The sequence below is a fragment of the Carassius carassius genome, chromosome 24 (assembly GCF_963082965.1).
Source record: "Carassius carassius chromosome 24, fCarCar2.1, whole genome shotgun sequence".
Lineage (NCBI taxonomy): Eukaryota > Metazoa > Chordata > Actinopteri > Cypriniformes > Cyprinidae > Carassius > Carassius carassius.
This window is the reverse complement of record NC_081778.1, coordinates 12,235,322-12,358,219: the sequence shown is the minus strand read 5'-3', so window position 1 is coordinate 12,358,219 and position 122,898 is coordinate 12,235,322. Positions and strand designations below refer to the sequence as shown.

The 122,898-nt window shown below is 37.7% G+C and overlaps 9 protein-coding genes across 13 annotated transcripts in view; 8 read left to right on the top strand and 1 right to left on the bottom strand.

Moving 5' to 3' along the window:
* Positions 1 to 2,302: 2,302 nt before the first annotated feature.
* Positions 2,303 to 20,727, top strand: LOC132102836 (juxtaposed with another zinc finger protein 1). Its single transcript, XM_059507515.1, has 5 exons — positions 2,303 to 2,509; positions 14,840 to 14,912; positions 16,702 to 16,898; positions 17,395 to 17,564; positions 19,405 to 20,727. The coding sequence occupies exons 1-5, from the start codon at positions 2,395 to 2,397 to the stop codon at positions 19,579 to 19,581; spliced, it is 732 nt and encodes a 243-aa protein (XP_059363498.1). The 5' UTR covers positions 2,303 to 2,394; the 3' UTR covers positions 19,582 to 20,727.
* A 936-nt stretch (positions 20,728 to 21,663) lies between these two features.
* LOC132102834 (tax1-binding protein 1 homolog B) lies at positions 21,664 to 52,861 on the bottom strand. Of its 4 annotated transcripts, none has more exons than XM_059507510.1 (18): positions 52,714 to 52,861; positions 43,147 to 43,343; positions 33,836 to 33,938; positions 33,168 to 33,358; positions 32,898 to 33,056; positions 32,092 to 32,240; positions 31,729 to 31,819; positions 30,587 to 30,772; positions 29,417 to 29,668; positions 29,047 to 29,205; positions 28,861 to 28,930; positions 28,655 to 28,770; positions 27,733 to 27,858; positions 24,984 to 25,070; positions 24,160 to 24,343; positions 23,779 to 23,930; positions 22,749 to 22,825; positions 21,664 to 22,503 (listed from the first exon to the last, which is right to left on the bottom strand). In XM_059507510.1, the coding sequence occupies exons 2-18, from the start codon at positions 43,321 to 43,323 to the stop codon at positions 22,308 to 22,310; spliced, it is 2,475 nt and encodes an 824-aa protein (XP_059363493.1). In that variant the 5' UTR covers positions 43,324 to 43,343; positions 52,714 to 52,861; the 3' UTR covers positions 21,664 to 22,307. The 4 variants fall into 4 exon arrangements, with proteins under 4 accessions (XP_059363493.1, XP_059363494.1, XP_059363495.1 ...); XM_059507511.1 differs by having other exon boundaries at positions 29,047 to 29,202; XM_059507512.1 differs by having other exon boundaries at positions 29,047 to 29,163.
* A 611-nt stretch (positions 52,862 to 53,472) lies between these two features.
* On the top strand, positions 53,473 to 60,327 carry LOC132102835 (3-hydroxyisobutyrate dehydrogenase, mitochondrial-like). The gene is made up of 8 exons (XM_059507514.1): positions 53,473 to 53,631; positions 54,206 to 54,366; positions 54,706 to 54,815; positions 55,038 to 55,159; positions 58,101 to 58,234; positions 58,326 to 58,402; positions 58,898 to 59,054; positions 59,757 to 60,327. The coding sequence occupies exons 1-8, from the start codon at positions 53,562 to 53,564 to the stop codon at positions 59,913 to 59,915; spliced, it is 990 nt and encodes a 329-aa protein (XP_059363497.1). The 5' UTR covers positions 53,473 to 53,561; the 3' UTR covers positions 59,916 to 60,327.
* A 5,216-nt stretch (positions 60,328 to 65,543) lies between these two features.
* On the top strand, positions 65,544 to 67,237 carry LOC132103589 (homeobox protein Hox-A13b-like). Its single transcript, XM_059508691.1, has 2 exons — positions 65,544 to 66,201; positions 66,552 to 67,237. The coding sequence occupies exons 1-2, from the start codon at positions 65,589 to 65,591 to the stop codon at positions 66,791 to 66,793; spliced, it is 855 nt and encodes a 284-aa protein (XP_059364674.1). The 5' UTR covers positions 65,544 to 65,588; the 3' UTR covers positions 66,794 to 67,237.
* Positions 67,238 to 72,941: 5,704 nt separating this feature from the next.
* Positions 72,942 to 76,702, top strand: LOC132102833 (homeobox protein Hox-A11b-like). Its single transcript, XM_059507509.1, has 2 exons — positions 72,942 to 74,587; positions 75,298 to 76,702. The coding sequence occupies exons 1-2, from the start codon at positions 73,978 to 73,980 to the stop codon at positions 75,528 to 75,530; spliced, it is 843 nt and encodes a 280-aa protein (XP_059363492.1). The 5' UTR covers positions 72,942 to 73,977; the 3' UTR covers positions 75,531 to 76,702.
* Positions 76,703 to 78,471: 1,769 nt separating this feature from the next.
* Positions 78,472 to 81,552, top strand: LOC132102832 (homeobox protein Hox-A10b). Of its 2 annotated transcripts, none has more exons than XM_059507508.1 (2): positions 78,472 to 79,774; positions 80,633 to 81,552. In XM_059507508.1, the coding sequence occupies exons 1-2, from the start codon at positions 79,009 to 79,011 to the stop codon at positions 80,905 to 80,907; spliced, it is 1,041 nt and encodes a 346-aa protein (XP_059363491.1). In that variant the 5' UTR covers positions 78,472 to 79,008; the 3' UTR covers positions 80,908 to 81,552. The 2 variants fall into 2 exon arrangements, with proteins under 2 accessions (XP_059363491.1, XP_059363489.1); XM_059507506.1 differs by having other exon boundaries at positions 78,477 to 79,774; positions 80,630 to 81,552.
* A 2,103-nt stretch (positions 81,553 to 83,655) lies between these two features.
* LOC132102831 (homeobox protein Hox-A9b-like) lies at positions 83,656 to 85,971 on the top strand. Its single transcript, XM_059507505.1, has 2 exons — positions 83,656 to 84,304; positions 85,104 to 85,971. The coding sequence occupies exons 1-2, from the start codon at positions 83,773 to 83,775 to the stop codon at positions 85,340 to 85,342; spliced, it is 771 nt and encodes a 256-aa protein (XP_059363488.1). The 5' UTR covers positions 83,656 to 83,772; the 3' UTR covers positions 85,343 to 85,971.
* Positions 85,972 to 97,875: 11,904 nt separating this feature from the next.
* LOC132102830 (homeobox protein Hox-A2b-like) lies at positions 97,876 to 100,528 on the top strand. The gene is made up of 2 exons (XM_059507504.1): positions 97,876 to 98,966; positions 99,537 to 100,528. The coding sequence occupies exons 1-2, from the start codon at positions 98,603 to 98,605 to the stop codon at positions 100,265 to 100,267; spliced, it is 1,095 nt and encodes a 364-aa protein (XP_059363487.1). The 5' UTR covers positions 97,876 to 98,602; the 3' UTR covers positions 100,268 to 100,528.
* Positions 100,529 to 107,358: 6,830 nt separating this feature from the next.
* LOC132102828 (src kinase-associated phosphoprotein 2) overlaps positions 107,359 to 122,898 on the top strand; it is a 16,585-nt gene continuing 1,045 nt past the window's right edge. The window contains exons 1-11 of the mRNA XM_059507503.1: positions 107,359 to 107,585; positions 108,060 to 108,165; positions 108,267 to 108,292; positions 109,335 to 109,433; positions 111,731 to 111,811; positions 111,889 to 111,972; positions 112,084 to 112,208; positions 112,296 to 112,359; positions 112,440 to 112,550; positions 112,981 to 113,070; positions 116,150 to 116,265. Of these exons, the coding sequence (XP_059363486.1) occupies positions 107,546 to 107,585; positions 108,060 to 108,165; positions 108,267 to 108,292; positions 109,335 to 109,433; positions 111,731 to 111,811; positions 111,889 to 111,972; positions 112,084 to 112,208; positions 112,296 to 112,359; positions 112,440 to 112,550; positions 112,981 to 113,070; positions 116,150 to 116,265 (942 nt within the window). The 5' untranslated portion in view covers positions 107,359 to 107,545. The remainder of the gene's footprint in view (positions 107,586 to 108,059; positions 108,166 to 108,266; positions 108,293 to 109,334; positions 109,434 to 111,730; positions 111,812 to 111,888; positions 111,973 to 112,083; positions 112,209 to 112,295; positions 112,360 to 112,439; positions 112,551 to 112,980; positions 113,071 to 116,149; positions 116,266 to 122,898) is intronic.

The window sequence follows — 122,898 nt, the reverse complement described above, 5'->3', positions numbered from 1 at the left end:
GATAATCAAGCAAACCTAAGTTGCTTCCGTGTTTTCATCTTGAAATCTTACTAACAATATAAAATGTATTTTTATGTTTACTTTATACAAATCATTGTAAATTTCACAGCAAAACAAAAAAACCCTTGAAGGGGGATGAATTTGGAATTATACTAAACATCATTATACTTGCTAAAAAGTATAAACTATCAATCAGATGACAGTAGATTGTGTATAATAAATTTGGGGCGAAGTATTCCTCATGTTAATCATTAAGCATCCTTAGAAGTATCAAATATACTGTAGGCTTTATACCAGTATACCTGTTTATCTCTTTATAACAGTAGGCAATTTTAGGCTGTCTACTTCCTGTTGATGTCATAGGCGCAAAGGATAAATAACATGAAAATATACTGAGATACTGAAAAGTCAAATTTCCCCAAAATAGATGACCTTAAATAAAAGGATCTGAATCTCACCAACGATCACAAAGTCTCAGGGCGACAAATTTGACTATTGGTAAAAATCTGAAGGGTAACAGAATTGAAAGCAAAATGCTCTGGAGAACCTCAAAACAGAGCGAGTCAATGATGTAATGCTTTCACAGACATGTCCCACAGCGTGCTCCAGCGCTTCTGGAAAAAGCAGGCCGATGAGGGTGCACAGCTGCCCATGCTGCGCTCGGCTGTGGTGAGTAAATGGGGCCCAACCCAACAAGGTCCCCATTACACAGTACCGGGCACAACACCAGCACCAACAACCTCTGCCAACAAACGTGAACAGGAAATCATGGAAAAACAGAGGCGGCGAGAGAGTGGGAGAGAGGGATGAAGCACATGGATGTGAACGCGAGTAAGAGGAAAGAAAACAGCCATAATGTAGTCCACACCACTGGGGCTTTCTATTACTGACAGAGATCAAGTCATCTGTGTAACCACACGGCCATTTATAGCCTTTCTACCTCAAGAAGTGAATTTATTTGCAGCTAAATGTATAGAATATTGAACGTACTGTATGCAGACCATGCAAAATGTCAAATGGGGGGGATGCTTGAGCAGATTGAGAAGCTTGATCATACAAACCAGCAGTGATGTTGGTTTTCGGGGGTTTATGAGCAAACTAGGAGCTTGATGATCGTAGAGAAGCTCAAAATCATTCAAGTTTTAATTTATAAAATTATTTTTTGAATGCAGATCATCATGTTGACCACCTTCTATTCTATATAGGAAAAGTTTATTTAGGCCTATTTTATTTGTTATTATTATTTTTTCAAAGCAGTACTATGGTACCACCATGATTTGGTATTAGGTATTAAAGCGTTTATTAAGAGGTTGGATTGCTTTGTAGCTAATAACGGTTAATACGAATCTGAAATGTAATTTCCGTTTGTAATTCCACACTGCCATCATGTGGATTTCTACTGCACTGCATTTACTTCCTATGAACAGTTATTTAAAGTTTTATTTTTTATTTTACACAAACTTTTATTATTAGTAGTATTATTACGTTTGGTAATGAGAAACACATGCAAAAAATATTTCAGACAACCTCACCCAACCACAGAATTTTTTCTCTGTAGTTGCAAAACACATAATAGAAGTCAGTTTCCTACTATACAAACACACACACTTTTTAAGTTTGGGTTCAATTAGGGAACTTTTTAGAGATAGAAAATTCCTATAATAAACCAAAACTTAGGCTACTATATATATATATATATATATATATATATATATATATATATATATATATATATATATATATATATATATATATAAAACACATTCTAGTTTTGCTATATAATTTATATACAGTATATGCTTAGTAAATTAATATAAAAACTTATTAATTTATAAATATTAATTACATCATTATATTTATGCTCATATTATTTATAATTCAATATTTTATAAAATTATATACACTTTTAATTTTTTATTTTTTTACAGTTGTTAAGAGTTATACAATTAAATCAGAATTTCAGTGTGAAACTTCTATCCAGACTTTTTGATAGCTTTGTGATAAATGTATAACAATGTACAAATAAAATATAAAATATAATACAGGCAGATAGATAGAGAGAGATAGAGAGAGAGATAGATAGATAGATAGATAGATAGATAGATAGATAGATAGATAGATAGATAGATAGATAGATAGATAGATAGATAGATAGATAGATAGATAGATAGATAGATAGATAGATAGATAGATTTGCTTATGGAGCAGAATAAGTGTGCAGTATTTCATATCAACAGGTATGACGTGTGCGCCAGTGGGCCCTCCTCTCTGTTGTCGCGCGATGCTCCAGCTGCTGCTGCCGCCGCTGTCTGTCTGTCTGACGGTGCGCGCGTGCGTGCGCGCGATCTCCTTTCCGCTCGCCCCGTGCTGCTGCTCCTCAATGTAGCCAAAACCATGACAGGCATCGCCGCTGCCTCCTTCTTCTCCAACAGTTGCCAGTTCGGGGGCTGTGGACTGCACTTCGAGTCGCTGGCCGAGCTCATCGTGCACATCGAGGATAATCACATCGGTAAGTGCGCTCGCGGAAACACAATCTGTGCAGCAATGGCCGGCTCGCGCGCACCACCATCACACTCACTTCCTGCGTCGCAGCGGCGCTGTTGCTAGGTGTGGTGAAGCGATGGGACTTAAGGTACGTTTTACTTAATTTAGTGGCGCTTTCAGGTGTCGATAGCACAAAATACGAACACATTCGGGCGTCGTTAAGCCCATTCAAAGTAGTACATGATCTCAACGAGTAAACACAAGCGGCAGTGCTGCGGTTAGAATGTTATTTTCTGCCCAAGGCCCACAAACACGGAGCTTCACGGAGATGAGTCCATCTCACCCGCACAGAGCAGCTCATAAACACGAAATGCATGTATAAAGCGGATTAAATTCCCGATATAACTGATTAAATAATTGTTAGTTAATGCCAGCACTAGAGCTTCCGTATTATGGCAGAAGGTAACGGGGAACGAGTGCCCTGATCATATGCGTCATAATAATGTGCAGCGATCGTGGTAGACATACTAATACATTTTTAGGCTAAACGACTACATGCACAACATACAGTGGCATCAGATTACTATGTAAGAAGGTATTCACTTATTAAATCATGCGCATAATTTGTTTGTATTGATCCAAAATTACAATGTCCTGTAAATTATGACACTGTGGTGGCTTGCATTTCAGAGCTGTTAGATATCAAATGTGTTGTCACAAAGATTTCAAAATGTTTTCTAAAAAAGTAAAATAAAAACAAACAAATAAATAAATATTGGGGTTGTGGTTTAAAAAAGTCACTGAAGATAAAAAAAAATTAATATTTACGAGAAATAATGATTTATGCAACATCACAACTCTGAAATATATAGCTGAAATAAAGTTACTGAAATTAATCACGTTGTGAGATAAAAATGTATAATTATAATATAAGATATAAAGTCACACAACAAGAAATAGACGAATTTATAAGAAATAAAGTTGTTGTTTCTGATTCTTTGATAAGCAGAAAGTGCAAAATAACAGCGTTTTTAAATAAATTTTTTATAACTTTTATAAAAGTCTGTCACTTTTAATCAATTTAATGAATCCTTAGTAAATAAAATTATTAATTGCTTTAAAAAAATATGACCTACCCTTAACCTCTGAATGATACTTTATGTAGAAATCAAATAAAGAAATAAGATTGCAGTTACACAAATTAAGCACATTTTGATATATATAAATCAACAATTTTCTTTTAATTGTTTTTTTTTTTCTCTCTCAGAAATTATCCTGTGTAATGTTGTCCTGCGTTGTATAATGTATATCCACAACAACAATTACAACAAAATAATAAACTATTACTGTTGATTTCTGGTCTCATACACTGACTTGCTTTTTGTCCAGGGTATTTTTTTATTTGAAGGAAGCACAAGTGATTAAATGAAGGCATGTTTTACCCCACTTTGTCGTGGTTTATATTATTTACAAGTGCAGATATAGGTCATAAGGTCATACTGGAGTTTATAAGAGTCTGATCTGTTGTCAATCTGGAGCAGGGGTCGCATTGGGGTCAGGAATCTTGTTGAGTCCAAGTCTGCAGAACTTTATCCAGTAGAACAGATGCTAAGGGTCAAAGCACTTTATTGCCTGTAGTGCCTCTCTGAATCACTATTAGTTTTAAAGGTCCCGTTTTTCACGCTTTTTTAAAGCTTTGATTGTGTTTACAGTGTGCAATATAACATGTGTTCATGTTTCACGTGTAAAAAAAACAGTATTTTTCACACTATTCACCTATCTGTATACATCTGTTTTCACTATCATAAAAAAAGTCCCTCCTTCAGAAATACGTTACAAGTTCTGATTGGGCCAGCGGTTCCTGTGTTGTGATTCGACAGCAGCTGAGCGTGCGCTGCCGTCCTGGAAACGTGATTGGACTAGTTTTGGACTCGTTTTGAGAAGCAAGTGGGCAGGAGCATGTGCTGGAGATGTACTTATAATCACAGGAGCGTTTTTACTGACAAGATGCGCATGAAAATCGCATGCGTTTTTTTGCGAAGCCCTAACATCTAGTTAACAAAGCTAAACAGCGTTGCCCTTTGTGTAATAAGTTACAGAAACTGTTAAACGCACCAACTTAAATAATAAAATACACTTACCAGTTGTGGTCCATAAACAACGCCTTCTCCAGACAAAGAGGGAACTGCTCCATCTTTCAGGAATAATCTTTGTGCGAATCCGGCATTAAACTGATTGAGATTGAGGAAGCTGCAAAATGTGCTGCACATAGTTTTACATGTGGATTATAATTTCCGGGAACCTGGTTAAACATAAATTTTAACCATTAATCTCCAAGTACAGCGTCCCTGGGAAGCCCAAACAAAGATGATTGGACTCCGAGATGAAAATAACAGCGTTTCACACAAATGCAGCTCTTCCTTCTTCTCCGTCGGAGCGCAACAAGACCACGCCCCCTTTTTGTGAATTCTTGTGGGCGGAGGTTAGTCAAAAAACTGTTTTAGTGACGTCATTACTGCAGGAACTAGAGGGATGTAGTCCAAACGGGTCGTTTTTTGTAGGCGAATTCTGTTAAATAAAATATCTCGCTTGGCATTGAACTTTCAGCTTTAGAATTTTAAAGATGTTATTTATACTCTAACAACAACATTACACACTAACTAAAGTTACTTAAAACATGGGATCATGAAGAAGGGGACCTTTAAGGCTATATTACTGTGGAAATAAATGTATGCATGTGTGCTTGTAAATGAAATGGGTTGTTAAGGCTTTGCACAAAATCAACAGTGTGTTCTGGTTTTTCTGGCTGTTGGACACAGAAATGGAGCGAAAGTAAACATGAAATGACTGAAGGTGAAGTCCAAAGATTCCTGGTTTGCTTTGAGCACAGCTGAAAAAGGATATTAATCAAAATGCTCTCGTGATATTTCTTCGTCAGTGATTCAGTCTCTGTAGTGCTGATGGATATCTCAGTCAGTGGGGGCTGGATCTGGACTCTGCTGCTGTAATTTAACACCGTTTGCACTACCTGTCCAGTAGACACTAGCAAGAGCCCGTATGGAGTGAGTTTGTAAGGAGAAACCTGATCTCCAGAGACAAAGTGCCTCCTCCCCTGTCCTGCTGACTGACATTCCCTGTTAGCTCAGCTGGCCTTTGAGAGGGAGATCTGTCTGGAGAACTGGTAGAAATCATCCATCCAGTCAAGCGATTTAGCCTGAGGTACTTTCTGCCATCCATGCGCACTCCAAACACACATTGCAGCTCAGATACTCTGCAGCGGACTGAAATTGTCCATGCAAGCAACACTTTTTGAATGTATAATGTCCTTGTTTGAATAGTTTTTTTAATGAATGCATTTTCAGAATTATGTGATCTAATGGTGCGCTATATCAGTTATAGCTACAATAATTTTTTTGGTATAAGTGCATTTTTTTTATCCCATATAGTTACATTTTTTTTATTATTTATTCATTTAATTAGTATTTAATTATTTGAATATTACTGTTTTATTATTCATTAATCCATTTTATTTTATTTTATTTAGATATGTTAGTGTAGAATTAAAATAGTATAGATTTGAGTATTTTTAATATAGTAAATGTCATTTTTGTTCTGATTTGTTTTAGTGGTTCCTGTAGTTTTAAGTGTCAGATGCAGCCGCTGAAGGCTTGTTTTCAAATGAGACACTTTACAAATAGGTCATAAAGATTGTACAGACCGTACAAACTAGAGATCAGGGCCGTTTCTAGGCATGGACAACCTAGGTGGTTGCAACCAGCTGATAAGTGTCCCAAGTTATCCCTGTTAATGTTAAAGGTGCAGTATGTAAAATTGACAGTTAACGGTGGAAATGCGTACTGCTGTCCTCATTCAAAATATTGGAGAGAGTTGTTTCCCTCCTTCCCCTCAAACTTTATGCTCTCTTGGGTTGCCAGCTTGAGGACACGAAACAGGAACATGCGCAGTTGGCAATGGAAGGCAACAAGCCTTACACTGTTAGTTGATGAGTTGATGTATCTGTGTTTTAATATGTCTCGGATTATAGAGATTTTTAGATGGATGCTGAAACGTTTTAGGTCAAATATGCAGGTTAGGTTTTTAGGTAGAATATGCCATTTCTGACCCAATTTGTTTGCTGGCTTCGATGGCTGCAATACACTGTTTTCTGCCAACTGGCAACCCAGCCTGCTGAAATACTATTGGGTAAACTGGCAGTGGGTGGAATCACACAGACCAAAACAAAAACAGACATTCTGACACAGAACGCACATTTCGTAGTAAAAGAAAACTGGCTGGAGCATCGTTTTTCAGAGAAACGATGTGCATTTTAGTGAATGCATCTGCAAAATAACACAAATGTTGGGTGATGATTGCCGTATCTTCACTGTATGATTAAAGGGTTAGTTCACCCAAATAATGAAAATCCGTCCATCTTCTACTCACCCTCGAAGCATCCTAGGTGTATGTGACTTTCATCTTTCAGAATAATACAATCGTAGTTATAATAAAAATTGTCCTTAATTAAAGTTTGGCTGAGCCGGCTAGAATTATTTGCATCATATAATAATTCTATCACATAGAGACATACACACACACGAAATATATAAACAATTCACAAGATCTATTTTCCCACTGGTTTCATAACAGCACCGTCTTGTGCTCGTTGCTACAAGATACAGACTCACAGTGAATTGACGACCAATTAAAATTGCTCGTTTTCCGTGCAGAAGAAGCCATGCATTTTTTTCTCGCACTGAGGTGAAATGGCGGAAAGAAACAAGCAAGGTAATTTTGATCTCACTTCTCACTTATTTTCCTAATTCCTACGTACTTTTTTTTTTTTTTACTTAGGCCTAGCCAGACTTTTGTTAAATCTTCAGGGCACGGTTGCACAAACACCTGAATCAAAGATTGATGTTATGAACCAAATATTCTGGAACGGAGAGATTTAAAGCACTGAACGTGATATTACTGCAGTAACAAACCACCGTTTCCACATTGCTAATTCACGACGCATGCTAGTGTACATTGAAGTGAAATGTGCAAAACTTTGTCCAAAATAGTACCGATAACAGTGTGTGTTTATATTAAGGCGAGACACGGCAGGCAAAAACATTTTTTTTTTTCCTGGTCAATTTTGAGATTTTTGGATATTTGTCTTCAATAACATATCTTCTTTCAGACTTGTGGTGAAAAACAGTCCGAAATACACATTTAGGTCTTTATTTTACTACACTTCGTCTGTTTGCGTCTGTAGATTTCTCATAAATTCAACAAAAGTTTGCGTTCTTAATCAACATACTTCTCCGCGATCTCTGCTGTCACCCTCTCATCACATGCACTGTTTAGCTCTCTCTCTTCTGTACAGTCCTGTTGGGTCCAAATATGGTCATTTCCTTTTTATCAGCAACCAATCGTGAAAGTAAAAAGACTGAATGTGCGATCTCATTGTCTGATGATAAATCTTTGAAGCCCTTTGAAGTATTTTCTCAAAATGACCTTTCTCTCATACTCCAAGTCCGAAATCTCCACTTCAGTAGTACCTAGTTATATTATGAAGACATTTACAGAGGGATTTGTAAATATATTATTCCTAGACTGATATATAACATTTTATTCCAAAAAACATGGCGAAAATCATTTTTTTTAAGGCTATTGACACAGTATATTCTGATTTACAGGATAACAAAAGTAGATATCCATAAATCCCTTTGTAATTTTTTACCATCAATTGTAGGCTATTTGAAAATGTTTAGTAGCATACAGACTACAAAATAAATATTTGCATACGTTGTGAAAGTAAAATCTGGTGTTTTCTTTATTATATTGTATTGCATTTTGTAGAAATATAGTGTAAGCCATGCATTGCTTGGAAAGATTGAGATCTAGTTAATCAGTATAACATAGACATCTGTAGACACGAAGTGGCAGCTTCAGCCATTTGCAGCTATGAAAAATTTGGCGGCTGCAGCAGCCATTTAGGTTTTGGCTGAGCCGGCTAGCCAGCCAATAACTTCATCAGCCAGCCATTATTCTCAAAACAAATGGCTTCGGGCTGTACCCAGAGGCATACGTGATGCATACGTCTTCCAACATCCTCCTGCACGTCTTCCGGTTCCCAATAGTCAGAAGAAGTGAGAAAAAAAAAAGTATTGATGTTTGAAATCTGGATATTTATCTTACAAAAACGCATGGATTCGCTACAGGGGGCCATTATTCACCCCCCGGAGCCTGGTGAGGAATGTTTTATTAGAGATGTGCGTACTTTATTTCACGTCTTCTGAACAGTTGACAACAAACACCCGCTTACTCCATTGAAAGGCTTGGAAGAGCAAGGACAATTTTTATTATAACTCCGATCGGATTATTCTGAAAGAGGAAAGTCACATACACATCGGATGCTTCGAGGGTGAGTAGAAGATGGACGTATTCTCATTCTCGGGTGAACTAACCCTTTAAGTGTTCTGTTTGGAGAATAAAAGATGAAGGCTCTTCTAATGGGATTATATCATTAACATTTCACATGAAACCAGTGAAACTTTCACTCCCAAAAAAACTCCACACATAAGTGTCGTTACTATGACAACTAATGAGGATGTGCATAGAGAAAGATTAATGAGCCTGTCTGAATTTCAAAATGTATCAGCATGTTAAATGCGCACTCAGCGGCTGCGTCCAAACGCTGGAAAACGCTGTCTTTGCAAGCAGTTTACTGAGGTATAAAGGCAACAAAGCAAGTTCAAATCCAATGATTATGACAAATCTTGTCTACTGACATTGTTTTATCTGATAATTATTCTTTAAAGAAATATATAGAAGGTATAGATGTATCCTTATGTAATCTTGGACTTTATACTGACACCTATTGGACAGGATGAATTAAGTTTGCTAACTGTTAAAGGGATAGTTCAGCCAAAAATGAAAATTATGTCATTAATAACTCACCCTCATGTCGTTCCAAACCAGTGAGACCTCTGTTCATCTTCGGGACACAGTTTAAGATATTTTAGATTTAGTCAGAGAGCTCTCAGTCCCTCCATTGAAGCTGTGTGTACGGTATACTGTCCATGTCCAGAAAGTCAAGAAAAACATCATCAAACTAGTCCATGTGACATTAGTTTACAGCAAGGTTGTTGTTGTTTTTTGTTCCTTGGATTCAATCATTCATTTAACAATGCGTGTTGTTGGATTTTGTTTTTTCAGAAAGTAAAACTAAAAATATGCTTAATTCATATAGCTCTATTAGTACTCTGTCAGTTCAGTTGTTATTACACTGGGGGTGTCTCATGTAGAAAAAAAAATGATTTTAAAGAAAACAATATATCCTAAATGTGAGGGGACAACATTTTATGGATATTTCTCAAGACGTGTTCATTCCTTGCTTAAAGTGTATAACTTTTTAATTAGCAATAAATGACTGCATGGCCCTTCAAATTCCACTGAGGGTGATTTAAATTCTTTTGGTTGTTGTTGCGTGTTTGCTGTAGTATTGCCGTGACTGAATGTTTGAGGAGAGGATTGTTTTACCAAGCCAAATGGAGGCTGAGTTGCCACAATGGGAACACACAAGAGCCCGCTCGAACAAAATAAAATGACCTAGAAAAACACTGCCGTTCCACTCAGTACTCTTAAACCTGACATTCTGAAAACTGATAGCCTTTAGCTTGCCTGCCTTTGTTCAGCTTATTTTCACTGTAGGATTTATGCACCAGGTTAAATTGCCCTCTGGGTCTTCATGTTTACATCTAAACTAAATTTGTCAACACACCGTGGTACACCATTCACTGATCGGATGAGATGGAGGTTGATCAATTCCAGGCATCTGACCTGAGCGGAGCTTGTTTTAATACCTCTTCTGCTCTCTGATCGCACGTCTCGCATGTGTCCGGGGTGTTAGCTGAAGGAGAGTGTGGCTAAAGTGACTTATTCTGCAGTAATGAGGCAATTAGTGTCCCATGGAAGCCCTCCCTCACCCACAGCCCTGCTCCTGGCGAGGTGTGAAATCTGGCATGGCCCCACATAGGCCTGGAGGAAGCCTAATTACAAAGTGGGATGGTGGATTTTGGCCTCTCTTCCTCTTCATCTGGGGGCCTGCTGCTAAAGACATTCTCTGCTTTAATTAACACCCGGCCAAACAAAGCTCTCATTCTAAAGGGTGAGATGGGTACATTGATGTGTGTTCTTGTGACCAGTAGGGGGCGATGGCATGCTACCAGAAGAACTGAGCAGAGATTTGCGAGGTCGGGTGGAGAAATGTTGCCGATAGGCCTCATTGCTCACAGCAAATGAGCTTGTAAAGTTTAAGGTTGTAATATTTTATCAACTTAGAATTTTCCTCCGTCTTCAAACAAATCCTAGTTTGTGGTTAAAATGCTCTCTAGGGTTTGATTGTTATATAAGTGAAGTGAAGTGAAGTGAAGTGAAGTGAAGTGACATTCAGCCAAGTATGGTGACCCATACTCAGAATTTGTGCTCTGCATTTAACCCATCCGAAGTGCACACACACAGAGCAGTGAACACACACACACTGTGAGCACACACCCGGAGCAGTCGATGGCATATATGTCGATGGCAACAGTGTAAATACAAGGGAACCTATTACTGTTCGTACTTGTGCCATGTGGGTTCTGTAAGCAATGCGTAAGCAATCCTCCTTATAAAGATCCCTCCGAGACTCTTGCTGGATGTGACAATTTATGCGATTCTTTTTCGACTTCCAGCTCTTAAAATTGTGAATTTAAAACTGCCAGGCTGTGGCCTCCAAGGGTTTCACATTAAAAGTGTTAATATGATGTTGAGATGATTTAGGGAGTTGAACGGGTAACATTATTGGGTAATTATTTTAGTTTGAGACTACAGTGTTATCCTGCCGGTGTTTGGAGACTATCATAAAAAATAGAGGTCACAATTTTTTTATTTTATTTTTTTTTTTACATACACTTACATCAAATTAATGTAATGAAAAGCCTCATCTTTCGAAAACATCTGGCTTTTAAAATTTTAGGCTTTTTTTGTGTCTACTTCAGTTGGTTATTTTAGAACTTTATTAAACATAAGAATAAAGTAAATTTTTTATATTTTATTTCCATTTACATTTTTTTTTTTTTTTTACGGTTTTAGTTAACTATAATGACCCCGCAGAGATCTTCTGCTGTCAAGATGTCAGCTCTACAGGGGTGATCTGCAGGCCTCTGAACAATGAACCTCTGAGCTTCACCACACTGAGGGCTCCTGGAATGGCCAGGAAAAAAAATCTCAACGGAAATAATAAATTTGAGCAGTGACTAGTGCCCCCAGAGCTGCACCTGGTGGACCTAATTACCTCAAACCAACACCCCTGTTCCCTTCCAGTCTTCCATCCAAACCCAGCGCAGGCCAGCTAATGACAGGAAGAGCTGATCTAACTGTGGCAGGGGGCCGCCGCTGATTTAGAAAGTGTATGTGTGTTTGATTTGGATGTGTGTGTGTTATGTTCACTTGTGCAAGACCACCCATGCTCAAAGGAGCAGCTAAATGTTGAATCTTCTGAATGACAAGAGGCTACACAGCAGCAGCTACTAGTACGGTTTAGATCTGGGAGTGTTTTTGCTGATGTAATTAACCGTGACTTATTCTCTCCTAGTCAAATAGTATGCAACCACTCTGCCTGGTGTAAATATATCACAATTTTTCACAAGAGTTTCTGCAAAAGTTTGATACACTAAATAACACTGTGGATGCATGATATATTGGTACCTTATCAGTTATCCACTGATGCTTTAACATTTATTGGTCAGTATTGGAAATTTATTGTTGCATGCTTATTATTCTTACATTTAAATGACATTTCCTGGCATTTAACATTCACTTAAAGTTCATCTTTAAAATCACCAATTTAAAGAAAGTAAATCTCAAAAAGAAAACCCATTTTACTACTGAAAAGTAAGTGTAATTATTATTTTTTATTATTATTATTTAAATAAAATAGTAGATAATTTTAATTTTAGTAGTCTATTTATGTTATCAGCCATAACATGAAAATGATCATTAGCTCATTGTTATCAGGCAGAATTTATCTGTGGATCAAAAAATCGCACTACTTGTCATATTCAAAATACATATTTTCTGATATTTTACTGATATATATAATGCGTAATGCAACATTGTCGAATTTGTTTGACTTTCCTTCTTCAGTGAAACAAAAAAGAAGGTATTTTGACTAATACAATGGAACTCAATGGTAACCAAAATATCTTATTTTATGTGCGACAAAAGAAAGTAGCCGCTCAGTAAATTTGGAAAAATATGATGATGATTAAATTATTGAATTTCCATTTTTGGATGACCTATCCCTTTAATTAAAACGTGAATTAAGATGTCAGCTGATTTTGAAATGAATTGATAGATAATTAACATAATTGATCTAACCAGTCACCTATGTCTGTTAATCTGTTATTAAGATATTCTCTTACTCTGATTTTTTCTAACTCTTCCTGGGTCTTGAGCAGCGGTGAAATAATGTGCCTATGTCTGTAAGAAACAGACCACCGTGGTAGACCACCTGTTTGTGTACTTGTGGACCACCTCTTCCTGTAGTGTGGTCCTGGTTGGCAGCAGCTCTGGGGCCCCTTAGTGACTTCAGGCCCTAAGGAGCCTGGGCAATCCTATGTGTGATTTACGGAGTGTGTGTGCGGATTGATCGATGTGTGTGTGACTGTATGCAGCTCTTCTTGTTTCTCCTCTTCAGGGGCTTTTCCCCTGCACGGGTCATATGCACACATACAAAACACCTTTTTCTTGGCACAGGTACAGCACAGTGCCTAATGCATCTTTGTGTGTGTATGTGTTTGGCAGGAAAGGTGTGGGGTCTTTCTCGCAGTAGTTAAATCAGTGCTAATGAAACACTTTAGTTGAGGCGCAGGCAGAGCTGAAAGCTTTAAACCGTGAAACAGTTTTTTTTAACAGTTGCACAGATTTGGAGGCACTCACAGACTGTTTTTCTAATCAACAGTGAATATCAGAGTAAGAGTAAATACAAAGATTTAATGTAAATGCAGTTTGACTCTGTTTCTTCTCCTTGACAAGTAGGTTTCAGACATAGAAAGTTATGCATATTAAAAAGGGTAGATCAGCATCCTGATGCGCAAATTTCATATGCCACCTACTGTCCGAGACTGAAACTGCATGTTCATTCAGCCCCGTTCATTCTGAACAGACAAACCGCATAACGAAAATTGGACGTGCAAACTGAGACAAATATTTCTCGGGTTAAACGGGGCAGAAAGAAATGTTTACTCACAGCAGAGGCGTAAAAAGAGGCTTTGAGATGCATCACAGGGGGGTGCGCGGGAGGCTCATTAAACGAAACTGTGTTTTGGCAGTGCTTGTGTTAATGGTGTTGGAGAATGCCCGGAGAGACAGGCATCTGAAAGCCATTACCCTGTCCCTGGCAGAGCCGCTGGTATGTGGGCACCGCCGGCCACAGGAGGCACGTCACAGTTGCTGCGACGTCAAGCGGATTTTTGCGCTCGAAGGCAATCAAATGCAGTTTAGAGACATTTTAGCCGGTTTGTGTTCGAATGGATCTTAAAATAACAGTAAGTGAGCGAGCTAACTTAAACTGGGATGTTTGATGTCTATAGTTTAGTGAAAGAATGTTGAAATATATACAGATTCGCCACAAGGTGGCAGCGTATCCACAGTGCTGCAGCTTCGTGACAGTGACAGTTTTGACAAAACAGCCCCAAAACCCCAGATATCTTTATTTCTAAAGCCGACTCTTTAATATGCACAACTAAAATCCAGATATAAAACCATCTTTGGCATGGCGTGCGGGCGGGTGATCTGGGTGGCCCTGAGAGGAGTGCAGAAAAGAGCACATCTGGGAGGAATGGCAGAGAGCTCAGAGAGTGTGGTGCTGGGTGACACTAACCAAATGGCGGTCTTAAGTTTTACCAAACGGCCATTGGATACACTCTCTGTAGATCAATCCAGTCTGTCTCCCATGCAGAAGTGCTGATTTATTCTGCCTCTAAGTAGAGTTTAATGGAGAAAAAAAAATGATTAATGGAGTTAGTTGCCATCTGCAAGTGATAGTGGACATGTTGTGTGGCAGAATCTAGTATTGAGTTTGAAAATCAGTTACTTTAACAATAAAGTGAGTAATAGCTTCACTCTGGCAATGAGTCGTAAGCTTCAAGCTCACTGTTTCTTATGTCCCAGGATGACTCTCTGGGGCGACTGCTGCTCTGCTGACACCCAAAGACTTTTACATATGCTTTTTGTAAATGTTGCTTAGGCACCGCAGTGCTCTCGGTTGTTCTTTTGTGGCGTCTTTGTCAGTCTAGTGAATTATTCATGTCTCTGTTTTGTTTAGATACAGATCCTCGCGTGTTGGAGAAACAGGAACAGCAGCAGCCCACTTATGTCGCCCTCAGCTACATTAACAGGTACATGAGCCTTTAGATCTTATGGCATAAAAAATTAAGATTTTGAATTTTATGCTATTATGTACAAATGTTCTTTTTATTGATTGCATGTGTAGAGAGAGAGATCTTGGTGATCAATGTACACAATACCATAAAATGTAATTAATATATATTTATGTGTGTGTTTCTGTGTGTGTGTGTGTGTGTGTGTGTGTGTGTGTGTGTGTGTGTGTGTGTGTGTGTGTGTGTGTGTGTGTGTGTGTGTGTGTGTGTGTGTTTATTTATGTAATAAAAATATTTTCACTTTCCACAAAAAATATTTGATGGTAGGAAATTTACACTCCCGTTGGCTTTTAACCGACTAAGCAGATGTCCTCTTTGGCAGAAGTTTTGTTTTGTTTACATTATTCACAATATAATTTGCTTTTGGCTCACCACCACCATGTATAAAATGCAGACATTAAGATAAAACACAACATTATGACTGGGAAAACATTAAAGAGATAGATCACCAAAAATGAATACTGTCATCATTTACTCATCAAGTTGTTTCTTCTGCTGAACACAAAAGATGATATTTTAAATAATGCGTTTCTAGTCCCTGTTGACATCCATAGTATTTCTTTATTTTTTTTTCAATACTAGTCAATGGGGACCAGCAGCTTACCCATACTCTTTAAAATATAATTTATTGCGTTCAGAAGAAGAAAGAAACTCATACAGGTTTAGATCATACAGTCTCGGTAACAATTTGAGGGTGAGTTTGAGACTTTAACTTTTTTGGAAACATTCCTTTAAAATATAATAACATGGCCTATGAAAATAGAAATTGCCTAAGACCTTTGCACACCACTGTATCTTTAAAATTTATATGTAATATATTACAAAATTACAGTAAAAATAAAAAAATCTATAACCCTGCTGGCTATGAATATAGCAAAATAGTAATTAATCAGGTGATTATTAGACAGGTTTTTCACCCTTAAAACTGAACAAAAGTGACCAATTGACAAAACCGAATCTGAGAGCATCCAGCATTTTCCTTAATAAGATTCTGTTGTTTTTGAATAATGGTCGTGTGTGGTCATCTTCTGAGGGATCTGGTCAGTTTATGAAGCTGAAATGAACTTCAAACCAGTACCCACGTCTTCATATACTCTGTTTCACTCTGTTGAATGTGGTTTGTGCAGGAATACTCTGAGCTTTGAGACAGAAGCAGTTCCAGTGTTAAACAGCTTTAATAGGCTGAAAGGTGGTGGAAATAGTTGCATAACAAGGAGGAGCCACTTGTGTCCGTCTATTGTTGCTTTATGTGGCTTTGCTGGTAATCTGTTAATTTCACACCAGCTTTAATAATGTCTGTGTGAACATTTATACCTTATTACATACATTTACTGACAGTTTTATAATGCAACAAAAGAAGTTCGAGTGAATGGATTGTTGTAAGGTGGATTAGACTCCTGAAGCAGCTGAATTGTACCAGATAGATAGACTCTTGGTTCTTCATGGACTTCATTTGTTTATTTACTTCTACTTTCCCCCCAGAAACATCACGTAGGTTTTTGCAGTGAGTAAATTCAATTGGCTGGAAAGCTGTTTTCGATCATTATCCAGTAATCACAAACAGCTAGAAAAGCCGTGGAAATTAATTGCGCAGAAAGTGTGATGGCAAATGTACTGTTTGTCTGGCCGGATTAAAGTATTTTAATTTACAACTGTGACTTTTCATGTTTGAAATGCCCATTAAGCAATAGGTCTTTGTTTTGTGTTCGCTATAACTTCATCTAATAAAGTTTGCTTCCCTGTCTAGGTTTATGACGGATGCAGCGCGGCGGGAGCACGAGACTCTGAAGAAGAAAGTTCAGCCAAAGCTGTCCCTCTCACTGATGGGCAGCCTTTCACGCAACAGCGTGGCCACGCCCCCTCGCCACAACAGCGGCAACCTGACCCCGCCCGTGACCCCGCCCATCACACCCTCATCTTCATTCAGGAGCAGCACCCCCACAGGTATTCCCACCAAACACACACATGCACCTCTATTATGTTTCCTAGAAAGAAGAGGTTTAGTCTAATAGCTCCATTAAACCTGCATTGCTGCTTTGATAGTCTGATGTAATGGATAATCAAATAAGATAGCTGCAGCTTCCCATGGGCTTCTCCAGAGCAAAATACACTCTCTCTCCCACGATTAAATGTTTTAAGCATTTTATTGTTGTGGGTTTGGAACCCAAACTAAATAGTCTCCAAATTGCTTGTATCATACTATTACTGTGCTTTAACCCTTAGACCTTCCAGATTCTTTCTCATAAAAGGCAAACGCACACTGGGCACTGTGGGTACTGTGAGAAAGACAGCTGTTCCAGTTTTCCTTAAAGCTTTTGTGTGTTGCGGTGGCTGATGGGAAACGCTGTTTTGTTGTTCTGGCGGAGTAGTGCTTCAATATCTGGTTTCATGCGTCATAACACGATTTTTTAGTAAACGATGATTTGCTGTGTACTCTCAGGCAGCGAGTATGATGAGGAGGAAGCAGAATACGAAGAGTCTGACAGCGACGAGTCGTGGACCACCGAAAGTGCCATTAGCTCTGAATCCATCCTCAGCTCCATGTGCATGAACGGAGGGGATGAGAAACCGTTCGCATGTCCCGTGCCTGGCTGCAAAAAGAGATACAAGGTAAAATGGCTGAAAATATCTACTTTTGTAGGTTTGAGGAAAAAATTCATGACTGGAGACATCCTGATCTAAGGATCTAATTTTGACGGATTCTAATGAACACATTTTATTTCAGATATGCCTTAAATTATTTCAGTTATAAATATTGTTAAAAAGTTTGGGGTTGATAAGCATTTTCTTTTTTTATTTAATCATAAATACAGTAATATTGTGAAATATTATTAGACATTAAACATAACAGTTTTTTCTATTTTAATAGGTTTTAAAATGGCATTTATTCCTGTGATTTTTATTTCATTTTAATTTTTTCAGTAGTCATTACTAGTCTGCAGTGTCACATGATCCTTCAGAAATCATTCGAATATGCAGATTACTAAGAAACTTTTCTTACTACTATCAATGCTGAAACAGCTTAATATTTTTTTTTATGGAAACAATGTATTTTTTTCAGGATTGTATGATAAATGGACAGTTCACACTTAATGTCCCAAACGTTTGAACAGTAATGTGCATGTACTGTATATCATCAAATAAATAAAATAATTTCTCGCGGACCTCAAATCTATTAGCACCATTATTTAAAGCTGGGTTTTCATTTCCTGTGATTCCATAAACAATAGCAATCACCAGTGGCACAGATATGATCAAACAGTGAATGCTGGGTTCTTTACTAACACTAAGAGCTGTAATGAGGACGGTACTGGAGGCTTTACATATATTTTAAAAGCATACAAGCAGGCCACTGTGCGTTTTATGAGATTTTCCACAGCTGTCTAGTTCTTGCAGCTGAGATAAATGATGTGCAGCCTGCGAGCGCTGCATTCAATAAGAGGAACAGGAAATGGATGATGACAGCCATGAGAGTGTCTTTGCATGTCCTGTTAGATGTGGCTCTGATTTGGGTTTATTTGGGTTCAGTCGGTGCCTGGTCTCCACTGCAGACAAGCAGTTGATGGTTTTCACACAGCTCTGGATGTTTTATGCGTCTGGAATGATTACAGTGCATTTTTACTCTCAGATCATTTTGTTTGCCTTCAGATTATTGATAAATGATATGTTACGATGTCAATACAGAATTGAACACTTGTGGAACATGTGTTTGCACGGTGTAAGCTGCAGTTGCCCCGTCTGCGCTGACTTGAGTCTGTCTAGACGACAGAATGATTCCATTGGCTGAAAGACCTTTAAATGTGCAGTCTTTCCACTTCTGATTAGACAGTCACCTCATGATGTTTGCCAACTTTAAAAGTAGTCTCTTATTATATTGTTTAACAAAAAAATACAGAAATCCTTTAACATTGTGAAATATTATCCCAATTTAAAAGAAGGGTTTTCTATTTGAATATATTTTCAAATGTAATTTATTTGTGATGCAAAGCTGCATTTTCAGCATCATTACTCCAGTCTTCAGTGTCACATGATTCTTCAGAAATCATTCTGATCATTTGTTGCTCGAGAAACATATGTATTTCCTATCAATGTTGCACAGTAACTCCAATAATAACAAACGCTGTGCTAGTTAAGCTTTTTGTGGAAACCATGATACATATCTTTTATAATTTTTTGATAAATAGGAGTAATAGTTACTTGAAATAGAAATAGTTTTTAGCATCATTAATGTCTTGCCTGTTATGTTTGATAAATTTAAAGTATTACAAAATTGTATCTAGTTTGAATCTAAACTTTAAAATTATATATATATATATATATATATATATATATATATATATATATATAAATATAAATATATATATAAATCACAATGCATTGAATTTTTTTCTCTCTAGTCAGTTATTGTCTAACCTGAATGATGAAATTCTCTGTTTTTTCTCATTTGCAGAATGTGAATGGTATTAAGTACCACGCCAAGAACGGCCACCGCACTCAGATCCGCGTTCGGAAGCCCTTCAAGTGCCGGTGTGGTAAAAGCTACAAAAGCTCTCAGGGGCTTCGACACCACACCATCAACTTCCACCCGCCCGTCTCTGCCGACATCATCCGCAAGATGCAGCAGTAGAGAGTGCCAACATCCTCCTCGACATTCCCACACACACACACACACACACACACACACTCCAACACATGTATATACAGAACAAACAGAACACCTCGGCATCCATCCGCACCAGCAGCTGTGGCTGTCCATTAACTTTGACACAATTTGTCCTCCATTTTTTGGACAGTGTATCTGAAGGACAATTTGTCTTTCTCTCTCTATTTTTTGCTCTTTCAAGAGTATGACTCTTTCACCTCCCTTTTCCCTCCACTCCTCATGAGGAGGAAACTTTAATCTTTTTATATTCCTCTTCCTCAAGGAAGACTCCCTGAATCCCTGTGTCATTCCGTACCTCCATGAGGAGGATCTGATTCTACCGTTCTATCAAAACACTACATTTTGAATCGCATGTTTTCATTCTGTCATTTTTGTTCTCTTTATCATCTCTTTGGCTTATTTGTATCTTAACGGTTTTGTATTTTTGCACATTTGCTTCTTCTTTAAAAAATTTTTTGTTTGATGCTAGGTGCTTATTGTAAAAGACTGACGGTATGTTTGGAAAGGAGAGAATCGTGACTAGATAACCAGCCTGACGCCGAAAAGAAGTAAAGCTTAAGGATTTGGCGTGAACACGAGTCTCTGTGTGAGAAAAACTGAAAATAGGAAAGGCTTGAAACGTCTGAATGTTTGTAATATATATCTACCCCATATAAGCAACATTCATAGCTAAAGATTGTGTATATAACTATATTCTATAAGTTTCATAGTCAGATTTTAAATTCTATACTTTATTCCTTTGTATATTTTCAACTGATCTTCAGAGATGACGATATGGATTGATTATGGATGTGCAGTTTTTTGGTAGTGCTTTCACCTTCTCCATTACTCTCAGAAAAGTTATGAGTTACAGCACCAAATGACTCTCAGGTGACAAATCGCCAGCATTTGAGAACTATAATCCTGTCTGATAGTATTTTAGAGTAGGCTGTTACACTCTTCCCAGGTCCACTGTGGCCGGACTGTTCTAGAGCGATCTAGAACTCCGCAGAGATCTGGTGAAGAACCTAAAGCACTTTGTAGAGACCATTTGCCAACATGTTTAGGGAATTTTGTATTGCCAACAAATTGCAGAATGTTTTCTGCAAATCAGCTGCGAAATTCAAAAGGACTAATATGGTGCTTTGGAGGTCTCCATTTCTGAGGTTATTTTTCTTTCTTTTTTCTAGCTAAGGGAATTCGTTCTTTCGCTTTACCTCCAGTGTGCTTGTTAAGATGTGAGATTATTGAAACTGGTTGCCTTGAATTGTGGTACACCACAGCATTCCAGTATAGTATATGTGTAGCCAAGTGATTCAGATTGTGAATTCATCCCAATTCTGGCTTGTCTCTGGTGTGGCCATGTGACTTTTATACCCCTAACCTGTCACTGGGGTGATGTAAAGTTACAACCGACCCAAAGATCTTCATGTATGGACTCGTACCTTGAATCAGAAAGGTACTTGATTTGTTTCGCTTTTGGACTTGTGGGTGGTATGAATGAACCGTGGCTAGACCCTCCAGAGATCCCAGCCAGAGCAGGACCTGCCAATCACTCATTATGACATCACTGCATGGACGTTAATGTTGTTGGAATTGCAGTATCGGTTTAGATGCAACATTGTAACAGTATTACACTGCCAGTACAGAGGGAAGTATTTCATATATTGTGTACTTAATGTATTGTCTTGATGTGAGTGCTTTAAATGATATTTTCTTAAGTTTCTGGACAACAATGTTCCATTGTGTAACGAAGTCAGACACCAGGGGTTGTTTTGGAACTGGTGACATTTTCTGCAACAAAACTGAAAAAAAAGAAGAAAAAAAAAGCTGCTTCATAAATGTAAACCTGGTTTCATTTTAAATATTAAAATGGGCTCTGATATGTTTTAATTTTTTGCCCTTTTTTGGTCGGTTTTGGTTTAAGAATAGAGAGAAATTATATATTTACACCCATTAAGTATTCGCTATATAGCCAAACATCTGGTGGTACAACTTCTAAAAACTTTAATAAAAAAAACACTTTCAATTCGATCAACTCCACATGACCAGTATGACCAGCATAAATATTGCTTCAGTATAATCTTTATTGGTTTAAATCAAGTATATAAGACACACTCACACAGTAAGAGACAGTATTTAACTAAAGAAATGAAAAAAAAAGGTTTGTGATTTTTAGTGCACAGGAAACGTGAGCATGCAACTCAATTAAAATAAGTGATTTAAATAGATAAAGGAAAAACACTAACTCAAATAACTTGATTATCAAGGTTTATCTTCAAAAGCTTATTCTCAAATCATTTTAGAATATAGAATCACCCTCTTAGCTGGTCACATACATGGCCTGACAGAAACAGACTATAGTAGACGATACCTGACTCAAACTATGGAACCCGGGGATGGTTTGCTCAGTGTTCTTAAGTATTAAGTCCAAGCACTAACTTTGATATAAGAAGCGTTAAAGTGAACTAGAATAAACAGTCCTATTGACCGAAGTGATCCCCAATTAAAATGGACTTAACTAAAGAGCCTAAAATGTCATCCAAATCCATCATTCAGTCATTTGGAATTTATTAACAGTATCCAGACTTGCCTTGATTGTGTTAAATAAAGAATCAGTGCTCTACAGATGAACGCTCTAAGCTAAACATGCTAAGTGGCTGTTAACTGTAACACAAATGTGAAGTGGAGGCAAGTCCTCTTTTTCTGGACTACAAGTTGAGCATGTTACTGTCGAAGTGGGTGAGAACGTGCTTCTCAAAGAGCTGCTGGTCGCAGTCGAGAGGGAACTGCTCGCTGCACATGGGGCAGATCTTCCAGTGGCTCTCCACGTGCTCCTCAAACTTTGACTGGTCGTAATGAGGAGGGAAGATCACTTCACACAGCGGACATCGCTTCTGCTCTCCACTGTGAGACAGAGAGATTTAACTGTATTAGAAATAGAAAAAATAAAGTCCGAACGTGTCTATCGAGTGTGATAAGGTGTGAATGAGCCAGTGCTGGAACAACAGGAGAGTAAAGGCAAGTAAAACAGCATCTGTATGAAGGCGATGTGGGTGGGCCGTTGAGCTAATGCACATACTCACACCACAACGAAGCTCAACCACATGATAGATAACAGCTGCGAGGTTCTTGTTTGTGTGTGTTCTTACCTGGCTTCAAAGCAGAATGGCATCTGTCCATCGAGGAACTCTGCAGGGTCAGCAGCTGGAGGCTCATCATTGGTTTGCTGGGGAGAGAAGAAAAAAAATATTTCCTGTCAACGAAAACCACCTAAAACCTGTTCACTGGTAATGATTAATACCGCAAGAAATCCTGTTGATGCAGCAAAAAATGATAAACCTATGCAATTATGTAAGAGGAAGTCATAGCATATTGGCCAATGATCTGGGGTGCGTTTTTAAAAAGAATCGTATTTATATAAATATATGAACCGTATTATAAATACAATGAAAGTCAAGTAGTTTGCACATTAACCCTGCATACAAAACATTTTAAACTCAAGTACTCCAATCAGACATGAGGTTGAGTAAATGATAGAATTTTTTTTTTTTTGGTGAACTATTCATTTAAGAATGAGATTCATTTTTGTGGTTGATCTTACTTAAGGTTCATTCGACTCATCTTGAACTGGAAGTACAAGTTGAGAGCACTGCATTATGGGTTTCAACACGCTCTGTTGTATATTTCATGTTTTAGCAAATTTATCTATATGTATATAGTCAATATTTTGGCAGAAAAAAAAAGTTTAAATTCATTCAGGTATAACTTTTTAGAGAACGACTTAAATTTGCAATCATACTACTGGTACATAAATTTTTTTGTGTATACTTCAATCACATCAAACATGATGCGAACAGGCCACTTAAGATGAAAAGTAACTGTTTTACACAAACTGACAAGCTCTTCCATGTTTAGTTTGGTAAATCCACTGTTATCCAGACAAGGCTAATGAGCTCTATTGGATGTGAGCGTGAGCACTTCCTTAACGACTCTGCTCTGGGTTAGCAGGGCTTTAATAATGCCAGCTTAGCTAAGCCCTGCCGGAGGCCAGCACAGCAGAGAGAGAGGGTCAGATAAAAGAAAGACAGTCCATCTGCAGTTCTGACTTGACTAAAACCTTACTCCCACCTCTATATCACTTCTAACAGCTGATCGTGGAGGTAGCCGTTTTGAACTCACAGTGCTCTGCGGCTCTTCTGGTTCCTCCAGTCCATCGGGGCGGCTGAGGTTTCGGGCGGGCTGTATGCACACTACATTGCTGTCCCAGGATGGAGGCCCAACTGGGGGCAGTCGGGGCATCTGGTCATCAGAGAACTCTCCATCGGCTCCATCTATCAGGAAAGGAAACCCTTTAATGACTTAATACCTAGATTTATACCTCAAGAAAACCTTGTAGCTCAGGAGCAATCAAGGAATACATGCACAGTAACCTAAAAAGTGTTTGGAGCCTTAAGTCACAAAAGATGAAAATGTTTTTCTGTGATAATATTAGACACAAAATATTCATTCCACATTTAGAAGGAACAATTGAAACGAATGATGAATTGGCAGCATAGATACCCCTTGAATCAGTAGAAGAGTACGGGTTCCCAAACATGAGATCAGTGGGGCGCTGGGGCACCAGCAGAGGAGATGGGTCATCTTCAGGGTACGGCATCGCGTACTGCAAGAAAACTGCCTGCACATCCACACTGCCATCTTTGTTTTCATGTTCTTCTTCCCTGCTGACACTCCTTTGCAACTCCTGATAAGGGCATAGGAAATACAATGACTATTAAGTATTGGGTTGCTTCAAGAATGGTTGCTGAAATCAATAGCTAATTACCCGATCCACACATTTCAATCGAAACCTAAATGTAAAAATGCCAATTACAAGCTAAACGGGGTGAAATTGGCCCAAAGGAGACAAAATGGAAAGCAAATTTTAATTTAAGGCCACCCATGATGTATTGACAATACAGTCAGGTTCGGTTTTTTCATCCTTGTCTTCATCCTTCCCTCTATCTTTGCGTCCAGACAATACATCACTCGCCACAGCAGAGTAGAGTAACTTGCCACCCTCGCACAAACGGTTTAATTATTCCCTTCATTAAAACTCCTCAGCCTGTTCAAAGGGAGGCAGGGCTCTGCCTTTTATTGAAGTCTTCGGCAGGCGCCAATTTCATTTAGCCTGAACCTCAAATTGGGCCATTTTGCTTCTTGAGCGTCGAATTTTGCGTTGTACCTCGACTAAGCGTCCCTCTCTGTGGTCCAGGGTAATTGAATGGAAAATAAGGACTGCTTGCCCGATTAGAGAGCTATGTTAAACCCAAACCAGATCCTGAGAATAAAACAACAAGCAAGAAAAACAGCTGCATTTTTAAAATGAACACGAAAGCACGCACCCTCTCTAGCTTCTCTTTTTCTTTGGTCAACGCAAAAAGACTGTCCTTCAGCTCCTTGAGTTCTCGGCCCTTCTCTGCCACCTGGCTCTGGAATCAGAAAACAAAGATCTGCTTAAAACATTATTTAACGTGAAAAGTGAAACAACTTGACTCTAGAATGAGAATAACTGGTTAATATTTACAAAATAATATACAGTCAGATATACTCATATAAAAAATATATTATTGAGCTGATTAATATTAATTGGGATTGAGTGTGACGTGCATGAGTGAATTTGAAAAAAATATATATATTTTGCCAACGGTTCAAATGGATAACTTTACAATAAATTCTAAAATATACTATTTACTTAAATCAATTGCCGTAAATCAATCTAAATGCTTTAGTTATTAAATATTTTTTTTTTTTTTAAATATTTAAATAATAATTAAATTTAATTTTAAAAAATCAATAACATTTAAATAGTAATCCAATAAAGACTGGCTGACTGTTCAGTAACCTGATAGTTGCAAAAGAGAAAAAAAAAAAAAAACGAGTTGCACAAGAAAAATAATAAATGCATAAAATGGTAGCCTGACTCAATAGTCAATTATACCCTTTCTTATATAAAAATATGTATGACTGACCAATCAGAGTTAAGTATTACAGAGTCATGTTATAATAAAATAATGAAATAAAATAATTGCAACTGATATGCTTGGGATTTGAATTAAGTACTTATTTGCTAGTAAACCAAAAAAAATGATATCTCCATGTTAAACAAGATGGATTTTGCATGGCTCCACATGAGTCACGCAGAGAAACCATAAACTTAGCCTGAAGACTACCACTGATCTGCACATGACCTTACTACTTAAACAGAACCGAGTCCCTCGCTCTGTCTCCTGCTGTGTAGGGAGGCAGCCAGCAGATGCATTATCCTGTCTTGATCCCAGGACTCCCAACTGTCCTTCCTCCACTGTCTCCATGTCTCATGTAAACAGCAGTAAAAGTCAGTCTCCTCGGTGACACGCTCATAAACCAGCACTGTCAGTGTATTTGTGCTAATGCAATGATATCGGGCTTGACTCAGTGCAGCAATAAACAGTGTGGAGGAGAAAACGGTACTAAGGTCGTCCTGGATCTCTTATCAGAACATCTGAAGGTCTGCTTATCTGTGATCACATTTCCCTCTGATCTGAGTCATATTGTTCGAAACATACCAGAGAGAAAAAAACAGCACAGCTGAATGTCACTTTAGCTATGTGCTATAATAGAAAATGTACTGAGGGGACATTTACTCTGTTTATAAACTGCTTTTATTGGAAAGTAAGGAATTTCAAAACCTCACAGCTGGCTTTAATAAAAAATAATAATACTGTCAGCTACGCAATATCGCGTTCATAATCGAATGCGACTCATCTAATGAACATGATATTGAAATGAAACAATGTATTATAGAACAATGGCTGATTTCTCAATTCATGATCCAATCAAAAATCAATTTCCCGGTGGTGATGTCAAAATGTAAGCATCCATCTATTGCATGAGTGTTCCATTTGTTATTCGAGTTGTGATGTTAAAGCGTTAAAAACCCTAGAGTACTCCAAGAGTGCAGCAGGAAACTCATTCAGTCACATACCACTTGTCCTGTATGGCCCGCACGAGATGAGAAGATATTTTTTCTTGGGTCAAGAAAGAGTCAGCTTATATATTTCCTCCTATATATATATATATATATATATATATATATATATATATATATATATATATATATATATATATATATAGACACACACACACTCACTGTGGCTGGATGCATTTAAATCCCCAATAATCTGCCGTACGGACACTTTCCTGTCACACATGTGCATTAGCCAATGGAACAAAGGATAAGGTGTTTACATGTCGGGCAAAATTGGGGTAATGGGCAAATATCTAGCTGCGTGGATAGGTTTTTGCTTAAACTATTTTCATTTATCACTGTAAGGTCATAAACAGTTTAACATATGTTTATTTACATCTCACATCTTAAGAACTGTTCAGTGGAGAAGAATATTAACTAATTATTTGCTAAAAAAAAATTCCTCTTCTGACATATATGTTAGCTTTCTTTTTTGTTTAAGATACATATAATTACAAACAGAACTTTCAGAATCTGAAATCTGTTTGGATTCAATCCGACTGATGAAAATGAGTGCATAAAATATTTGAGTTCATGTTGATTTTAAAGTTAGCTATAATGATGATAGCTATAAGAAACTAAACAGTCTTGAGGTGCAGTTGAAACCAGCTTTTGTGTACCAAAAAATCTACCAGCTTAGGCTCTTTTCCAGAAAGGGGAAGGACTGCTGTGAGCCTAAAAATGTAGACCCATTAGCAAAATTTCATTAGGCAAAATGGTTCATGGTCTAGGGTCAATAGTGAAGCGATGTATGATTTCAGTGAATCCACGTTAACAACTTCGTTGTGAAGTCTGCATGGTGAAACCTTTCACCCTCAAATTAAATTATTGATTGCATGGATCCCTATTGAAATGAACAGACTTCACCCATGAGAATTCGCCCAACAACAGTAAATGACCTGATGGAATATGAACAGTGGTCACCAGATTGTCATCGGTCTTTAATTGTGTCACTCATTCATGCAGCACGTCTTAATGTTATCTGTGTTTTTGTATAACATAGTAGCTTGTTAATCCCAAATGTCCTCTAGTACAGTACAGAATTAAGTTTTAGTTTAAACTCTGGACCAGAAGGTGATGCTGACCTTGTAGCGATCCTCCTCAGAAGCCAGCTGCATTCGCAGGCCCTCATTGGTTTTCTTCTGCTCTCTTAGCTTCACCTCCATCTTTGTGAGCTCATCGGTTATCAAGCTGCAGCGTTCTCGTTCCTCCTGCGGAGGAATATGACAAGTACTCTTACAGGGGTGTAAATCAGATGGTTCGTCACGATAGGATTCTCATACCCAGTGTTATGATATTTACCAATACCTCAAAAAATTCTATGATAAGATTTTGATACGTTTGATTCTGGAGTACAGTATGTCGATCAATTTATCGATCTTATGATATTGAGTATAACCATCTACATTTTTATTAACCAAAATACATACAACATGAACATTTATCTGAAATTTCCACGTGCTTGTACCTCAGACATTCACAACAACAAAAAAGGCCTACATTTATTTATTTATTTTAATTGTTAAATAAACACATTTCTTTTTTTCTTTTTTATTAAAGAATGAAAAATAAGTAATTGGAGAAATTAAATAAAATTAAATACAAAAAATTAAGATCAGTAATCTTATGACATGACAATAGTCATGAAAGTCTTTCAGGCTTCTGTGCTTAAATGTGCAATGTGTAAAATAGTGTAAAACCTCATTAGGAAACCTCAAAAATGAGGTACTCCTATTATAGAATAATACATTAATGTAGAAAAATAAATGTTAAAATTATGTAATCATTTTGTCTATATTTGTTCATCCAAGCACAAAAAAGCAGAAGAGAACTTAATTCAGTTTTCGCTGCAATCTGTGTGCATGCCCTTTTACATGTGCCATTGATAGATCTTAAGATTATAGATTGTTAGACATCTGATCGATGTATTGATCATTACACCCCTACACTAGTATATCAAGCAGATCCAGTATGTCAGTGACAGGAGAGCAAAAGGCAAGTACTCACATTAAGCATCTGTTTGCATTTCCTGTATTTGTCATTTTTTTCAGGATCCTTGCTTGCGCTTTTCAGCTTGCCCTGAATGATGGCATCTAGCACAGCATCTGAAGTACCTGGGCTTCCTGTTAGCAATCCAGAGAACACAACAGCGTGTCCATACGATGTCCTAAACACTCTGAAGTTGTAGTTTGTATTGCTTAGTACGAACTTACCTGGTGCAGATGCCTCTGGACTGGCAGATAAAGGACCAGCTGCCAGTTCAGACCCTGGACTTCTCTTCACCTGAGACAAAACGCAAGAGTTGGCTAACTCTAAAAACTAACAAACAGCTAAAAACTCAAAACACAAGACTCTGCAGGTGGTATGGCTATATAACTGCAAACTGAGGGTTTACTCACTTCTTGCGGTTCAGTGAGCCTGACCACTTGTTTCTGGAGCTTCTGGCATTCCTTATACTTGTCTTTATAGTGTTCAGCAGCCATCTGCAGCCTGAGCCGTAAATCTTCAACTTCTCTCTGCAGTTCAACAACAGCAAACCCATCAGACTCTTTACACTGCTGAGGGAAAGAGAGATTAGTTAGTTAATAATGGTTCGCAGTTAAACGAAGATAGAACAGTTCATAAGATTCTTTAGTTTCATCGTCATAAGTGGTACACAGTGTGGGCTTTTGTGACTAAGGCATACTGGAGTAATATAATTGCAATCATGGCCTGGTCAGTTTTTCCTTTTAGAAACATGCTAAGTCATACAGGTGTGCATCTCTTTACCGCCTCCTGCTGGGTTGAGTTTTTCATCTCTTCCAGCTGCTTTTCCAGGCGGCTACACTCAGCCTGGGCCTCCATCTGTCCCATTTTGAAAGACTCGGCCTCCAGGCGGATACGGTATAATTCAGCCATGCTTTTGTCACGAGCGTTGGAGGAGTCACGGAGCTCAGCTTTTAGCATATTTGCCTGCTGCTGGGTTGCCTGTAACTGCTCCTCTTTCTGTCTGAGCTGCTCCCTGAGAGCCTTACTTTCCCCCTGACAAAGACAAAAATAACACACATAAGAATACAAACATACACGAATGTGCACACATTTCCGTATATCTTCTGCAAATGAAGCCAACGGCAAAAAATACAATCTTCAACTGTTTACCATACTGATATGGGTTCTGAATGTTGGCCTTTTTGCCAATTTTATTGATAGATGAATGCATGAAGGAAATTATCAAGAGGGGAAAACATGATGAATGATCATAGCTCAATATGTTAACCTCTAGCCAGCTCCGACCATAACGTTGACACTGCCACTGACAAAAAGCCACTGAGGATATTTCCATTGGCTTCTGAATTATTGCAGAATACAAGCTCTATGACCAATAAAAGTTTAAGATATCTCCATGTTTTGTTCATGAAGATAATATTCACAATTGAACACGACTTTTCTGAATGTTTAAGCCTAGATACTTACTTAGCTGTCAGAAGTAAAACTAAAGTTAAGTTATAGACAAATTCAACGCCACAAGTTTCGTAATAGTTTGAATAGGGTGTGAATATAATCACAGCAATGGCTTAAAAAGTATATTAGTGAGTATATGAGTTTCCCTGTTTGATGTGTTGGCATTTAATGTCCACAACAACCTCTGTAGTCTCATTTAGCCAATTAGCCATTACCCATTTACAATATACAAGTAAAAGCTTTAAAACATAAGAGTCGGGTATTACTGATGTATTTTGTCATAGAATAAAACGTGAAAATATCTCGAGATTGTGTTAACCACAGACCTCATTTCAAACATGTAATTAAAAAAATAAACAATACCAAAAACAAAAGACTGACTCTGGGATGAAGAAATGGGACGTGGAAAAATGGTAACTCATTTCTGTGTTTTAAGATTCATTCCCGCAGCACTGAATGTATGAAATGTAGTTTAAGTAAAAGCGCTGGTGAGTGTACCGAAGGTGAACTATTAGCCAGTAGCTGGCGGTGCTGTTTTTCTTTCTCTGCCAGGCAGGATTTGACTCTAGTGAGCTCCTCCTTCAACTGAGCAATGGTGTTCTCCTTATTCACATCCACAGATTTCAGCATCTGCAGCTCAGCACTCAGCTTAGTGTTCTCAAGCTCACGGTTCTTCAGGTGAATCTGTGCCAAACACACACAGAGATACTTGATTCAAATAGACTGTTTGAGTTTCTCTTTGCACATCCGTTGTGCAATAATCTAGGCACATGGCACATAAAACTGGCAGTGTAACAAAGCCAGTCCAGATCCTGGACGAGCTCCCAATTATCCACACAATCGCTACAATGAGGTGCATTTCCGCGCGGTGAGGAAGTGTGCAAGCTAAACCTAATTATAACACAGCAGTAAGAGAGCAGCAACTCTACTCTACTCCCACCCTTCTCTGTTTTTGCCTCAGGCATCTGCTGTGAAGTGAGGGCTGCCTGTGTTTCATTGGCTACAGCGCACCGTTAATGCCCAGTTCCTGTGACCGTCATAAGAAAGTAGGGATAGAGGGTGAGACAAAGTGAGTATTGGAGAGTGAGAATTACAAAGTGCAAGCCAGAGCAATTAGGAAAAGAAGAATGAGGTCTGTATTCCACTTCTGTATGGATAAATACATTTTTTTTTTCAAAACAACATTTCAGAAATGTCTGTTTGTTGGTTTAAGGTAAATTAAATATATTTTATATGAATATAAGCGTTGTATAAAAATATCAAGCAATTATATTTAGGAATGGGCATGTGTCAGTTTTATTCATCAAATATTTCGTCCAAATATTAAACCAAAACATACAGAGTAAGGATAAAGAAGTTTCCACACACGAATATTCAAAACAATTTAATATATTATTATAATTAATTATATTCATTATTTTTTTTTTACTTCAAAAAACTAAAATGATAAATGCACTTAAAATAAGTAAATATATCAAATATAAAATACAAAAATAAATGTAAAAGAATCCGTTTTTTCAACACTTGAATGTAGCTGTGTATCTCAGACCCATTATACACTTGAGTCAGTGGTTATATCTCAATAAATAAAATGCACTGCTTTAAATCAAAGTTGTGAGGTAGTGAGTGAGTGGCGTTACCTTATAGAGCTCCTTCTCATCTTTCTCATTCTTCAGCTGACACTCAAGAGCCTCTTTCTCCAGGGTTAACTTCTTCACTCGATCCTTCAGGCTGTCAAATCAGAGCCATTATCAATCATTCAGCCACACACGGAACGTATTTAGAATATGCTAAAGAAACTTGAATATGTATATATTTTTTAAATAGAAATTTTGGACCAACAGTACACTGTTTTCAGCTGTGGTTACGGAATTGAGAATCACAAAGTTTAACTGGAATTGACTATGGAAATGTCGGTCTCATGACAACACTAGTTTGTTAATATAATCAAGCCTTCTCTGATTGGCTGTTTGTGGCTGCTCCAATATGGCAGAAAATCGCACCAGTCTAGTTCAGTCTCCTTCTGCAGGCCTTTCTGTGTGACTCCGATCAGATCCTCCTCTAACTGCAACAGTCGTGCCGTACTCTCCTCCATTCTCCTCTTCACCTCCTCTCTCTCCTCCTGTAGGCTCTGGACAGACAGCTGCAACTCCTGTGTACAGACACAAATTCCCTCAGTCATAAGCATGCTGTCTTCCCAGCTGCTGCAGAAAGGACTGGAGCTACTGCAGAATAGACTGTCGACTCTGTGGTCTCTGAGAATCTGCAAACATGACTGATGGGAAAGCAGGTCTCCAAATCCCACCCCAGTCTCTTCTGCAGTATTACTTCATATGCAGAATATTTGTAGAATTATTTTAGCAGCACATAAAACAACATATAAAAGTGTGGTCATAAAATGAACAGCCAGAAATGGATGTTTGTTTTCATCTTTAAACCAGCTCTGCCTCAGAGCTGATACATTTATACTTTGAAAATTGCCACTTAAAAGCAACAAATAGCAATGATGTTGATGATTGTCATGTCTATTGTAAATTATTTGAATTATATTTTATGGAAAGAGTGTAAAGAGAGACTCTCACTAGAGGGTACCGACAGCCTGTGAACGTAGATGTAAATTGTTTAAGACATCTAAAATATTTTTTTTTAACATCATATTTGAGAGGACAAATATATATAAACATCCTTTCTTTAACCCATTCGATACAATTTGAAAAAAAAAAACATTTCAATTTCCAATATATTTCTAAAAAAAAAAAAAAATCCTCTTTTAAACTCGTGACATGTTTTTCTCGGTGTCCCATCTCACCTGCACATCTTTCCTGAGCTGAGCGCTGCTCTCTCGCTCCTGCTCATATTCTTTTTGTAGTCTGTCCTTCTCTTCAATCAGTTCATCCCTCTCTTTCTGAAGTAGGTCCAGGTTTTCCAAGAGCTCCTTCTTTTCCTGTTGAATTTGTTCCATCTTTTGCTGGAAAAAGAACCGAAAGTGACAATCCTGGCATGTGAAAACTGACTAGTTTAACGAAAGTTCAAGAAATCTTGAGTTCAGTAGGTAACGGGAAGAAAACAATCTCCTCACCTCCAGGTAACTGGCCTTGGTGGTGACCACCAGGATATCAGATCCTCCTTCATCCTCCATTGTCAGCAGTTCTTCCTCTGTGGGGCTGCTGGCACGGAACTGGAATGGAGTGCTGGCCCCACGGATCTCCCCCTTATGTGTGACATAGCAAAACTGGTAGAACTCACCATCATCATTTGGGACGTAGTAACCTGCAAAATACCCCAAAATCAAGCAGAGAGAACAATCCTACCATTAGAGCAGCTTATGTATTACACTAAACTCATTTGTGTTTCCCATAGGACTCTAATGAACGACAGCTTAGACTAATGAACAAAGCCTGAAGTCCATCATTTACATCATAACTTTACTAGTCTGTTCCACAGCAGCTTTATGACATGACTCATGTCCATTTTATTTAATGGTATATTTTCTTAAGTCGCCATGAGGAATCCGGACTCATGCCACAGAAACCTTATAATCCCTCAAAAAGATTCCAGTATGTGACCTGAACCACTCCAGTAAAACTTGCCCATCAACACTTCAACCTTTCTAATAGGAGGCCTCAGTGTTTCCTATTTTATTGCATCCGTCACTACATATTAAAAGCTTTGAGGGGCCTTCTCTCTGGCATGACATTCATTGAAGAAATGCTTGCGTGAAACCCCATTTTCACAATGTTATTTTACCTTGGAAAACCACAGATCTGTTGATTGCGGTTCCCTCAGTGTAGTCGTCTGGAAGAGGTGACCACAAGAACGTGTAGTAGTCACGAGCAGTGCTCCAGCCAACCTGTCAAAAAGAGACCTTTTAAAAGGTTAGCATATCTGACTGAAAGCTAAAATATTTTTTAAATGTTAAAATACACTTTCCATGCTTAACACTGGCTCAACCAATGACGGGGAGACGTGAAACGCCTTTGGTGATGCCGGAAATAATTTTGATTCAATTAAATAGGAGGTCCACGATGACCCGTCTTAAGGTTTTCGTAACCAAAACACTTCTGTGTACAACTTTGTTGCTTGTTTCAGTGATTAAGTTGAGAGGAAATGCTGCAAATAAGGTTCTGTGTGTGCATGAGAGTATGCGTGTGTATGCATCTGAATGTGAGAGAGAGAGAGAAAGACAGAGACAGCAATAAAAGTCATTTCAGAAATAAAGTAGTTTGACATTTTTATCCTATTGTTTGTCATATGCTTGTTTAGTCGTTTAGTGTTTTTGTGGCTCTTTTGCTGTGGTAGAATTTAAGCCACCTTTTAAATAACTGAAATAATTTGGCATGAAAATGTAACACGTTCAAGACTCGCGACACTTCATAGCTGTGTGGTAATTTAAAAGTATAGCCATATGCTTTGAACATGTCTGTCATCAATTAGAATCAAGCATTTAACAGAACTGTGGTTTAAGATAAATCTATACTGTTTTAAACAAAATCGAGAATCTCCGGAAAGTCTCTAGTCCAAAATTTTAGTTATCTTACAGTTGGATAAAAACATTATCAGATATACACTACCGCAGATACATTTTATTATTTAGTGCTTTTATAATAAATATAACCACTATCCATCCATATAAACATTTAACATAACACATATATGTAATTTTACTATATAAACTTCTAGTAAAAGTATTTTATACTCACCAAGGCTGTATTTATTTGATAAAAAAAAAATTGAACAAAAAAGTAATATTGTAAAATATAATTACAATTTGAAATAAATGTGTTTCCTTTTTTAATACATTTTAAAATAAAATTAAATAAATGCAGTCTTGGTGAGCATAAAATACTTCTTTTAAAAGCACAAAAAAATGACTAGTAGTGTAAGAAAAAAATATAATTAAATTGTACTAAAAATATATATATTATAACAATATATACAAAATAAAATTCACATGCTTTTGGCAAATCTGAAGCTATAAAGTGTGAATTCTCCCACATACACTAATATGAAGACTGTAATTGCTTTGTCAAGCTGTTGTGGTCTTAACCTTTGCCTGATTCCAATCATGTTGCAAAATTCTTTTTCTCATCTCCATGAGGCCTAGTAGTTAGCCTTTGAGATGAGAGTGTAAAAACATGGACTCAGCTATGTTTTACAGGGGCCTGCCTGCCACGTGTTTCTCACCAAAGCCTTGTGAATATGTTCGGTTGAGGGAGCGCGGCTACAACTCAGCCTTAACAGGAAGAAGAAAATAGGTGAAAATTTTATACATACTTCAGAATGGAAACCAAGATGTAATTATATGAATTTTATGTGTTGTTAACTGATGGTTGATGAGGGGGAGTACAGAAAATACATCCATAATTTCAGCCCTCTGTCATAAAACTGTCAAACAAAATCAGACTCACATTGGGCTGACTGTGTTTGTGAACGCATGCCTAGTACCTGCTATCAGCATCTAAGTGGGAACTCTATAGTATCCTGGAAGTAACACACAGAAACACACACAGTAAAATAATGCAAACTCAGTACAGCTCAGTCATGCTAGAACGTTGTGTGGCTTGTTTGCTCAAACCATACAGCTGTCCTCTGTCCACAATAACATTAGTGTTGCAGAAAGCCCATAACTGTACAAAAAAGTTGCCCGAGGTGCTGGAACTGTAAAGAGCAGGAAGCCATTAAAGGCATGGCCCATACGGAGCGTCATTACTGCCTGGACCAAACTCCACTCATTAGAGATGTTTGGGGTGAAGGAGGGCAAAAATCAAGCTCCTGTGTGTCTCTCATTTAGGTCTGCGGAGGAAACGGTAACCAAAAGGAGATGGATGAGAATAAAAATGGCATGAGAAACTACACTAGATCCAGGATGAGAGCAGCTCCAGCTCTTTTAATCAAACAAATATAGACTAAAAAATTAAATTCAAATACTTTGACCGAGATGAATAAGAATGATTAGCCTTTTTAAATTTACTGGATAACTACCGTACTTTGGCAGGGGGAAAACAGAATAGAAAAACATCAAAAAAAGTCATTTTTATTAATAATATAATTGCAAAAACAAATTATATAAATATTATATTATATTATATTATATTATATTATATTATATTATATTATATTATATTATATTATATTATATTATATTATATTATATTATATTATATTATATTATATTATATTATATTATATTATATTATATTATATTATATTATAAACCACAAGGACAAAGATCAATCTAATGAATAAAGCAAAAAATTAAATTGTATATACTGTCCCCAAAAAGTCTTTGGATACTCCACACACACAAAATGTACAAAAATGTAATGTCATTGAATTATATGTAAAACTATGTGCCAATTATATATAATATGAACAATAAGGCATGTGACGTAGCAAATTTTCATATCACAATAATTGCTGAAACTTTTATCAAGTGTTTGAAAAATACACTTCAGAGTTGTACTAACAGTATGTTTTAAGTATCATTTTATATTTTAAGTAACCAATTATTTACTTTTTAAAAATACTTAGAAAACGATTATATAAACAACAAGTGTGTGTGTGTGTGTGTGTGTATGATCCACGAATGCTACTAATACTTTCTCTTTGATGTGATGTACATGTTGAGATTTCTTCATTATCATTTGCTGTATATACACACACTAATTTCTCCAACAGTATCATTGTTACTACACTGCGACATATCTGATGACGTTATGTCTACATTGATGCCACAGATGCTAAAGTTTTCTGCACTCAAACACACACATTTATTATTGTTCTTTATATAATTTTTTAAAAATTTATTATAAAGTGTTTTAAAAAGTAAACATTATTTGTTTATGGACACCATGCGGTTTAATATTTACAACCGAATGCAAATTCCAATCTTAAATGTGGTTTAAGTGTGCAAACACCTTCTGGAACTACTGCATGTAATAAAGGAATAAACAAATAAAACTCTAGAGAGAACAACAGAGCATCCCAGTGTTTGGGAGAAATACCTACTTCCCTGAATCGCAGTGATACACTGACTTGGCCCATGACTCTGTCTCTTTGCTAACTACATGCAGCACTGGGTACAGCGAGTCTATATATCAGGATGCAGTACAGAGAACAACTACTGCGCTGACAGGATAATTATAAAGCAGTGTTCACCTTCTGTGCAGTGTGTCTGTTGGCATGTTCTGACAATCCGACATGACAAAGTTTTTCAACTAGACCCCCTTTGTAACCATTCCAACTTCATAAGAGAGCCACAGGCAGCATGCCTGCTCAAACAAGAAGCAATAGGCAAAAGGCAAATTCAGTGATGCTTCGTGCATTTCTCCTTTAGAGGTTTTAAAACATCCCTACACATCTAATGACATCTTATGTCATGACAGACTGTGCTATGGCTCAGATAATGGTGACTAAGAGGGGGAAGGATTTGGAGTTTTCCCCATTGTTTAAATCACATTTACACTAGATTAAGATTTCCTGGTTTCAAGAAAAGTACCCAGACTTTCCTTTCATAAAGTTGGTGTTCAGGTATGATCAGTTAATCTCCTGAACACTAGGTGGCGATAATAGCCTTGCGACTACCTGATGCTCCAGGCGAGTGACTCATGGAACAGGTCTTGCAATTTTCTGGTGTTTGATGCGGCTGCCTTTTGTCTGTCAACACAGACACAGCCATGTTGAGATTTATGATCATGTCCTTCATTGCCAGAGGTTATTCTGTGTCTCTGGGTGCAGAAAAATGCAGTCAATCAGTCAACTCTTTTTGGAGGAACATGCCTTCCCTTCAGGGCAGGACACTATGTGATCCAACTGTATGACAGACTACATAACAATGCGAGTTCCATCATAATTCAGATCATAAACAAAGATTGTGATTGGCCAGTAAGAACAATTATGTAGAACCATTGTACTACTCATGGACTAACTGCCATTCCTCTATGATGGAGTTTCACTTTGTGAATTGCATCTATTTCTTCAGCAGATATAGATATAATGTGACCTTCAAATGAAGTTTGAAATACCAGATTAATGAGTTGAGCACATAAATGTCAAAAAAATAAAGATTCTCTTAATTTCCTGTGCCATACTTCAATAAAACTAATATTAATATATGTATGGATGAGCTTATAAACAACAAATTAAGATGTAAATTAATCACTAACCTTTCAAAGTTTCTTTATGCAAAATAAATGTTTTTTTAATAAGATACCATGTATAAATAAGCAATGAAATAATCATGAAAGAATATTTTTTCCCTATATAACTTATCATAAGAATAATGATTACCCAACTCCAACTACTTGCCCAAGTAGGAGCTTCCCAGGTAAATTCCTCTTAAAAGTGTTGGTTCACCCCAAAAAATGTTATGTCATCATTTAACAACCCTCAAGTTGTTCCAAACCTGAATGAATTTATTTTGTCTGTTGAACACAAAAGAAGATTTTTTTTTTTTTAAAGAATGTTGGTAACCAAACAGTTGAAGGTAGCCACTGACTTCCATAGTATGGAAAAAATATATGTGACCCTGGACCACAAAACCAGTCTAAAGTCGCTGGGGTATATTTTTAGCAATAGCCAAAAAAAACATTGTATGGGTCAAAATTAAACATTTTTCTTTTATGCCAAAAATCAAAGATCATGTTCCATGAAGATAGTTTGTAAATTTCCTACTGTAAATATACCAAAACTTAATTTTTGATTCATAATAGGGGGAAGTCGTGGCCTAATGGTTAGAGAGTTTGACTGCCAAGTGCCCACTGCTCTGGGTGTGTGTTCACGGTGTGTGTTTGTGTGTGTGTGTGTGTGTGTGTGTGTGTGTGTGTGTGTGTGTGTGTGTTCACTGCTGTGTGTGTGCACTTTGGATGGGTTAAATGGAGAGCACTAAGTCTGAGTATGGGTCACGTTACTCACACTTAGTAATATGCATTGCTAAGAATTCATTTGGACAACCTCAAAGGAGATTTTCTCAGTATTTAGATTTTCTTTGCACCCTCAGATTCCAGATTTTTCAAATAGTTGTATCTCGGCCAAATATTGTCCTATCATACTAAACCATACATCAATGGAGAGCTTATTTATTCAGCTAATGTATAAATTTCAATTTCGAAAAACTGACACTTAAAGTCACCATGAAATCAAAATGTAAAATTCTTATTTTAAAATGGAATACTGCAGTGTTTATTATAAATCATTTATGATAATTTAAATGCACTTAATTTTAAAGTCATGTGCCCTCGTAGTCTTTAATCAAAAACGTTAACTTCCCCTCCCCCTCAAAACGACTCATCTTCTCTTCCAATCACGGGCTATGGTGCAGGGGCGGAGCTAGCGACGTGAGGTCTAAACGCTGGAGGAAAAACTCAAGCTGATGCTTCACTTTATAGAAATCAATGCATTGACCAGTGCTGACGCAAGACATGGGGGAGTACACTACCCTTAAAAGTTGAAAGGATATTACCACAACATTACTCTTAGGACATTGCAATCTTTTTTAATGAATATGACTTGATGGAGGACGCACCATTTTGTTTTATATCTTGTTTTTTTTTTACTTGAACAAAAGTTTCATTATCTTTGAAAGATTTAAATGGCATGAACCTTACAAACTCCAAGTCAATCAAAACAGGACTGGCGATTTCAGTCAACTCTTCCCATTTGATATGCATCAGATGGTCTGAGGACTGTGGAGATTTTAACCCACCTTGCATGAATTTAAAAGTTGTATCTGTTTCTCACAGGGGGTTTGTCTTTTTTAATCAAGAACACTGGCCACAATGTGACAGAGCTGCTGAGAAGCAGAAGCTTCCTGACCTGACAGCCGGCCGTAAAACAGCTTCATCAGACTCTCTATATCCCATGCAAAGTAAAATGTTCTAAAACACCACTTTGATCTGGTCGGATCCAACCCCAGACACCAAACCCTTACAGTGACCACACTCGACTCCCCTTCCACTAACTTTTACTTCCTCTTGCCAAACAGTCCACATCCATGATGCTGTAAATGCAGTTTGTTTTATGTTCTCCCATCCAGCAGTAGCTGGGGAACTCCAGAAAGCAGATGGAGACAAAACACCCCGCTTATCCTGCCAACCCACATATTTCATTCCCGTGCTCACCGTCATGACCACACTCGTGTTCAACTACACTCCAGCATGACGCACAGCTTTATGCCAACACAGTGGAATTTTCAATCTACCAGCAAGTTGTAATATTTTATATCTTCTTCTTCTCTGCCAAGCGAATTGCCAAGCACTTTCACAAAATACTCAAACCACGTTCTGTTATACAAGCCAGTAGTAAACGTTCATGTTCACTTGATGAAAACCTTGTTAGAAGGGGAACCAGTTGTGACTGAGATTTTCCTGGATATGATTCACAGTTTTTCAAGAATAACATGAATAAGACATACATACCCAATCAGTTGTCACAACACATTTTCTTCAGGTTTAAAAAGATTATTTTCTAGTGAGCTCTCCATTGAAACCTCTTCCTAAAAAACACAGCAGGTGAATGGCTTCAGGGACAAGAGAAGTGGCCCGTCTATATAGCCTACTTTGGAACTGGCATCTAGTATGCATCAAGTGGACATTTGGGTTACACTATATATAACAGTAGCAAATACCTACAAAAAAAGTAATCTCTCTCCGAGTCAGACTAGAGTGAAATCAGGTTCTGAAAATCTTTTACAGCAGGAAATATTTTAGTGGCCAGCAGTAAATGCAACATTATTCTAAGCAGCAGTAATGGCGGCTCCCCAAACGTAACACTGCCAAATATGACAGCAGGGCCTTATAATTTCCACACTGTGGAAACTGAAGATGGGAAATGGAATCAAGACATTAAAGTTGCAGTAACATTACACATGATTCCTATAAAATGGTAGGAAACCAACTTGGCTGACATGAGCATTGTCCTGAAATAAGTGAAAAAAGTACAGGTCTGACGTAAAACAAGGAAGGCCGGAAAGTCCAATAGGTTAACATTGTGTTGACATATGATATCTGAGTCATAATTGACTGAAAATTTTGTTTAAATGCTTTTGATTTTAGCCTAAGTGGCCACCGCAACTTTTGGCTCGGTGCTGTGCATGGAAGGTATGTGAATAGTCAGGGTGTAACATTTATCTGGGTAGCGCCTTATTTAATTTTCAACAGGAATGAAAATGAGGCTGTGCCACTGTTTAACGACATACCAACAGTTTAGCTGACGAAATGTATTTCTGTTGACAAGCACCTCAGAAACTTAAAATTACACAATCTAGTACTTTTATACAGTGTGTGCCACTGTAAAGACTGTATCCCTAACAGTCTCTTTTCCAACTGTGTTAAATTCAATATGGCGTCTAACCTGATTAAGGTCTATTTTTTTCTGCAACAGGACACCAAAATATTAATACAATGCACCTTCATTCTAAAGGTATTCTGGAAGTCATTACTTGGAAGTTCTGTTTTAGTATACTAATGTTACATTTACTATAGTTATTTACATAACTACATGTGCTTGTTCTTTTGACAAATAATCAGTCATTCACTTGTCCAAGTAAAAAAAAGTTACTTGTTCGAGAAATGTAATTTATTCTGTAGCAATAGTCTCATTAGTGCTCTATCAGGTTATTACTTTAATCAGCATATTCACTTTATGAAGGACAATAATTTAAGTCAAATTTTTACATTTTATCAATAGCCTATATTAAGTTAGAATAATAAGACACTATATGGTTGTTACTATTCAAATTAAATAAGTATCAACAAACTCCATCTTTCCACTGCAGATGAAACACAGAAGCTGCATCGAAAGTGCCATTTAGATTTACTTAGACTGTTTAATGAAGAGGTTCCATATTTACTCAAAATTGCAAATGCATAAATAATGTTATTAGATTACTGTTTTACTTTTTTTGACACAAATATGAAATGTTGTAAAAATGCAATGCTACTTTAAATAAGAAATTAAGTGGCAAGTCACTTTCTTAATGAGTGAATCATTGATTCAACCGATTCATTCGAACAGCTGATTCATTCAATTAATTATTTTTGAATTGAATATTACTGTAGCTGTGTCGTCATCAGCACTCCTGCAGCCGCTCTGGATAAACTGCGGCGGCTGAGTCAGACGGCTGCTCTCGAAACGCTCTCGCGGTACTTTGATGCCACACGTGACAGTCATGTGGCGTCGGCGCCGTCTCAAGTCGGACAAAATTTCTAACCAGCATGCACTGCTTCAAGTCAGATAGCAATCAGTTTGCGCAATGCTGCGTGAAGTCGAACTCACCTAATGTCTTCGTGAATGGCTCACTGAATCATTGACTCCTTATGCTGAATCATTCAGTTGCTCGGAGATGCGTGACTATTCTGCTGTGGCTGCTTAGAACTATTTTCGTTAGCAAAATGGAGCAAAAATAATCAATAATGTGACTAAAATGAAAGTCAGTTCATATTACTTGTTTATTGAACTAAAGTTGTATAAAATCAATATCACAATTGCAATCAAGCTGAAAGTCTGGAAAATATAACTCTTGGTTGTGTGATGTTTACATATATTATACAGAATTTTTATCTCTTTTTTTTCCACCGCAGTATGTTTGTTCATGTTTGTTTCTTTATGTATGCTGTTGTGATTATAGTTTTGGTTTCTCCGCGAGTCAGACAGACTGCATGAGCCTCAACTGAAGCAACCTTGATATTATCGCGTTATCTGTTATTAGTCACTGTTCACACTGAAAGTAATAAAATCAGAATAAGCTAATTGTTTGTTATTAACATTTTAATCAGGTTACTTGTCCGGTCAGGCAAGTAAAATTCTCTTTCACTTGCCCCTTCACAAAATCCACTTGTACCGGAAAAGTGGACAATACAAAGCCCTGATTTATATAAACTCTTAAATGTAAGTGCCATGTTTGAAGGTGGAATGGTGATGAGATGAGAAACAGAAAAATCTAAGCCAAGTGAAGTTACAAGCTATGCTTCTCTTGGTAGACACTTCATATCCAAGGATTGAACAAAACATGGCAGAAAAGAGAAGGTATAAAACAAAGACCAAATGAAAGTGAGTGTCACCTTGAATATGCCGACCCAGTCCTTGGGATGTGGTTTAATGAACTGCGTGAGGGTGTAATGGCACTCTAATGCTGCGTGAGGGAGGTAACTTTTCCCCACATTCTGGAAGATGACATGGGCAAAATTTGAGGTTTCCATGGTGCTGCTTGCTGCTGTCCCCTCCAGGTATAAAGCCATCTGTCTATCAGCAGCTGTGTCTGTGGGAATACAGGACCCAGAAGAGAAGTGAAAGAGACACTTTGTGCCAGATTCTACAGTAATCTAGGGTGAACATCTTTATGTAACATTATGAAACAATCATTGCCTGTTACAGAACACACAACTTAGTTTGTCTATTTTCATAGTTATTACATGTTCAATTAACAGTTTCACACAAGATATAATGTCAGTTTTTATTGCAAAACGATTTATACAAACACAACTGGGCCTGTACTGACTGTACATTAATTTTTTACCTTGAATCATTCCACCCTTAATTTAAAGCATATCAAGATAATAATTGATTAAAGTTAACTACATTATTAATTATAACTGAGATAACTGGGTCAAATTGTCACCACAACTATCAGACTTTGGGAAATGTACCAGTTTTGTGCCATTTATTTGTACTTTTTTTCAGGTTTGAAACATTCAAAAATAATTTACGGCTCACACTCATAAGGTAATGATGACTCAGTAAGCAATGAACAAAACGGAGTCTTTTTCTGTGTGGTTGTGAACAGTCGATATTAGCTACACTTATAAAATAAGGTCATTTGTTTTGTAATTATGGTGATACCTAAATAACATTTCACCAGCGGAGACCATAAAGATCTGTGTAGTGGTTTACCTGACTCATTTCTTCAGTTCCCTTTTGAATGGTCTCTCTTGTTGCATTAAAACTCTATGGGGAAACTCCAGTTTACTCTAAAACTGAAGCCTGATTTGATCAGGTTTGTGTAGCTGCACTAACCACTGGCGCTTCAACCCGTCAAAAGGGTGGAGCCGACTCCTATATAAGTCAGCTCTGAGTGCCATTTTGTCGGAATTTTCTCCTTCAGCAATAAAGATCATCTCTTCGCTAGGGGTGGGTCTGCATTACCTCCATACTTCTTGTGATGACACTTCTCTGTCAGAGGCATAATGCGTGGCAGAAGTGTGCAGTGTGTATGCATCCAAAAGAGACGATGTGAATGTCATGTGCAGGGCTCTGTTATAGAGGCTATATAGCTATATAGCTATATATATATATTAGGGCTGCTCCGATCACGATCGGCCGATCGTTATGCGCATCTCGTCAGTAAAGCCGGTTCTCTAATCAGCGGTAAATTCCCTCAGGTGCGTGATTTCACATAGAGCAGCTGTTACTACACGGAGCCATTGTTAACTGAGAAGATGCGCAAATCCACTTCATTTTCAGCGTTTATTTGCGCATCTTCTCAGTCCTAATATATATATATATATATATATATATATATATATATATATATATATATATATATATATATATATCGCTTATATAGAGTTGATAAGCAGTTTAATGTGTTGGTTTACACACAAAGAAATGTGTCATCTTTTAGTAAGTCCAATAATATAATGATTAATTTATTATTGCAGTGTCTACGGAGAGGCTGAGCTCACAGAGGAGGAATGTTCTCACTGCAATAACATCAGTCTCGCCTTTCTCCACTCCCAGATCATCTTCTTCCACGAAGGAGGTCCTCCTCAGCCGGCTCTCCTGATTCCCCCTTCCCTAGGAGGAAGAAACAGCATAGCAGGGGGACTTGAACAAGGGGCTCGAGTGAAATCACACCTGCTCAGGTCCCGCATGCTTCATTCTTCCCTTATTGCCTCGATTAAACGGTGTTCTTCATACGTGAATATCAGCACCCCTCATCAGCTGCAAGTGGCTTGATTTCCTTTGGCAGATCTAAGAAGGAAGCTGTCGTGGAGTGGGCATGTTCTGGTGAAGACCCTGACACCCTTCCTCAGACCCTTGATCTGTGTTCTAACCAAGGCTGTGGAGGATCTCAACCTGGCTTGGTCGGCCCCAGAAGAACTTGCCCAAGGCCTCCTTGTTGAGTGGTTGCTGAAAAGGTGGTGCAACAATCCTCCCGCCAGCGGCCATCCCTGTTCCTACAGCCATTTCAAAAGGAACTCACCAGGACGTGGCATGCCCCCATTGTAGACGGTGCAGAAGAACGAGGTTACAGCAAGCTCCCCCCTCTAGAAGAGAGGCGGTTGCTGTGCATCTGTGCCTTCCATCGTCCCTAGGGTTAAAAGCCCATGCAGCACATACATTTAAGCCCTGCTGGACTACCTTATTCATCGGCTGGCCCAGCTGGTTCAGTGCTTCACATGATGGCAGTGCTCCAAGTGTTCCAGTCTAAGCCTCTCTGCACCATGGAGGAGTCTGGCCAGAGTTCTGACGCCTTCAGAGAGCTGTGACCATCAATTGACCTGGCTCTGCGTGCTACTTATGCCACTGCACAGGCGATCAGCAAGGCCATGGCCAACTTAGCGGAGCTAAAGCGCCATCTTTGGTTGAACCTAACTGAGATGATCGTGCAATGTGAAACCAGCAGCAACTGAATGCTACTCCAGATACACACAGTGTGAAAACAACGTCGATCCAATGAGTTTGAAAATTGTGCAGTGTGAACTCGCCATAACCTTCTTTGTAAGTGAGAAAGGTTGTGTTATGTAGTCCTCAGCCTAACAGCTTGGGTCTCATTATTTGCTCATGCTTACAGTAGCCCTCAGTATGAGCGCTCTTGGGCTGGGCTAACAGGGCGGCTTCGTTCTGAACTTGATTATAACACGGCACAATTGAATGTGTTTCCCATGTTGTGTTAACTAGGGATGTCGACAAATAATCTATGTTAGCTTAACTGTCAATAAGAGATGCAATCGATTAAAGCTATCAATGGTCGATTATTTAATTTTGGGCTGCGTGCGGCTCATGTGTAAAACAGTGTGAACGGCTGTGAGTGACGATGACAATAAATGGATCATCATTTAAATGTGATTTAAACTTTAAAAGTACATTAAAATAGAAACAACAAAAAATTATCCATCATGGAAAGTAAAAGATATATAGTAACAAAGTCATTAAACCCAGACAATTGTTTCATATCAGGCTCAGCAATTTCCAGGGCTGCAGGGCTGCAGGGCTGCAGGACACAAAGGCTATTCATTCCTACTTGTTAACTTGTTAATTCGTTCTTAAGACTTATTCATTTGTGGCCCATATTTCATTAATTTTGTTCCCTAATGCATAATTTAACTAAAATGAGGTAACATTAATAAATCAAATGAATTCTAAATTCATGGCCATGAAATCTTTCATTTGCCTTCCTGCATTTTCACAGTAAGAGAAAAAAATGTGACCAGTAACATCCAAATGCGCTCGCTCTGTCCTCGTATGCACGAATACACTTTCACGATTTAATGCTCCGTAAATGCCAGATTTTTTAAGACAAACATGCCTACAGGAACACAAAAGTCTGACATTTTCCGGAACATGATCCAGCAGGATCAAATTACTGGTCATAATACTCAGATAAAAGTGTTTCTTGTGAGCAACAGTGTGTTTTCCTGCAGCGATAGAAAGCGGTTCACTGACTGCTCTGCACAGCCACACGCCACAATTATGTTTGGGATCATTTTATTGTAAACGGCATAATGTTAGTTGAAAACATTGCAATGTTTTAAACAGGGATGGGGGTTTTCCGCAAATATCACATTCGAATATTTGAGCTCACAAAAAACGAATATTCGAATTTTCGTTTATTTAAATTAAGTTTAATGAGACAGACGTTATTTTTCAGCACCTTATTGTTTCCGTCATTTTGAACAAGCTTAAACCCAATAAGCTTGAACATTACACATCGTGTTTTGTAGCTGAAAACCTTTAACAATGTGTGCAAACAAACAAAAGTACAGATTAAAAGCAAAAAAAAAAAAAAAAAGTGAACAAAGAAAAAACGTAAAGCAGCCTGCAGCAATTAGGCTATTGTAGACTTAACTTTGAAACTTTTAAACTGTCAGCAAATCTTTTTTGGGTTTTTTTCTATTGTTTTACATGTTCTTGTTAAGAAACACAGGCATGTAAACATGATCGGGGGAAAGTCGGGTCCTTAAGCCTGGTTCACACGGGACGATTTTAAAATTGTCGGCCGATTTTCCAAACCTGACAGACCCCACACACGGCGATAAAAAATCACGGGTCTAACAGTTTTGGTCGTACAGTGTGTGGTGTGCAGCCACACGGCAAAAATCAACACATCACACACAAACTGATTTGACTCCCGAGCATTCCCAGGTCAGACGGGAAATCTCGCAAAATCCCTCGAGATCAAACGTGACTTCAGAGTAAACAATCATGGCGGACGAAGAGGATGCAGTGGCCATAGTTTGTGCTTTGGTTTTAACCGAAAAAAACATAAGAAAAACAAATAACGGCGATGGTCAAAGAAGTGGAGACTTCGCGATCATGGACTATACTTGCTACATCATGATATGGAGGTGAGTTGTTGTTTTATCTCATAGAAATGTCGTTACGTACTATATTCTTTACACGAAACGTTGTACAAACATTCACGGTGTTGCCACAGGTCGACGAGTTGGTCCTCCATCTCCGACGTCCACCGGACTTTCTGGTGCGCCATGCCGCCGGCTGTTTTGATTTTGTTTCCCGGTATTTCCTCGCTGCCTCGTCACCTCGCTTTCTGATTGGCTACACGCCACAGTCCACAAGCTGCGTGATCATTTGTCCTCGGGGGACACCACACACAAGAAGAAATTGGGCCAAATATATCCAACATGTTGGATATCCCCGATTTGAGATCGGAGCGGTCCCGACGTCCTTCCGAGCAGAGGAGAGCAGTCTTTACACACCACACACGGCAGGAATATCTGATCAGATTATTTTACGATAATCGGAGCATCCCTAAGATTGTCGGAAGGGGTGAATCGGGGCTAAAATCGGCCTAATTATCCTGCCGTGTGAACCAGGCTTTAGTCTGTTAACAATAAAGCCAGCCGCAGAGAAAACGTGCTCTGATGGCACAGACGTTGGCACGACTCACAAATAACGGTGTGCTAAGCGAATAAGTTTTGTGAAGCACTTGGTGTTTTCGTTTGACCACTGAATGGGATCCTCATCTGGTGGAATACATGGCTACAGCAAGAACTGTTCCCACATGTCTCGACTGGACTCTCTGTAATCATCACTGGAGAACTGGCTCAGCCTTTTCCGATGAGTGGGCATTGCATCCTCTTCATCGTTGGTCGCGGCGGCTGCATCTCGCATCAAGGAAAATGTTCTGATAATGTTCAAAAAAGTTTTCTAGAAACCTGAGATGTTTGTGCCGAGGGTCTAGGGCAGACGCGAGAAGAGGAGTTTTCACTGCATTCTCCAAGTTAGCTGTGTTTATTCGTTGCTTGAGAGATGCCGCAACAATGTTCTTGAATTCGATCACTTTCTGTGATTCTCCACGGCATATTTGAAGCACTGTAGAAGAACGCAATTCTTAGTTCAAGTTCGTTATTTCCAATGTAGGCGAGCGGTATGCGCGCTAATAATGGAAGTGACGCGGTCCCGTTTTTTCCAGGCGCGTCCGCACCGCATCGAGTTAAAAACATCTCAACTTTTCAGAATGCGCAAGCGCACCGCAGGTCATGTGACAAGAACTAAACATTCAGCTTTATCCTTTCCCGTAAACAACGTTGAAAGCTCAGACAAGATGAAGGAACAGCTGATCATAGCTGTATATGGATTGCCATTTTGAAATAAATTTAAGAGCAGAGCTACTGAGAGTGATTTTTTTGTGCTGCAAATCCATTTATCCTTTGCTGAAATTTCCGCGTCTTCATGGAGAGAGCGCGTCATTGTTGCTTAGCAATGGCAGACGCCTCAGGAGCGCTTCCGCCCGAGCGCTTTGGAAAGAAGGAGAAAGCGGCGCGCCTAGCGTTTTCCACGTGTTTTTAGGCGCTATATGTGAATGGCCCCTTATTCAGTCATTAATTATTTTTTGCTTGCATACATCTTCAAATATGCCGTGGAGAATCACAGAAAGTGACCAAATTAGGTTTTATTGTGAAATTCGACTATCATTTATCGAATAATTAGAGCAGAACGAATATTTGAATGTTCGACTATCCGTGCACAACCCCTAGTTTTAAAATACAACAACGAGCACCACAAAACCATTTAAAGAAGTGCGTTCAGCAGCCTCCATCACGGGAAACCGTCAACAAAGTAAAATGGTCTCAAACGTACGGCGCGCTCTCTTCATTTTATCAAATGATCATAATCACATCTATTCATTTCACAAACCTGCAACTACCATTTTATTCAAACTAAAACCCCTTTACTTTGGGTGGGAAAGCAGCTGAGAGTGGCTTTTGCACTGTGCACATATAGACACATTAAGTAGCATTAAGGTTAATGATTAATAGATTAATTGATCATTCATTTAAACGACAGATCATGCAAATGATCGAAAATTGAGATCCCTAGCGTTAATGCAACTGGAGAGACTGTTTGAAAGGCAATGCTCCAGACAACTGTCACTTCAGTCGAAAGATTATGACAAAATGGCACTCAGTGCTGACATACATAGCAGTTGGTTCTACCCCTTTTGGCTGGTTGAAGCACCATTGGTTACTGAATCTACACTAACATGATTAAATCAGGATTTAGTATATGAGTAAACAGTATATCTGAACATGGTGTGGTCATGCCCAAAAACTTTTCCATGTCTATTGGCTCGGAGAAGAATATTATTCGATTGGATTGGAGGTGAATCAAGTAAACCACCTTTAAATTCACTCTGGCTTAGTGATGTGATGCTGTTTTTGAAAGTGAAGAAAATGTCAACCAAATGTTTTCATTTATCTTATTCTTTGAAAAGGGCATAACTCTTCCCCCAAACTAATATGAATAGAGTAACTAAAAGGAGAAGATAACGTAATCAGACATGATGGTTAAACAAATTATGTTAATTATTTCCTCACTGTTAGTAATATTAGAATTCTGATATTGTAATTTTACATTTTATATATATATTTTTGTGTGTTCTGGGGGCTGGGATGTGATAAAGGGGAAGAAAAAAAGGAAAATGAAAAGGAGCATTGTTCCAATTGTTACATTTTGTTCTTCCTTTATTATATATATATATATATATATATATATATATATATATATATATACAGTACAGACCAAAAGTTTGGAAACATTACTATTTTTAATGTTTTCGAAAGAAGTTTCTTCTTATAGTTTTCTATTTGAATATACTTAAAAAAAAAAAATTATTCCTGTGATGCAAAGCTGAATTTTCAGCATCATTACTCCAGCCTTCAGTGTCACTTGTAACATCCAGTCTATCACATGATCATTTAGATATCATTCTAATATTCTGATTTGTTATGAATGTTGGAAACAGTTCTGCTGTCTAATATATTTGATTAATAAAAGGTTAAAAAGAACTACATTTATAAAAAAAAAAAAAAAAAATTCTAATAATATATATTCTAATAATATATTTTCTTTACTATCACTTTTTATCAATTTAACACATCCTTGCTGAATAAAAGTATTGATTTTATTTAAAAAGATAGCAGAAAAAATTTACCGACCCCAAATTACTGACCAGTAGTGTATATTGTTATTACAAAATATTTATATTTTAAAAATAAAAAAAATATTTTTTTTTACTTTTTATTCATCAAAGTATCCTAAAAAAGTATCACATGTTCTGAAAAATATTAAGCAGCAGAACTGTTTCCAACTTTGATGAATCATCATATTAGAATGATTTCTAAAGGATCGTGTGATAATGATCCTAAAATTCAGCTTTGCATCACAGAAATAAATGATAATTTAAAGTATAATAAATTTAAAAACAATTATTTTAAATTGTAATAATATATCACAATATTACATTTTTTTCTGTATTTTTGATCAAATAAATGCAGGCTTGATGAGCAGAAGAAACTTCTTTCAAAAACATTAAAAATAGTAATGTTTCCAAACTTTTGGTATGTACTGTATATATATATATAGAGAGAGAGTAAACAGGAGCTTCCCCATATCTTGTTAATGCAACGCTCATTCCCTTATCTAAGGGAACTGAGGTTATGCAAGTAACCAGAGTGTTTGTTGTTTTTAAGTTTATTTGTATAGTGCTTTTCACAATTCTACAATATATTTAGTAGTCGCTTATCAGTGGTGACTGTCAGTTAATGTACATATGGCAGAAATGTATGGAAGAATCAATTAAAGACGTAATCAAACAAACGATGAACATTATTAACAGCAATAGTTATATGTTGCAATCAAACTTACAGCAAAATTTTATGTACATGCTGTATATAACCTTTTTTTCTTATACTTGTCTAAAATGTCACATAAATTAATTCTGCTCTTTTTTTTTCTTTTTAACCTAAAGAAACATAACTAATCTTGTGTATGATAAGAGCGCTGTGAGTACATCCCTGCTTCCCAATGTGCATGCTATCAGACTATCTGCCCTAAATAGTATTGAAAATTACTGGATAGTATGCACATGGGGACGCAGGCCAGGAAATTTCTGGCACTACACTCCGAAACGCTTTCAGAAACAGATGACTTGTCCAGAAAATAAATAAATAAATAAATAAAAGGTTTTCCACACGGCACATTGCAGCATGCGAATGAGTGAAAACGTGCTTTAACCACTCATAAAACAGAATAACTCTTCTTCTATCTCAAATCAAAAATATGATTACCTTTATTTAAGTCCGAGTGACGTCACATATGATGTGTCTTACAGACTAGAACTGTATAATGCTTGGTTTTTTATGTTTACACAATCATTTAACAACAAAACTACTGCGGCTATTTAGTTATAACTTCCGTGACACAATTTACCTGACAATCCAAAGGTCGTCACTCTAAAAATAGCACAATACAAACAGAAATGTGACTAATTTCACAGCAAAATAACTAGTTACCGTTATATGTATAGCGTTAAATGACTGTCAAAAAATATTTTCCTTGTTTTCTAGACATTAATATTTTGCTAATAGGCCGAGGTTACTAGCACTTACACTTATTACAACTTCGAGTGTTTATCACGTTTTAAAGAGGACAAGTTAAAACAATTGTGTTTAATACCGCAGAGTATATATATTTTTTTATATATGATTATACCGAATATAGTCCATATCAAATTTCCTATATTAGCTAAGCTAGTTGTGTCGATGTAGCTTGCTAGCAGGCTTTAGCTCGTCTTAGCCGTCTGGCTAAACAATAACAAACCATAAAGTCAAGACAATTACAGCTTTTTAGCTTTTGCCGTTCAATACGTGTTTAATCATCCCAAACCCACATCTTATCCAGTCTTTATCTCTCTATAAAAATGTATCAGTTAATATCCGAAGTCGAGTCAAAGTGTGAGGCCGATAGTTACGTTCTCGACCGACCAACTGTCTTTCACCACAACAGAGCTCAGAATTATATTAACAGTCATTAACATCAAATACGAAAGACTTATACGCATATAACGTACACACGATAAAATAAATAAAAAGACGGCACAATACCTGAATTTCATGCTAAAGTATCAGAAAAAACCCCAGCGCTGTTCTTGACGCACTTTCCAGTCTCGGCACTAGCACATCCCCGTCTGTCCATGTCAGCAGTTTCCGGAACAACACCATAACAACAACAACAACAACACACGCAGCACGTCATTTCCGCGACAACTCATTCGTTCATTTTCACGCAGTTCATTCTCACCAGGTTAAGATTAACGTGTGATATTATTTTACACAAAAATATACTTGTTTCAAGATTAGAATTTTGTCACTTGGATTCGAGTTTTATTCAAACTATTTTTGTTTGTATAAGTGAAGATAACACAATTAGTCTCGTCTTCTTCCCTGAGATTAATACAATTATGACCAATGTAATAGAAATGTGACATTATATAATGCAAAAGATTGGTTTTCATGATTATCAACGCATGATGCACTCAAATTCTACGTATTAATATTGCTAAATATATATATTGTTTAATTAACCATAAGAAACCATTTCGCGTAGTTTTATACTTAAATTAAGTTCCCTAAGAGTTAAATGTCCTAAGGTTGAGTAGTGAAATAAGACAAATGTTTGCATATACATTTATAAGGCATTAATACGATGGAATCATTTTATTGAATTCAATTAATAGTTTGTTGAGATTAATTAAATAACAGACTAAATAGCAGTTACTAGTTATTCTTGGTTTCCCGTTGAACTATTATAAGTTTTAAGGATGTCCCGCCTTCCCTCGAATGTCATTGAAAGGAGGAGTTCCGAGATTAATGAAACGTATGGAGGGCGCATGTGTCAATCATCGATTTTTCCAATGGCGTCACTGTAAGTCGAAGGTCAAGGGTGAAGCAGCATGGCCGCTCTGTTACGGAGCTCGCGCTGTCTAGCTGGAAAGTGTCATAATCATGTCAACGCCGCGCAGGGTAATGTCTTCGCATTGTTCTGTTTTGTTTTGTCTAGTACTGTTCATTCCCACGCATATTTTTTATACAGCAAGCATCTGAAATAATGTAATGCACTGGCAGCTTTCGGTAATAGCTGTTAGGCTAAAGTCACTGAAACACAAGAAGACAAGTTATTGTGATCAGACTCAGCCGCCACTGAAAAGAATTATGGGCATTTGTTAAATTATTGCAACTGCAAAGTCTTTTCCGATAGCGTTATCTATGAGAGAGATGTAATGTGTTATGATAAATCAGCCTCATCAAACCAGACTGCAAGTGTAAAAGGACAAAGCATTATTCAGCCTTAAATAGTAAACGGTAATTTGATCAACATTTAATGGTTTATTTTTATGGATTCATATAATAATTTATATTAATATAATATCTAGTGTATTTGCACATATCTGCCTCTAGGTCAACATGCACAGACTTAACATGATCTATTCTCAGACTCTGCACGTCATGCTTTAATTATTTTAATTAGCGCCAGTCATATGTTACATGCTGAAATATCCAATGTGAAATTCTAGATCATTCATGTCTCTTTTTTTAGTTTGCATCAGGTCCATGGCCTCTAAAACCCAAGTGGGCTTCATTGGCCTGGGGAACATGGGAAACCCAATGGCAAAGAACCTCATGAAACATGGATATCCAGTGATAGCCTCAGATGTATTTCCAGAGTCCTGCAAAGAGCTACAGGAGCTAGGAGCTCAGGTCAGGACGATGGACATCTGACTTGCATTAAACAACATTATGTACATGCTTTGTATGATTGATTTCATTTTAGTTTTAATTTGATAATATAGACAATTTGTTTGAATTTGCTTGCCTTTCATTGGACTGTTCTTGCTCTGATCTCAGATGTACAGAGAAGGGCAATTATGCAATAATAAAACAATAAGCAGTAAAAAAAAAAAAACCTTTGCATGATTCTGTTGTCTTTATTATATTATTTTAGTCTTACAGTATATAGAAACTTTTTATTTGAGTGAGATATCTTTTTTTTCACATTGCTTGAATTAGAAGTGCTTTCTGTTTTTGCCCTGTTCTCAGATCCTGGAAAGCCCTGCGGATGTGGCAGACAAAGCAGATCGCATCATCACAATGCTTCCCTCCAGCCCCAACGTTATTGATGTGTACACAGGCCCAAACGGCATCCTGAAGTAAGGACGGCCTTCCTGTACAGGCCAAATAGTCTTAGAGATTTTCACAATACACAGCCTTTGAACAGAAGTTTAATATCAAACTTAATTTGAGAGGTTTGAATAAAAGAGTAATTGGCGTTTTGGCTGATATAATTGTGGTGGGAAATGTTTCAAACTTGTATTTAAAGACACATGTACCCTGTACTTGACAGATCTTGAATACTGATATCTTTACAACAGGAAAGTGAAGAAGGGGTCCCTCCTCATTGATTCCAGCACTATTGATCCAGCTGTCTCCAAGGAAATGGCAGCTGCGGCAGAGAAACTGGGAGCTGTTTTCATGGATGCCCCAGTGTCTGGAGGTGAGATGATGACGAACCCTCACTTCCTACCCATCTCAATATCAAGGGTAGACAAAGACTTGCATAGTATGTCATAACCGTGATATGAACCCTGACTGTACACAAACCGCAAATGTAAGTGCAAACAATGTTTGTTTGTGCAAGTGCATGTTTTAAACGTTTCCTAAATCACACACACCCATAGTCTCAGTTACGAAACTAGTCACCGTCTGGGAAGACGTACAAATTTCTTAAAGAATCTTTGGCTCCAATTCAAGCGCTGTGGTTTCTGCAATCACAGGTTAGTGTTAATAATGGAATTCAGTTTCACAGGCCTGATCGTAAGCATCCTCTGGCTTTTATTCTTCGTTTCCAAACAACAACACTGTTATGTAGCAATAGTGTAGTTTGGTAAAGAATTATACAAAAACAAATGATTTGCAAAATCCAATTTCAGGACACACCAAGGGTTTTATTCTTTCTGTCCTCTGTTTCAGTCTGCGATGGGTGATTTGCAGGTTTGTTGATTGGAAAGAGTTTTATCACCTGGCTTATTTGGTCCATTTTCTTAATCCTGCCATTGGTGTGGACTCTTTGAGTTATAGACCAAAAGCTAGCATCTGGGTTCTGATCCTGTGACCTCGACTTGTGGTGGAAATGGAGACAAGCGCTGAAAATCAGTGACAATGCCGTAATTTCTCATTTATCGCTTATTTTAGAAACCTATAATACTGTATAGGATAAGGCTGTGGCAGGTCTAGATTTTGAACTTCTTGAATTTTGAAGGTCTACTTTTTGAACTAATATTAAGACAAAATGTCACCACCTGTTTTTTTCAGCCTTTTCTGACCATGTTGTTTGTTTGGATTTGTTTATGCTTGTATTTCTGACCTGGCATGGGAGGATAGACTCTAGTTGTACCACAAATTTTAATATGTATTCTATTCAATTGTATATGGATTTTATAAGGTTAGTTTGTCAACCAGCATATCTATGACTGAAGTGTCCAACAGCCCACACCACATTTTTTCTGAAAGTGCATCACCTAGTATTTGAAGTGCAGAATTAGACTACCTTACGTGTTTTTTAGACTATGGGAACCCTGGTTCTTCAAAGAAAAATGGGTGTATTAAAACAAGAGTTATCATATATAACAATGATTGCTTTGTCTTTGCTGAGACCCCCTGGTTCAGAGCCAGTGATTAAATGGGGTTATATCCAAATTTATCAAATAATCCTTAATCTTTTAGGATAGACTCTGTGTGTAATGTCATCTCTCCAATGAATCCCAGTGGTAGGAAAGAGTGGCTAGAGTTTCTTCCCTGTTTCCCTGATGATTCAGTGTTGAAGGATGGGGGCGTTAAGAACAATTTGACATGACTACAAACCCGAAAACGTTTGAGCAGATCCTGAGAAAGCTACTGTTGCTTGTCTCTTAAAGATGCAGCAGCAAAACCAAACTGTTCAAGGCTCCGAGAAAGTGAGCAAAACACTCATGGAAAACTAAAATATTACTCTCTTTGGCATGCAAATGTGTGTTTATATATATATATATATATATATATATATATATATATATATATATATATATAATACAAGTGGATCATAGAAATAATATTAAAGCAAAAGACCCCTTTAAATAGCAATCCATTTGTGTCAGATTTGACTGTTTAAGTCTAGTGTAATGGAAGGAACACATACTTTAGTGTTCAAATCAGTGTGCTGCTTATAAACTTGCCTGAGGTGTGAAAACGACCCGTGTTTGTCACCTAACAAGAAATGTTTAACTCCGTCAACAGCTAGTTTGTGCTTTACAGCCGTCCTTCTTTTTAATCAGGAAGTTGTTTCCTCTGGTCTTTGGGCACATAAAAACAATGTGCTTCTAGTTTGCTTTCCGTAAATTGTTGCCTCTCCCAATTCAAATGCGTCAGTGGGGTTTGGCTAACATACCGCTGGACCCGCTCTTGGTTTGTGAAACGGTCATAAGAAATCCACAGCCCTGTTTATTCTCTTTACTTGGACCCTGCAGACATTGTTCTCAGCTCTATGTTAGCGCCTGTGAAGGAGGGTTAATGAAACATGAGCCACAACAAACTGTCCCTGACATCATGCACGTCTGTGTTCACAGAAGATGGTGAAGTGCTTGTGTATTTATAGAACTTTCCTCTCTGAGAGTAATTATGGCACTTCGATGGCGTTACATTTTGAATACACGTCCTCTCAATACTTTTAAGCTTAAAATGGGTTACTGGTATGATGATGTGGAAACAATCACATTTGAGCTTTAGTCACCATTTCATTCCGTCAATAATTCATGCATGAGGTTGCTCATTCTCTGATTGGCCACGTTTGGTCGAAATAACAATGGAAGTGGAGTTGTTTGAGAGGTCTTCTGTGGAGCTTGAACTTTTGAGTTTAGTCTGGTTCACCCCAAAAAACTCTTTTCAAATTCATATGGACTTTTTTCTTCTGCATAACCCAAGGAGATATTCTGATGAACTTTTCAGCTGTTTTTGTCCTTACAATAAAAATTTGTAGCGTCCAAGAATTTCAAGCTCCATGTCCAGTCCAAATGACTTGACTGGTTTATCCAAAGTCTTCTGAAGTAACGTAGACTCAGTTCAATAACGTCACTTCAAATGTCAGCTAACATTAAACCGCATTGGTTCTTGAATGTCACATGACCAAACATCATATTTCACGTAGTCAGTTTTCAGTTTTATTTCAGTGAATAAAGGTTTACATTTCTGTTCGTGATATAAATCTGTAAATCATGGACGAACAGCAGAAACATTCTTTAAAATATCTTATTTTGTGTTCTGCAGAAGTCAGTCATGCATGTTGGAAACAACATGAGTGTGAATAAATTAATGACAGTTCATTTGTGGGTGAACTATACCTTAAATATGTGTATTTTAGATATGTGCAGTATGATCTGCATCATTTTCTATATTTCTCTCAGGTGTTGGTGCTGCCGCTTCAGGTAAGCTCACCTTTATGGTTGGTGGGCCAGAGGAGGAGTTCAATGCAGCCAAGGAGCTCCTGACCTGTATGGGCGCTAATGTGGTGTACTGTGGCCACGTTGGCACCGGACAGGTATAAACAGGATGTCTTTAATAATATAGTGCCATCCTTAGAAAGGTGCTGATTTATTTCTGTACATAATCTCTCTATTCCTTGTTTGTAGGCAGCTAAAATCTGCAACAATATGCTGTTGGCCATTGGGATGATTGGAACAGCGGAGACCATGAATTTGGGAATCAGGTGCAGTGCACGGTTGAATTACTGAAAGAAACCGTTCACCCAACAATTAAAATTTGCTAAAAGAGTTACTCACCCTCAGGCCATCTAAAATGTAGATGAGTTTTTCTCATCAGAACAAATTTGGAAAAAATGTAGCATTACTTGCTCACTAATGGATCCTCTGCAGTGAATGGGTGCCGTCAGAGTGAGAGTCCAAACAATTAATAAGAACATCACAAGTAATCCACATGACCCCAGTTCATTAAGGGTTCATAAAGCTGCATGTTTGTAAGAAACAAGTTCATTATTAAGGCGTTTTAACTTTAAACTGTCACTATTAGCCAAAATATGTATACATTTAATCAAATCTGTTCTGATGAAGAAACTCATCTATATTTTGGATGGCCTGGATTAAGTAAATTTTCAGCACAGACTGTGATACAGATGATTAAATGATACAGCTGTCTTGGTACATTTACTTTTTGTACAGATTCTATTATTTTCTACTTTTTACAGATTAGGGCTTGACCCGAAACTTCTGGCGAAGATCTTGAACATGAGCTCTGGCCGCTGCTGGTCGAGTGACACATACAACCCTGTCCCGGGAGTGATGGAGGGAGTGCCCTCCGCAAACAGCTACCAGGGTGGCTTCGGAACTACACTCATGGCCAAGGTTTGCTTTCTCTTCTTTACATGTGTTCCTACCATGGTCTTTTACAAGTCGTCCTCTAGGCCATTAATATAATTATTACAGAAGCATGTTATGTAGATTAGGATTTAATTAAATTTAAAATAAATGTTTATGCATTGAGCAGACACTTTTATCCAAAGTGACTTACAGTGCATTCAGTGTAACATTTTTAACCTTACGTGTGCTCCTTGGGAATCGAACCCACAACCTTGCGCTGCTAACACAATGCTCTACCACTTGAGCCACAGGAACACTAACTAAGAATTACTTACACAATAGTAAACCAATAACCTAAACAGTTGATTAGTGAAGTCTATAGTCTATTTTTGCACTTTTTATACTGGTGGTCAAACATTTGGAATAAAGAGTTATGTTTTTGAGAAATCTCTTATGTTTTGTTTTATCTAATAAATGTAAAATTTAAATTCTAATATGCTGATTTGCTGCTCAATAAACACTTATTATATACTGCTACCGCTGATACATTCCTACACAATCATGCTATAGTCATGCTATTTTCCACCGTTGTTAAACATTGTGGGGGGTTTTTAAGACTGCATTTTACGTTCATAATGGTCTACTTTAAAATTTCCTTGAGGCCCTGTTTGAACTTAAATGCAAAAACACTTTCAAATTTGTAGTTATGTATGTCTCTCACAGATATTTACTGGCATTTATCCTCAGGATCTGGGACTTGCTCAGAATACAGCAACTAACACAAAGACACCAGTGCCGTTGGGCTCTCTGGCCCATCAGATTTACCGTATGATGTGCGCACGCGGCTACGCCAGCAAAGACTTCTCATCTGTCTTCCAGTTCCTTCGTGAAGAGGAGGGCCAGTAGACGGCAACTCTCTCTGCCCCTTCGGCAGCCTTACCCAGCACTGCCTGCCTTTCACATGACCTGACATGCAAAACTGTGACCCAACTACGTGATTTCATTGGCATGCATGTGCTGGGAGCCATAAATGAGTGAGCGAGGGAGTGAATGAATACATATGTGGATTGGATGATAGTGGGAAAGATCTGTTTATTTTGTTAGTGTGTGTGTAGCATGTGAGTTTCTGTTGGAATCATCTTACTCGTACAATTAGTAATCCACCAATCAGTTGATGAGATGCTGTGAATTTAATGTTTGTTCTGAATTTTTTCTTGCCTTCGATGCGGTCCTGCAGGCTAATGAAAGATTAATAATGTATCATTTCATTCTCACCAACCACTAACCCGCAAGACTCTGATTAGCCGTTACACTCCATTTCTTTAAGTTTTTGTGTCCTTTGTGTATCTGTCTTGGTATTTGTTAATGGTGTTGGATATACATGTTGTTTTCATGTGTATTTAAACACCTGGCAATTAAAGTAGGAAATGTCTGTATCTTCGATGTTAGGAGTGTGGCGTGTTGATACATGGTAATATAACACTTATTATTCTATTGTACATGGACGTGGTGTTGTCGGGGTATTAAGATGAGTTTATAATCGTGTAGGTAATCCTGATAAATGCGGCTAACCAGTTAACAATGACGCAACACCGTGCATATTTTTACCTGGTCTCCTCCCTCTTTCCAAGGTCACACAGTGGAATGTATTTTGATGCTTCTTTATGAAGCTTCACCTTGAATTCAGTGCACAATAAAAATTTGTCATCTACAAATCTTTTACACATCAAGAAAATTGTTCTATTTTAGTTTCATGTACTCATTGTTAGACAGGAGGGGATAATTCACTTACAAATAATAATTCTGTCATTATTTACTCACTCTTACGTTGTCCAAACTTGTTTTTTTTTTGTGGAACACAAAAGATGATCTTTTGAAAAAAAGTTTCGAAGTGTTTTTTTTTTTTTTATCAGTACAATGGAAGTTGATGTGGATCAAAACAACATTAGATCCCAATGACTTTAACTGAATACACAAAATATCTTTTGTATTTATAAAGAAGAAATGCATACACCGAGATGATCCAGTCAAGATACATGTTGTGAGGAATGTGATCAGGTTTGTCCTCATGACCTTTATTTCTCACTATTTTCCTTTTGCACGATTTCTCCTCTCAGAACTTTGCATTGCTCCATCTTCTCTCATTGTCTTTCGTCTCTTTGTAACACTCACTTTTGCTCTCCTGGTATCCAAAACGAGGGGAAAAGCAGTCAGTGGTATGTCTCTGATCTTCCAAAGAACCACAGAGAGGCCATAATGCTAGAGGTCACATGATCACAGGACAAACCCATAAAAAGTCCATTAAGCATGCCTAAGTGCTGTGTTGTTATCTGGCTGGCAGGTCTTGCAAACAGAGGACCATGCGGTAGTTAAGACTTCAGACGGGCCAAAACCCGGAATCCCATTCCGGTTTCACCCATTTAAACATTTGGCTAGCCTAAAACTTTTTTTTCCAGGTTATTATGTCTGAAATTAATAATTGCTATAATAGACAAGACACCCTATTCTAAGTAAATCTCTTGCTCCGTGATCTACGAGTTAAGGCTCTCAAATTCTATTTAATGAATTGTTTGATTTAATTTAATTTTTCATTTGGCAGAAATAAAAACAGTAAGTTTAATGTTTTATTTTAATTGTTTGGACCTTGACACTCGCATCAGGTGTGGTCGAAATAGGATATGTGTTTTACTACTTAGGCTACTTTGTATGACGTAATGTGGCTGTTAGGTTTAATTATTTGAAATACAGCATGCCATCTGAGAGCTCACTGTCTGGATTCCCAGAACAGACAGGTTTGATCACTCAGAAAAAAGAAACACAATATATTTAGCTGAGAAGTAAGTCTAAACAAACATGGAACCATTGATCCCACTCGTTGCATTTATTTTCACACATTGTTTAATTAAAAAATAGTTTATAGAAATCATTTTACTTGACAATTGAATACTGAGACTAGAGACTGACACTAAAAAACTGGGACCAAAAAAAAAGGGTTAAAAATGTATTTGAGAAAGTTCTTGAATAGATCATTTTTCTAACACTTCGTTCTACAAAAATGTTTTACTTAAGATAATTAGCCTAATATTTACGTCAGTGGAATTTAATTGTTTCTTATAATAGTGTGGAAATTAAAAACAGTCATATCGAAAATATTAAGTCTTAGGTCTTATTCATATATAACACACATAACAGAAAAATATTTCAGTCAACCACTGTTTTCAGAGAAAGAGAATTATGACGAATGTTTGGACTTTGAATCATGATGTGCCAATAAAACTATTTCTTCCACGTTTCATTAAAACATTAACTAGGTAAAGTAGCCTAACTAATATCTTTGCTTAGGTAAAACAGAAAAAATAGATTATAAATATATATATTAGGTGGTATTGTGGATATTTTATCAGCACAGAGAAAACAGAGATGTGATTCCACAATAACTCTAAATACTGGACATCGCGTTTCTGCTTTAAAGCATTGAAGTTTATGCATGTTAATACAGTTTTTTTTTCCAATGCAACATTAACTTCCAGAAAGTACTCCAAATTAATTTTCAACTCTATCTGCGAATAATGCCAGAAATAACCTATTTAAATATGATTTAATATTAATTGTTTTTAGCATGGGTGTTGGCGATATTTACATGTTCTCAAAGGCCTATTAGATTACTGAATTAATTCGTGCATTTCAAAGGTTTTTAATAATCATTGACATTAATAGTCTATTATATGTGCTCTGGTTATAAGCATTCCATAAAACCAAATGCCGTTCAGTATATATATATATATATATATATATATATATATATATATATATATATATATATATATATATATATATATATATATATACTTGAACGCTTATGGATGTATATTTCTGAACATGTTAAAAGATGTTTACCCATTATCTGATCATGTAAAACGGTGTCAAACTGTGTCAAACGAATAAATCAGGTAAAAAAGTAATTATGGCCACAGTTTCAAACTACAATTTTATTTACATTTGCAAACAAAAGCAGGCTGTCCTTAATATCAATGCTATGTGTATGTGTCTGAAATGAAGTGCAGGTGACATTACCACGTGAGATCTAAAGCCTATACTGTGCAATTTTCAAACGTAGCCTACAAAATATTATCAAGGCTTCGTGCCTCTCAAATTTACTTCTAATACCCTACATAGAGCAGCCCCAACAACTTTCTCTTCATTGGTGTATGTGGAAAACAAATTGAGAAAAACTGCCTTGTTCAGAATCTGAACCTGAAATTATAATGATGTAAATTTGCACTCTGCATTTCATTCAGTGGCAGACCTCTGCTGTTTTTGAGAGGATATTAGATCCGAACCTCGCCTGTATCTTTGCTGGCGGTTGAAACTGTTAAGTCTTATTTCAGTCTATTCAATGCAGACACATTTTCAGATTTTATTTTTTGTTATCCACATTTTTTTTTTATTATTAGCTATCCTTAACATCATCATCAATAGCCTATGCTCTGTGAATTTGTAAATGTAAAATTGCATAGCTATATTAAATGGTCCACATTGGCCTGCTCACAAGAGGGCTTAAGGGCTAAAGTAGTAGTCTAAAAACAGCACGACGATTTAGTCAAATCTTAAGGAAACAGTTGATTTTTTTGAATGTTGAGGAATGAACGGGCTTTGACATAAATGTAAAAATGCACTGAATTTTCTGGATAGTGCACCAACAATTCTGAGATGCGTCTGTTCACATGCTGTAGCGTTTTTGTGTTACAATTACAGAGCTCGGCTATTGTGAGAGGTTCGAACAACACTGAACGTGAACAGCTCAAGAAACCTTCAAAAGATCATATATGTCACCCTCAGGCCATCTAAAATGTAGACATGTGCGTGTTTGCGCGCCAGCAGCGAGCTGATTTCCTGTGTACTCTGCTGGATAGTGAGTCTATCCAAACACTGCCCCTCGCTAACATGCAAATGACATGATTCTTGAACACAACTGTAGTTTATTAGTTTATCATTCCTCGGTGTGTGCACATAATAATAAAAAAACATTGATTTTGAATGAACCTATTGTTTAAAATATTAAATGATCTCTTCTGTCTTAACTGGGTGATAATTATTCAACATTAAAGTGATAGTTGGTTGGTTAATGTAGATAAGGCACGCGGTTTTTCTCAAAAGGGCTATTGGTCAAAATATAATTGTCTCTTTTAAAGAATCATTCCAAAACGAAGGATAATTATTAATTTAACTGCAATATGAAACTTACACATTTTGTGTTTGAATTTATTAGGCTCTATTTCATTAGAAATTAGAATCTTTTGACCATGTATGTCATGGTGTATAGCCTAAGCGATATCCTATGCTACTCACAGCCGCTCATCCCGTCTGCTAACTTCAGAAGAATAAAACTAACTTGAAATAAGATTGAAATAAATTGAATTATTTGTTAACGCATCCTATTATATTCTTGTACAATAACGCTGATAATACACTCCTACTAGATACAATTTTTTAGGTTATCTTTAAATAGCGTATTTAACGTTTATTATTAGGCAACAAATAATACATTCTAAATATTACGTCTCTTTACTCTAGCTTCTAGTTATAATTCCAGCAGTGCCAGACCTCTGTGCCAACGCATTATATAGCTAACTAAAGCTGTAATGAAAAAATACTGATCAAAAGACGTTCATGCTGAATCTGTGGCAATACCTTTGTGCTCCTGTTTACAATGAACCCGGAGATGTGTGCTCGTTTCCTGCCAGACGGTCCAGTCTTCAGTGACAAGAAAGGGCCCTGGCTAGATTGCAACTTTCAACTTGAACTTGGCCTCCAGCCCTGTGGAACTCATATTTTAACGAATGGGCTGGATTTCTAGCCGTGTAGAGTAATAAACTGGTGGTCATTTTCATAAAGTGTGTTTTGCTATTTGACAATTTCATGGGCTCGAAACGGTCGAGTGTATTACAGTGGTGGTTCACTAGTGGCGCACAATTTTGTAGAGCAAAAATATATAAAGAAACAATATAGCCACTTTAAGACTTTTTGGTTTCTTATTTAATTTTCACACCATCAAATGACTTGGAAGACTTTAAAAAAATGCTTTTCCCAAAAAATCAGCATGCTATATGATAGGAATAGAAGGTGAGTTTGAAACCAGTTAAAAAAAATGTCAAGCAGCCCGCGTAAGCTTTTTTATCACTGTTAATTGTTTTAGATGTATATTAGATTATGATATTTAAGAATGCTGAGTAATCGTACAGATGAATTGTAGGCTATAGGCTATAGGAAGGTGCGTAATACTATTGCGCAAATGGAATGGCACTTGGTTTCCCCTTAAGCATAAAGCTTATCGCCAAAATCTTTATAGCTATTTTTGCCCAAATCCCTCCACTTTGTTTCAGTTCATTGCAGTATGTTTGTCGACGTTATCTCCAGTTTAGACGTTTATCTGCCTCTTTGCATATCACGTGCCTCCGCTCGTCCAATAATAGTTGGATCCTGACGCACACGGGACGCTTGGATATCTGTTACTCCACTGCTTCTCTTTCAGTCTTGGGGAATTTTAAAAGAGCTGCTAGGCTCCATGTAGGGCGTGCTATGACAGCGTCTTTACTCCTCCATTCCCGCTGGATTGACCCGGTGATGTTTCTCTATGACAACGGCTTGGAGGATATGAGCAAAAACATGGAAGGATTTGTGGGAGGCAATTTCGCTGCTAACCAGTGCAGGAACCTTATTGCGCACCCGTCTTCTCTGGCCCCGAGCACAACCTACACGTCGAGTGAGGTGCCAGGATCAGGCTTGGGGGAGCCTGGCAGACAATGCAGTCCGTGTTCAGCCGTGCATACTTCTCCCAGTGCTTCTTTGCCCTATGGATATTTTGGCGGCAGTTACTACCAGTGCAGGATGCCCAAGACCTGCACGCAGCCCAGCTCCTATGGGGAAAAATACATGGACACGTCTGTTTCTGGAGAGGACTTCCCTTCTCGTGCTAAGGAGTTTGCCTTCTACCAGAGTTACTCGTCTGGCCCTTACCAGCCTGTACCGAGTTACCTCGATGTGCCGGTCGTCCCTGCGGAACCCAGACACGAGTCTCTTCTTCCCGTTGAAACGTACCAGCCCTGGGCGATCACGAACGGATGGAGCAGTCCGGTGTACTGCCCGAAAGATCAAACGCAGTCAAACAGCTTATGGAAGTCGTCTATTCAAGGTAAATACATAAATAAAAATTCTGCTTAAGTAGCTATCTGGGGGGGAAAATAGCCCATGCACTAAAGATTTAAGAAAAAAATCGAAGTGAGCATACAATTGACATTTAGGCCTAATAGCAAGATTATATAATCGTTTAAACTGATATTAGGTCGTGCATTTGATATTCTCACTACTTCAAGATTGCAAATTGTTTTTATGTTAATATTTTCCTTGACGTTTATGACCTACTCATTTAAATACATTTTTATTTTCTGGTTTATTATTTGAGATTTCTGACATGAACATCTGTTTTTTACTCAACTCGTTAAGCTTTTGCAACCAACCTTATTTTGGTTTTCTGACCCCTAGATAATGTGTCGGGTGGCGATGGAGCCTCGGTCCGTCGAGGGAGGAAGAAGCGGGTTCCTTATACCAAGGTTCAACTGAAGGATTTAGAACGAGAATATGCCACGAATAAATTCATTACTAAGGACAAACGAAGAAGGATATCTGCTCACACAAACCTGACCGAGCGACAGGTGACCATCTGGTTTCAAAACAGACGGGTGAAGGAGAAGAAAGTGGTCAACAAGTACAAGGGCATCAGTTAAGGTCTGAAAGAATGAAAAACTGAGATACCAAAGGGGTGTAAATGGAAGGACGTTCAACATTATTTATTCTGAAATCCATTCCATCATCTGTTCCACGTTCAAGAAACTATGCGGAGGTGCGCAGGAGGGAAATAAATGTTTTACTTCCCTGTGTCTATAACCAAGACACTGACACTGATAAAATGCAAATATACTGCTCACATATTCACCACTTCATTTTTTTAATTCTTTTTAATCTATAACATATTTGACTAAGACGTGGGAGGAATGTAAATTGATTTTTTTCCAACAAAGAAAATCGGTGAAGTAGTCTAAACAGACAAAACCATGGCAATTCGTGATTTGTTTTATTTTTTTACACATCAAAAAACAACTGTATCTTTTTAGACTGTGGATTTGCATGCTATTCTGATTGTACTACACTAAATTTACCCCAAGCCGTGACAGATTTCTGTTTTGGGCTTTTCTTTTCTTTTCATCCCATACGCACATTTTTAAATACAAAGTCACTTCCAGGCACCTGCGAAATATACAAATTCATTCATGTGTTACTGCAGACAGAATGCAAATAAAACTTCCCATATTAAGTGATGTATTCCCATTTTTTTACATCTTTGTTAATATAACGAATGCCAACATTATCCTAAAATATTTAACACGAATGCATAACCTAGGCTAAACAATAGGCTACACATAAAATAGAACGATATGAGCTGTTAATAAGAATGGGGGAATAATGGCTGTGATGTTGTGTTTGGCCAAATCACTGAAGAGAAGTGTCCAAGAACCCTTTTCCTTGCGCGTGACGGGGCTGACATCTAGTGGCACATATATGTATTTGCCTTGACTTCCCGCAATAGGGTCATTGTTCCTCATAGAAGTATTTGAGAAAACATCTGAAATCTACGAATACGAGATTTATGTGTTTGCTTTAATAAATAGCAAAGCACTTAAATGTTTGTATAATAATCAGTTTTCTTTAGCTTTGTAAATGAACCCAGACTACTTGAATTTAAATCATATAGATCAAAAATAAAAATAAAAATCGAACGAGAAAGAAGTGAGCGACAGGCAGAGGAAGCTGCAGTCCGCTATCAGTGGTAGTATTTATTTTCTTCTTTTTCTTTCTCAGCTAAAACAGACTCAACCTTTTATTTCTATAATTTCACATTTCAACCAACAAGTATTCATAGTACATTATAATAATAATAAAAATAAACAAAACAAAAAAGTCGTAAGTAAACAGTTAAATATCATCAAAACGTCTAGTTGAATTCAATTTAGCTACACAAATTAGAGACGATCAAAAAACAAAACGGAAATATCAGTACCAATAACAGAAAGAAAGAAAGAAAGAAAGAAAGAAAAACTTTACCTTTACAAAAACAGAAAACGAATAAACAGACAATGCATTCCAATACAATGTATGAAGGAAAATAAATTAGTCACAGTTTCAAATTAATATAGCCTATATTAATTTATACGATATGTTTCGAAACTTTGGAATATTATTATAGTTTACTTTCCCAACAAATGCATTTTCGAGTGCATACTTTCGGTGTACAATTGCTCAGGCTAAATCCAAACCCAATGCCACCAAGACATCGGTTTGTAGTTTTAAGAATACAATAAACAATCGCACCACAAATGATATGCAATCCTATTAAATCATCCAGATTATTACTTGTCTTTTTATTTGTGCATTTTCGAAATCAATTAAGCCACGTTTCACCGTCATTTTTAATGTAAAAACAAAAACAGTGTGTATATATACATACATTATATATATATATACTTTTATATAAAATTTATATAATATACTTTTATATATATAATATAATTTATACATACATATACATACACACACACACACACACACACACACACACACACACACACACACTCTTCATCAACTTGTGCTTGTTACAGAATTGATACCATTTCATTTCAAATAACATGATACATTTTAATCATTACTGTTTCATTAACAATTGCCGGTTGATTCGGTTCTGTTCTCTACACATGAATACCAATAATAAAAACCTTTACATTTAGAGAATTTGCATTAGTAATTCGCAAGTCACCGCTGAACATTCTCAAATAAATGCTCACAGAATCTCTGTGTGGGATCTGAAGGCAGCCTATGAGCTATGGTCTCGAAAAACGTCTCGAGCGGACGGAAAGTGTGGAGAGCAGTATATGGACGGGATTCACAGTGTGCGCTTCAGTAGACCAGTGAGCGTTTCAATTTGGACTGTGCTGCCACCCAAAGGCACTAAAATAAATAACATTTTATTAAACCAGCGGTTCTTTGTTTTAGGGACAGTTATTGTAAATTAAAATGAGATAGGCCTACTTTGTGTAGACCATTTCTGAGTGTATTGCTACATATTACAAACTTCAATTTATCAGTAAAATGAAACATGTGATGTGTATATGCTTTCGGATATGAAGGATACATTAGACTATTTTTTTATACAGAAATATAGGATGACCCCTGAACACAAGAGATATGAAAAACACTAATATGCTATAATTGCCTCCCACTTAAACGCAATAACAAGAAACAACGACAACAAATCCATTGCTATTTTCTTCCATTTCTCATAAAAGGAAGCAACATTTCAACAAGATGCTCATCTCTTATTACTTTTGCAGGCCTACTGAAGAAATAACTGTTTATGAATTCAGTATCCATTTTGAAGAACATCTCGTAGCCTATGAGTTTATATTTTATATCACATGACTTTATATGTGGTGCACACAAAATTGGTATAAATTGTAATTAAAGGTTTGATTGTACCCTTTTGTTTACACACGCAAAGAATGCCTTAGTGTTTTTACAAAAAAAATTGTATTTGTATTGTATATATATATATATATATATATATATATATATATATATATATATATATATATATATATATATAAACGAAAAGGTAGGCTACTTATAGGCTACTATTGATACAAAATTCATTTATTAAACCCGCCTTTACCCTAATAAATTGGCCTATTTATATTATAATTTCAAGTCAAAAATGAACGGAATCAGACGAATGCGTGCTAGAAAGTGTTTTAACAGTAGTTACTTTTGTTACTGTCTATTTTATCGCGTTTATTACCAAGTGAAGGACTTACAACACCGTTCGTATCAAAGGTTTTATTTTACTTGTTTTCAATGCAGATCCACACTTCTAATACATTTTGTCTCATGTAAAAAATAATACAGTTCAGCGTGGCATCAATGTCAATAGCTACTCACCAAATTTTATCGAGCAAGTGCAAGGCAAAGGTTGGGTTTAGACTCGCTCGTCACTCCCATCAATGTGTCGGAGATAAAAGAAAAAAATATATATATACAGTTATTTGGGGAATATTTTTTATATATATTTTTATATCTATATTACATACAAACTCGCCTACTAATAACAGTCAAAACGCACAAACACACATGCCATCTCAAAATCTACATTTTCAAAGAGCCTTTATTATCAGCATCGTGTCATTTCTGTAGAACTAAAAGTGCGCTCAAATGCACTGCGTCAAAATGCAGCAAAAAGACAATCTATAGGGCTATTAAATGCACCAAAGCGTATAAGGCCACTCGACAGTATAGGCCAGGGGTTGGCAACCTACGGCACGCGTGCCAACAGTGGCACGCAGAGGGATAATCGCTGGCACGCAAGCAATAAGGAAAACTGTATAATGACGTACAGTTTGATGTAATAACTTCTCATAGTCACACAGCCTGTTAGGAGCTACAAATACTATTAAAGTGTGAGAATTAACTTGCATGGATGCACGTGCAAACACTGCACATACTAGGTGATTCAGATCAAAGCCTCGGTCTAACAGCACTCGTCAATGTCAAAATCACTGAGATGGCCAATCAGATCAAAGTAGGCGGGGTTTACTGTTCACAGAAGCAGAGCGCGAAGCGTCAGTTTAACGTTAAAGAGAGTGAGGTAAGATGAAGCTGCAAATCAATTAACATTAGTCAACTTTTAATAATACGTTTTACCATAGAAATGTTAAATGACCTAAAGCTATATCCAGTGATGAAAAATTTTCTGAAATATGGCCATTTTGAGAGAAAGAAAGTGGGGGGGGGGGGGGTAAATTGTCTCTCTCTGCAGACAATGAAGCGATTTTGCCCCTTTGTTGTTGAGAAATATAATGTAGCGATTCAGTATCGATTAATAAAAGTAGCGTGACAACACTCAGCTAACTTCTGAATGCTACTTTTTGCACAGCACGATCTCAGATCTCTGTGTGCGAGTGGTGTGTGTTGTGTGTGTGTGTGTGTGTCTGTGTGTGCAGGTTCGTCAATTAAAGCAGTGCATTAACGTTGATTAAACGTTAAAAAAACTTTTTTTTTATCGTATAATAAAAAATTGTGTATGTACCGTTTAAATACAGAATTATATCGGGGTGTGGGGGGGGGGGGCTGTGCACACTTGGCACAGTGGTTAACCATAAAAATAAAAAATGGCACGTCATGCCGAAAAGGTTGCTGATCCCTGGTATAGGCTATCACATTTTCACACCAAAATCACATTAGCGTTTCTTTTCTTAATCACAAACAAATTACTTCTATAAAAGCAAATTAAAAGCGGACTATATTCGATGGATGCATTCTTTTTTAAATATAGACTCTACGATCAAGATTTAAAATCATTTTCTATTTACAATAATAATACTTTTATAGACGTCATTGAACGTGTAAACGTTTTTTTCCACAAATGAAAGATCTTTGCTATTTAAATAAGTCTAAATTTGATTAAACGAATGGAATTGAAATTATTGTGGACAATTGTACGCCAAATAGAATTATACGTGAGCATTACCCTTTTACTAAAACTGAAAGCTTTTCAGTTTTATATGACAGCCTATTTGAGTTCAGTTTTGGGGAGGAAAAAAAATCAAAAGACAGAGCTTTTCAAAGTGGATTGAAAAAAGCCTCTAACACAGAACAAATTTCATTTGTTCTTAGTAATCTGTATGAAGTGATGACAAATTGGCTTGGACCGTACCAATTACTGCTTCTCAAGAAAGAACTGCTAACTTTATCCAGTGCGAAAAGTGATCCGTCATTTGCCCAATTCATTCCCTAATGAGTCGACAAAAATGCGAAAGACAAGGCCAAAATTTCGTGCAATATTTCAGGGACTCGTGGAAATTCTTGAAGCTCATCCCGGACGCTTTCTGGGCTATTTGTAAACTTACAAAGTGGTGACCCTCACCCTTCCCCGGACTTGAGATCTTGTTCTCAAACTCTTAAACATGCCAAAACTAAATGTAAAGTTTAATTTGTTTCTTTTTTGTAGAGTATGTTAGCCAGCCGTGTCAGTGTCGATACAATGAGCGACATCTTCTATTATTCCACTGTAATAATATAAATAATACTGTAGTTACTGACCGAAACATGCATGATAAACTTCTATTATGCTAATAGTTCTATTAAACTATTCTATTATATATATATATATATATATATATATATATTTAGATTTAGATATATATTTAGATGTGCTAAAAGCATCGCTCTCACCCGATACAACGCATGGGGCCGTTGTCTCCCTTTAATATACTGTTACCCGTGACTTCAGGTCTCATTGAAGTTCACGAATTCCAAGTAGGTGGCGTCTCATGATCACTCTCCGACGGCCATGGCTTGTCTGAGCTGACAATGGCTAGAGGAAGATACCAAGAACACCATAAAACCACGTCTGACCTAGACTGGTTTTAGTTTTCATTGCCTCCCAGCGCATTAAAAGACCCAATATTGACAATGTTGATAAAATAAATTTAAACCAATCTCCCAAACACGTTTTGGTTGTTGAACACGCATGCAGACGTTAATTGGGACGATTTTACTGAATATTCCCTTTTGTGCGATCTTCTATTTTCTTTCTTCATAAATGTTAGCATTTGGGACTGTTCTGCCATTGTTCATGGTTTAATCCAAAGGAATTCTGCGGGGGGGGGGGGGGGGGGGGGCACAGTCCAAGTTAAAACTTTATGGGCCTCAACTGTTTTCAACACACTCTAGTGCCCAACCCGGGCAAATTCTGCCTTTGTCTTGCCTAACTACACACATTAAAAGATTGTTGGCAGGCGAAAAAAAAGTTTCAGCAATTTCGCACATGAGAATGTAAATTTAACCTAATGGGAACTATATTTTTTATGAACACTGTATGTGAGAAGAAGAAAAAACAACCATGTTTGACGCAAATGGTGCCCCAAAACAAGAGAGACTTGTTGAAAGTCATGAAAAAGTGTACTATATTTACATTCGTATTTAATTACATTAGTTTGTAGTCATATTAACATTAGAACAATACTAAAACTACCCTATATTTACGCAGTTATAATATAGCTCATTTCTAAGAGCCTTTTGTAAGATTCATAATTTTGCGCTTTAACATTTATTTGACTACACTTCAAACTGTAGATTTCTGTTTTATTTTAACAGACAGGCAAACAAGGTTTTGAAACAAAACTGAGTAAAAGTGTACTATATCCCGATGCCAACCTGTCGAAGGGTATTCCACGTTTAACTGATATATGAAGCCAAAAATGAATTCTAATTCAATAGCATTACTACGTTCGAGAGTTTATTAGCCTACATGCAAATATCAATTAACAAAGAGCATCACTTACGAAATCAAATATACATCACTGCGAAAGACCTCTTATGTTTCTTCGTGGCAGCTTAATTTTTTAAGACTGTAGACAAACGCGAGAAAAAGGATAGAAAGTTACAGCGACATGAGATGTCTGAGACTTAATAGAACAAATCCATAAACATCAGAAGCCCTGTTAATGTTACTAAAAGGCGCGTTGGCTGTTAAGCGCGCGGATGGGGTTCTCCAGCAATCCAAATAGTTAACATAACCAACTGTGGTCCACTACAAGCACACATTCATCAATGAAAAGTATCGCTCACTCCTCGACTTGAACATTTGCACATGTTGGCATACAATATTCTAAAGAGGTATATGTCAATTTCAGCCCTCGGTCACATGACTGGCGCGCTCTGGAATGGATGGAGATGGATCTCCACGTCAGCTCACGTCTCAAAATTTCTGCTCTGCTCAGTGCTTCAAAGCCACTGAAGCTGAAGCACTTCTGTACTACGATGCGAGGCAGTACTATGGTTGTGGCGTGCCCAACCAAGTGTCATGATGGATTTTGATGAGCGGGTACCCGTTGGGTCTAACATGTATTTGCCCGGCTGTACTTATTACGTGTCTGGAACGGAATTTTCCAGCATTCCTCCTTTTCTGCCCCAGACCCCGTCTTCGTGCCCCATGACATACTCATACTCCACGTCCAGTTTGCCACAAGTTCAGAGCGTTAGAGAGGTATCTTTCAGGGACTATGCCATTGACGCGTCCAGCAAGTGGCACTCCAGGGGCAATCTGCCACACTGCTACTCGACCGAGGACATGGTGCACAGGGACTGCCTATCCAATCCCGGAACTCTGGGGGACATGCTATCGAAAAACAACTCGGTTCTTTACCACCCCAACACGAGCCACACGTCCAATATGTATGGCAGGAACGGAGTGCTTCCCCAAGCTTTTGATCAGTTTTTCGAGACCGCCTACGGGAACGCAGAAAACCAGCCGAGCGAGCCCCCGGTGGACCGAGCGACTAGCAAAGCGCCTCCGCCCGCGGGAAGAGGAAGCGACAGCTGTCGGGGAGCAGATGAGACGGAGCGCTGTGAAGAGACGAGCAGCCCGGAGCCATCTTTCGGTAACAATGAAGAGAAATTCAGCGGCAGCAGTAGTACGTATTAAAGCGGTTGTGTGAGAACGTTTCTGATGTAACGTGCTGTTGTTAAAGGTTTTATAAGCTGTTTTATATGCATATAAGGTTTATAGAGGGCCCTGTATATTTACCCTAGCAAAACTTTGTTATAAACGCAAGATCACGTGCTCGAAATTGAAATTGGCCGTGAATGATAGGCCATTTCCCTTTGAGTCTCCAAAAGAATGCATCTATTACAGTTTGGGCTTTTCTGTGAATGCAGAGTTATTTGAGACCCTTAGCTTATTTATCGCCTCTGAATGCATGTTGTAGCCTACAACAGGGAATTTAAAGAGCAGTAATAAATATCAACTCATACATCTTTTCAGTTTTTCTTATGAGCTACTTTTTTTTATTTTGTGGTGAATGAAAAGTTATGCATGATCCATTATAAGTTATTCATTATCAAACGACTCTGGACGATTGTGTGGTTGCAGAACTTGATATTTCATTCAAGGGTTAACTGTATAATATGTTATTAATGATTTAGCGTTTAATTAATTAACATTTTACAATAAATTAACATTTAGATAACAGAAACAGTTTATGCATAATTTTTGGAAACCCGTAAGCGGGTGTATTAAGTTGTCTCTGGTGTATTAATTTAATGAGATTCTTTATTATTTATATGCAATTATATACAGTTGAAAGGTCAAACATATTAAAAGTCTTTCATCTTTAAATTTCAGATGGACAGAAGACACGGAAAAAGAGGTGTCCTTACACAAAATATCAGATCAGAGAGCTGGAGAGAGAATTTTTCTTCAGTGTTTACATCAATAAGGAAAAAAGGCTACAGCTCTCCAGAATGCTCAACCTCACCGACCGTCAGGTCAAAATATGGTTTCAAAACAGAAGAATGAAAGAAAAGAAAATCAACAGGGACCGTTTGCAGTATTACACCACGAACCCTTTGCTTTAGACCGACTATTGCTGAGAAATCATTTAGGCGATATGGTTCATTTCAAGTCGGATGACCTTCATCCCTCTCAGAGACTTCTTCATCGTGTAAACATACATGTATATTCTCAGTAATCTCTACCGTTTGGAATTAAAACTATTGTTTTTATTATTATTATTATTATTACTTGTATTGTCATTTGTTATTATTATTTTTTCATTCTACTCAGTTAAGTGACTATTCAGTTTACAGGGATTTTATTGTTGTTATTACTATTATCTGACCAAGATCTGTACTTTTCGCATATGTCATATAGCAGTAAGTATAGGCTGTTCTTCAAATCTATTTTGATGGAAGAAAAATGTTGGGGAGGGCGAGATATAAATACTAGGGGAAAAGAAGATGGTTATTAGTCTGTTAAATACCGTTCCTTAATTGTGGTTTATGTTATTAGACTCTGTTTCATTGAATAACGCACATTTCTTGAATATAGCCTTATTGAGAACTTAATGCATCTTGCGCGCTATATTCTCTTGTACTTGAATTGTGTGGACTTAAATTGTACTATATTTGATATTAAGTGTATTTACTGCGCATTCACCAGGAAAATCGGGTCACTTAACAAATGAAGAAAACAAAATGAGAAATTCTTATTTATTTTTAACGGAGCATTTAACATTAAGGCAAAAGCAATAACAGCATGGACACTGCTTGAGTCATCTGAAACCCCGAACTTGGATTGTACTATTTTCTTTCCGATTTCTGTCTTTCTCCACCTTTACACGCGTGAAACTGTTGCAGGAGCTCATTCATGTTCATGATAATCTCTCATGTTTACAACATCTCCTCGGTGTTATATAAATCAGCCTTTTGAAATATATTGTGTTTTCTCTCCTTTTCCTGGAGCAGGATCAAATGTTTGATGGATCTTGCGTTATATTGCCTCCACGCTTTTCTTTGATTCGAGGATCAAGTGTTTGCTGTTATTAATGCCTGGTATCCGTTACGGAACTGCCCAAAACATGGCTGTGTGTGTCTCCATGAATCAACCGGCCTTTCAACAAATGGTTTTAATGTCGACCTTTAAGATAAGTCTTTATATTATATTGCTATTTTGAAATGGCATGTAACATCTATACAAAATTACTTAAGAAAAAAAATCTATTTTTTTCATGAACATGTAAAAAGAAAAAGACAATGAAATGTCTCTTGTTACTTCATATAATTTTACAGTTTCCCTGTATCAATATATCGATGATCCAGAGGATCAGAAATTGATATGGCTTATGCCACTCAGAAATCTTATAAAAAAAAGCTCGACCATAAGATAATGACGGCTGTTTTACGTGTTGACCCTGACGGTTTGCGCATCCTTTGAGGCTCGATGGAATTTCGCCCTAATTACTGCACTTCCCCCCGTTGCTGCAGCAACTTGGTCATAAAACCCGTCTTAGTCTGGAGCATTTGTAGAATTGGACTGAGGTGCCATAAACCGTCTGAGAACCAAGGTTATTAACTGTGACTAAGAGCTAGAAAACAACTGCTGGAACCATTGAAAGCTTGTGTCCACGGACCTTTCCGCCATCATTTGTCTCAGCGTCCCATCATGGCACCACGAATGGATTGCTCACTACTTCGCTCTTTCGACGATACATTTCTTTTCCACTGGGTGACGCACTTTAGATCAATGTCATTGCCGGATAGGCTATCTAAAATCCATGCAGCAACATGTTTACTTTGTGTACGAGCAAAAGACAACGTCTTCGTGAACTACACAAGGCACTGTTCCAGGTAAATAGCCAAGTTACCATTCAGAAATTTTAGTCAGCGTTGCATTTATTTATTGTATTTTTACATGATAGCTACAAATTAACGCTCAAAACGTAGCCTGCAAGAAACTTTGTTTGATAAAAACCTCTTTATGTAAAAAGTAGTACCATTTGTAACAGCCTCAGAGCATTAGTTTGTTCCTAACAAATTGACCATATATATCGCTAAATTGTAGGAAAATGGACGACAACGTGTTTGATTCCTTATGGCTCAGCCAATAAGTTACAGTTTTACAGTTATACATTTTTGTATTATTCTAAGTCTTCTGCTAATTGTTGTGATGTGTTAAATGAAAAATCAAATGATAAAATGAATGGTCTTTATTGGCTAATTAAAATGCATTTACTTTTAAAACAATAGCTAGGCCTGACCGTCTTATGCCCTTTTGATTTCTTAATGCAGAAAGTACAAATCAAATGTAAAACAATTATACAAATTTATCTGTCAAGATAAATTTGAGATTACCCGTCTTATCATTAGTAAAAGCTTCCACTAGACAGTGTGAATCAAAACATTAAGAAAATTAGGTTACGGCTACTTTGGTAGCCTTTTCTTTAGACCCGAGTCATCTGTGCTATTTGGTCGATATTTAAATTTGCATGCTAATGCACATATGCATTTGTTATTTTTATTATAAAAATTTTATTTCCAGCTATAGGACGATTAATCCTATACGGACAAAGAAACATTTGTGGATATATTCTGTGAAGAATTTTTAACAGCATAAAAACTGTTGGAAGGAAAGTTCAGAGATAGCGCAAATAAATGACCATTTACCACACCACACAGAGTGAAAAAAAATAATAATTGAAAAACCCCAAACCTGAGAGAGAAATTTGGAATTATATTTCATGTAATTTAATGCAAATCAAATGACAAATATAAACAACGGCGGTCTCGACATCACACTGATTTTGAGATAAACTAGGCCTATTATATCTCCTGAAGGCCAAAGGTAGGCATACATTTAAATCATTAAATCATTTAAATGTTATGGGATCATGGTTGGATTTATCTCTATATTTAAATAATAGTTTTTTTCCCCCTTTTTTATTATTAACCCGTAACTGAACACTAATTATAAAGCGTATACAGGCCTATATGCAACTTTAAGTTTATCACGTTTATTCTACAAAACGGAAATCAATTTCCACTCCATAATGTGTTTCTGAAAAGCAGACTCCTCGTTTTGAACTTGAGTAAATAAGTTATTTAGACCCACCGCGTGCATGAAAACCAGAAGATCAGTCTGTAACTCTCTGTTTATGTGCTTAAAGGGCTGTTGGGGCAATACCAGTGTATCATAAAGGTTTACTATTTTAGCGCTTGATCTCCTTTTCGATACCTTGTTGCTTTTTGGGTTTTATAGGCTACGTGGCTCACAAGGCTTCGCGGTATTATGTCAGTATTAACAAAGTCAGTGGTCGTTAACATAATGCTGTTCCCGTTCAATTCTGGTTTTATTCGTTTATATTTTCAGAAATGACTGATCGGGTTTATGTAGATTTGACTTTAAAAAAATGTAGCAGCTTGAAAAAGATATGGGACACAAGGGTTACGTGCACACAGGGGGAGGAGTCACCGGTGCTCGTTGCAATTTAATTGGCTCTTAGCTCATATTGAGTTGTATAGTTATCAGTAATCATATTCAGCATGTTTTGCACAAGAAATGTCATCCAGAAAGGGCAATCTTCTTCCACCGTCAAAGTATACCACAAAGATGTCATGCTCCGATAGTCCATCTGGAAATTCGTTTCTGGTAGACCCCCTGATCCACGGAAGGGCCGAGGGAAGTGGACACTACTACCAAAACAGCGCAGTCTACTTGCAGCCGACCTCCGAGTATTCTTATGGACTGTCTAACTGTGGCTATTTCTCTGGACTCAAACGGAACGAGAGCAATTCGCAAAATGTAGCCCCTACGTGTGGGCCATATCAAGGCATGGAAACATGGCTGGAGACGTCGAGGTCCTGTCGCATCGAACAGCCTAACAACCAAATTACCCCACGGTCGTTCTCGCCCACCATAAAAGAGGAAAACTCTTACTGCTTATACGAGTCTGAGAAGTGTCCGAAAGACACTATTACAGAGGACATATCTTACTCCCGGCTGACACCAAATTCATGTCCATCTAGCAACAATAACGGCTGTGTTCCGGTACCTGGCTACTTCCGTCTATCTCAGACATGCACCACATCTAAAGGTTTTCCAGAAAACCAGTCTGTATCGACTCACGCTGCTGCTCAACGCTCTACCCGACTTGACAGCTCTCTTTCAGCCACAGGAGCAGAAGCGAGCAGGGAAGAGAGCGGCGAGCCTCCCACATGCGCACCATGTGCCCCGGCAAGAAACAAGGAGCTAAGGGGGTCCACTGGCACCGCTTCATCCCCTGAACCACCGGACAGTCCGGAGAAGGCGGCCACTGCTACTAAAGGTTAGTTTTGTTGTTGCCCAGTCCAAAGGATCCGGATGTCCTTTTGGGCGCGTAAAAACATTAACGCCCTTGCGCGCGCGATAAATATATGGAACTGTTTTTCAGATTTTTATTTAACTGCAAGTGGCATTTATATAATATTTCGGATTAATTTAATAAATTCCTAATAAGGCTTTAGCTCGGCCAGATTTGGCAACACAAATGTGTGCGAGAATCTTCTATTTTTATTTTGTTAAATACATTTTTGAAGAGGTCTATCACGTCCCGTTGTCTGTAGTCGTCTCTGCAATCCTTTACACACATCCCAGCATTCCTTAATGCCAAATGCAATGTGCACTGGCCATTTTTTCGTTTTTAAAGCTCACATTTTAATAATAGCAAAAACACTTTTTAAAACTATTTTTCATTATTCTGTTTATGAACACTTGAGATTGCAAACACATGGTTTCGTTTATAAAATCATCATTGTCTTGCATAGAGAGTGTTAAGTTGCAATTACTATAAACTAAAAAATGTATTGTACTCTTCTTACAAAAAAACGACAGATAAAGCATCATTTTAACAAATGAAATAATCAGATAATAGATAAAAAATGAATGAATTATTAGCAACTCAATTCATAACTATTAATAATGTATACACGCTATAGTATCAAAAGAGTCATATTTTAAATTAAGCGCTTATGTGAGAATGTATTACTAATGTTGAACAGCAAGGGGGATTATTGTATGGATATTACACGTTTTTGATATTACATTCAGTAGGCGTATATGGTCATTTCATCCTATTGTAAAGTGTTGGGAAACGGGGGCTTGCAGTTGGATATTTTGGACTAATATTGTCTCAAATTTCCAGCAGGAGATTCCAAAAGTGACAATACAGCTAACTGGCTGACGGCGAAGAGTGGTCGTAAGAAGCGTTGTCCCTACACTAAACACCAGACTCTAGAGCTGGAGAAAGAGTTCCTCTTCAACATGTACTTGACACGAGAGCGTCGCCTCGAGATCAGCCGCAGCGTTCACCTCACGGACAGACAGGTCAAAATCTGGTTTCAGAACCGACGGATGAAGCTGAAGAAGATGAGTCGAGAAAACCGAATCCGAGAGTTGTCGGCCAACTTCAGTTTTTCATGAAGCCTCCTCACTTTATAGATCTCTGGCGCCCTCCTCCATCAGCTGCAGTGGAAGCCCATTTACAACAACCCGTCTCCGTAGGTGTGTGTCTGTGTGCACTGCGCATAGATGACTTGTGCAAGATACTATTGATAACTTATTGTGTGTCGTATACTGTTGACGTTTTTATCTGCTTATGTATAATTTTATTTGACAGACCAGTCGTCATAACATGTCATGGTTATTTATAAACTGTCAAGAGTACTGCACTCTTCAACTGCAAAATATAAGAATGCTAAAGGTGTTCATTGTACATAGCATTCAGACTATATTGTACATTTACTGTATATAATGCGGTATTTGCATGTTGTAATAACAACTATTATGAAACCGTTTTTAAATAAGAACAATGCGTTTCTTCCTACGACTTTGTTATGTATTTGCTGTTCTAGGCATAAGTGGAAAAGTCCGGTTCTTAAAATGCAGAAACTTATAAACTTGACGGGACTTCCTGCATTATTTTAACAGCAATCAAAGGTAACATGTTTTTGGACACAGAGGCCAAAGAGATGGACTCGGATGTAAATTCATTATTACATGGAAGAAAATAAATAAAGGCATGTACGTAAAAGTTATATTACTTTTAAATACAATTAGTACAAAACACTCCTGTTTTTCTGAGCTTTCTTTATAAAGGGGATTTTGGAGAAACGATGACGGTATCTTTGCTGATGACATGATTAACATAATTCTCAAAACAGCCAGTACTGTCTATTATTTAATTAATTATTAATACACCCATTCCTATTACAAATCTATTCCTGTCAGCGTTCGGGTTCTGTTTCTAATTTATTTCTAATTTTCTAAATTACTTGTTTGCTTCAGCAGAAAAATATATATATAAAAATACGACGTTGCCTTCTTACCTTCACAAGCAAGAAACCAAGACAAATGCTAAGTGATTTAGGTAGTTTCATGTTGTTGGGCTCTATTCTACATCCCCACAACACGAAACTGTCTTAATTGCATTCAGCACAAATCAGCACAACAGCAAGACAAACATGTTGCGGCGAATTCTGAGAAGCGTTTACAAAAGTAGCTACATTTTATCTCGGAAAAAAAGACCTGCAATTCTCAGCAACATACACAGGCTATTTTAACGACAGAATTTTAAATGCACGAACTGCACTAGTGATGTGAATTATTTAGAGTTGAATATAAAGTAAATGCAGGAGTGCAGGTGTAGATAGCAAGGCCTCGGTTACGATCAATGCACTTTGGCCAAAGCCGCGCGCGCAACTGAGACTGAGAGCACGCCCACGTTGCCGGATGCGTCTGCTGGGCCGGAGGAAGAAACACAAAGGCTTTATTGGCCATATTCAGGCCAGACAGCCAAGTTACAACCCGAGGAAAAACAGAGTAATAGCCCCTGTTATAAACAAAGTCTGTTGAAGAGCCCAGAGATCCCCTCTTCCGAGGACAAGATCAGAGCAATGCTCACTGACCAGAGGGAGAGAAAGCTGTGTTTTCATGGCGAAGACTAAATAATATCAGATTTAAATTTATAATTTATCTTCTATTGAACTGCATATACTTATACTTAATGTTACAAATAGGATGCTGATTTCCATGCTATTGCAACATGCTATTGATGTTCTGCAAATATACAAAATTATTTTCAAATACATATTATTAATTATGAATCATACAGTCACTATTTTATTGAAAGTGTATAGGACATTGCCAAAACAAGCCTTTTGTTTTGTCTTGTATTAGCTTATTCAAGAATACTAGAACAATAAAATATCATAACATTGATTGGGACATATTCCAATAGAAATCATGTTTTTAATATATATATATATACATATATATATTTTTTTTTGTAGTGTTCAATTAGAACAATCTACAATTGTATTCATTCTTTTTCAGTGTTTGAAGTTTACGGTTTAATTTGAACTGTTTTAAGATTTTGTTTCGATGCGTAGATTAATTTTAATCATAAAACAAACTGTCTATTTTGTACAAGTATCAGATAGAGTCCAGTAAAGATTTTGGATTTTTTTTTTCAGTTCGTTTTGTTCACAGTTTAGTTCACGTTCAGATGTATTTGGACTTGTCTGCTTTTGGTGAGGAGCAGACTGAAGGTTTGAGCGCGTTGTTACTGAATGACTGGTCACTTAGCAGGTCATATCTCAACCATCCAGTGGCACTTATTGCCATATAAAGTATACATATGGCTCACGTAAAGATCCTTTTTATGTCTGAACTATTTTATGTCCTCTTGTGATCAACTAGTCCGCGCGGAATAGGCTACGTGTATTCTTCATAAATGTGTTATTAGGGGGTACAAAATTTATGAAAAATAAACTTTCTGTCCAAAGAGGGACAGTTGAATTGAACTGCAGGTATTTAGAGGCCTATACAATGACACGAAAACGTATTTACACGTTTGGGGTTTTATTTTCTCATTGCAAACGATAGACCCACTCTATTAAAAACTGGATATGGGAATTCTACAATAACGCTTCTCACATAACCATTTTTGTTACGCTTGGTTATTAGAAGCTGCAGCTTAACAACATGAATAAAATTAAATCCACCTTCATAAAAGCATACGGCTATACCATTAAAAATATGACTTGTAAAATGGAGGCCATTTAACCGTGTGCACTGGTTAGGCTTCCCCTTTATCTCCCACGTCCTCTCCCACAGTCACGTGTCTCGCACATCCAATCCGATCTCTGCAGTGATTCAATTTATCAGAGGTCTGTAGTTCACAGCGGAGTCAAGTAGTTAGTTACTTGATTTCAGCGGATTCTGCTTTTGTGTCAGTTTCATTGTGGGTGTATCCGTTCAGCAGGGCTCTCTTTGCTTGTTTTTGTTATGTCGACATTGGGGACACTGAGTTACTACGCTGAATCACACATTCCCCGCGAGAATGACGATCATTTGGCGCCGAGGTTCTCATCTGGCCCCGTGGTCCAGGAGCAGGCTCGGGAACTGACGCTACTTGAATATGGCGAACAGGAGCAGTACACTTTCCAAGCCAAATCATCAATTTTTGGTGCGTCATGGAGTCCCATGCCCATGCAGCCCCAAGGCACATCTATCGCATACCACCCATACATCCATCACCCATGCTCAACAGGAGAAACCGATGGAGCATCCGTGCGTTCCTCCTGGGCGTTAGAACCGCTGCCTGCCCTGTCCTTCACGGGATTATCCACAGATACACACCATGATATAAAACTTGAACCACTGCTTGGGAATGGTGAGTGCACCACGCATACATTACTTGTGGCCGAGACTGACAACAGTACGACTCAAGCAGAGAGGAAGCTACTGGACGATGCGCTTTCTAACGGACCTCAGAATGAGAAAGCTCCAACAGAAAGGAAGGCGGATCTAGACCCAAGTAAGTGCAACTATTTTTCTATCAGAATGTATGAGAATATGTAGGACAGACTGATTTGACCTTTAACAGATGAATTCAATAGGCGTCGTTTGTATACAAACTATATATAGCTACATATAATATAATCTTTTTTGAGAGACGTCAACACTGCATGTTTATTGTAGTTAAACATTCCTATATTGTACAGTATTTTCAGTAGGTTATAAGGAAGCTATAAAGGTCTTCTATAGGCCTTTCTTTCTTCTTTCGTTCTGGGGGTGGCAATAATCTAGTGTATTTGCATTTGACAGCATACATGCAAGTTTCATTGGAATGTGTCCAGTAATTAAAAATGCCACATAGCCCATTTGCAGCATAATTACTTATTATAGACTATAGACTGCATGTCATGTAACAAATAACAAGGCTTCTCTAAAGCCTGAAGACTACACATTAAATTTGATTAAAAGTTATGGTAAAGACCGGATATTAAAATATAAATTGTTGCCATTAAACATATAATCTGGATTTTTTTAGCATATCTTCAAGCCCTTGTTTAGGCTATCCCTCATTCAAGGATGCAAAAATGGAGAGTATAGAATGTAAATTATAGCTTGCACATAACATTTTCGATCATATAAAATCTACCCGCAGCCCAGATGCATGCAATCCGTGATTATGCTTTCCAATTTCAGGATATCAAGATTGTCTCATAGCCTATATTAGACTCTTCTTTCTTCTCGCGCGCTGATCATAAAATGGCCGCAGTATTTTTCAAGAGGCAACATGACTAGCTTTCTCTCTCCGACCCTTCTTGCAGATAACCCTGTGTCCAACTGGCTGCATGCGAAGTCCACTAGGAAAAAGCGCTGTCCATACACTAAGCATCAGACTCTTGAGCTGGAGAAAGAATTTCTGTTTAATATGTACCTCTCACGCGACCGTAGATATGAAGTGGCAAGACTTCTAAATCTCACCGAGAGACAAGTCAAAATTTGGTTCCAAAACCGTAGGATGAAGATGAAGAAATGCAATAAAGATCGTCCAAAAGGCATTTAAAAAGTGGAAAACTATAAACGCACTGTGCAGTGGATGAAGTCATTTGGCTCGTGCGAAAGTGTTTGTGAATTAGCCTTTTTCTTCTTGCACAACCACGGTAGATCGATATTGATAGAATTAATTTTGTAATGTACATTGCACAAACAAGGGTATGCTTGAATATATCATTCTGTCCGTGTATACAGCTTGTATGGTGATAGTTCTCTTATTTGGTTTCCTTGTAGGTCTAGCATTTCGATTTCTGTGCATTTTAAATGTTAACATTTTGTTAGTCTGTTTGTTTAAGTTTTTAAAGCACCAGTTCATGATTTCAGGGAAATGCTTTCTGCTATGTGAAATGCTGATGATATGAATGAATTTCAGATTTTTTTTTTAATTCAAAAATGACTTTTAGAGTAATGTATCAATGTTTAATGTGACTACCTGTATTTGAACTACCTATGTATTAAGATTAATTTATGCTGTGTTGTTTGTCATTGAAATATTTCAGTGAATTTTGTAACATTTTACGGGCTTGTAATGTTATATGTGAACACATAAATTGCATATGCCAATACCTCAAATGTTAGCGAGTCGTTTTCAAATTAAATTCCACTTATGTACAAGAAATAAATTTCTGATAAATAGTACATTTCGTTAAGACTCTCTATACCAATAGTCTTGGCAAAGATTTTTCTTTTTTCCAAGGTATCATGGGTTACACTCTAATGAAGTGCAAAACTGCGAAATTGCGAAGTTGTCACTAATAATTGCAGTCCTGTATTTCTGTGCTATACAGCACATAAAGTTGCAGAATCACGAAAGGCTCAACATAAATAAATGGCTCCTGAACGAGACTGACAATAACGACTACAATCCCATGGTTTCTCTACTATACAACGAGAAATATTTAATCGCCCTCCAAACAGTTTTACACTTCTCATGTTCTCGCGCTCATTCTGCCGTTATTTTGCGTCCCACTGTTTAGTGTCCTGTTAACGGCCCGGATGCCGGTCTTCCGAATAAATAAAGCTTAGTTTGATGCTCGTAGACAGGCCTGCACATTCTATTTGTGCCTTGCCCCTGCAAGCGAGATTAGCAGCCGTGTGGCAATAAACCACAATCACAGTCTTAACTGTTTATGGGGTGCAAAGCGATTGAGGGCGGCACTGGAAAGACTTTTTGGACGCCCAACGCCTATATTACAATTACAGTAACACATTATATATTATATATAAAAAAACTACATATAGATAAAATTTTAATTCGTTTTCATTGTATTATTACATTATTATTATTTTGTACGTTTGCACACAAAATGTAGAAAAATTCCTGCAGACCACATCTTCAAAGGCTTTACATCGTAAACTGGGACTCAGCTCCACTGTCTGTTTTTTCTCTACTAATTACTTTATTACTCCTCAGCAACAATTAAAACGTTGCAGGCCTGATCACCCATCATGCATAAAGCGACAACGGAAACACAACCTATTGACGCATTGTAGCCTACTTTTTCTTGCGTCCAATATCATTGCTGCTTTGCATTTTTGGTCTTCTAAACTTCAACATAACATAAACTGAAGTGTTGTTTTAAAGTGAATATTTAGCCTGCATTACGTGAATGTCTAATGTAGCGAATTTTAACCCTTAAAAGATGAATTACAAAAGTGCACTGATTTTAGCTAAATGGCAAGCTTCCGTTTTAAGAGTGCTTCCCCCAACGCTTCACATTTTGGATGTCTGTCTTATTTAACACAGCTGATTCATCAGTGAATCAGCTCATTAATAATGTGCTTCGTGATCTACATTTGGTGTGTCGGATGAGTGAGACATCCAGTGTTGTGGGGCCTCTTTGAGTAGAACTGAGAATGTATTTGAACAATCAGACGGGTCAAATGAGCCACTACCATCACTATCCAGCAGGTGGAGACAGCGGGGTTTTTAAACGATCAAGTGACAACGGGTGGTGCCCTACAGTAACCTCACTTAATGAGTGCCAGCCACAAACAAAACCTATTTACTTATGCAACTATTTTAGCTAATGTACCAAGAATGATGAATACGCACAACTGTTGATTGGAATATGGTCGCTAGTTAGGCCTTTGTGGAAACTGAACTGTTATTTAGGTTTTAGTTTGAGCCTAAATGCAAGACTTTAATGTTGAATCGATGATACTAATGCAAATAGCTCATTAGGAGCACTGCCATGTAATATATGTTAGCTTTTGAATTTTCAAACCATTGAAACATGCATAAATGCCTGACATATGGAAAATTATGAATTATCACTATTACTTCTATCTACAGGAGGAGCATAACATTTATTTTGAATGCTGTGTTGAGCCGAGATACCAAAATCTTTCTCTGACCACTACAACCTTACCTAAAATTACAAACAGATGACCTGACACAATGTAGTTTCCTCCAATTCCAGCAATAAATCTGGATCAAACAAAATGTCTAGGGCTTTATAATATGCTTCTTAAGGGCCACCTTGCTGCAGAGTTCAGCTCAAATGTGCTCCAACACACTTGCCTGGAAGTTTCTAACCATCCTAAAGACCTTGGTTAGTTTTCAAACTTCTCAGGAGGTGCAAATTCAACCAGATGTAGGATTGGATTCCGCTGGTTTACATAAACTATATATATATATATATATATATATATATATATATATATATATATATATATATATATATATATATATATATATATATATATATATAAGAAGCCTGCACACACTAATGCTCGAGTCAATATGAGACAAGCACATCGTGCCTGCAATTTAAACAACAAATGTAGAGGAATCAGGTCCCAGAAGGGATGTACTGAATGTTGAATCTATCCAAATTCATTGTAGCCTAATGGATAATGAGAACGCTAGAATGAAGTGGACTGTACTACAAGAAAGAAGAAACTTATAGTTGTGTCTCAAACTTAAAGTTGTGTCACAATCATCATGGACAAATTAAGGTGGATCAGACTGCTTTGAGTATCAGGTTGGTGTTAAAGCAGTTAAAAAGATAGATCACCCAAGCATGTAATTATGTCACCATATACTTACCTTCATCTCATTCCAAACCTGAATGGCTTTCTTTCAGAAAAAGATATTTTGAAGAACACTGGCGTTCAAACAACACTGGACCCCATTAACTTTCAGTGTATGACTTAAACAATTCAGGATGAGTAATGATGACAAAATTTTTACTTTAGGGTGAAAAGTGCACCAGTAGACAGAGACACTAATTATGCACAAGCTCTCAAAAAGTGGTATCACAGTTTATTCTTAATGATATACAAGAATAAATGAATATTTTCTGGCTATACAAGATTTATGCAAATAGACTGTAACCGAATTTCAGTGCTCTTGCTAATTTCAGTATATGGTTAAAAAAGGAATTGTTAATATAATTTTAACATTTCACAATGCCTTCATACTGTTTATACTGTGTCATAGATCAAGGTGGAGGGCCATTTAAGTAGCACCGTACGGTCTTAGTGGTCTGGGGCCCTTGTTAATCCATGTGGTAGATTACATATATAACAACACTTTTGGGAAAGAGATCACAGTGATAAAGTACCACTTATATACTACTTGGGTCCCACTTAGCCTAGTGTTTCGGGACACCAGACAGTTGTTAGTCATTTTACTCTTTCACTAAAAAGGGTAAAATCCATTTATGTATCACGTTCCTGTCTATATGTTTTAACTTGTCACACAGGTATGCACGCATCGGAAGTAGTATGTAAGGATAAAGATACACTGCTCTAAACTGGACTGAACCTTTAACACACCCATCTCGGATCATCTTAACTATACTCATATGTTAATTTACGATCGAGTAACACCGGAACCAGAACTTGGATCGTTAGCAAATTAAAACTACTGTAGCCTAGGTCCTGAACTAAAGCTAAAATTTTGCCAAAACATTCCTCAACATGAAAGTAGTGAAAAACAGGAAAATTGCTTGTTATTTTCTTCAATTAATAATTAAAACCGATTCTGATTTAAATTTAGAAAAGTGTTTAAAATCAGCTTCACAAACGCTTACTAGACCTTAGTCAGGTTAGACGCCATACTGAATTTGACGCAAATGAAAACGAGGCTGAGGGATGCAGACGTGTCTTTACAATGGCACACAGTGTATAAAAGTCCTAGATCATGCAGTTTTCACTTCTCAATACTTTCATGGAATATTTGTCTTTGTCTATGGACTACTTTTGTCTATGAGCAAATCGGTATTTTATTAAACAACAGTACAATCCATTGAACACCCTAGTTTCTATTCTTTACAGAAGCTACAGCCTCGTTTTCATTGCAAAAATTAAATGGCCAATGGCTACTCTACTAATGTCTAACACACATTGTGTATTATTGTAGGTTACTATTTAGCCAAGAGATGTGCTCCTTTTGGATGGAAACTCATAAGATGCACACATTGTGTTGTACATCAGCTATAGAGAACTAGGATACTGGTTTATGATACAGATATGGGCTCATGCAACATGCATCTTCCATGCAACAGACTAGGCTAGCAAAACAGATTTAAACCTGTAATGAAGGAAGAAGAGAAATGAGAAGAGAGCACCTTTTTAAAAAGTCCTTTGTTAACAGTATTTATTTGTTCTTTTTTCTTTTTGCACAAATGCATAGATATTTCGTGTGAAATGACTAATAATGTGCATTTCTATACTGCAATTATATTGTAACATGGCAATAAAATGAATGATGCATGATGGTAAAAAGTGCATAGTGCTTCATTATTCTCTAAACTGAGATTAGAAAGATTGGCAGCATTTTCACTCTTCTCGTGTTGGGAAGAAATATTCATAAAGAGCCAACGTGTTTTTTAGGAAATCCGTGAGGTTACAGGGAAACCCACCTTTACGCGATTAGAGAAACAGAGCGGATAGCAGAAAGGGGGCGATGTTGAGCCTCCACTTGCAGTATAAATGCTGTTTTTTTAGGAAACCATATCTCATATAATAGCGGTTTATGTCTAAACGAGGCATTATTAACAGATCTATGTCATGCCTCCCTACGTGTATTAAGACATAACAAATTAGAATAAAAACTTCTTACTTCATTATAATCCAGTTAGCGCTGTATAAAGACGAGGCTGCATTTTTGGTACATGGTCCAAGAGACTCATGACGCCCCCAAGGATCAGACACGGTTACTGTACGTTTAGTGATATGGTCAACATTACTGGAGCTGAGCTCTATTGGATCACATTACCTTGATGATTTACAGTCAACTGACCCACAACTTTCTAGGCAGGTAAAAGAGGTGCCATGCGTAAACCCAGTGGCGGTTCTAGACAAATTTTACTAGGGGGGCCAAGGAGGGGCCAGTGTTTAACCAGAGGGGCACATTAAAAATGGCAACATATTTTATTTAAATGTAATGCAAATACAAAAAGTATTTTACATATAAAGTACATATAAATACAAAAAGTAATTCTTGAAAAAATCTAAACAGTAATTTTACACAATCTAAACATGTTAATAAAAACAAATTACTATTAGAACTCTTATAAAATTCAATCAGGCAATCATACATTTAAAAATTTAATATTTATATATGAACGTCAAGAATTCAGAAGTGTATATATTTATAATACTTACACTACACTACACAGAAATAATATACAATTAAATTATGCTTATTTTAAATGTATTGTGCAGGCTAAAAATATAATAAGCTTTTAATAATCTTTCAGTGCGCAAAACCATGATAATATGAAACGCTTCAAAACTGAGCTCACAAATTGATTTTAAAAGTTTACGGCTTTTAAAACAAGTGTGTGATCTAACAGGCACAAGCGAGTCTTTTAAAAACAGCAACAAACATAAAATACAAATACACAAAATAAAGTCATTTTATGCAAATCCACAGCCTTTTTATCTACAGATCAAGCATTATAATGTGTGTATATAATATTGGAGAGAGTTTTACCATGCATCCTGCTTTAAATGGACGAGTTGCGCGCTATTTGAATACTGAATGGAGAATGATTGACAGCTGCAGAGGAGGGAAAACAAATTTTCCGTAAACTTTAATTTAATGATGTAAATAGTCTTCTGTCCATAACATTAAGCTATGGAATTGCTTCAGATGACTTTGAGAATTATAATCAGACCCAAGTCACCCAAACTGATGTTAAAAAAACGGGAGGCACCGAAAAGCAGTTTGTATCCCTGAATATTCCTAAGTGTTTGGGTGCGCTGCACTAATTTACCTGTGTAGAACGTTGCGTCACATTAGTTCCGCTTTTGGCGCTCGCGTGTAAAATCATATTACTTTTTTTTTCAGCATGGGGGTGGCCAGGGACATGTCTACAGAGGCACGGGCCTCCCTAGGCCTCCGTGTAGAACCGCCACTGCGTAAACCAATAGATTCATTTGGTTTCCAAATATTTTTGTTCATCTTTTTACGTAAAAATTACTAATGAATTCACGGTTGTAAATGTCTTCTCCAAGGCTGCCAACTCTCACGCATTCAGCGTGAGACTCACGCAATTGACCCAATTCTCACGCTCTCACGCAACACCCCCATATTCTCACGCAGACTCAATTGCAGAAACAATTGCGCCGCATGATCTCGCAAAGCAACTCGCTGAGAGACCAGACAGACAGTTTAGTTAGGTTTTTTTTGTGACAATTGTGAGGGAGATACACAATTTATTCCCATAAACTGTGTAGTCAGCCGTTCTCCCTCCCATCTGAACCGCGTGAATTGTGAACGCAGGCAGGTCAGTGAGTTACAGGGCGCTTCTTGTCTCCGTCCAGTTTAGGCTAGTAACTAAAAAGTGAGTGAGTGAGTGAAGTGACATTCAGCCAAGTATAGTGACCCATACTCAGAATTTGTGCTCTGCATTTAACCCATCCGAAATGCACACACACACAGAGCAGTGAACACACACACACACTGTGAGCATACACCCGGAGCAGTGGGCAGCCATTTATGCTGCGGCGCCCGGGGAGCAGTTGGGGGTTCGATGCCTTGCTCAAAGTCGTGGTATTGAAGGTAGCCAATAAGGTAGCTAATAAGTCTATGCGGTTATATACTGTAGTTTATATAGAATTAAGTTAGCATTAGTAGAGTTGTTTGTTGCAGCAGCACTGAGCAGTTATTTTAAATAACTTTATCATAAAAAACAGTATCTGGAAATGCCTAGTAACGTTAGGGCTGTCAAAAAAATTTTTTTTGAAGATTCGTCGAATTTTAAATAAAAAAGGAGGCTGCTTTAAGGCCCTGCCCGGGTATACTTCACATTCCAAACTTTCCAAAGGCGGATGAGCTCGACACGCAGTACCACTTCTGTCTCATCCAGTGGCGGAGCCAGAGGGCTAGTTGGGGCGGCAATTGCCATAGATCTGGCCTTGGGTGCCAAATCATTCCCTGTGCTTGCGATAATAAATCCTGTCTGAGGGGAATCTCCCATGGAGAGCCGCTAACAGACTGACCAGGTCCGCAAACCACAGCTGTGTGGGCCACCACGGAGCCATCAGCATCAGCTGCTCCACTCTGTCCAGGCGTATCCTGGATAACACTGCTGGAATTAGACAAATCGGGGGAATCCAAGCCCAGGGGCGATGGAGGGCATAGGGAGAACCACAGCGTGCAATGCGTAGTCATGCTCGATGCGAATAAGTCCACTCTTGCTTCTCCAAAAATCTGCCATAAGAGGCTCACCGTTTGGGGGTGCAACCTCCATTCCCCCTGCTCCAGAGTCTGTCTGGATAGCAAATCCGCTCCGAAGTTCAAACGTCCGGGGACATGAACCACTCGGATTGACAGAAATCTGTTCTGAGACCAACAAAGAATATTTCTCGCCAGCCTGCACAGGGGGCGAGAGCGTAATCCTCCTTGATGATTCAGATACGACACAACCGCTATTTTGTCTGACCTGAACAGTACATGACGGCCGATCAGCAGATTCGAGAAGTACTGGAGAGCTAGAAAAACTGCCAGTAATTCCAACCTGTTTATATGACAACTGCGTTGTGTCGCCGTCCACACTCCGTGAGCTGGGCGCCCTTGACAAACAGCTCCCCAACTGGTCAAAGACGCGTCCGTCGTGACAGTCTCTCAGGAAGCACAAATGCCCAGCAGAACTCCGGCTAGAAGGAATTCGGTTGACATCCACCGTCTTATTGACATAACACACCTCCGTGTCACCGAAATCGTCCAATGCGGAAGACAACGGGTTGAAATGTTCCGACTTTTCGTCCACCACTGAAAAGGGCGCATATGAAGTAAGCCCAGACGGATAACAGGGGATGCCGCTGCCATTAGACCTAAAAGTCTGAGGCACAAGCTTACCGTCACTGTGCGGCCCACTTTGAAGCGACGCACGCATGGCACGAGAGACTGAGCGCGTGGGAGAGATAGTCTTGCTGTCATCGCGCGAGAGTCCAAGTCTATTCCCAGAAAGGTTATCAATTGAGAGGGAATTAAAACACTCTTCTGGAAATTCGTGCATAAGCCCAGGCTGTTTAGATGATTCAGCACAAGATCCCGGTGAAAGTGTGCTTGAGTCTGCGATTGTGCTAACACCAGCCAATCGTCTAAGTAGTTCAACACGCGAACGCCCTGGAGCCGCAACGGGGCCAGAGCTGCGTCCATGCATTTTGAAAAAGTTCGGGGAGCCAGAGCTAAGCCAAAGGGAAGAACACGGTATTGATACACTTTGACCTCTAAAGCAAATCTGAAGAACTTCCTGTGTCTCTTGATGGCCTGAATATGAAAATATGCATCCTTCAGATCGATCGTGACAAACCAGTTGTTTGGTTGAATCTGAGACAAAATAGACTTTACCGTTAACATCTTGAATTTGCTCGTCCTGAGTGCAAGATTCAAACGGCGTAAATCCAAAATGGGTCGCAACCCTCCGTCTTTTTTTGGCACAACAAAATAGCGGCTGTAAAAACCTGACTCCATCTGAGAGGGGTGTACTTCCTTTATAGCCCCTTTGTTCAGCAGAGCTGACATCTCCTGTCTCAGCACCACTATTTCCTTTGGCTTCACAACCGTGGGAAGAATTCCGCGGAAAGGAGGCGGGCCTTGTCGGAACTGAATGGTGTATCCGTGACGAATTGTGCGTAACACCCATTGTGAAATGTCGGGCAAACGTTCCCATGCGGCCCGAAACAACATTAGCGGTTTCAAGATTTCCGCCTTCTGCGACGTTTTCATATGCGTTAAAATGTCCGGGCACGAAAAGCTCATGGCGTTCGTAAGCAGGGGAAGCGCATGCGTCAAAGTCTTTGTGTCTCGTGGTGTATAATCCTGAAGCGTGTCCACGGCAGGAATTAATCCAACAAGATGAACATCGGGCTCTGCCGCTAGCGAAAAAGCGGCGGCTGTGTGAGCCGTCATAAACGGGCCATCTTTGCCAGACCCTTGAACCGTCCCTCGGATTCTTAAAGCTGAATTGCGCAGAGTGTCTGAGGGAACGCTCGGAATGATAACTCGATCCAATGCTGCTCGAAGTGCCCTTTGCGGCGAGACAGTCAATGTTTGAGTGTGGGGACTGCAGCGAGAGGGTTGGATGCGCAAAGGCGGTCCAACAGCGCTCTCTAGTGGAGGGCACAGTCCTTGGCAAGCAGCGAGAGTATCAGGAATTTTCCGAAAATTCATCGCGTCCGCGAAGAGGAGTTAACACTGCTTGGAGAAAACCACTGAGAACGCGAGATGATTCCTAGGGCACAGATGATTCGCTTTCCTGAAGGAAATGAAATCTGAGCGAAATAGCACGCAGCACCCAGGTATACGATGCCTACGCATGCGTGGGGCGTTGCCAAACGCTATTTGGCCAATAGGATTGGCGGGATGGTATAGGGCTTCAGACATTCGTCACACCGAGAGGTGTTCCCATACGGTGACGTCACCGCAGCATCGAAGTGACCTATGAAAGGGAACTGCATGATTATCTTCTAGGGCAGGGGTATAATGCATATGCCCGGAAATGACATAGGCCTACACCTCTAGCACAACAAAAGGAGCTCGTTTACGACCGAGTGCAGTGTGTGGGTAGAGGGTCATCCATCAAACGCCTCTGAAGCTAGAGCTACTGCAGACATCATAAACACCCCATACACGCCTCACTCGCACTAATTTACAAAGCTGTGCTGAGAGTGATATGAACAGATTTTATATATTTAAAATAAACGAATGGGTTTGGAAACGTGGTTGACCGATGCAGCAGTATTTACAGTATTTTGAGATATTCCATTCAGATGATCATGACTCATTCACATATTGTTATAGGCTAGTTAAATTCTGAAATCTATGAACAGTGTGCTTACTCTTCATTATTCAGATATGTCATTAAACAGGCCACTGAATTTACGTAATCATACGAACTCTAAAATTGAAGAACAAACTAATTCGCTTACATTTAAGACAATACAGACAATAAAATCCAAAAAGAAAACAAAGAATATATATATATATATATATATATATATATATATATATATATATATATATACACACCATATATACATATGTAGCCTAGGCTAATTCATTCAAAAAAGAAAACAGAGAATTACGATCTATAACAAACGTTTACCAGTTAGGCTATGTTTATAAAATTAAATTAAAACGCATTTAATACTATTTTGTAAAAAAAAAAAAAAAAAAAAAAAAAAACAGTTTAACACATTATTATTATTATTATTAGGCTATTATTATTATTATTGTTATTATAGCGGTTATGTATTTAAGTATATAAATTATAATATATATATATATAAAGCCTATATGTGCTCAATCTATATAATGCATTAGTTGCATAATGCATTAGTTCTAGCACATTCATTAAAACAGCACACATTCATTAATACAGTACATTGATCTCTTCAGTTGTTTGATGATCCAACGAGCCAAGTTTTCACTCGTAACTTGTGTTTTATGACCGTCAGCATTCATTATTTAGTCTAACAGACGGTAAGCGGGGCTGTCAGTCGAGCCAGACGTATCCAAAAAGACAAGGTGCTGGAACATACTCAGCACGTGGACAAAAATTACAATAATTAAATTATAACTAAATGATTATTAAATATAGATTATTAAAGATTTGTCCTTCGAGAAACTTCGGCTTTAAAATGTTACAAACAGTTTATTATTATGTTAATGCAGGTCATAAATGTAGACTAAAATTTCAAAGTGTTCTTTTTCAATTCAGCAGTGATGCATTTATTCGACATAGCCTACATTAAATTAAGGTAACTCACAGAGTCAACAACATAATCTCAACCTTGAGAATTTTACCTAACCCAATAGATAAAGATTGTGTTGTAAAGCCATTGATTATTATATATATTTTTTAATTAATTTTGAATTTTACTAACATTAAAACACAATTCCGATACTATTTTACAAGTACACGAAGTAAATAAATTTAGTACCCTACTCATGTACATGCATTATTAGATTTACAAAGACATGAAATGTATAGTTCGATTGCCAATTAAAAAAAAAAAGAAGAAGAAGAAAAAAACAGGCTTCATTCAAAGCACGGCAATATATTTTGATACTCACATATCCATTCTGTCAGGTCTATCTAATGAGAATAAATACAATGCATTGTAAATATGAATGAATATTTCAACAGTCAGATTAGCATATTTAATATGACAATTAACAGTATACGTAAAGATAGTACATCCACGATAAATTTCGATGTTCAGCTCGTGGGAAACGATAAAGATTTTTCGTTCGTGGTGGAAATGTGTAGGAAGGAGTGGGTATTTTTGAAGAATGCCGACACCCACGTTCATCTACACACAATAGCTCCTGTGTAGCTGCAAAAAACACATGGGTTCTCTCTTACACTCAATATGTAATCCTATTCATTCCCAAACCTTCGATAAAGGCTGACTTTCCAAAAACGAAAATATAAAACGAATGATTTTTTTGGGTCCGAGATAAAGCTGGTCCATTCGAAGAACATCCGGAATAAAATTATGATCAAGGTCAGTCCTTTAATCGGAAAATATCAATTTCGTAAACTTAATTTATAAAATGGGGAAACTCTCAATCGTGAGTACTACGTTGTTCTCTTCTTCCTGGCCACATATGATCTAAGGGAGTGTTAGATGGTTTAAATGTGTTCTTAGGGCACTAAGCTGTCAGACCTTTTGGCGTGTAAGATTGATAGCGTGCAGGCTTCCAGGGCTCTTTGTTTGGAATATAAGCAATAAAGTGCTCGAGGCCTACACCTACTTAGCTAAAGACTTCTGAGGACGACATAGAAGACACATTCTTGAACGTAAAAACTAATGAATGTACACTTTTATTTTATATTAATAACGTTATTGTATGAGTTTGTGAGACGATTTAGCGCCGGTCAAACATATTGTCAATTCAGGTAAAATGTGTTGTGTGTTAGCCTATTATTTACATAATGCAAAATATATATATATATATTTTTTACTTAATATAGCCTACATTCTATTTTCATAAATGCTGCATTGAACAGCAATTATGTTAGTTGCACTAAAAGTAGAAAGGGGTACTCCAATTTTTTTTTGAATTAATGTAGTTTCATAAGTGTAGTAATAATAATAATAAAAAAAAATAAACTAAAACAGCACTACTACACATGCAAGCGTAATGCGTAAGTGCGAGTGCATGTGAACACTGGGACGCGCCGGGGCTTTCAAAGAATTTGTGTGCGCGCAATGTGCGCACGCATACTGTCTCGCGCGCTTTTGCTCGTGCATTGACAAACGAGAGCGCGCATTCTCTAAGAAAGTAGTCAAAACCCAGACTCAGGATTAATGGGTTTCCTCGATCGTGGCTATTGTTGTGTTTATGTGTCCAGTTGATGTGTTTGGGGATCTTCAGCCGAGGGCCGGTCAAACAATAAAGGAGGAACAGCAGAGGGATTCACTGTCACTTTGTTTCAGGTACTGGCTATACTTGCAATCTACCTAGCAGTGGGCATACTGACCATAAATGCGTAAATAAACTAGCCCGTCCCAGAAAGTGAGGCGTTCCTCTCGGACTTTTTTCGATCAATCACACAGACAGTGGCTTCTTTAGATTAAACCCCAAGTTGTCATTGGATAGAGGTAATCATGTGACAAGCAATACGGTCCAATTTCAACCTTGTCTCCATGAAACCAATAGAGTAATGGCACCGCGGTCCCCATACGGCTGTAATCAGCAAAATAGTTTTTTTTTTTTTTTTTAACCCGGCACTATATTTCACTTTATCTTCCTTGGGTCACAAATTTGTGAGCGGTGAATTTGGAAGACCTGGAGGAGATGAATTACGAATTCGAGCGAGAGACGGGTTTTATCAATAGTCAGCCGTCGCTCGCTGAGTGCCTGACATCTTTCCCCCCTGTCGGTGATGCATTTCAAAGTTCATCAATCAAGAACTCGACGCTTTCACACTCGACACTGATTCCTCCTCCTTTTGAGCAGACCATTCCAAGCCTGAACCCCGGCAGCCACCCTCGCCACAGTCGGCCCAAGCAGAACCCTAATGGCTCATGCCCGCTGCCTGCCGCATCATTACCCCCAGAGTACCCTTGGATGAAGGAGAAAAAAGCATCCAAGAAAAACCAGACAACTTCGACTGCAACTACCATCACCGACCCTGGTCCACTATACTTCTCCCCTCAAGGTATTTCAATTTAATGCAATTTAATTGTTTAACAGTTTTTTGTAAACGAAATGCAAGTTATTATTAATTATTATTATTATTTCCAGTAGTTGTGTTGCGCACGGTTATGCGGCTGAAAGTGCAAGATACTTTGTTATCCTCAGGGGTCATGTGAACAAGTTCATATCTAAAAGTTTTTTTTTTAGTTTTAGGATGCGGAGGATCTGTTCTGGACAACTTGTAAACGGTGTGTTAGCTTCTTGTAGTGTAGGGCATTAATTGTAATATTTGACAGTAATGAAGAATGATAGATTGCCATTACTCAACTCGGCAGCTGGCGTGTTCATTAATCTTCACTCGGACCTCTCCGCACTCACACCAGACACATCAGTATATTCTGGCATAGTGGATGAGGACACAAATTATTCAAGTGCCGTGGCTCCATTCCCACAAACAATTTATGCTCTCCGAGAAACGCAATGTATTTGCAAGTTTGTGGGGGCAGCTTTAAGCCCCACAGCGGCACTGTAAAAAACAAAAGTTATAATTAGAGGCGTAGCAATAATGTATAATGCTGTGATCCCTTCATAGGCTCGCCCGAGATTTCTGATGGTGGTAACGGGGCAACTCGCCGGCTCAGAACGGCGTACACCAACACTCAGCTGCTGGAGCTGGAGAAGGAGTTCCACTTCAACAAGTATCTCTGCCGGCCGAGGCGCGTGGAAATCGCCGCTCTGCTGGACCTCACCGAGCGGCAAGTCAAAGTTTGGTTTCAGAACCGGAGAATGAAACATAAACGGCAAACGAATTGTAAAGAGAACCATCACGGCGATGGAAAACCACCGAGCCTGGAGGAGGCAGGCGGACGGGGTGATGGGAAATCTTTTTTCGAACAAGTGGCAAACAATGTATCAGGGGCGCTTTTGGAAAGAGAGGGTAATCCATTCCAGCAGAATACCTTAACTTCTCAACAGTCACAGAATGGACACAATAGTGATTCCCAAAGTGCAACTGTCTCGCTTTTAGGTAGCAATGACAAACATCTGAAACATTTTCCCAACCCGTCACCCACTGTTCCTATCTGCGCCCCAACAATGGCCCCGGATTGTGCATCTGCTCGGGACAATGGCAGTCCCTCGGCCCTGGACGTCTCTTTACAGGACTTCAACGTTTTCTCCAACGATTCCTGCTTACACCTCTCAGATGCCGTGTCCCCAAGTTTGTCAGAATCTGTAGACAGCCCCATTGGTTTATCTACGGAGGCCTTTGATTTCTTCTCGGAGACGCTTACAACAATCGACCTGCAACACTTGAGCTACTAACTCTAACTGAAGTTTCATTATAGGGACGTCAATATCTTTCTCACATTGATGGTCGGTGTGTTTAATTTTGACTTTAAAAATAGGCCTAGACCATTGATCAATGAGGTAAGTTTTTCAATAATCGAGTGATCATTTTTGTTTACAGAGTAAATATGGCAAGAAAAAAAGTGATTTTTTTTTCACGATTTATTTTTGTATCGTTCGCCGGCAAAGCGCCATATTTTCACAGAATAAATTTGTACTTGTTATTGAAAATTACAGCGGTGTTATTTATTTATTCAACATTCGGATTAAGAAAAAACAGGTTAGCCTATTATTAAACGGAGTAAGATTCAAAGTATATAAGCCTTCTATATAATGTTTATGATTTGTGTGTATTTACCTGTTATATGAGAATGATTTTTATTAGCCTATAATTTTTCGAGGGACAAAATTAGATTTTTATAAGGCTGCCAAATCTAGCCCATGTTTATAATCGCTTATTAAAACTAATATCAGATATCCCGAAAAATATTTGTGCGCAAAATTAATACGTGTAATAGCGTTACATTCTTTTTATTAATCTTTGTTAATTTCCCTGTTGGTTTTAAAAGTTATATTTTTTTATAACTGTATGTAATGAACCCACGGGAAGTATTAGTTGCCATCAAATTAGTAGACTAAAACAGAATGCCTCAAGAAGGAGATCGATGTCTTTATGCTGCGTACACAAATAAGTCCCTCACTGTAGCCTATCTGACGACACAGGGAGTCTCCTGGCCAAGAGTTACAACGTTTTGGAGTTCAGCAATTACATTTTTATTGCCTATTAAACCTTCGACAGGGGGTTGTGTTGAGGCAGCACTCCACGTAATTCAATCCGCCGCTGAGAATGAGAAGGGAATTCAACAGTCAAATCACATTTTAACATTATTTAATTTATAATAATTAGGCTATTCGTTTATTTGCATTTTATACATTTCATTTAGATTTGATGAATGTTACTTTCCCGAATCTGGTCACTGCATCTAATAGTTATAAAATAATAAAGTGTCGTTTAATCAACAGGCAACGCTGCAAGGAATGATCTGACAATATAAACTAAACTTTAATGCTGCTCGTTTATTATCAATATTAATATGTATACTTTTTAATTCCAAACAGTCTGCTATCTGCATAAATAGATAATAAATAGTCCCATTTGGTTGCCTCGGCCCTGCTTTTCAAGATTTAAACTGGCCTGAACTAACTCTATTTGTTGTTGTAACAACCTTAAAACAACTTAATTTTAATATTTAAGTCAGGATCTTTGCAAAAGCTTTTCACCTTGTGCGCAATAAAAATGCTGTCAACACCGGCTTTATACATGTAGCCCAAGTTTAACAGACATATTTATAGGCCTATTGAAGTATATTTTAAATTAAATTACTTTGCCACTGATATTTTGTCACTAAAAATAATTACAAAAAATAAATCATTTCACCATCATTAGCTATTAACATTCGCAATAATTAACATTTAATAATTATTGTGACTCGAGCCGTTTCTGTTAATGCAATGAAGTGCAAGCTGTTTTAGGAATCTCAATTGTGAGGATACCAATAGGCTACAAAACTACATTTATAAAAGACGACTCAAGTGGTACCTCGAGAGGAGTTTTCAGTGAGATCTAGCCTCGGTGAAACCTCGCTAGGATCATTTCCAAACATCTGACGCCACGTTGCAATCCTTGCTTATGTGCTGAAATGGAAATGAGGCCTAGCGGCCAAGAAAGAGCTCACACCGCACTGAGGCATTTGTTAGAGCAGTGGTTCCCAAACTTTTCCATTCCACGACCCACCTAGACAAGTGTAATCTATTTCATGACCCACCACAATATTTGAGGAAAAAAAAGGTTGATATTACTTTAAGCCTAATCTTACTTAAAAGTTTGATGACAGAAATGAAGTATTTAAGAAAAAAAAACTTTTTATTTTAGAGTAGGCCTACACCTGAAAAAAATCACTATTAATATTTAAGTTTTAATTTTTGTTTACAGACTTTAGAATATGTAGTGTCCATAAAAACGTTAAACAGGCTCACTCCAGTGAACTGTAATCTGCGCTGCTGTGTTTTGTTGCAGAAAATGCATTCACGATCCTTCCGTGTGTGTCGGTGAGAACGGAGCACAATCCAACACTTTTTTTAGAAAAAGCATAAGAAGCAAAGCAGAACTATCTAAAACTGTTTGGAGATTAAAATAATTGTGAAATAGGTAAAAAATAATAATAAACATGTGTCTCGTTTTAAATAAACAAAAAAAAAAAAAAACTGGATGACATTAAGTTCAGGCAGAAATTTATTTTAGCAATGGTTAAATTAATGTTCAGCAATATCTTCAAAAGATTTCTGAACTTTGGCAAATTTTTCTCTAAAAAGAGATGATACGTCAAGGAGTATTGCATTATTTTTTGTGCATTTTGTTATGTGGAAATGTTTAAATCTTGTAGTGTTACAATTAACCCTGCGTTTGTGCACTGCTCACCCTGTACATGTGAAATGCTTTTTACAAACCGTTTCCCGAACGAAAAAAGTGCACAGAGCTCAAACGGACGATAGAAATGAATGAACATGGCCTACCTGAAACCGTTTTCGTAACATTTGTTTTCTGGTGTATGCAATCTCATGCGGAATATAGTGTATTGAAGTGAGCAAGTTTTTCTCTTTTAATAATGCGGACCGATTGAACCTTTTAATGACATTGCTCTGAGACCTTCACTGTTATTACAACTCGTGCGCGCCCGCGCTTCAAAACACGCAAAGCACGCGGACTTAATTGCAATTCGAAAATCACACTAAGGATATTGCAGTCCTTATTAATGTTGGTGGGCTATATCATTGTGACGAGTGGGTTCCCGGTTCCCGCCTCCTCCTTCCCGTGATTGAGAAGTTTTTAATGTGTTAGACTGGTGCCGAAGCCTGGGAGGAAGGAGGGACGCGCTGCCGAAGATCCCTCGGCACTGAGGTGAATCCGCAGTGCCATCGAGTAGGGCGAAGGAGGATGCTCGAGGCGGTGGGCTGGAGTGAGTTGCCGGGGAGACGGACGCTCCTCTTTTGTATCCTTCCGATCTCCTCCGTGGTTCTCGAGACTGGTGAGTCGAGCAGGTGTCGCTCAATTCCAATCACTCCACCGGCCTCGCACCGTTCCCACTCGTCACTTTCGTGCAGCCCTAGACTGAACTGTGTGTGTGTGTGTCATTGAAACGCAAATTTAGCTGCAGCCAAGTGACTTTGTGCGACCCACCTTGTTCCATTCTGTGACCCACAAGTGGGTCGCGACCCACAGTTTGAAAACCCCTGTGTTAGAGAGACAGAATGATCCGAGTCCTTCTATTAGGACAGGCTAACTTTATACCACAAAATGTAGAATTGATACTGTAACCCACTAATGTCATTATATTATAACCTTAATCGTGGTTTGAGGGCTTTTCGGTTATTATCAAAGTAGTTTCATAAATGCTGTTATTTTCCATTTAATTTATTAAATGAAGTTTGCACAATATATTATTTAGAATTTTCAATTACACACACAAAGAGTGTACAGGAAAAGCCCATGTATAGCATTTTACAAAACAAAGCTCAAAATTGTTCAGTCTCTAAAGGCCTTGCTCCAAATGGAGCCTGAACAAATAGAATTGACTGACGTCCTTTGACGAAACCCAACACGTGATCGGCATTCTTTAACCAGCATAAAGACCGAGTTGAGATTTGACCCAGAGAAGTGATCCACCTCCAACTAGTTACCCCAAAATAGATTTTTGCATGATAGGCAGCCGGCAGGGAAAGGGTTAGAATTTATAATTATATATGTAAAAAATATTTTTACTTTTTATAATTAATCTTCTTTGTTATTACAATTTTGAAAAGCACTGAATAAAAGCAATATAAAAGTGTAACTGTAACTATTTCATAGAGGCAACGTTTTGCATACTACACATACTTTTGTGGCAGCACCCACCCCTGGATAAACCAAATTTGCCTTTCCATTGTGATTATGCATCACAATAACTCATATGTGCCACAACTAGGACCTAGTAGCATTGCAGATACATTTGTTAAAATATGGTTATTGCACAGACACTTAAGTATAATTATCTGCTTACTTATTAAAGACTGCCATATAGTTTGACAGTCTTGATCCTACTCAAATGGAACCATCAACTGTGCCTTAATGCAAACTGATGTGAAACCATTTGGTATGCATAAAATGTACATGTAATTTGGGGCAATGTTATTTTCTCAAGTGTTTTGCAACCGAAGTTTATGGCTTTGGTTAGGGAGCCTGACATATTCTTGGTCATCCTAGCATCTACAAAGAATCTGTGTGAAGCAAAATTCCTGTCCCGACAGCTGCATAATGCTTAAAGAAGGAAGGCATTGCAGTGCTTGTCCAGTGATTTAGGCTGGGATGTCTATGCAGGCATTTAAAGTCAGTGCAGTCAGACTTCAGCTTGTTTCCATGGAAACCTTGCATTTAATCTTGGTGGGCCCTTTTGTCACGCAGGTGGGCTTCATGCAGATAGGTAGAACAAAATTAGAGAAGAAACACTAAAAATATAAATAGCATGATGCATGAAAACGGCAAGTGTTCAGTTATGTAATGCTTATACCAACTAAAGGGATTGTTCACTCAAAAATGACAATCTGTCATCATTTATCCACCCTCATGACTGACTTTCTTTTTTTGAAACACAAAAGAAGATATTTAGAAAAATGTCCAGTGTATTTTTGGCCTCCACTGGTTTTCATTGTATGGAGAAAAACCTTTGTGTATGTGTGTTCTGCTGAAGAAAAAAGTAATTATGGTTTGGAATAACACAAGAGTGTGTAAACGATGACAGAATTTTCAGGTTTAAACCTTTTAAGGATCTGAATCAAGTGGAATGGATTGAGTAAAAGGCCAACCACAGCAACACCATAGAATACAAATGAACAAATTAGCTCTATGGAGCATGATATTATCTCATAGATCATGTTTATGGAATTCCTGAGGTATGCAATTCTTCTTCTTCTAGTTGCACTTACGTGGTCTGCTTCTCAAACACCTTTTTTTCATCTAACATAAAGTGTTTTTCCTCCTGGGGCTGCAACCGACGCCTCTGTATGTAATGTTGAATCAAATGACTAGCACAGGTTCACTCAGAAACCCTGCAAAAGCCTCATGAATAAATATACGGTCATTAATAAATCACAAAACCAAAGTCCTGCCAAAGAGACACACAGGTATGAAGTTACAAATGTACATTTCAGGTGTAACTTATGATTGACGCATTCATTCTTTTGTTAAACGGGAACTCAAGGTTCAATCTCAGACTTTTTTGTCTTCTCTCCAGAAACAGGTGGTGAAAGTGGTGTCAAAAGTTTAAATGTAAGCTAATTCTAAGTCTTTTAAAAACAACACCTGAGCAGCCTAATCCTTCAGAGGCCAAGGGGCAAAAACACCATCCCATCCATTACAATGTTGAACTTAACAGATACCCCTGCACCCGTAGGCAGTGTGAATTACAGTTGCAAGAGCATGCCCTCAGATGTTCCTCCTTCATGTTCGGGGTCTGTTCAGGTGGTCTGATTCAGATATGACTTACCTGTCACATGTTTTAGTATTTTCTGGTGACCTCACCCATCTCAGATATGTTTTCAATTCTAGTATATCTTCATGCGGCTGCCATAAACCTTACATTTCAGCATTGTTTTGGCCCAAACAAAGCAATTCCTCTCCACCAGCTCTCTGAAACAAACCCAAAGCAACGGAAAATGTTACAGGCTAGTCAAGTCACAAGGCTTACTAGAAAAGAATGAAAAAAAAAAGAATGAATCAGATTGTGGCAGTCTGTGGTTTCCATATGCACAAGTAGGCTATAACTCTGTTGTACACTAGAGAAAACAACAAAGTATAATGCTAAAACTCTAGGATGAAAAGAAGTACAATGTGTCTAATTTACTAAAGATGATGATCACTGGTTATGATGATACTCTGTAAAACTGCATTAAAACACTCACACACATTCCTCCCTTTGTGGGATGGGGCCAGAAGCTGAGAGTTGTGAACTGAGGTGAGTCCAGATCAAACAGGCTCGGCTGAGGAGCATGAGATATGGAGCTGCTCCCTGCTCCTTCGAAAGGTCAAAGGGCACTTCACCTCTCTTTCCCCCTCCACACCAGATGGATCTGTGGCAAGGTCAAATGAGGTTCAAGCAGTGCTCAAGCCGAGCGAACAAGCAGGATGTGAGTGTTGTATATAAGCCAATACCTTCATAAAGTAAAATTAGCCTTTAATTCTTTCATTATGTGCATAAATATATCACACCACGTCTTATTAGCAAAATTTGGGTCTAATTATAATGTGCAAAATAACTTGCCATATTCCTTTTAAAAAATATATTTTGGACCCACATTCCACTCCTTATCATTCTCTTGGAGAGGTACTTTGAGAAGGTGACACAGTGCAGGTCTCCTGGCAGGGATCTGTTCTCTGCAGTAATCTCTGTGAAACAGTAGAGGAGCACAGACAGAGAGCACAAGGCCAGATGGAGATGGATAGCTATGTGTTTTTCTATGAAAGCGGTGCATCACCCCCATTCTTCACCTGTCTCCCTCCTCAGGATAAGTAGGCCTCACTCCAAACAGCAAAAGGGCCGAAAGATCCTTAGATCCTCTCACTAAAATCCTCTAATGCACCAACAGTGAATATATATATATATATATATAAAGTTACAGAGGACAAATAATAGGCTACTAAATTAAAAAAAAAAAAAAAAAATACCAAACCATTCAGCAGTTTCTTACCAGATTCTGGAAATGAGGACCGCTGCTATGGATAAAGAAATTAAGTAGTGAAGCTTCTTGTTATAGATTCAGATTAGATTTGATCATATATGGGCATGCTGTATCTTTTCCATCAGCTTTTCCGCTCTCGTGCTAATAAAAACACCAAAGGTAAACAATATCATCGTCACAGAATTCGCTGAATGTGAATTCGACGAATAATGCAATAAAATAACTTATGCAAACTCATGTATCATTCCTGTCAAATCGTGCACGTGAGTGTGGATGAGGAAACGTGTGGTTCCCCGGTGCACTGTTTAGGGTGAGCGGCGATTCAAAGGTTTCTGCTGGAGCAGGCGCGATGAATAATAGGCTACTGTCTAATTTGAATAGTGGTTTCTGCAGGGAAGGCTATTTGCCTCTTCCGTATTTCACAGTCCACTTGTAACTTCCGTGTTTCGAAGGCTATCTTACTGGGTCAAGCGGTTTATCACAATGAGGTCCATCCCGGAAGATTTAACGACACTCATTTCAGGTACGATACTATCGCAATCTTTGGATAACAGACGAGAAAGCGATCTTTTAGGGCTCGAGCGCAATCACAATATAATACATTTTTTTTGTCTCAAGTTGTTAACACTACATTTATTTCTGTTCATACTTGGCTGAAAAGAGGAAGTTTAGTCTACCGACAGACGCAGAGAGTATTTCCCTGTAGTTAGAGCATAAAGGGGTCTTTGTTTACTTTTTTAAGACGAGGAGGCTGTGCGCGAAATTTTTTTTGTGTTTTATTTTAATTATAAAGTCAGCAACATGCGTTAAAATGTATATTTCCATCAGAGATCTAGCCTGTACCTGCTATTAAACTGATCAAATTGTCATCAGTTTGGAACAGCCGAAAGTTATGCTCCTCAAAATTAACTGCATCTGACTGTTTGCATAAACCTAGACTACAAATTAAGTTCAGGAATTCAAGAAAGGCTACCCTTATAAAACTGTCTGTTTTCAGATCTGGAAACCTTTTTAACGGATGTCCTTAAAGGGGAGAATTTGAGCAAAAAAGCAAAAGAAAGAAAGGATGCCTTCATCAAACGCATTAAAGATGTAAAAACGAGGTACAGCAGAATGTGTTCACAACTTTTACCTGATAATGTTTATGACTCTGTGCAGATAATATATTGTCATATTAAACAAATCCAAATGATTTGTGTTCCAGCTACTCTCAAGAGTTCAAGGACAAGCGTAAGTTTTCATGTGCTTGTTTTTTTTTTTTTTTTTTTTTTGTTACATACGTGTGTCTGGAGGAGGGGCTAAAGTTCAAGCATGGTGAAGTAAACTAGTACTTCCCCACTATGCTGTAGTCTGTGTGCTTCACTCGGTCCTGCTTGGCTTTCTTTCTCAACATTAGAACTTTTAACTCTTCATGATGTGTAAACATCTTTGCAGGGCTTGTGTGTGTGTGTGTGTGTACCTACTTAACCATATTTTGGAGACAAATTTTTACCCAAAAGTGAGCAAAACATGACAAAACCACCAAAAACCTAAATGTGTGGACTTCCTCATTTGTAAAACTGGTATAAAAATAAAGAAAAAAAAAGTTTTTTTGGAATTGTACAAATGCAGAAAGTTTTTTTTATGAGGATTAGGGTTGGGTTTAGGTTAAAAAGTGTATAACTATGTGTATGTAAAAACAATAAAAGTCCATGTAATGTCCCCATTTAGAAAGATAAGTAAATGTGCGTGTGTGTGTGTCTAATGGGACATACACACACCTTTTCTCTTCTAATGGGAACACGTAAACAGAGTGCTGTAAAAATAACACTTAAGTCACCACATAACTGTTCTCAGATCAGTTTTGTGCTTCCTATAACTTAAAGGTTGAGATGTGGGTAGAGGGCAGACTTTGGTATAGCGCTTTACAGCAGCACTAATACCACATCACAGTGTGAACAGGAAGTTCTTTGCTCAAATTGAACATTATGGCACAAACATATGCATAAATTTTGCTTTTTAATATTCATTATATTGTCAGAGAATGTGATTCTAACAGGCAATAGTGAAAGTGACGCGTTATGTCCCATACTTGGAATTTGTGCTCTGCATTTAACCCATCCAAGTACACACACACACACACACACACACCATGAACACACACCTGGAGCAGTGGGCAAGAAACATCCACATCTGAATTAGAGAATCTTAATGTGTCTTTCTGGTGGAGGATTGAAAATGTGCCTCCTAACTTCCACTTTTTGAGAATGCTGATGAAGACTCTGTTGTGTAGGAGATGAAGAGTTTCCAGAGCCTGATGAAGCGGATACCAACGACGGAGGATCACTGCAGTCAGAGCAGACTGACCGGGATGAGGAAAGCGCTTATGATGGTGAGTGGAAATCGTGTGATTTATTTAAAAGTGGTACACGAGAAGTGAAGCATGGAGCATCTGCAACTGTTTTAGAAGAACTTGTGAGACAGGGATATCATCTGACATTGTTCTGTACCCTTGAATTCTCTCCCGGAAGTCAAAAGTTTGCTAAGTTTGTAATTGTGAATATTATGAAATAAACACAGCAGTGTATTCTGTACACCGATTGCATGAACAGAATTCAAATAAATGAAGAAAACAAAATCTCTCTCTCCGATTATGAATGAATCACTTATCATCTTTTCTGCAGCTCAGCTGTTATAACACAGTATCATTGTGGCAGTCCTTTGTCATGTCCTGTCTAGGATTTTTTTAGTAGTGGTAGAAGAACACAAAAGCCGAATGAGGTGCGTGAAAGACTGATGTAACCCAGCAACAGGCTCAGGAAAGGTTTGAAGGCACAGACGTCAAGGGTTTAGCTCTCTTTTGTCTCTGAGCAAATGGTTTATGGTCTGCAGCCCAGACAATGCTGCCAACAGCCAATGTCAATTCAGGCTTCTGTTTTATTAGCTTCTGCTAAATGAATGCTGTTGGTAGAAATCCAGTTTATCTGACTCATTTCGAATCATGCCTCATTTCTGATTATTGCAGTCAGAAACTCAGAGACTCAGAAGGGTAGGATGCAGGCTGAGAGTGGTTTGTGTGTATGTATATGGTAGAAAGAGGTTTACTGCTGTAGTGCAGTCATGTGTTTTATAGGTCCTTTTGCCCTGTGCTTGCCAGAGAGAACAGCTGTTCAGCTCAAACATGGGACTGAAGCCTCTTAAGTGCACACTGCAGAGCTTTGGTGAATCCAAACGGCATTTTGAGATTGACCAAAAAGTAATTTGAGCCTATTTATTTTGGACGAATGTACTAAAGCAAGGAAGTTATGAGCTTGTGCAACCATAATGCCGCTATTTGGGTAAAGGCAAGGAGTTTGTCATTTTATGTGAGATTTCTTTTCATAAAAAAAGAAAGTGAAAACAGACAGGCACATCTCAGGCTGTATTTGTTGATGATCAGAGCTTCAACTCTGAGTTTTTACTGTACTTGTATATTCAGCACATGAAAAAGGAAGTTCATTTTGTAGCCGAAGGTGAAACATGTTGCCACTATTTTTTTGAGGCCTTTAGCAACCACATTTGCTTTTGATCTTGATGGATAAAGATCATTCAGAGTGAATTTATAGTACACATTTTTAGTCATGGCTCATAGTTATGGGTTTGTGTTACATTATACACTTCATTAACCACTTCAGCTGTTATTTTGATTTTTTGAGAATTAGGCATATGCAATATTGGACCCACCGGTGGGTCCCCAGAGTTGATGTGGTTAAGAAACATTTTCAACTAATATTAAGAACGGCTTCTTGATTATCAAATCAGCATATTAAAATGATTTCTTAAGGTCTATGAAGACGACATGGCTGCTGAAATTGAGCTTTCTTAAAGAAAAAAACAAAAACTTTTTTTATTTATTTTAAAATAGAAAAACGGCCATTGTAAATGGTAACATTTCTTAGTTATTATTATTATTTTACTTTTGTACTTTTTGATCAAGTAAATGGAGCATGAATAATCTTTAAACAGTTGTGTACATAATATTTTTCTTTTCTTTTGTTTTATTATTATTATTTTTTATTTTCAATAAGAAAGATGCAAAAATTAAAGTGATGCTCTGTGCCAATTAGTTCATACTTTCCAAAAAGTCATCTTTTTTTCAATTGTTTTGCCAGTGTTTGCTCTAAAAGACAGCATGATTTATGTTTTCTTTTCCAGTGTTTCTACCAGACACTGAGGGTGTTCAGTTTGCTTTTCACAGTCAGCGTGTGTCATGCTCCCTTGACAGCACTTTATACATAATTGCAAACATTCCTCAATTGCCTGTGTCACTCATAACACTGTTCTGCTCGCTCACACTCTTCCAGTAATGCAATGGTAGTGTGTGCACAAGAGAAGGGAGGGCAGTGTAAACGTGAGGGGAGGTTAGCTTTGAAAACAGACCATTCATCTGTTTCACATACTGCTGTACCTGACAGATCAGTGCGTGAAACTATATCCAGGTTTGAATCTTGCTAACTTTAGTCTTGCTTGACACTCACTTTCGATTTTTAAATCTAAAGGCTTGTGAGCAGCATACAGGTTGCCTAATTTATTTAATTTGTTGTGAAGGCAGGTTCTCCTCTTCATGGATTATTGTCCAGCACAACTAGCACTGCTCATCATAAATAAGCTGAACTAAAATATAATAACTTAGTTTTTTTTTCAAATCAGGATATCAACAGGCTCCTCCTGTGGCCGCTCAGGAGCTTCAGTCCGTTTTGAAGAGTGGCTACCTGGAGAAGCGAAGAAAGGGTAGGTTACTGCATTCAGAAACATGATAAAAAAAAATAAAATGAAAAAAAAAATAACATCCCTTCAACTTCTTATAGATCACAGCTTCTTTGGCAATGAATGGCAGAAGAGATGGTGTGCTTTAAGCAACAACATCTTCTACTACTATGGCAGTGAGAAAGGTGGGACAGCTACTGTATTTTTTTTTTTTTTTTAACAATAAACGTAGTCCTGATGTCAGTTTCTCTTTTCTGGAACTGGATCATTCAATAATCTACATTAATCTTCACTAGATAAACAGCAGAAGGGAGAGTTTAATATAGTCGGATACACTGTCAAATTGAACAACACCCTGCGGAAAGATGCAAAGCGAGATTGTTGCTTTGAGGTCTCAGCTCCAGACAAGCGTGTTTATCAGGTTGGTCACCTCTCACACCATTGAAAAACACGCAGTGTTCATTCATATCCTCCGATCATTATCTCTTACAATACCGTTTTGCTACAGTTCTGTGCTGCGACTGAGAAAGATGCGAAAGAGTGGGTGGAGCACATTGATTTTCTGATTAAAGGTAGGACTGTACATCAGAAAAACACTGTCACTGTCTAAACTTGACTATGCATCATGTTTTGTTTATGCTTTCACTATCAGACATGGGTGGAGTCATTCCTGAAGATGAAGAAGAGTATGATGACTGCTTAACTGTGTCCCAATCGTCCATGCCTGCACCTATCGATGATGACATTTATGAAGAACTCCCTGGTTTGTACCTCAACTTATTGACAATTATATTATATTGTATTGTATTGTATTATATTATATTATATTATATTATATTATATTATATTATATTATATTATATTATATTATATTATATTATATTATATTATATTATATTATATTATATTATATTATATTATATTATATTATATTATATTATATTATATTATATTATATTATATTATTATCCATCCATTCTCCAAACTGTTTGTTCTATGTACGGTTGTTGGGATGCTGAAGTATTTATTTTATTGTTATTTATTTAGTTTCACTGTTGGTAATCAGTTTAAATAGTCATGTAAAATCCCCTGAGAGTGATTCCTCCATGTATGTGGTGGAAGATGGCTATAGAAATTTTTAATTTGGTATATCACTCTGTGTCTGACTGGTTCATCTGTTCTCTCCCTCTCAGAGGAAGATACACCCCAGCCTGCTAAACCACCAGTGACCCTGGCCAGCAAACCTGTGACCCTGGCCAACAAACCATCCACCCCTGTGACAGGTAATTACCACTAGGTCACCTGGCCTGTCCATCCCCAACCTGCCCTGCTGTCCTATAACACCACACAGACTCCCAGATCTGCCAGGGTGGCTATCATTTGTGTCTCCAACCTTTTATAGTCTAAAAAGGGCAAAGCAGAAGGAGGAGGTCTTGAAAGAGGTCCCAGAGAAAAAAAAAGAAAAAAGTTAGTCTGGACCAGTGATGCACGGGTCAGTGTATAAACAACCCGCACACGACCGACGTTTTCAAATAACCCGCCCGCAACTCGGACCGCAAAAAAAGAAAAAGAAAATATTGTACCTGACCTGCTTCCTGACCCGCATTTTTTAAAAGTAGTAAATGCTCATCGAAGCATCACTGGGCCATAGACGTAGGAACTAGGTAAAAAAGAAAAAAACTTATTTTATTCTTATTTTGTCAAGAATTATACAAAAATCATCAATAAGCTCATAATATGTACTAAAATAGTCTAGTCTGGCTATGTCTATTTTGATGTTTCTGCAAGTTCAGCAGAGTGAGGTTCGGGTTTGTTTCCGATCGTGAGTGGAGAGCGCAGTTCTGAATATCCCGCTCCGCTCACTCATTCCGTGGGGTCGCTTGCTCAACCCAGAATGGCCTGCTGGTTCGAAAATATGTGCAATAAGGGCTGCCTCCGAACAATATATTTTTTTTTTCTAGTCGACTAGTGGTTGTTCATTTAACCCATTCGTGGACAAATCGGCCCTTTATATTAATTGAATTACTTAAATAGGCTATAGCTTACAGGATAATAAGCGTTATGACCGCACGCATAATGCTTGCCACAAAGAACTGGTTAAATTAATGATTATGAATGTGTCTAAATTAGCAGGGAGACATTTAATTGTTTAGTAATAAACTGGTGTTTTCTGTGTCGATGCAAAGTTGTCGGTGCGGACTCGCCATGAACGCCAGAGAGAAATGCACATTTCATATGGATTACATTATCAGAGAGTACATTATCTTTATTTCAAACGACCCGACTGACCGCGACCCGAATATCATTAAAAATATTTTTGGATGTTTCGTAACCGCAGGCCTTCCAACCCGATCTCACGGCAATTCGTACATTTTTCACGAGGTGGCTTATTCGTACGAATTCGTACGACCACACTCGTACAAATTCATAAAATTTTTGCCAAATCGTGCGTATTTTACGAGTTGCACAATTCGTATGAATTTGTACGAACACCTAACCCTGCCCCTAAACCTAACCGTCACTGGGGTTTAGACAAATCGTATAAAATCGTACGAGTGAGGTCGTACAAATTTGTACGAATAAGCCACCTCGTAAAATACATACGAATTGGTCGTGAGATAGCGTTGGGCCTTCGGGAAAAGACCTTGAATTTTTTTACTGTATTTTTGCACTGTTAAGTGTTTGTTTCTTATAATAGTGATAATAGTTTATTTTTTTGTGTTCACTGGTAAGATAAACACTAAACAATACTCTCGTTGTCATCTCAGTTATTATTTTAAAGCGGTTTAGTGGTTTTTCTGTGCCTGTGTGGGGAGGCATGTATCCTGCCGAGTGTTGGTAGGTTCTGGCAGGAAGCGGACTCCATTGGTGCACTGTGGCCCTCCATGGCCCTCTGCTCCAGGCTCACATCACAGGATGTCCTGCTGACACAAGCCGTGGCTGAGGCAGGATCTCATGACAGATGCTCAGAGGAGGCGGCCAGCTAGAGCACTAGAGAGAAAACTACAGGCTTAACATATTAACATTAACATATTCTAGATATCAAGATAATCTAAAGAATTTTCCATAGTGTTTGTTGTCATCTTTTGATCTTTGGTTTTTTGGTTTAATGTTTTCAAATCCTGGAAGTGATTGCATTAATGTAATCACTGATTCCAGTCCAGTGCAGCGGGTGTAATACTTATGCTGGGTTGTTTTAAGATGCAGCCCTGAATAAAACCTTAAAGCAGCAGTGGGTAAGGTTATATTTAGGAAATAATTAGAATAAGCTGCCAAATCAGCATAGCTGGGAATCTGCCAGCCGTGATGTCTGTTGGAAGATATTTACCTTAGGGAGTTTTTTTTTCTTCTTGATACTAAAGCAGTTTTACTAAACACCCACTCATGGTGCTGTCCTTTGGTTGACAACATAGATTAGTAAATATACTGTTAATATGAATAAAGAGCCAAGATCAAGGGCAGGTTCAATCTAAACCCAAGGGCAAATAATATAGCTCAAAATAACAGATTTACGAAATGAAATGTTTCATCCAGAATGCTAATGTTTTGAGATAGAAGGTAAATGTTCTTTTGAAAGGGACTGAAACTTTGCACAAGACAAAAAAAAAAAAAAACTTGAACAAAAATATGGCTTGTAATTCATGTTACAAGTTAACTTGTAACATGGTGTGGAGTCTTTCCTTAGAGGGTTCTTCAGTTTGCCACAGCAGTTTATACTCTCTGCTGCCCACTAGTGGATCTTTCTGAGCCAGAAAAACACACACATTCAAAGATTGTGGTCAAGAAGATATTTTAAGAGAATTAATACTTTTTTTCAGCAAGGACGGGTTAAATTGATCAAAAGTGACAGTAAAGACATAATAATGTTACAAAAGATTCTTATTTCAGGTAAATGTGTTCTTTTGAAATTTCTATTCATCAAAGAATCCTGGGGAGAAGAAAAAAAATAATCACAGTTTCCACTAAATTATTAAGAAGTACAACTGTTCAAAATTAATAAGAAGAAATGTTTCTTAAGCAGCACATCATTACAGAATGTGACCCTGAAGACATATTCAATTCAGCTTTGCATCACAGGAATGAATTAGGTTTTAAATAATATTTAAAAAATATTTCACAATATTACAATTTTTACTGTATTTTTGATCATATAAATGCAGCCTTGGTGAGCAAAAGAGACTTTATTCAAAAACTTTTAAACAGTAGTGTATGATAGAATTTTTATCCCAATTTTTTCAGCCCTTAATGAACATTTTGTGATGCATATTGAGTTCAAAACGATGCCCCATTCTTTCTTTAATAATTAAATTATTTTTCTAAATGACCTTCTATTTAAATGATGTTCTATTCTTTCCCCTGCAGCAGTGAACAAAAGCACAGACTATGCAAACTACTTCCAGGGCTTGTGGGATTGTGCTGGAGATCATCCGGATGAGCTGTCCTTTAAACGAGGAGACACCATCTACATCCTCAGCAAGGTAAGACAGGAGCCACGGCCTAGAAACTTCCAGACTTGCCGCAGTTGTCACAACCCACGTGATCGAGGACAGAAATACTACAGCGTGAGGTAAATGTTTATAACCCTGCCCTCTCAGACGGCAAAAGGAACACATGAATTTGCAAAAACATTCTGTTAAATAAATACATGGGGACGTCTGGATAACACATCTGAGTCAGATGCAGAAAGGTTAGTTTTGGGCCTGTTTGCACGAATTGCGTTCTTGAGAGTGCAAGTAAAGTACACCCTCTCTATCTCTCTGTGCACAGTGATGGGATTAGTGTTGTCACTACAGAAACCCTTTTAATGCTCTTGGCCCTGAGCAGAGCAGTTTGGCATCCAGTGGCATTCTGTCACCTCTCTCCACGTCTGCCCACTGTGTTGAGTGTCTCCGAGCTCATTTGTGTGTGGGCATTTCAGTATTGGAAGACGGCTCAATGCCAGTAAGGGCAACCGTACACAGGCCTTCAGCTCATACACATCTCAGCCAGTCACTATTTATGGCTGTAATGGTAGTCTGTGTTCTCAGGAAACGCTGAATCCCCCTCTCTATTTGTACCAATTTGTGGTGGAGGAGTGCGTTTGGTTAAAAACTTCCCGTACCTGTCAGCTCCGATGCATAGGCCGGCTGTGCAGATCTGGGAACTGCCCGTGGGGTTTGTACCTGGCTGACAGAATTAGCTCCATACCTCTCAGGAGTGTTTAAAACATGTCAGGCTGCTCCGTTCCCAGAAACAAACTGGGTATCTTGCGGTTTGTCTACTTAGCACCGATTGCCATTCAGAGAAAGAACTGGAAACCTTAATTGTGTTTTGTGCTTTCTCGTTTAGAAGAGAGGTATATTATCTCTGTTCTTAAGTATAAGTGAATAACTGTAAAGAACCTTTTGGGTCAAAGTTGTACTATATAAGTGTCCATGATCTAGTTTAAAGCTAGCAGCAAATTCTTAAATTGTTTTGTTTTAATGTTGGTTTCAAATGGTTTCAAAACTTAAATACCATTTTCAGGTAAGGTTTTAATGTGTAATGTGGCATAAATATTTAGTTTGTTTCTTTGACCTTTATTTAACCAAGCAGCTTAACAAATTAAATGTTTACAGTGACAGATTAGCAGGAGACAAAATGAATCAATATATAAAAAACATATAGAAAACAAGTACAATATGATTGTATAAATATCGTGAATTATTATTAAATATATCATTGAGTTTTCAAGGAGTTGCACCACATGACATTTTACGACCAGAACTTATCTTGCTTTGTCATAAAAAAAAGTTGAACAATGTGATTACTGACCTTGACACACACAAGTCATGAAGATCTGCAGGGGTCCGCTCTGAGATGGTTTGTTTTCTGCTTGGTGATTGAAGGCAAACATTTTAAAAACGTTAATAAACAGTGAATTAATTAAAAAATGTTCTTAAAATATTCTAAGAAAGGTTAATTAAGCCAAAATACTTGAATGGATTGTTCAACCAAAAATGTTCATATTGTCTTTTACTCACCTGTAGTTCCTAACCTGGGGTGCATTTCCCAAAAGCATAGTTGCTAACTAAGTTAGCAAATTTGTTGGTTGCAATACAATTTCCCATTGCCAACCAACTAAGTTGCTAACAGATTAGCAACTATGCTTTTGGGAAACGCACCCCTGTATGGCTTTCTTATACAGAACACAGAAGAAGATATTTTGAACAATGCTTGTAACCAAATTGTTTTGGTGACCATTGACTTTCCATTATGATGATTGTACCCCCTCAAAAAATATCTAAATTAATTTAAATCCAGAAATTATAAACATGTTCATTATAAAATAAGTATCTATTATGTGTGAATTACATTTTGTACATTATTATCTGAGATTTTTTGAGCGCTGGGATGGAAGTGTGGTCTGATTGCCCCCTAAATAAAGCCTAGCAATGTCAATGTGTGATGTCATCTAATGTGATCCATTAAGTAATGGTGAAAGTTTAGGTCTCCAGAAGCGATTACACTTGAAAGAAGCTGACACATAGACCTACTGAATCCAGCTTTCCATAATTCTACCCAATTTATTTATATTCATTTTACTGGAGACAGAAATGTGCAGTAGCAAGATAATGTATCTTCAGGAGAAACAGAGATGACATCCCAATTTCACCAGTGGCTAAAAATCCATAATTTGTAATGGATATTATATAAAGCATGCCAATGGGGAAGTTATCTCATTCTGTTAAAAGTCAGCAGGCTGTCAGAAAATGACAGAATATGGTCTGAATGGGATCCAGGGGTGACTGTGTCTTTCAGAGCAAGTCTGCCATCTAGTGGCTAGAATCAGTGAATATATATATATATATATATATATATATATATATATATATATATATATATATATATATATATATATATATATATATATATATATATATAGCCAAAAATAGCCTTATTAGCCTTTTGAAAGACACAGTTGTGTTGTTTGAATTTTTTCTTTTTAAATTAAAGACACCATTAAGGCTTCTGGTTTTGTTGAGATATGTATGTAAAAAGCTTTGTCTCTGTACAAATAATAACATAAAAAACACACCATTAAATCACAGGGCACTTTTTTTTCTTAAACAAAAAACCCACACCATTAAATCACATTAATCACACTAAACCCAGGATTTTGCCAAACATGCTGGGAAAGAACTGCTCGACACAGTCCAGTGATGCTGTGTCATATTTTTGCCATTTTATGGGTACTGCGCCGGCTTATATTGCAGGCACTCTTTTGTGGCATAGCCCCTTCCCCCTTCCTTCAGCCAGGCTTGTGGATGACCATAAAGCCAGTGTGGGTTTAGTGTCCAGCTGTGGCTCACAGGCCATTCAGAGCAGTCAGGGGAACAAGCCAGTGGGGCTATTAGTGGCCTGCCTCCTTCCCCTTGGCCATGCAGCAGCTGCAAGTCTAACACCCCCCCACCCACCTCCATTTATCCCCCTGTCCAGACCCTCAGCGGCTCTGAAAGGGTATTGACCATCAGACCAGGGGGAGGTGTCAGGGCCCTAAATCACACACCCCACATTCTCTTCTTTTCAGAGCAGGCAGTGTGTGCTGTAAATGATGCTTGGTCAAAATAGTGCGTCACATGGTCCGTCTGGGGTCCAGAAGCCTTGTAAGCCTCACAGACCCACATCATTTTGTTGTATATAGCATGATATGCAAATATTAGTCATGCAGGATTTTAATTATTCAGCTTACCTCAAGTAAATTATACATAAAGATATTTTACAGGTCATTTTAGAAATCCATGTGACCTTACATGTTGGTTTCCTTATATGGGCGCTTAGTAGTCGTGTGTGGGCATGTAAGAAGAAGTGTGAGGTCTGCAATGGTTTCCTGTTGCAGACTTATTAGTCGCCCTCACCTTCTACTCTGACCCTCCTGCACGTGCACACTTTCGCACACACACGGCACCAGGGGCTGCCCTGTCAGTGAGGTGTGTCTGTATCAAAGTACGGCTACAGGAAGCTTCTGCTTCACCCTTTCACATGTGCACTTCCTGTCTTGCTTCACACAGCCTGGACAACTGCCCTATATTTCACAGCCTGAGGTGTGTGAATCCTGCACTTTAACACCGTTTCCTTTTCATCTCTATTTGAAGACAACAGATTCATTTGTTTCTGAAATTACACTATTGTTCAAATATCTGGAGTTAGTACGATTTCATAAATTAATACTTTTAACATACTACTTTCATATTACTTACGTAATTTGGCTGTTTTTAATGCCATGTACCCTGAAATATGATGAATATTATTTCTGCAAAGGACCCCACCCCCTTTCTTAAAATATAAAGAATGCTATTTATTTAAAGACTAATTTATATTAGGTAAAAAAAAAGTATATTATTTAAATATCATTACATTTAAATATTGTTTATATACATTTATATTTATGATAAAAAGTGATGTAATATAACAACATTAAATATAATAACAATTTGTTTGCTTTTTTAATTATAATTAATTATAAAAATAAAAAAATTAACATATAAAAATAATTATTAAGCATTATAAGGAAAAAAATAATAATTGCAAATAATTATTAATCATTTTAATTGATTTGTATAGCATAGTGGTTCTCAACCAAGGGACCTCAGGATGACTTAAAAGTGTGTGTGTGTGTGTATATATATGCGCTACATATATTGTTTATGTTGAAATGATAACTATAGTCTAAATGAAAATGCTATAAACATTATTACAACTACATTAAAGTGTAAAGTGAAATTGAATTGACTAAATTGTTTTTCCTCAAGAGCCTCCCCTTTTTTTTTACATTTCTGTAATCACATGGTTTACTTAATACATCAATGCTCCCAGTTTTTGTTAATAAATGAAAACAAGCATCTTAAGACACCTTGGGTTAGTTTCCTAAACATTCCTAAACTACTACTTACTTTTCTGACTCAAATTGGGCCAGTCAAACTTTTTGTAACTTTAAAATGTTACGACCAGCCTTGAAAAAAACAAATAAGATGACTAACTTTTTAAAACTAGTCTTAGCAACCTGCCCCTGATCTACATTCCTGAAGTTATTTGAATGTATAAATGGAATATATTCTAAATGATATTCTAAATCTAAGCTTTACAGATAGCGGAAGATTTAGTGAAGTCTATGGTCTTTTAGCAAAGTTTTTCTTTTTACTCTTGTGAGGAGGACAGTGCACACTGAGGACAGTTACAGTGTGTGTGTGTCTGCGGCAGCTGTCAGCAGCTGCATAACCAGACCTGCGCTTTATAGACAGATACATGCACGCAGGCAGTAAGAGGTTTGCTGGCCGGAGCTGAGCACTATACATTACACAGCAGGAATCACTTAGGCTGCCGGGGTCAAGTAGGGGCTCACAAACTTCATATTTAACTTCAGATGGGGTATGATTCAAACCTCATTGCTCTTTCTGAACCATGCAGAAAGAGATTTGTTTTTCTCCGACAGTGAGGTGAAAGATGAAGGTAGATGAGCAGTGAGTGTCTAGTCGATTTTAAGGACATCAAAGACTTGAATGTCAGAGAGAGAAAAGGCTATAAATGTCAGTCAGAGTACACTGGATTGAGATGTTTCGGGGGTTTTACTGTAGCTGACCATTCTTTTCAAGTATAACAAATGAGTGTTTATGTGGGAACTTTCAAAAACATGCAGAGCTGAGGTTGCTGATTGGCAGTCTGGGCCCTCTGGTGAGTGAGGGCCCCTCTAAGGTCCTTTATACGGCCCTACAAAGGCAAAGCACAGTAACTACACCAACGCTAAAACACTAATTGAGTTGGTATTTTTAATAATATTTATTGTTTACAATTTTCTGTCTGTCACATAGACCGATCATAGAGACCCCACATTGTGTTCGACCTTTGCAAAGTAGTGGAAGATTTTTGAATTGAAAGTTTTGATGCCAAGGACTCCCAGATATGATGAATGCCTTTTATGGGACACCCTTCTTAAAATAAAAGTCAGCTATATTTTCAAGCATATAAACCAGTTTAAATTAAGTATGACTTTAAAGATGAGAAAAAAATTGTTTCTGAGATTCCACTGTATTTTATAGATTCATATTTTTTATTAAAAAAGGATTCATTGAAATGGTCAAAAGTGACAGTAAATATATTTATAATGTTACAAAAAAAAATCAGTTTTGAATTGCATGCTGTTCTTTAGTATTTTGTATTCATTAAAGAATCAATTTCTACACATATATTAAAATATATTCAACTTTTTTCAACACTGATTAAAAAAAGTTTAACTGAACACCAAATATGCTTATTAGAATGATTTCATAAGGATTATGTGCATTTTAATTTGTAATAATATTTCACAATATGACTTGACTGTATTTATGATCAAATAAATGCAGCCTGCATTGGAGACTTCAAAAACATAAAAATAAAAATTACCAACCCCATACTTTTTGATGGTAGTGTGTATAATTGCATAATATTTATTATATTTAATCAGTTAAATTGGTTGTCCTTTAAAATAATTGCTTTTTATTAAGTTGTGTTTCTGAAATTAACATAGCAACAATTTTTTTTATATATTTAATATATTTTATTTCCATATTTGTTTATTTTATTTCCTCATTTATCATTGTTAAATCACTGTGAAAATCCACTGCTGTCAGTAGAATAAAGATAATCTCTTGTTTTCCGACCATGTTTAGAAAGCAGGATGAAATATTAAACATTAATGTTTTATGCACAGTGCACACATTTACTCTGGCAGCCCTAAAATACAGTTTGTACTTTTCCTGGTGAACCCTCCAGCACCCACTTTCAGTTCAGTGGGGGTCCCCAGACCCCAGTTTGTCCGGCTCGTCCAAAAGTCTGCCAGGAAATGGAAAGATTAGAAGGCATCTGTGAGAATCAGAGGAGTATCGTGGATGTGGAGAAAACGCAGGGTTTAGTGGCTTTGAAGTGAATGGCACTGTGTGATCTGTTAGTAATTATGGAATAAAGAAAGCGAGACCGATGGACGCATCTTATCTTCTTCTTATCTTTATGGTTATCTTTTCTATGAGCTGGAAAAGAGAAGAGCTGATCTGTCTCTGTACGGAAAGAGAAGGACTCTGTCCCCGGGCTCAGGTCTGTTGTGCTTCATATGAAAT

Coding starts and splice junctions, on each gene's coding strand:
- LOC132102836 (XM_059507515.1), top strand. CDS start 2,395: ATGACAGGCATCGCCGCTGCCTCCTTCTTCTCCAACAGTTGCCAGTTC. Junction 2,510..14,839: donor CATCGAGGATAATCACATCG/GTAAGTGCGCTC, acceptor TGTTTTGTTTAG/ATACAGATCCTCGCGTGTTG. Junction 14,913..16,701: donor GCCCTCAGCTACATTAACAG/GTACATGAGCCT, acceptor TTCCCTGTCTAG/GTTTATGACGGATGCAGCGC.
- LOC132102834 (XM_059507510.1), bottom strand. CDS start 43,323: ATGGCTTTATACCTGGAGGGGACAGCAGCAAGCAGCACCATGGAAACC. Junction 33,939..43,146: donor ACTGGGTCGGCATATTCAAG/GTGACACTCACT, acceptor TCTTTTTGACAG/GTTGGCTGGAGCACTGCTCG. Junction 31,820..32,091: donor AAGGAGACTGAACTAGACTG/GTGCGATTTTCT, acceptor CTGATTTGACAG/CCTGAAGGATCGAGTGAAGA.
- LOC132102835 (XM_059507514.1), top strand. CDS start 53,562: ATGGCCGCTCTGTTACGGAGCTCGCGCTGTCTAGCTGGAAAGTGTCAT. Junction 53,632..54,205: donor TCATGTCAACGCCGCGCAGG/GTAATGTCTTCG, acceptor CTCTTTTTTTAG/TTTGCATCAGGTCCATGGCC. Junction 59,055..59,756: donor GAACTACACTCATGGCCAAG/GTTTGCTTTCTC, acceptor ATTTATCCTCAG/GATCTGGGACTTGCTCAGAA.
- LOC132103589 (XM_059508691.1), top strand. CDS start 65,589: ATGACAGCGTCTTTACTCCTCCATTCCCGCTGGATTGACCCGGTGATG. Junction 66,202..66,551: donor ATGGAAGTCGTCTATTCAAG/GTAAATACATAA, acceptor TCTGACCCCTAG/ATAATGTGTCGGGTGGCGAT.
- LOC132102833 (XM_059507509.1), top strand. CDS start 73,978: ATGATGGATTTTGATGAGCGGGTACCCGTTGGGTCTAACATGTATTTG. Junction 74,588..75,297: donor GAAATTCAGCGGCAGCAGTA/GTACGTATTAAA, acceptor TTTAAATTTCAG/ATGGACAGAAGACACGGAAA.
- LOC132102832 (XM_059507506.1), top strand. CDS start 79,009: ATGTCATCCAGAAAGGGCAATCTTCTTCCACCGTCAAAGTATACCACA. Junction 79,775..80,629: donor GGCGGCCACTGCTACTAAAG/GTTAGTTTTGTT, acceptor TCAAATTTCCAG/CAGGAGATTCCAAAAGTGAC.
- LOC132102831 (XM_059507505.1), top strand. CDS start 83,773: ATGTCGACATTGGGGACACTGAGTTACTACGCTGAATCACACATTCCC. Junction 84,305..85,103: donor GAAGGCGGATCTAGACCCAA/GTAAGTGCAACT, acceptor CCCTTCTTGCAG/ATAACCCTGTGTCCAACTGG.
- LOC132102830 (XM_059507504.1), top strand. CDS start 98,603: ATGAATTACGAATTCGAGCGAGAGACGGGTTTTATCAATAGTCAGCCG. Junction 98,967..99,536: donor ACTATACTTCTCCCCTCAAG/GTATTTCAATTT, acceptor ATCCCTTCATAG/GCTCGCCCGAGATTTCTGAT.